The sequence below is a fragment of the Thalassophryne amazonica genome, chromosome 18, assembly GCF_902500255.1.
Source record: "Thalassophryne amazonica chromosome 18, fThaAma1.1, whole genome shotgun sequence".
NCBI lineage: Eukaryota > Metazoa > Chordata > Actinopteri > Batrachoidiformes > Batrachoididae > Thalassophryne > Thalassophryne amazonica.
Window position 1 is genome coordinate 68,424,128 of NC_047120.1, and position 144,179 is coordinate 68,568,306.

Sequence of the window (144,179 nt, forward strand, 5' to 3'; positions counted from 1 at the left end):
CTCAAATCGCTTTACAATGATGCCTCACATTCACCCACCAATGTCAGGATGCTGCCGTGCAAGGCAGCTCACTACACACCGGGAGCAACTTGGGCATTCTGGACCTTGCCCAAGGGCGCCAAGTGATTTTCAGGTCTGACAAAGAAAAAATCGGCACCCTTGTTCCATCAAATTATGAGTTGCTAATATTTGCAGGCCACGCCCACCAGGTGACACTTGATATTACTGCTTATTTCAGAATTCTGCCTCACTTGTTGATTAGTTTAGGTGCCATCAGGACAGGGACAAGAATGATTTTTATCTGTATTGATTTGGCAGAAATCTGTTTTATGCTGTTCCTCATCGGGGGAGGTGATGGTCTAGTGGTTAAGGCGTTGGGTTTGAGACCAGAAGATCCTCAGTTCAAATCCCAGCCTGACTGGAAAATCACTAAGGACCCTTGGGCAAGGTCTTTAATCCCCTATTGCTCCCAGTGTGTAGTGAGCACCTTGTATGGCAGCACCCCCACATCGGGGTAAATGTGAGGCTTTATTTGTAAGATTATGTAACATTGCCATGTTACATAAGCAAAATAAAGGTGCTTTTAAGATTGATCTGGTGTATCAAAGATAATGAATGTGTGAACTTTCTGTCCTTGTTATATGCTATTGTCATCAGATAAATTATGAGCTGGTAACATTTATTGATTTTGACTTATTGTGTTATTAGTGAAGGAGTTCAAGTACCTCGGGGTCTTGTTCAGGAGTGAAGGGACAATGGAGTGTGAGATTGGCCGGAGAATCAGCGCAGCAGGGACGGTGTTGCATTCGCTCTACCGTACTGTTGTGATGAAAAGGGAGCTGAGTTCCTTCTCTCACCTGTGGTCATGAGGGTTGCGTCATGACCAAAAGAACTAGATCGCGGGTACAAGAGGCTGAAATGGGCTTCCTTAGGAGGGTGGCTGGTGTCTCCCTTAGAGATAAGGTGAGAAGCTCAGTCATCCGCGAGGAGCTCGGAGTAGAGCCACTGCTCCTTCGCATTGAAAGGAGCCTCCTGGGTGCATCCCTAGGGAGGTGTTCCAGGCATGTCCATCTAGAAGGAGACCCTGGGGAAGACCCAGGACTGTGTGGAGAGATTATATCTCCACACTGGCCTGGGAATGCTTCGGAATCCCCCACTCAGAGGTGCTTAATGTGGCCTGGGAAAGGGAAGTTTGGGGTCCCCTGCTCGAGCTGTTGCCCCCCCGACCCGATCCCGGATGAGCGGTTGAAAATGAGTGATGAGTCACTGCATTTAACTTACAAGATATGTATGACAAGAAGAAGAATGTGGATGTGAGGGTTTTTTTTTTCTGCAAAGAAAATGGTTACATTTAATTAGAATTATTATTATTAAATTGCATAGCATGGCTCAGTGCATTTCCTTCCAAAACAGAAGGTTCCTGTTTCAAGACCACCTGCACCCATTTCTCCACGGTCAGGAAGAGCATCAGATCTGCTGTGGCATCTCTGTGCATAAAAAGGGAAAAGCCAAAAGAAAAAGAATTTGGTGAAATTACATACTTATATATGTAATTAGTACGCAATTATAACTAATTATATACAGCATTTTACGCCCAATTATTATTATATTATATATATTAGTTAAATATCATATAATAATATAACATGATATTTAAAACAAAAATAATTTAAAATGTTTTTAATTTCTCTGAAGGGGTTTCCGACAGCACCTGAACGCAGCAGCGTCGGCACAGACGTGGCCGTGACGCAGCAGAAGTCCGCCAGAAGTTTGCGTCTCTGCATTGCAGCCTGCGCGCTGCTGCTGCTGCTGCTGCTGGAAGCCAACGCAGCAATGGCGACTCCCAGTGCAGACAGCAACTCCACCGGCTCAGGCAACGGCAGCAACGCTGCCGGATCCACGTCGCACCAACTCCACCAGCAGACGCAGAGCAGCAGCATGCAAGGTGGGCGATCCACGGCCACGAGCGACCAGTTCAGCTCGATACAGTAAAGGAAAGGCAGCTGGTAGCTTCTCCACAAGACGAGATTGCAACGTCAAGCCAGACAGAATTAACAAAGCACATCCGGTCAGGACCTCAGAAGTCTGTATGCGGCTCGTTTATGTAATTGCAGGGAATGTAATAATAATGTTTTAAATAATGTGTGAGGGATTTAGATTTAATCTTCAATTTGTTGGAATTGTTGTGCGTTTTGGGACTGCAGTTATGTTAAAATATGTGCGCTTATTCTGAAGGCAGATATATGTATTTTCCGCTGAGTAACTTACTTTCCTTTGCAGCTTGACATTGTGTCGAAAGTACGCGGCTAACTGGTTAGCAGTGATGTTGCAGCCACTGAATCATCGAGCCTGTCGTGTGATTGTCCTGTTTTTACCTTATTCTAACTTTCATTTGAAACAAAGCTCAAATCCTATAAGCGTGACATCGTAAGGACACTTTTAATCAATAATGCTGAGCATCATTGAGCCACTACGAGTACCAACCAGGCCTAAGCTAAGTGCAGTGAGCTCGGCTAGCTGAACTGAAACTATTTCCTCATTCAGGACACGATTTTAAAATAAAGACAAACTATTAAAATTCACTTAAATGTAGCATTTACCTTTACCGTTTAGATATTGTTTTAATCATCATGTACTCTCGCAAATTGTTTAATCTCAAACAAATTCAAAATGCTGCTAGTTTTGATAATATTTTCATCATATAATTGCAAATTATGTGTGTTTTAAAAGCATTTTAGTTAGTTCCCAAAAGAAAGCTGCCAACGCTGATAGAAACATATCAGGGTACAAGAATAAACCATAATGTTGAAAAATGTAAGTATTTTACACTGAACCGGAGAATAGCGCCACCTACAGGAGAGCAGACTCTTGCTGCATCCAAGACGACGGTAAATTTAGTAAAAAATCAAGTTGGGAACTTTCGGCACCCAAAAAATGTGTGCTCGATAGGTTGATGCATTAAATGTTCTACATATCCACAGTAGCATATTCAAGCGTTGTTGCAATTATGAGGAAAATAAGTTGTTACTTTGAGTTAACAGTGCTATTCCACAGGGCACCGTTCTAACATGATCACCCACAATCCAAAAAGTGCCAAAACGAGATGAAACGGCGTAATCTGGTTTGCCTCCTGACAGGCTAACTTATTAAGTACAGGCCTGGCAGGCTACCCGAAAACGAATAAAAGGAGCTTGAGATATTAAACTTTGAACAAAAACCACAACAAACGCTACTTCGGTTTCAATTTTTTACCCCGATAGAGAACGATCAAACAAGTTCCAAGCCATACTCACTACGAATACCCTGTTTAAAGAAGTTTGAATATGATTGAAGCTGTTAAGTCGACAAATACTCAGAAGTCACCAGTGTCAATAAATCAATGAGTCAATGAATTCAGGAATCGGGATGGAATTTTTGAACAGATCAAAAATTTGATGCTTTAAAATGCGCCCTGATTTGCTATTCGGGATTAAACAGGAAGGAATGGTGCTCTGTGGAATAGCCCCATTAAAATGTAGTTGGATGTCAAAATTTCCAGCTTCACAATATGATATAAACGTTGGCTGTGTCCTGAAACAAAAAAACTCCATGGTCTACAACATCGACTTTGAATTATATCGTCATGCTTAGATGTTTGTTTCAATTTTATTGCACAAAATGCCAAACGTAAGGTAGAATGTTTGTATGTGGAACCCGACAGGAACGTAGTGGGATTTTAACGGCACCGTGTTGTTGAATCCGCGAGTCGTGCTGAATTAACCGCAGTGCACCATCATAACCCTAAAATCATGTTGAGTTGAATTAGCTAAAATTACCCATCACGTCACAGAATTTGCAGCTATATAACAGACAGCGTTAACTTGTTTCACCGCTAACAGCATTATAGAATGATTTTGGTCAACGTTTCTTACCCTGTGGCAGATGTCGAGTATCAAATGTTTTATCTAAACCTTTCAGAAACCAACAGCTGCTGGAGATGTCAAAATGAAACAGGTATTCACACTCACCTCTCCAGGCTTTCGCCTGAAATTAGACGTGATTTGCTTATGTGCTAAATCTCTGCAAAAGAAGTTTCCGGAATGTCCCCCCTCCACCTTCTTCTGTTATCTCTGTTTGTAAATTTGTTTTCTCATTATATCCGTACCTGCATGCTGTTGGTTGATCTTCGTTTTCCATACCAAAGCGACCTCGTTGGTTTCACAGTACAACAAACCCATTTCACGGCCGGTCATCAAAAGCGCCATCAGTTTTCTGTTTGTCTCATTTGCCCACTGTCTTTATCCGACCCGATGTGCAGGTAGAAGTGGTTCAGTATAAAAAATTAAACCATTTTAATACTTTTGGTTGGCATTGTAGGAATAACATCATGATAGTGGACTCATCACTTTTTTGGAGAAACCATATGTAAAGGTCCCCAAAACCCTAAAGCAGAAGTGTGACAAACACTTACTCTCATTATCAAGTTGTCATGTATTTTTTTTGTTATCAATTTAGTCAAGAAAAATCCAGTTTTACTTGAGATGATTGTGAAATCTTTAAATGTCTTCCTTGAACATTTTTGTAGAAATTGTAGAACTCCACATGGTAAAACAACTTTCACTTCCAAACATACCTGATGGTTCAAATTTTTAAATTTTTGTTACTTAGAACGTTACTGACAACTGTGTGTATGTATCCGAAAACAACAATAATAATAAGCAGAATGCACTTTCCAGTTAAACATACAAAGTGCTTCACCAAATCCTGTCAAAAAGGATACTTATAAAACAGGAATTAAAAAGAAATAAAATGGGAGAAAAAAAAATAGAAGCTACATTAAAGGTAAATTTAAAACATAAAATTAAAGACCCTCACTGATTTTTAGGCAGCAGAGGAAAAAAATTCAAGAAAGCAGACGGAAAAAAGCCCCAAAACAGGCTTTACAGTACAGCATTTACAAAAAAAAATTACACTGCATTACTCGTGTATTACCTTGTGTGATGATGAATCAGCTCATAAAAACGCAAATTAAAAATTTTGTAGTGCGCTGGCTTTCTTCATCTTTACAACTTTGACTTTCTCGATCAAGTGGGTTTTCAAAAAAAGCTACCATTTGCTGTTTTTCCACTGAATTTTTTGTCTTAATTGACTGTATACGTGCATGGTTCAGTCCGACGCCTCGTTTTGAGAAAAGCTTTAATAGTTTTTCAGTAATTCGGCCAAAACCCCAACAAAACAGACAAAATATTCGAGGCAAAGGTTTTTAAAAAAAACTGATGTTGATTTCCTGTTGAGGGTCAGAAGGCTTGGTGTTCAGCGGCTCGGCTAACGTATAACAGTCTTTGGCACAACACGTGCTTCTCGGTGTGTAAAGTAAACTGACGGTCAGCATGGTTAGAGTTGAACATCGGTATGCGTAATGTATAAACTGTTTTACCAAATTCCAAGTCATTGTTTTATCTTGTACGTAGGTTGATCTACAAGAATATTGTGCTTGTTTCACTCGTTAAAATCAGTGTCTGCTGCTAACGATCAGTGCCGCGGTGCCACTTCCTGTCAGTGAGCCATGAACCTCAAATCTGTGTAGACTGCACAAAAATGTGGTAAAATGTCTTTTCTTTACTTCAGGGTTACAGGTAAACCTGTCCGGAGTGGCCCAAAGTAAGAACACTGACCTCTACTGTTTGTGGGTTTATCTCGGTAGTTTAACGCGGCTTTCTTTTCTTCGTCGCATGACGGATGCACGTGGTGAGGTCCAGACTGTCACCGTGCTCACGTTGAATGAGATGAAAAGTGAAGCCGCTGTAAACTACGGAAGCAGCCTGTGTGGTGCTCTGGTAGTTGGGAAGTCTGTCCACTGTTTACCGTTATTAACAGTTCAAGATTCAGCGAAGGCCACAAAATGGTTTGCACCCGGGTTTAAAGGTTGATGGGTTCAGGTGAAACAGAGGCATGGCAAAAAGGACTCAACACTTACAATCAGCATTTTTATGTTTGTTATCCGCCACTGGGAAGAGAATGAGATCCATATGGGGAATACTAGAATCACCCATTCACGTCCATCTGCCAGGAGCTACATGTCAGTGACCACTCAGTGGATTCGCTGCATATTTGTTAGGCCGTTTGTACCAAACTAGCTTAATGCACAGCTTATGAAAATGTGGAGGTGTTATGCTGCCAATTTTATGGACATTAAATAAAAAATATTCAGGCTCTTTGGCCAAAATCTCGAGAACAGTTTGGCGGTTTTCCATCACATTTTGTCTCAATGTTAGCAGTTAAGCCTGGCGGGATGCACATTACAATGTCGTTATTTTTAAAGTGGATGTGGACATTGATGGTTGTGTGATGAACATATTTATGCATAAATAATCAGACATGGTCAAGAAATCATCAGGTTCCACAGCAAACCGCTGAGTGTTCACATGTGTAACTTCCCTTTAATTCCACCCGTTCGATTTGAATGCTGTGCTTTCTAAGTGTTGGGTCACTTTGATATCTGGAAAGGACTTGTTTTTTTGTTTGTTTTTTTTTCATGTATGAAATGCACATTCCTCCATGTATTTTGCATTTACGTTTCATTGCATTGATTCCCAATATCAGCATCCGGCAAATATATTGATTTGTGCTGCAACAAAGCTCTGATTGATCAGCAAATCTTTCTGAGTTCTTCAGCAAATTTTGGAAGAACGTCGGAAGGAGCTGGTGCAGGAGGGGTGTCTGAGCATTGGGAACCTCTGGACATCTGGGCACTTTGCTTGTGTTTCAAAATGCATTTTGGGCTCAGCCTGATCTTAAGTGCTGCTTGAGGAAACCCAGATGTCTGTCAGGTCAATGTCTGTCTTAAAAAGGGCACCCACCCCCCACCTTCCCCTAGCATGGGAAGACTGAAACATCACGTTTTCTCCTCACCTTCCTCATTTGAGCTGTTCACCAGATGCAGTCATCCTCGGCACAGTAACACGATGGTTGTTGGCACGTGTGGGAACGTTGGGAATGGTGGGAATCTGGATATGTTGATGTCTTTGTCCCAACAGGTAAACGTAAAGCCCTGAAGCTGACTTTTGCCAGTCCTCTGGTGAAACCAACCTCAAGGCTTCCGCTCAATCCCTCTGCACCTTCTTTTCAGAACCCGCACATGTAAGTACTTCACGAAGGAGTGTTTCTATCGATATGAAGTAGTGAAAAGGTGCAGGATTCAAATATTTATACGATGAGCGGTTTGTGAATTCAGCACATCAGAAGTTCAGAAAAGGAGCTATTGAGTATTGATCAGTGCCCCCCCCCCCCCTTTTACTGTCACATTAATGTTAAATAAATTTTGCCTTGATTTCAGACTTATTTTATGGAATTTTCCAGATTTGAGGTTACGTCTCGTTTATCTATGATGCACGCTCGTCTCTCGGCTCCTCATCCTGTCTGATCCCGTCCAATTTCTCCACTGTGCTTTTTCCAGAGAGCGTCTGCGGACGCACAGCATCGAGTCGTCGGGGAAGCTCAAGATATCTCCAGAGCAGCATTGCGACTTCACTGCTGAGGACCTCAGAGACCTCGGGGAGATTGGCCGCGGCGCGTACGGCTCAGTCAACAAGATGGTCCACAAACCCACGGGCCAGATCATGGCAGTCAAGGTGACACGGATGGACTCTGTACTACAGCTTGTGTTTAGCAAACATGTCCCACAGTGTAAAATTCAAATTTTTGTGGACCTTTCCACCATTTTGAATTTTGGTGGAAATTGTATATAGCACGGCGGGAATCCAGTGGGACGCTGTGTGGCAGTCTGTCTTCAGTTTGGTAGCTGTAGTCATGTCCTCTAACAAATCCATGATGTAATATTGAAGAAAGAAGAAGAAAAAAGCATTTTCAGTCAAAACCTTGTAGTGCTGACATCGTTCCTATTAGTAATAAATTATTTTATAATTTTTTTCAGCAGTGTTAGATGGACAGAAACTCAAAACTGCAGCCACAGAAACACCAGAGCCCAGTTTCATAATGCAGTCTAATCTTTAATTTACTAAATTTACTTAGTCGACTAAGGTTAGTTGCCCAACATTAGCCGTCTAATCTCCGTTTCACATCGACGGCTAAACTTATAGATTAGCCCTCTAATGTTTGTCGATGATTTTCACAGGCATAAGCGGACTTGCGAGTGCTGTTGCCAAGAAATGTCTCCAGTGCACAAAAGTTTTGTTTACTTCTAGCTTGGTCATCTGCTACAACCATGGCCGAGTCCGCTGCACCAGAGGAAAAGGTCATTGCGTTCTCCAAAGCAGAGGAAGCTCTCCTTTTGGAGGAGAGCTTCCACGAGCGACGTGGGGGTGCTCTTGAGTGTTCCAAAGGAACAACATCAGTCCGAGCTGCCAAAAGACGGCCTTTGGAGGAGATCATAGTGACCCTCAATAGGTAGCTTGACAAATCGCCCGATGTTCAGAATAAGTGCCGAACTAACATCCCTCATGATTCAGCACACGGTCGACTTAGAGACATGGATGTTGTTGCAGATAACCTGCTGAAAGGTCCCACAGGTGTAAATCCTCAGCGCAGTGAAAACCTGAAGAACACTGGCAGGGTGTTGTTCCTCCTTGTTTGGAGGTTGATGGCTGGAGCTATCGTGTCCACAGAAGATTGTAGGCGGACGGAAGCGATGTTGTTGAACCTTGGTGTCCGTATACATCTCCAATGGCTTATTCCGGTCCCAGAACACCTGCTCCTGTTGCAAGGCTCTACTTCCTTCCTGCTCCATCACGTGGTGGTACACAGTAGCCACCATTTTTGAGGTAAGACACTGAAGTTTTGTCAGCTAAAATAAGATTAGCTTCCTCTGTAGCAGGCTAAAAACTTTAGTTGGCTAACATGAAACTTTAACCAACTAAGCACTTTTATTAGTCAACTGAGTTTAGTCAACTAAACAAGATTAGACCGCTTTATGAAACTGGGCCCTGGATTAATGTAAAAAGAGAAATTTATTTCCAAAGAGGCTGAGCAGGACGGCAGGTGACACAATCAACTGAATGAAGGGCAAGTGCACAACAAAAGAACCAGACGGAACAGCACAACCCCACCAGTGGACATCAGAGGGAGACAGAGAGGAGAGACAGCCAGAGTAAAGAAATGAATCTACCATAAAACACAAGTGAAAACCAACCAAATAAAGCAAGGAGCAAACAGAATGTGTAGGTGGACTCACCAGGAAACACCAACAGCAACGGTTACACACAGACGACAAGAATGGTGAAATGTGACAAAGAATTATCAGAAATTTACAATCCCAGGATTTCAGCACTTAAATTAAGAAATCAGCCAATATACTCTTACATATCAAGAAAAATATTTGGAAATATCTACAGTGTATATATACAGAGAGAGAGAGAGTGGTGTGGATATATTGGTTGAATTGTTTAAATCCTGGCTTCGCAAATTTCTCGGGGGGACTGATAAAGTATTTCTGAAGAAATGCAGAATGCAGCACACACGTTAGGGTGCATGCTTCAGTCTGTGCCAAGAATGGCCAACAGGTGGCGCTCACTGTCTGCAGCGACCCAGAGGTTCTGAGTCATTGTGACGTCTTTTTCAGAGGATTCGCTCCACTGTGGACGAGAAGGAGCAGAAGCAGCTGCTGATGGATCTCGACGTGGTGATGAGGAGCAGCGACTGTCCCTACATCGTGCAGTTCTACGGCGCCCTCTTCAGAGAGGTCTGGCATTATTTCGCTCTAACGCATCACATTAGCATTTTGTCCAGTGAACTATAAGAGCACTGAACAGTCTGCAGGTTCTTGTTCCAACTGATCTATTCAGATGGTGGTTCCTGAACTGTTTAGGGGTAGGCGGTACACTGGTGTCAGTCATCAATGTGTGCGCCAGGAGATGGATTGTGCAATACCGTCAGCACAGTGAGACGATGTGGTGGTATGGAATAGCGCTAACTACGATAGTGCAGGAACCACTCCAAGCCAGAAATATTTAGTTTTGAAGAAGTCAGCAATAAATAACAGACAACATAACAAAAAATAATGCCACATATTCGTTAATTTACTCAGTTATTTTGGTGCAGCTCTGATCAGCACTGCAGGGTTCAGGCTGCGATCAGAGGCAGATACGGAGCACGTCTGTGTGGCTATGAATTTATTTTGTTTATTTGCTGCCGAGTTCCACACGTGAGACAAAACTGTTCAGTTCTTTTCTTATCGAGATTATTTTCACTTGACAACAGCCTTGTGAAAATATTGTTAAAATGTGATTGTGTTGTGTGAATCAGTGGATCTTTGCACCGCAGGCTCATTTCAGTCTTGAGGCTCGGTCACACGGCATACGACGATTGCTGAACAAAGGGAAAAAAGTTTTTAAAAAGTCACAAATCGTTGAGAAAAGGTGGACGAACGAGCTTTATCACCAAACAGCCAATCAAGAGCACAAAAGGGACAAAAGAGGAACAAAATGAAACCGATGTTAACGTTGATCTCGACACTTTAAAACGAAATGTGCGTGGAGCCACAGCTGGAGCAGTGTGTGTCTGCATCTCTGCGTTCCAGGACTCGGTGCTGGGATGGAGCTCATAGTGCCTGAGTCCTGGAGAAACTGCAAACAGAAGCTCGTGATCCGACCCACTGTGGAGACCTGTGCACATGTCGGTGGATCCACCTGCTCTGGTTCCTCGTCCAGAACGAAAGAGGGATTATCTCCTTCATCATTAGAATCCTCACTGTCTGATGACATGCTGCGCGCTCCGTCTTGCTCCAATAAAAAAAAAAAATGCTGGTTTGCTGCTGTATCACTGTATTACGTTACTAAGCCATATATATTGATTTATAACAGAGAACTGTCAAAAAGGGGAATAAATATAAGTGTAAAGATGATTGAATATATCAGAGCAGTAAATTGATCAGTCCGTGTGAAAACGCATTGACTCCTCATGTGCAGTTATTTCAACCAAGTGCAGCTGATCCACAATGTGAATTCTGCCTTCCAGAACAGCTCTTTATATAATCATCTGCCTGTTGCCACATGTACATAAGGGCTGGATTGTCATTCCTACACTCATAGTTATATTTAATAAAAAAAAATAAGCGCATGCAGGAGGCGGCCGTTGCTGCTGTTGCTGCTTTCAAGTATCCTCGGAAATTACACGACTTTTTTGTTGCTTGATTTTCATTTTATTTTGGTAAAATAATTTATTGTATCCATCCAAAAGATTAATTCTGGCCTATATAAGGTCCCTGAGCCAGTGAAGCTGACCCTCTTACCCAGATAAAAAAAAATCCAAGCAAACAGACGTGAGTTTGCCCTGTAATTTCCGACGGTACATGAACGCAGCAGCGCTCACAAACTGGCTTCTGCACTGTATGAAAGCATTCAGCTGGTCTAACGAAGTCAAACTAAACGCTAACATTACAAAAACTAAGTAAACGCTAAGAAAACACGTCAAGAACGACAGCAAATTGAAAAATGGACGAATTGAGGTTTTCGGTGGCATTCGTTCAATTTTTTCAACAGTTTAAAGATCCTGACGAAGCGCCAGCTGCAGGAATGAAGCTACGCGAAGGTTAAACGATGCGAACGAAAGTCCAGATTTCTTGTTTTGTTTGGGCTTCGTTGCCCTTCGTTAAGTGCCGTGTAACGGGGCTGTTAAGGAGCATTAATTAAATATAGCCGCTGATTTGTTAAACATGTAAAACTGTATAAAAAAAAAGTATCTTTGATTATTCATTTAGATTTTAACTTTGAAGAAACAGGTTTGAAAATGAAAATAGTCCAGGTTAGAATAAAAAAAAGTGATTGGTTAAAGTGCAAAACCAGAAATACAGTTAAAGAGGCCATAGAGTACAAAACCATGATGTCATACAGTCACTGTCAAAAAAATGAAATCTTAATTTTAGGTGACATCTTTCACTCAGATGACCCGTTTTGATTAGTGTGGATTAACACGGCCTTGATCACTGGAACCAAAAGTTGTAGGGTGTCGATCTTTTGTGGCGCCTCGTGCACTCTGAAGTATAACAGGACATTTGCATTCTGGGAGTTGGGGAATCAGTTGGACTGTCTTAAATAACCAAAGTAACATTTTCACTTTCTCCCTCCAGGGTGACTGTTGGATTTGTATGGAACTTATGTCTACCTCATTAGACAAATTCTACAGATATGTATATTGTACATTAGATGACGTCATTCCAGAGGAAATATTAGGCAGAATAACGTTAGCGGTGAGTAGATAATTAATGTCTTAATTCATATATTTTCTTTTTATTACTATTCAATATCAGAAATGATGTGTTCTCTTGTGTTCAACAGACCGTTAAAGCACTGAACCACTTAAAAGAAAACTTGAAAATAATTCACAGGGGTAAGTGTGAAAAAAAATCCACCAAATTCTGTTTCGGTAACTGATGAAAATAAAATTACTGGGAAATATTTTTGGAGCTGACCCTGAATGTCGGCACAATGTATTTATTTTCTTTTCCCGCTGTTTAAAATGTTCCATTTCTATCATTTTAGACATCAAACCTTCCAACATTCTCATGGACCGAAAGGGTAACATCAAGCTGTGTGACTTTGGCATCAGCGGTCAGCTGGTGGACTCCATTGCCAAGACCAGAGACGCCGGCTGCAGGCCTTACATGGCGGTACGTAGTCAGTCCAAACATCTACAGGTGCCACGGGTGAGTCCACACTGAATGTCCTTCAGGTGAAAAGGACTTCGTTACCAGTTCAGGTCGATCACAGAAGGAGACAACTATACCGGACTCGGGAGCTCCAGGAGATCTGGACTGACACGACTGCAGAAACTATCAGGACAGTCAGATGCACCTGAAAGTTATCTCACTGAGCTTTGAGCATCTAAGAGTGTCTGATGTTTCTAACAGTCAAGTTCAAGTTTCTGTTTTTTTTTTTTTTTTTTTTTTAAGATTTTTAGTTTTTAAGTTTGCAGCAAGAGAACCAGGCCTTTAAGGTAATTCCAGTGACCACAGGATTTTCCCTAGACATCTTGGCCAGAAGGTGGTGCTCATTTTACGCGCTGCATTTACATCATTTAGAATCTGTTGCTGCCGTCTGTCACTATAAAGTCCAAACTCTTCAACGTGTCCTTAAAAAGAAACAGGCAGCATAGCTATGGATGGTACGAGGAACCCGGAGTAGCACCAGCATTGGCCAGATCAAGAACACCCTCTGGGAGGTCGGCCAACAAGTCAACTACAAAGGGAAGATTTTAATCATAAGATACATGCATTTTACCAGGTGACATCACCCCGAAAACAAGCAACAAGAAGGTCACAGAGTGGACGAGTCCTCCTGGGGTTGCCCTGGATCTGCTCCTAAAGGGTTCAGGGTCTGGGGACTGAACTGAATGCATCTGTTTACAGCGTGACTGTTTACCGTGATGTCTGCAACACCAAAGCACTTCAAACATTACAAGTGCCCTCTTAAGCCCCACCCCTCACCGCTGTTTACTGTTCTGATCTCCACCAAGAGTCACAGGACCTTTTTTTTTTTTTTTTTTTTTTTTTTTTATCTTTTCAGCCTGAGCGGATAGACCCCAGCGCTTCCAGACAAGGCTACGACGTGCGCTCTGACGTGTGGAGTTTGGGCATCACTCTGGTATGAAACGCGTTCCCATCTTCGATGTAAAACAGCAGATTTGGGTTTTTCTGGGGACAACGTTTCTCAGAGGATCCCGTCTCTGAGCGTGATGATTCTTTGTTCTCCTTTCCAGTACGAGCTGGCCACAGGGCGGTTTCCTTACCCCAAGTGGAACAGCGTTTTTGATCAGTTGACGCAGGTGGTGAAAGGAGAACCGCCTCAGCTCAGCAGCTCCGACAAACGCCAGTTCTCCCCAAAGTTCATCAACTTCGTCAACCTTTGGTAAATCTCCCCGCGGCACACACTGATTCCTGCATGACGCCCAGAACTTTACACTCTAGATATTTGCTAAAATAAATAACACTATAGAATTTAAGCCTTTATTTTTAATTATTTATATAAACATTTTAAATAAAAGATATATATATATCAGGAACAGAGATTTTATCTTAAGTGGCAGAATGACAGTTTGTGTTTCAGGTGCAGTTCCACCATGCTGCCACATAGTGGCACTAGACAAACACAATCGTCTTATACAACCAGGAGGAGGCGGTGTATAATTTAAAGGATGTATGGCCCGCTTTCTAAGTAAGTCCCTTCGGCTGCTCCCTTGTTTGCACTCGGGGTCGCCACAGCAAATCAAAGGTGGATCTGCATGTTGAATTGGCACAAGTTTTACGCCGGATGCCCTTCCTGACACAACTCCACATTACATGGAGAAATGTGGCAGGAGTGGGATTTGAACCCGGAACCTTCTGCACTGAAACCAGGCGCGTTAACCACTTGGCCACCACCCCTGCAAACCTCTTGATATAACCTCACCGTCACATAGCAGCATGCTAAGAATATGGACGTTTGCAGTCGTACAATCAGAAGAACATCAGATCATCTCCAATTACAAATGAGACTTAAGTGACTTTTTTTTTTTTCTCCGCAGCCTGACAAAAGACGAATCAAAGAGGCCAAAGTACAAGGAACTCCTGGTAAGTTCTGACGCTATTAAAAGTCATTGTAATTTCTCCATTCTCATTGGCTCCGCCCTCTCAACGCTCTGCGTTTCTCTAGAAACACGCGTTCATCCTGATGTACGAAGAGCGTATCGTGGACGTCGCCGGCTACGTATGTCGCATTCTGGATCAGATCCCCGCCTCTCCCATCTCGCCGATGTACGTGGACTGACGGAGTTACTGTGGGTGTGGGCGGGGCAGGGGGGGGGCACACTCAGCTTTGTGATGCGCTGCTTGACATCGTTAGTCTTCGTTTAGGTTCACCTCTTTATTCACGGTGTTCCAAAGAACTAAGGAACAGAATCCAAGTGGGCAGGCAGTGAGATCGATGCCGTTAAAGCAAAACCTTCAACGCCATCGTCAACCCCCCAAAAAACTTGGATGTGGCGGTTTTACGTCTTTGCAAAGTGCTGATGTGAGGAACAACAAGGATATAAAGTTTATATATACTTCAGCTTGATGTAAACAAAAACAGAACCCACCAAAAACAATGTTGGCGTTCATGAAGTGTGAACAAAAACAGCGCCACCTGTTGGATTGTGCAGTCAGAGCCATAAGTATTTGGACATGTTTTTTAGTGATGTTGCTGCTATAAATGACCACAGTGAAGTTTAAATTAAATAATCAAGATGTGCTTTGTGATGACAACTATTAGCATCAATTATTGGGGCTTTAAAACGCGTCCATCACATTCCTCATTTAGGAATTTGTGTTCTGGTGTCATACAGTGGAAAAGCCACAAAAATTTTGTCACTGTCCAAATACTTACGGCCCAGACTTTGCATTTGTGTGTTTGTGTCCAGGCCTACAGTCTACACGCGCCGTTATGGCACAGTTTGCTGCAGGCACTGTTACTCGTGTTTCTGGAAGCTTGTGGACTCTGGGATGTGGCTTTAATTTTTAAAAAAATATGCAATCTGTGAGTTTGTCTCTAAATATGATCGGGACACATTCAGTGCTCCATCACCTGATGTAAAGTTACTTTGGGACATGATGTCCACCCATGTAAATGTCTATGTATATAGAACACATGATCTGCTGCTCCACGGTTACGACTCCACTTTAGCCGCGCTTTCCAAAAATGAAAGTTTTCAGGGAATTACTGGATTTCTGGATGGATACTTTTGACATGCTGCATGTGACTACTGATGGGCCACATTTAAGAAAATGCAACCAGAATTAGCATTAGCATATGCAGTCACGCTAAGCGCAGTTGATGCTAACCTGTGCAGGGTTTAGGTTTATGAGGGGACTTTTTGGTGCATACAGAAAAGTCAAATTTCCAGACCGATGATCAGATTCTGGGATCAGGACTGCTTGTGCAGGATCAGGTGTGTGATTCTTTGGGCTGTTCGGGGTCACCACAGCAGATCCTGCATGGATCCATATGTTGGCACATTTTATGCCACATCTCCTTCCTGATGCAACTGCAGATGTTCATGGTGATTGGTGCACGGTGGCTTTGAACTGAAGAGCTTGTGAGCAGTTTTGTACATTTTTTTTTTTTTTTTTTATATGAAATTGTGCATAAACCAACAATGCACCAGAAGCATCTTCAAAGAAAATGATCAAAGTAGTTTGTCAGGTTTGTTCACATCTAAGAGTATTGCTGCTCGTGTTGAAAACAGTGGTTCTGATCCAGCAGTCTGAAGGATGACGATAGTCACAAAATCTGCAAAGATGTCAGTTTGGGCATTTTTGCCTTGTTGCATCTCAGCGATGAGCTCTTTGTAGCCACTGCTTCTCGCTGGCTGTAGGTTCAAGCAAACGTTTGGAGCCATCTAGCAAACGGGTTCTTGTTTTTCACGTTCTGCAGCCTTTGTCTTCATCCTTTAGCCTTCTGCAGCTCGTTTTGCAGACTCACCCTGCTATGCTGCAGAATCGGTGTGAGTCAGCACTTCCTCTGCAGCCCCGCCAGCTTCACGTCCCGCTGCAGAATCACACGCACACACAGCTCGTTCTGCGACTGCAGGTGATGTCAAAATAAAAGCATCTCGTTGGACAATGATCCACATATCTGGCGTCTTCAGCATCGTCTCAGTAAGCAGGTCCTCTGCTCGGCAGGTTTCTCTTTTCTCCCACACATTTAAGACTTCTAACCTTAACCCTCAATTTGGATTTTTTTTTTCCCCTTACAGTTTTTTTAGTTTAATCTTAGATACTGTCTGACACCTTGTAACTTTGAGTTTAAAATCAAATTTTTTTGTTTTTCTTGGAATATTATATTGCCCCCCCCACCACCCCCGCCTCCCTTCACAGTGACTTTATGTTAAAAAAAATCTAAATTACACATCATTTGCACACCAAAGGAGAACAGAAAAGAAAACATACCCCTTGTGTCTGATGATGATGAGTTCAGGCATCTCTGAAATATTGATTTCCTGCCACGTGAAACAAGTCCTCCTCCTTCTCATGCCAAAGATGCCGTAAACTTCACTTTCCTGCTGTAGCCTTCAAAATTTGCAATTTATTCCAGCACACGTGCACTATCCCAACAACGCGGCGTTGCTAGTTTCCGTCGTCTCCTTGATGAAAATAATTTTTAAGAATCCACTTTACTGTTTTTCACAAAATGGCAGTTGCAGCAGTATCTGAGTTTAATTTTTAATGGTTAATTTTTACATTGTATTTGTGAAGAAATAGAACCAATCAGTTCACCAGGCAGGAGTGGAACGTCTCAAATGAATATCATACGCCACCTACTGGTTACACTTCCATTTGAACTCACTGGAGGTATTTCATTAGCATTTAATTGTTGGATCACATGACTCTGTTAAAGTACCGTCAGTTTTTCTTGCTCAGATTTTTTTTTTTTTTGTGATTGTTTGTCATCGTTTTAGTTTTGCTCAATGCTCCACATTTTCACACTTAACGCGTCAATTTGGTTTTCAAAACTTTTCCAGGGCCTTGAAAATGAGTTCAAATATTCCGACTGGGTTTTCCAGACGTGTATGAACCCCGACTCGGCGTAGCTGTGTATGTTAATGCTGAGATTAGCGTTTCCTTTAATACGGCCCTTGAGTCTGTAAACGCCACGTCAATGATAAATTCATTCTACATCCAGGGATTTGCTAAATCCCTGCAGCGCTTCATCTCTGCTGGTGTATTTTCCAAACGTCTTTGAATGCAGCACAAGGTGCAGTCACTTCACTTTCATGCGACAAGGTGGCGCTTTAGTTGGAACGGGAGCGGGTGGGAAGAACGCTTGAGCCCCCAACGGTGACCACATTTACATTAGCGAATGCAAATCGTAAATATTGCTTTTGTTATTTCCAACATTTGAGTTTAAATTAAACATGGCCACCCCGTGACACCTAATGTCATCATTAAATAACTGAATTGGACATTATAATTTCTTTAAACTGTGTTAGGGTAAAAATATTTAACAGCTAACTAGCTATGCTAGCTGCTGTTAGCCAAATGGGCGGTGAGAATTTTAGTGTTTGACATTTTTAAATATTTAAGACATTTATTTGGGTTATCGTTTAAAACGAGAACTTGTCTTTATCTGTGTGACAGAAAATTGGACAAAACATTCATTTCAAAGTAAAGAAATGTAATTTTTATTAGCGATGCCGTGTCCCTTTTGTGGTTTATAAACTAATCTCTACTTTTGGAGTTTAGCATTTTCCTACAATCTCAAAGAAAAATCGGAGCCGATGCATTCGCTCACAAAACGCCACCAGGTGGAACGAGGCGACGGCTAAAAGACATCACTGACGGTTTGTAAGCGAGCATTACATGGTGATCTACATGAACATTTTGGGAGGGAAAAAAACTTAAGCTAGCAACACCAATAAGCTCTTGTTCTCACTTTATGATTTGATATGATTGTAGTTGATTTTGTAGTTGTAGATTGAACTACTGTAACCATGGAAACCACCACAGATGGTCCTCGTGCCATCAGAGCTCTTTTTTTTTTTTTAATATATATAGATTATTGTGTTAGTAATTATGGCTATTTCTAAAATCCAGGGATGGGGGTTGATACTGTTTTAACAACATCAATGCAATAACACTATGTAACACAATTTTTGTTCCTGGCTTCTAAGTGTTATATTTCAACTGCTTATGTCTAAAGTCTATGGAAAAATGACTACATTCAGCACAAACTTTAATTTTATTTATTTATTTTTTGCGTTCTAGAAAGTTCTAAAAGTTTCTTGAAATTTCTAGATAATTCTGGAAACTTCTAGAAAAGTCTGGACAGTTCTAGCAGTTAAAGAATATTCTAGAAGACTACTCAGTAGTAGTGAAGGGGAATCGAGAATATTCTTAAAAACAGACAAATTTCAAAATATCATTGTCCTGATCACAGAAGCAAAGTTTCTGTGGAAAACAGCTATTTTCTATTTATTTAAGGCATAACAGTTTAGGAAAACACACTGTGTACCCAGGAACAAAACAAAAATAAAAATTTGTTACATAGTGTTATCGATTCTGTTCATTGGCTGATTCTTAATAGAATCCTAATCAAGGTTTCTGTGTGCAAAAATGGACGTGACATGACGTATGTTTTTGCATTGTGAGAATAAGATGGCAGCATTGATGTTTGACGCGAGCAGTTCTGATGGACTGTATTTGGACTCGGTTCTCAACTGGATAAGGTTCTCGATTCCCATCCCTGCTAAAAATAAAAATACCAAGGACTTTTCTCAAGAAAATAACAAAAGCAAAAAGTAATCAGATAATTGAAGGTAAATAAGTTTATTTTTACTCTTTCAACTTAATGTGTACATACAGTTAAATAGATTAACTATTTTATAGCTTTAATTTCATTACAGTCGGCCTACGAAGTGGAGTCGAACACACTGGACCGAATGTGTCATGACATCATGACCTTCCTGACCTGGGCTCGAGCTGCGTACGTTTTGGTTTGAAGGAGTCACAGACACAGGTTGATCCGAAACGTTTAATCTTACGCCCAGTTTGGCAGTGACGTGTTTAAAAAAAAAAAAGAAAAAAAGAAAAAGCTGTACCCACGATTCCAAACAATCCGTCATGGCGTTCCTTTTACTGAAGTCCACTCGTGGTCAAACATAGTGGACATGTGTAGAAGGAACGGTCCTGTCTGTTGGCGTTCTGTTGGTCACCATTGTTGGGGTTGTGGCTTTAAAAACAAAACATGAATCAAGCGTGTGGCGATGCAGCGTCCAACCAAATCCACCGTCTCTCCACATTTTGTATGTTTGTTTTTTTTTCCCCCGTTACTCTCTGTAATTGTGACATTGGGAGCCGTTTCACAGCAGATCATCTCGAAATCTACTCATGAGACGCATTTCCAGGAAGCTAATTTACCACTGGTGAACGGGAATCTCCAGGGTACGTGTTGTATAAATTACAATTTACTAGAATGTTCATATTAGATTATAAGATATTAAGGGCAACGAGTATATGACATTACATCTTTATTGAGGGTTACAAATAAAGGTCCTGTGGAAAAGACTTGAGTCCTGCGTTGTGTGTTTCTTGTGAATTGGTCATGAATAAAAACTGGAGAACATCTGTTGCTGTGATGCTTTTATTGCTCTTCTAGTACACGAATACTGTTTTACACAATAGCAAATTGGCCAAGCAACATGGAAGCTTCCATCACGTGATCTTTTTTTTTTTCTCAGAGGGAAAATGATTTGAAAATGTTCACCCAAAAAAAAAAAAAAAAGGTGGGGGGGGGGGGGGGGGTGTATACATTCTTCTAAAAAGAAAAAGTTGTTTGCCGAAGGTAAAGAACATCAGCATACTAAAGAGGTTCATTCACGAGTGCAACAGTTCAAAACTTATAGAAGAAAAAACAGATTTGGTCAAACTCAAAGTGAGACTTTATTCATGGGGTTGTTAAGGTTTTCATGTTTTTGAAAGTTACCTATACATAAAATAATGTCAGTTATTGGACAAATCTTTGTGTGGGTACGATAGTAATGACTGTACGATTAGGACAGAATATTAGTGACACCTAGATGGCATTTTAAACTTAAGTCTGTAAATATGTTATGCATTATATATTATTCTGTTGCTTATGTTCTGTTCCTGTTATATTCTTGAAATAGCAACTTGTATTTATTTGTATTACCCATTTATTTTCAAAATGTAATTCTTGATGTTCTCGGTTGAGTGCAGCTTTATATTCAGACTAAACTTGTCAAAATATTGTGACGCCACAGAATGAAAAGTCATAAAAATTAAATATAAATAACAAGTAATCGTAGATCATATGTAAATCATTTTGGTTCTGAAATGTCAGAAAACATTGAATGACCACAAATTATTTCTCACAGTCAATCTACAACAACAGAAAGCAAATTTTCATATTTGGCAAATTTCAACCAGAGTGGTTTTCATTATTTATCTTACAAATGGCTGAAAAAGATTAGTCAAAATACCAAAATCTTCTCTGTTGATCAATTAATGTAACAGTTTTCAACTCATGACTACATTTTGTATTTTCTCAGAATTTCAAAGTTAGTCCCCAAATTTCTGATCTTTTTTGGCCCCACACTCTGTAGTAATGTAGCAGGTTTTTGTACTTTGTTCACAGTAAAGATTGAATATATTACATTTTATACTTCAAAAGTGCTCATCAGGGACGTTTTCACATATTTAAAGGTGACGTGATTCTTAAATTGGTTCCTTCACTTTTTTAGGAGGCTGATTTAAAATGTCCAGAGTCAAAATAACAGCACCATAATTTTCACAGAGGAATGTCAGCATAAATACAAGAGAGCATATAAATATATATATTAAAGGAAAAAAAGATTGGCCTGGAAAAATAAAATGTGAAAATTTGTAGGTGGGATGAAAAAAGCAGAGATGAAATTGTTATTCAACACTTAAAATTAATTCATTAATTAAGTTGGGAAATTGGGAATACTGTTCCCCCACTGAATAATGTGATAAGACCAGAGATGAAAAAAATTAAACTGGAACAAATCATGAAAAGAAAGTTTCATTAAAATAAAACACTACATCTATGTGAGCACTGGAAGCTGAAGCAAACGGTGACGAACGTGAAGCTCAAGGTGCTTGTGAGATTCTTCTTATTTACAGAGTGATAAACTGATTACATCATACATTTGGTTGGTGGTTTGTGTCTTAATGCAGTGCTGACGTCACCGTGTACCTGTCGGGACAGATGCTTAAGGAATTTACAAAACGCCATTATGAATCCATCCATCTTCACCTTGGAATTCCTTCGGGTTTTTTCTTCCAGTCATACAGACTCGGAACGTTTACAATGAAGGTCAGAAATGTGTCTTCAAGTCAGAGTGGCTTAACATCGATGTTGCATAAAGTGTTTCTACAAAGCACTAATCACTTTTTTTTTTTTTTTTTTTTTTTTTTTTTGCGTGGACAACAAAACGTGTGCCATCGTGCTCACCTGGCAGTTAATGCACATCATCTAAAAATGACGAAGATTGTGTCAGAAGGCACCCGGAGTCTCGCTTAGAATTGTTACTTACGTACAAAACCTTGACTGAAAGCAGCGTACACCACTTTCTATGGGGGGTTGGGGGGACTTTAACATGAGAATGTACGTCCAGAACCCGGGACACCCTGAACAGGATGCTTCTGAAATTGTTAAAAGAAACTCAACTGTACTAAAACTCCTCGAACACAATTTAGGTCAATTTTATCAGCCAACACATCAAAGACCCACAAAAAAATGTAACACTATGAAATAAAGAAGATGAGGCTCCTGGGGCAATGAAACAGGGCAACCTCAAACCAGAAAGAGCCAGAATAAAAAAAAACAAACTTGCAGGGATTCTTACATTTACATTGAACTTTATTTCACTGCAGACTGTATGAACCCAAAATATTTCATCTTTTGTCTGGTCAACTTCATTTCAATTAATTTACATCCATTCCTGCATTTAAGGCCTGAAAGACATATTAAAAAAAAAAAAAAAAAAGTTGAGACTGGGCCAATTTAGGGCTACTACTGCTGTTAAAAAAAAAAAAAAGAAAAATTAACTGTTATTTCACACAGGTGATCAACATGTGATTGTAATCATGATTTGGTACAAAAGCAGTATCCATGAAACCCTGAGTCTTTGGAGCAAAGATGGGCGGGATTTGTCAAAAAATACTTGAGAAAAGTATTGAAATGTTTAAAAATGTTTCCCAAACAAACCTCAGAAGAGATTTGCATATTTCTCTCTGTACAGTGAAAAATGTCATTAAACAAGTCAAGGAATTTGAAGAAATTTCAGTGCATAAAGGGCGCAAGCTAAAGCTGAACACCCATGATCTCTGCATCAATTCCCCTGAGGAAGTCTTTCCAAAGGATTAATAAAGTTCTATCCAATCTAATCAAGAACTGCCATTCATCAATAGCTGATATAACTACATGAGCAAGGAATTACTTTGGGAAACCTTTGACAAGCACTGCAATGTAGTAGAGTAATATTCACAAATGCCACTTAAAACTTTACTGCACAAAAAAGAAGCCTTATGTTAACGTATAGAAGTGGTGTCAACTTCTCCAGACCATCACACACTGGAAACAAATACTGGAAGAAATGAATGCTGTGTGCTCCTGACCAAAGACAAAAAAGGACCATTCAGAGTGTTTTCAGCAGCAAGTCCAAAAGCCAGGGTCTGTCATGGTCTGGGGTTGTGTCAGTGCCCTTGACAAAGGTCATTTACACTTCTGTGATGGAAACATTAATGCAGAAGATGTTAGCACAACATATGCTGCCTTCAAGACAACATCATTTCCAGGGATGTCCATGCATTTGTTAACCCCACAAGACATGGCTGTGGATGAAGAGGATACGGGTACTGGACTGGCCTGCCTGCAGTCATGACCTGTCCCCAGCAGAGAATGCATGGAAAACTTTGAAAGGAGAAAACTGCTACAACACCTTAAGATGTGTGGGCAGGAAGAATTGGACAAAATGGGTGTTGTTTTGTCTCTTCAACACTTGGTGTCCTCAGTGCCAAAATGTGAAGGATTGGCAACATTACAAAGGGATAAATGCTTTGGCACCCAAACTTTTTTTTTGGAATGTGTTGCAAACCTTCAGTGAAAGAATGGATGAATATTAAGAAATAAAATTCAGCTGACCAAACAAAACATTAAACACTTTGGGCTCATGCTGTCTGTAATGAAACAGAAGTCAAGATAAACGTAAGGATCAGTGCCAGCGGGGGGTAAGTTGTCTTTTCCATACTGTCCCAACATTTCCTGATTTGGGGTTGTGGGAAATGGAGCGCAGGTGGAGAAGTACATGGTCACCACATCCGAGTGCTTACGATGTAACATTTTCAGTCCCAAAGCAATGTTTTTGTTTTGACACGTGAATGCGTTTGCGCGATCTACGCTGGCGGCAGCACAGGTGTGAGTGGTGCCCCCTCAGACATGTCATCGCTTAGAGAAGTGCCACAAGGACGGCTAAGCCTGGCCCCCCACGCCCACGAGGAACCTGTGGAGTGCGCCTGATTACGTTTCAGTTTGGTTTTGTGCGTAGGTAAATTTTTCGTGTGGATTCCACTCATAGGTTCATAAACAAGACTCCTTTTGGATTCTGTGTGTGATAAGAACATGAGAGCTTCCTTTCTGAAGAGAAGAGGCAACGACCTCTGATGCACTCTCAATCTTCAGATGAACATTTACAGCCAACATCATATCCTTTGAGTGATTGTCGTATAATAAAAGTTCATTTCTGGCACTTACAAGTAGAATTCAACGGGTTTTTGTTTGTTTGTTTGTTTTTTTTGGTGACATCAGCGCCGCCGGTGGTGGCGGCAGCTGATGGCTAGCTTGTTGCTTTCACCAGTGCTCCAGGTGGAGGTCCATGGTAGAGTTCAGGTTCATGTCTGTGATGTCCAGGAACTCCGTGTTGAAGATGCTAGGCACACTGGGCGGAGCTACGCTGAAGGCAGTGGCTGAACTAGGTGGCGTCAGGTCCAGCCATTCCATCGTTTCCCACGGCGTCTCGCTGAAGGTCATGCTGACCATCCCCTGCACTTCAGGCACGACCGACACTTTGGCACTGATGGGTGACAGAGAGGTGGGCGTGTCCATCAGATCTCTGTTGGCCAGAAGTTTGTCCTGTTGGGGGTGGTGGGGGTGGCGGTGGTAGTTGCGGGGGCTGCTGTATCCTTCGCTGTCTCTGTTCCCTTCATCGTCCTGGCTGCCATTCTCGGCGGACATTTTCAGAAGGACTACCTCTCCTCTCGCGCCAATGGGGCTGCCCAGGAGCGTCTCCAGGTGGCTGTCAGCCATGTGATTGGCTGAGTGCTCATAATGAAGCTGGGCAGGGGACAGGTGTTCATAGTGGCGGTGAAACCTCGGGACAGCGAGACCAGCGCCCCCTGGTGACACAGTAATGTGAGGCACAGGTTTGGTTCCAGAGGACCTCTCCCTCTCTTCTCTGGCATTAGCTGGCATCTCTTGAAGAGAAAGAGCAGAAGAGGGCGGGTCGCAGGAAACAGTGGGCGTGGCATGTACCACAAAAGTATTTATTCAAAATGTTAGATTTGACTTTACCTCCGCTCTCAATGAGCACGTCCAGAAGTTCGTCCATCTGCTGACTCCTGGTAAGTTGCTGTCACAATTTAAAAAAAAAAAGTGATTTTGACTGTTTAATCCACTTAATCTTGTAATTTTCATCTTGATATCTTTATATCTGATTTCTTTGAGATTTCGCATTTCAGTTCGGTTATATGAGAAGATTCTACAAAATGCAAGTATTCAAGCTGTTCGTTAATGGATAACGGGATCACTTCATGTACATGCGTTCCTTTCATTGGGTTTCCTGATGTTTGTCACTCGCAAATATAAATGCGCTTTTAACCAAAGTGTTTTGCTTTTTTAAGGAATATATATGGCTTCAAATTCTACAATTTAAAGTGAATTTTAGTTATTTTGCAAAAGTTGCAAAGTGTTGAAGCAGTTCTTTAGTGAAATCAAGAACATTCTCTTGGTTGGTTTTCTTACAGAAAACAGTCACACTGTAGGTTTACTCTCAACCATCCACTTCAAAAACTGGAAAATGTGCTTATTTTTTTTTAAGGGTGATTTAAAAAAAAAAAAAAAATCCAAAAAAAAAAAATATTTGTTTCAAGGCTTTCATTATTTTAACATTTCTGGTTTTGGGTTCCATCTTAAATTAACCAAATTAAATACCAGTTAATATTGTTCCACAGAAGGCAGAACAATCAGACATATTCAGGATATCTATTGATAGAAAGTATATTTTACTATATTTATAATCAAGCACTAAATGCAGAGGTTAACACGCGAGGCTACGCTAGCTCACTCTATAGTCTAACTGGAGCTATGCGAGCTAATTGTCTCCAACATATTTCTCTTTTCATGGTCGCCAAAAGAGGTTGATGCCAAAGACTAACATTTTACAACACCACGTTTACTACAACCACCAAGTACAAAATATTTTTATTTCATAATAAATAAATCAATAAACATTAATTGTATGTTATGACTTCAAATCACGTTCTGTTTCTAAAACATTTGGGTTTTGTTTTTGTTCCCTGAACTGGTTCAGAGCTAGGGTTGCCAACTCTGAAAAATAAATAAGGGACACCTCACCGCCAGGGCTGACTGGCCGACTGACCATTGCCTTCACCCTTCCCAGCGTCTGTGTGAAACGATTTTTAACCATTTGACTGACTTGACGAGCAGAGGTGGTGGCCAAGTGGTTAATGCGCTTGGTTTCAGTTCAGAAAGTTCCGGGTTCAAATCCCACCCCTGCCACATTGCTCCATGTAATGTGGAGTTGCGTCAGGAAGGGCATCCGGCGTAAAACTTGTGTAAAACTTGTGCCAATTCAACATGCAGATCCACCTTGGATTTGCTGTGGCGACCCCAAGTGCAAACAAGGGAGCAGCCGAAGGGACTTACCTACTGTTGACTTGACCCTGAATTTAGGTAGATGCATACATGCATTTGTTCTGATATGAACACGTGGAAAACAAATTATTATTTAGCAATTTATTTTTAGTGCAAAATAAATTTTCACTCACAATTTCAATATGAGCATCCTGTCTTCTTTAAAAAATAAATCTCTGTAGTGTTATTGCTTAACTTAAATTGTATAAGTAAGTCCCTTCGGCTGCTCCCTTGTTTGCACTCGGGGTCGCCACAGCAAATCCAAGGTGGATCTGCATGTTGATTTGGCACAGGTTTTACGCCAGATGCCCTTCCTGACGCAACTCCACATTGCATGGAGAAATGTGGCAGGGGTGGGATTTGAATCCAGAACCTTCCGAACTAAAACCAAGCGCATTAACCACTTGGCCACCACCCCTGCTCTTAACTTAAATTGTATAAATTAAAAAAAAAAAAAACAATAGAAAATTTGCATCATCCAAAACAATGTAACAGTGCACATTTACACATTTAGTGTAATAAAAAGTGCAAAAAATAAAGTCTGAAAAGTAAACAATACTGTTGTTGCGCACCTTTTCCACCCAGACATTTTCCTTTTCTCATTCTCCCCTGTATTTTTGCATACTTTTTTGTTTGTTTGTTTTTTTAGGAGGAGTAGTAACGACGTTACAGACATTGCTGTCCGTAGGCATATCTGCAGTGCCAGTGTCGGTGTCTGTATCGATATCAGCCATGCTGCTTTGTTATTGTCGTCCAGCGACCGTCGTCGGCTCATGACGTCGGTATCTTCTTGCGAGCAGATGTCCCTCGACCAATGAGATAAGAGTGATTCTGTATTGTCAACTCGTGTCTGTCAGCTCATTGGTGAAAAGCAGGAGAAAGGCTGGGATCAAATTTACTGTAAGTTTCCATATAAAGCGCCAGTCAATTCCATTGACATTTTACAGACTTTTTGATTCTCACAGAAATACGGGACAAACTGCGTCCCGTTTCAGGTCAATACGAAACGCACACTTTTATTTCCAAATAAGGGACGATTCCGTTTTTCAAGGGACGGTTGGCAACCCTATTCAGAGCTTTGATTTGTTTGAAGGGTTTGGACTCTAATGTTAGTCTCTAACTGGGCTGCGACTGCTCGCATACGTCATTCATGAAGGATTGTTCCAAAATGTCTTGAAACGTTCACTGGGGTTCTTAATTTTGGGAGCTTCCTGGCAGTGTAGGGTCTACTAGTCCTAGTCCTAGGGTCCACTAGTCCTGGTTAAGGTTAGAGTTAACTAACTTTAAAATCAGTCTGAGGTTGTAATATACATCATCAAATAATATAAAGTGGTTAGGACCAGTGGACCCTCCCCTTAACTTCTTTGTATGAGCCACAGGACCTCACTCGCCATGAGTCAGAAAAGTGCACCAAATGTGACAGAGCTTTGTGGCGGGTTGGTAACCTACGAATACTACACTGTAACTGATTTGAGAGAAATATGACAATTTGACATTCCGGGCACAAGACAGGTGTAAACTGTCCCGGGACCCCTGGGAGCGGGCATGAGACAGGCGTAAACTGTCCCGGGACCCATGGTAGTGGGCACAAGATGTGCATAAACTACCCCGGGCCCCTGGGAGCGGGCACGAGACGGGCATAAACTATCCTGGGACCAGGCACAAGACAGGCGTAAACTGCCCCGAGACCCCTGGTAGTGTGACAAAACTGTGAATACAGCTTTGCGTGATTCCAAGTGAAAACTGTCACCCTTTTCTTGCAAATTTGTGTCTCCAACTACTCGCCAACAGTCGCAGCCCCGTCAGATACTGTACTAGAAATCCCATGCAGCTAAGCTAATATTAGCCTCACTGACACTAACAGGCAAAGCTATATGCAGGATTTGGATGAATCGTTGGTCACAGAGCATCATCACAGCTGGTGCGCTCCAAACCAAGACAGAAGTGTCAAGTTTTATTTGTAATCTGGATTTACTAATTAACTGCACTGCAGTGTGAAGACCACACGAGGTGGAATTTCATCAGTTGGAACCGATGCTATCCAGAGACACTTAAGTCCAATCACATTTTGGACTGGCTGAATGTAACAAAGAGTCCAGGAAGCATTTTTTTTTGTCATACATCTTAATTTTTGATGACCTATTTGTCAGATTAAAGCCGCCAACCCAAATATATTCCATTTAGGGAGCTAGCAGCGCTATCAGCCATTTCCCAACGGAAATCCAATGAAAGGAACGTACACGAATTCAACAGAGTGCATACTTGGTAAAGGGTGGAAAGTGAGTGCACTGGACAAAGCGATGGATGACTCAAAAGAAGTGCAACACAGGTGATGGACTTCAAGGGACAGAGAAGCAAAAACAGTCGGGAAAGTGAAAATTAGAGCAACGCCAGTCAGAAACAAATCAAAATAGCTTTAGCCATAATCTACTTAATTTCTGCATGGATTTGGTTTTACCTGCTTGACTGCATCCTCATAGCACGGGGGCTGTCTTAAGTCAGATGCAGCTGAATCTGAGCTACTGAAGGACTTTTGGCCAACGTGCCGAGGAGAAGACAATACTGACATCTACGTGAGAAACGGTGAAAAATGTCATTAGCCCACCAGATAGAACAAAGTACCAATCAGGCCCTCAAAATAATCCTAAATTTTAGTCTGAGGAGTTGGCGTTGAGAACTACAGAGAACATTTGAAGGAAAATGTGCTGAAAACAGAATGGAGACGAGATGACAAGAGTGTCGATGAACACTGTAACAGAAAACGACCGGACAAAGATCGCTAATGGAGAAAGCGAAACGTGAATATGAAGTGACATGACAACACGCTGCAGTGTTTGTTTGTTTGGATTGTTTACCTTCGGTTGTATATTTGGGGCGTCGGCTTTGACTGAGCCACTGTGGTTCAAACCGCAATCAGTCGAGCTGGAAAAGACTCCCTGGAGGCCTCTATGGTCAGAAGAATAGGAACAGTTCGCCGGCTGTCCGCTGCTTTTCTGCTGCAACTGGAAAATAAGTAAATCAATAAAATACAATAAATCAATGCTTGTTAAAAAACTGGATATGCAAAAAAATATGAAGAATTCACACACTGCACGCGTCTGCATGTTTAGGGTTCAGTGGATGGCAGGAGTGCCGAAAAGGGGAGAATAAGGAGAAGGATTCTATGGGCCCATGATTGACAGAGGCCCCAAATGCAATTATAATACAAACAAAATAATATGGGGGTGGCCCAGTCAGATTTCTTTACTGATACCTGATGGCGCCCCCGGTGGATGATAAATTATCTCATTATGAGTAAATAGATGAATAACTCCGTTAGTAACTCAAAAACATCATGCGGTCCTCTTGTAAAGTGACGGGCGTATAAGGAGGATAAACTCGTTAGAGTTTCGTGCTGATGTTAGTGTCTTGTAGAGCAGTGCGCCACCTGCTGGAGATGTCTTGGTTTGTTGCAGGGAGTAATCTCATCATTACATGTGATGGAAATTAGGAGCAGTTGCGGTTGAAGTTGCATGTGGCACAAAACAAGCTTATTTGTCACTTTCTTTAATTTCCTAAACTTGAGTCTTGCTAGCTTCTAGTTTGCGAACCACATGGAAAAATAACAGTCTAACAGTGGTTCAGTTTTGTTGACAGTTTACCCAAAGATTAGACACACTGCAGCTAGTGATCGCTAAATCTTATATTAAGTGGAGATTTTGCAAATACCATTTTTTTCCCCAGAGAACTAGTCCTACAGTTTTTCTGTATTACCAGCTCTTTAATTTGGTATTTTTTGGGGGTATTTTTGTCATATACATTTTACTATTATTGGTATTTAGTCTTTTATAATTACATTTTATTTTAAGTGCTTTGATTTCTGGCAAAGTCCTGTATAAATAGTCATAATAATTATTAATAACACATACAGTGCCATCCAAAATTATTCCGCCCTTTGATATTTTGCACATTTTTAATATATGTAAGCCATTTCAAATACAAAAAGTCAATCAGGCTTCTCAATATAAACATTTCTAAAAATCTTCCTTAAACTGAAAGCAAATCTCTACATTTTTTTTTTTTACATTGTAGGAAAATAGAATTCCCCCCCCCCCAAAATATAAATATATATAATTTATTGTTTTTCATGTCTGAAAAGCTAAAGCACACTTTGGTCCTGATGCAATGAGCTGTTTTTGCAGAGGTCACAACATGAAGCAGGTTAATCGGTGAAACTGGGTGACTTCTGTCTCCACAATATACCTGCATGTTGCGTGCTCTAGTGCCACCCTGTGGGTGAGGGTGGGAACAACCATCCCTTGCTAGCGGTGGCGACAGCAAGTAGCCATTACTTGGCGATGAGGGTTGGGGGCTACTCGAGTGCTTCCCAATGGGAGAGTCTTGTGGCGAGCACTGCGGACTGAGGAAGGCGGACATGGTGGAAGGGCTGCCAGAAGATGGCGCTGTGTCCATACACTGTGGCCCAGCAGGAACCCCCATGCCGGACAGGGGCGTATTGCAGTGACCCATGTCCTCCAAGCAGCTTCCAGGAGGAGTCTTCAGCTGTTTCGGAGAGGCGAGAGGACAGCTGGACGAGAGGGACACGGGCTCCTGTTTGACCGTCACGCCAAAGAAGTGCTGAGTCATCATGGCTGGACTGTGCTGGTGGTGGTCCTGTGTTGCTCCGTAGCAGCGTTTCCTCTTGTGGAGCTGCATCTTAAGCTCTTCAACCTGACACACAAAGTACCAAATGTAAAAATAATGTTTTAACCCGTAAATGCTCACACGTGACTTCCCAAACTTTAGCATGACCGTGACTTAGCATCTTAGCTTATGATGCAATAATATTGAAAAATTAAGAGAATTTTCTCTTCATACACACGAAGAGCTGCATTAGTAAGTTTTACCACAGCACATCAGGCTCGGCCGAAATCTTAATAATGTGATGTCATCTTGTGGGAAACGCTGCAGTTTGAAGCTATCACACAAACGTAAGACGTCACAGCTGCGAGGTGAAATTATTTAGCAAATGATGAACTGGGCAAGAGTCTGATGTCAGCTAGTAAAAAACATCATCAGAACACAATGTGCTCAAATGAATTCAATAAGATCACATTCAAGTTAATCCACGGTCTATTTACGGATAGTCAGGGTTAGAAGGCAGGTAGGGTTAGAAGGCGGGTGCGCTGTGCAGGGCAGACTTCGTCAGGGTTAGATGGCGGGTGTGCTGCACAGGGCGGACTCCGTTAGGGTTAGAAGGCGGGTGCTTTGCACAGGGCAGACTTCGTCAGGGTTAGAAGGCGGGTGCTTTGCACAGGGCGGACTCCGTCAGGGTTAGAAGGTGGGTGCTTTGCACAGGGCGGACTTCGTCAGGGTTAGAAGGCGGGTGTGCTGCGCAGGGCGGACTCCGTCAGGGTTAGAAGGTGGGTGCTTTGCACAGGGCAGACTTCGTCAGGGTTAGAAGGCGGGTGCTTTGCACAGGGCAGACTTCGTCAGGGTTAGAAGGCGGGTGCTTTGCACAGGGCAGACTTCGTCAGGGTTAGAAGGTGGGTGCGCTGCACCTGGCAGACTTCGGCAGGGTTAGAAGGTGGGTGCGCTGCACCTGGCAGACTTCGGCAGGGTTAGAAGGCGGGTGCGCTGCACTGGGCAGACTTTGTCAGGGTTAGAAAGCGGGTGCACTTCTCTGAGCGGACTTTGTCAGAGTTAGATGGTGGCTGACAAACAAGAAAAGGTGCTCACATTTCCAGGCACTGTACGGACGTGTGTTGACACGCGTTCCTCAGGTAGTAGCATAGTGAGAAAACCATGTTATACTCTGGGATTATTTGATTCACATGAAAAATGTGATTTAATGCAATTAAATTCAGCAAATTTATATTGACATTTCTCCAAATTCTTGCATGATACAGCAAATGTGAAGTTATGTTTGTTTATCTTGACAGTTTTTCAGGAAGGAAAACTTAAAAAAATTTCTTATAACTGATCTTGTTTCACTGTTCAAATCACTTTACATGAAAAATACATAAAGGTTTTTTTTGTTGTCAAGCTTTACCATATCTTAAAAAAAAAAAAATAAATAACAATCAAAAGCACATGCTATCATGTGCCATAAAAATATAAAAAACTGCTAAGTTGAAAAATTTGCTCATCTTGTTTCCATGAACCTCCAAAAAAAAAAAGAAAGAAAAAGTTGTTTTGTTGACTTCATAACATCAGTTATCCACCTGTCTCTGCTCCTGGTGCAGCTTCCACGTCAGCTCCTCAATCACCTTTTGTTTTTCTACCAGCATTTTATCTTTTTCTGCTTCCAGGCTGTCCACGCCTCCACCCTCTCCTGCCCTTGGTCCTCCTCCTCCTAGGCTGGCTGCTCCCAGACCGTCATCCATGTTCAGATGAGCAGGTGAAGTCTGCAAGGCAAACTGCGGCGGTGAGGACATAGGCACTTCGCTGAAGCTGTCGGGGAGTGAGCCGCTGAGGGACAGCTCGGAGGACGCCGGTGAAATGGGAGGGGTTGAGGAGGTACTTGGGTAAGGGTAGTAACCTCCCTGGGACAGGGCACTGGAAGAGGATGGGGACTGGTAGGAAGACAAGGACCCAGTGGGAGTGACAGGGAAGGTGACAGTGGTTATGTCGTTGGAGCGTGTGGGGGAGCAGCCAGAATTTGAGTCCTTGAAGTGCCGGAGTCGCTCAATGAGGGCGGTCTTGGTGCCTGAGACAGGCATGCCGCGGATACGCAGGTGCTGTCTGAGCTCAGATACCTGAAACAGAATAAGAACTTGCGTAACTTTCATGCAAGTCATGCAGACTCTTTCTGCAGAACAGTGTGGAATTTCATCAGAATTTTGTTATTTAATCCATACTTTAAGGTCATCCAGATTGGCTGGCAGGGGCCCAGGTTTGATCGGGGAGATGTTGCTTTGGTTGGGAAATGTGGTTTTGACCGGAGAGGATGAGTTACTGTTGACTGTGCTGGAGGAACCACTGGAGCTACAAGCTGACAGCTGCTCACTGGATCCTCTAGAAAAGGAAGATTCAACAGTTATGAGTAAATAACACCAGAGGTCCAAATCCTGGAGGCCAAGGCATGAAAAAAGACTGACAAATAACACAAACTTTTATATGCAAAATGTGCATCTTATGAAAGTAATATGCAGTTGTTTTCAGCTCAAGTAGTATTTTGTATTGTACAAGTTGTTTAGGTACCTATGTTGGATATAAAAATTGAAAAATTCGATATGGCTTGAACATTCATTGAATTTTCCTGAGATAACCAAGACTTTGAACCATCAAAGCCAAGGTGTCCAAGGCCAAAGTCAAGACATTCAAGGCCAATGCATCCAAGGTCAAAGTTAAAGCATCCAGGGCCAAGGTCAACGCATCCAAGGCCAAAGTCAAGAAATCCAAGGCAAAGGTCAACGCATCCAAGGTCAAAGTCAAGGAATCCAAAGCATCCAAGGCCAAAGTCAAGAAATCCAAAGCATCCAGGGCCAAAGTCAAGAAATCCAAGGCCAAGGTCAAAGCATCCAAGGCCAAAGCATCCAAGGCCAAAGCATCCAAGGCCAATGTCAAGAAATTCAAGGTCAAGGTCAAAGCATCCAAGGCCAAAGTCAAGAAATCCAAGGCCAAAGCCAGCCAACACCAGGGCCTGGGGAAAAAAGGGCCTTGGATGTGCCCTTTCTTCATGTTAACTTTAATTTTTAGTTCTTATTTTTAATTTGAATGACTTTTTGGTTTTCTGGTTGTGCAGATTTCCACGTTTGAATTCATTTCATCCACATCTACATTACACTAGTTTTTGAGAAAATGCCTAAAACAATTAAAAGTTCTGTATAAAAGGTTCCTGCATCTGCACGTTATCTGCCCCAAAATCTAATCCCATCTTCCTCATTCTAGGATGAACTTTTCACAAAATTTAATTGATTGATTAATTGTTTTTGTTGAGTGATTCTGCTGACAAAACAAGCAGAATTGCCGCTGGCAATAACGCTACGCCTGACTTACTTTTGGCTCTGGCTGGCTGCGTGAAGTTGGTAGTTGAACGTAGGCTGCCGCTGCTGAATCTGTGGAATGTGCGCATGCTGCTGTGACTGCGCGTGAGGCTGCGCATGAGCATGTTTATGCTGGCTGAGGATCTGCAGCTGCAAGAAGAGTTGCTGCTGCTGGAGGAGTCGGGCATAGGCCGAGTCCATGGGCGGAGGAGACTTCTCTGCCTTCTGGTCCGGAGGAATGTACTGGTGATACTTCAGCTTCTTCACTTTGGGCTTCACATCTTTGGGCTTCTTGTGTCGATTTTTGTCTGACGTCTTTGACTGTTCATGAGAAAGTGAATTAAGGCTGAACATATGAAATACAAAAACATGTGGAAGCCAGCTTCCTGAAGGGAAGATTAAATTAAATACCTTGACAAGTGCTGGAACCGGTATGGGTGGAGTCACCTGGCTGTTGTTGGCAGCACCTTCATCCTGGCTTTGGTCTGGCGGGTCTTTAGCTGTGCCTCCCTGGGACCAGAAGAAAAAGTTCTACATCTCAAGTCTTTTCTACAGACCTTTTGTAAGTCCTATAACAGATCTGTTGGGGCCCCATAAGGTTGAAGATGACCAGCTGAGTGTATAAAATTAGATTTCCATAAGGGAGGTTTTGTTTATGTGCAGCTTTTATGATTTTATTGATTTGAATACATTTAGCACTAATTATTGGAACACAAAATTGGTTTGGTAAGCTCATTGACCCTTGACCTCCTTACACAGGTGAATCCAATCATGAGAAAGGGTATTTAAGGTGGCCATTTACAAATGTTTCTCCTCTTTGCATCTCTTCTAATGAGTGGCAACATGGGAGCCTATAAACAACTCTCAAATGACCTGAAAACAAAGATTGTTCAACAACATCATGGTTTAGGGGAAGGATACAAAAAACTATCTCAGAGATTTCAGCGGTCAGTTTCCACTGTGTGGAACATAGTGAGGAAATGGAAGACCACCGGCACAGTACTAGTTAAGGCCTGAAGTGGCAGGCCAAGAAAAATCTCAGATAAGCTGAAGTGAAGGATGCTGAGGACAGTCATAGTCAATCCACAGACCTGCTCCAAAGACCTACAACATGATCTTGCTGCAGACAGTGTCTCTGTGCATTGTTCAACTATACAGCGAACTTTGCACAAAGAGATGCTGTATGATGCTGTATGTGAGGAATCCTTTTCTGCGTACACGCCACAAACAGAGTTGCTTGAGGTATGCTAAAGCACATTTGGACAAGCCAGCTTCATTTTGGAATAAGAAATTGCACACTTTCTGTAAATCCTATAAACGTCATTTCGCTTCTCAAATATCAGTGTGTTTGTCTGCTATATGATATATTTAACTGAAATTGCTGATCCAAACAATCAATGATTTATTAAGGAAAATCATGAAAATTATCAGGGGTGCCCAAACTTTTGCATACAACTGTATATCTACAATGATAATTGTACTATAGCACTTAATATGCTACTGGAAAGCACAGAACATATTTTACATAAAAGGTCTTTCTTCAAGTTCACTGAGGCCTCTTGGGGCTGCAGTTCTTTTATTCTCCTTCAGTATTCTGGCTGCTCTGTAAAATTTGATTGGTGGGGTAAGTAAGTCCCTTTTGGGTGGTTCAACATGGCGCCCCACACACACAATGAATCATTGTTGAAGGTATGAATGCTATATTTCATTTCCACTAATAAACACCCCTAAATTCCACACACTGTAATTTTTGATGTGGTGCAATTCCTAAATAAAGTAGTTTTGTTAAAATTAACATGAAATAAAGGACAAAGCTAATGACAGTGGTGGAGCTCCTTGAATAATGTAGACAAGTTTAGTCTCATTTATTTTTACATTCTTGGTGTTTAATTCATTTGCGAGGCACTGGCCTTGTTTTATAATTCTTTAATTAATTCAAAACATCCTGTAATAAGTTGCTCAGCGGATCTCACAGCACTTTGGGTTTTTGACGTTGGACTGAGGAGGACATAGCATGGAGGACAGTTTGTAATCCAAATGGAATAATTATCCACAAAAAAATGCGGCTGTTTTTCTGTCTCCTCCACAAACTATTCCAAAAAGCTCTAAACAGTTTTAAAGTGACACGAGACAGCAAGAGCCGATGATTAGATGAGAACATTTCAGTCCAAGTCATTATAAACAACAGTTCTCTGGCACGAATTTCACTGACGCGGCCGTTACTGACGTTGGAATGAGGTCATTGTGTGAAATCCAAGCAGGCAGGAAATAAAAGCAGTTATGCTGGTTGATGATAAAGTGGCGTGCAGGAATGTGACACCTCAAGTCTCAACGGCCAGCAAGGACGGGAACTCTGGGAATGACTGTGCTGTTCACTCCTCCTCCACCAGAGGACAGAGCAACCAAAGATCAACACTGGTGAGTCTGGACTCAGGAACTTAGAAGTAAAAAAGTCAAACAGTCACAGTCCCGCTCCAATTCAGCTCCGCTTCAAAGACTTAAATAACACTTTAGTTAATGGCTTTTCTGGGTGTACAGCAGTGTTCAGAATAATAGTAGTGCTATGTGACTAAAAAGATTAATCCAGGTTTTGAGTATATTTCTTATTGTTACATGGGAAACAAGGTACCAGTAGATTCAGTAGATTCTCACAAATCCAACAAGACCAAGCATTCATGATATTCACACTCTTAAGGCTATGAAATTGGGCTATTAGTAAAAAAAAAAAGTAGAAAAGGTGGTGTTCACAATAATAGTAGTGTGGCATTCAGTCAGTGAGTTCGTCAATTTTGAGGAACAAACAGGTGTGAATCAGGTGTCCCCTATTTAAGGATGAAGCCAGCACCTGTTGAACATGCTTTTCTCTTTGACAGCCTGAGGAAAATGGGACGTTTAAGACATTGTTCAGAAGAACAGCGTAGTTTGATTAAAAAGTTGATTGGAGAGGGGAAAACTTATATGCAGGTGCAAAAAATTATAGGCTGTTCATCTACAATGATCTCCAATGCTTTAAAATGGACAAAAAAAAAAAAAAAAAAGACGCGTGGAAGAAAACGGAAAACAACCATCAAAATGGATAGAAGAATAACCAGAATGGCAAAGGCTCACCCACTGATCAGCTCCAGGATGATCAAAGACAGTCTGGAGTTACCTGTAAGTGCTGTGACAGTTAGAAGACGCCTGTGTGAAGCTAATTTATTTGCAAGAATCCCCTGCAAAGTCCCTCTGTTAAATAAAAGACGTGCAGAAGAGGTTACAATTTGCCAAAGAACACATCAACTGGCCTAAAGAAAAATGGAGGAATATTTTGTGGACTGATGAGAGTAAAATTGTTCTTTTTGGGTCCAAGGGCCACACACAGTTTGTGAGACAACCCCCAAACTCTGAATTCAAGCCACAGTTCACAGTGAAGACAGTGAAGCATGGTGGTGCAAGCATCAAAAAAATGAGGTGGGCTTCATAGATAATTGGCAAAGCTTCTGGGGAAAACCTGGTCTTGTTAGGAGAGACGGCATCCATCCCACTTTGGATGGAGCAGCTCTGATTTCTAGAAATCTGGCCAATTTTCTTAAATCCTCCAAACCGTGACTATCCAGGGTTGGGACCAGGAAGCAGAGTTGTAGTCTTACACACCTCTCTGCAGCTTCTCTCCCCCTGCCATCCCCTCATTACCCCATCCCCGTAGAGACGGTGCCTGCTCCCAGACTACCAATAACCAGCAAAAATCTATTTAAGCATAAAAATTCAAAAAGAAAAAATAATATAGCACCTTCAACTGCACCACAGACTAAAACAGTTAAATGTGGTCTATTAAACATTAGGTCTCTCTCTTCTAAGTCCCTGTTAGTAAATGATATAATAATTGATCAACATATTGATTTATTCTGCCTTACAGAAACCTGGTTACAGCAGGATGAATATGTTAGTTTAAATGAGTCAACACCCCCGAGTCACACTAACTGTCAGAATGCTCGTAGCACGGGCCGAGGAGGATTAGCAGCAATCTTCCATTCCAGCTTATTAATTAATCAAAAACCCAGACAGAGCTTTAATTCATTTAAAAGCTTGTCTCTTAGTCTTGTCCATCCAAATTGGAAGTCCCAAAAACCAGTTTTATTTGTTATTATCTATCGTCCACCTGGTCGTTACTGTGAGTTTCTCTGTGAATTTTCAGACCTTTTGTCTGACTTAGTGCTTAGCTCAGATAAGATAATTATAGTGGGCGATTTTAACATCCACACAGATGCTGAGAATGACAGCCTCAACACTGCATTTAATCTATTATTAGACTCTATTGGCTTTGCTCAAAAAGTAAATGAGTCCACCCACCACTTTAATCATATCTTAGATCTTGTTCTGACTTATGGTATGGAAATTGAAGACTTAACAGTATTCCCTGAAAACTCCCTTCTGTCTGATCATTTCTTAATAACATTTACATTTACTCTGATGGACTACCCAGCAGTGGGGAATAAGTTTCATTACACTAGAAGTCTTTCAGAAAGCGCTGTAACTAGGTTTAAGGATATGATTCCTTCTTTATGTTCTCTAATGCCATATACCATACCAACACAGTGCAGAGTAGCTACCTAAACTCTGTAAGGGAGATAGAGTATCTCGTCAATAGTTTTACATCCTCATTGAAGACAACTTTGGATGCTGTAGCTCCTCTGAAAAAGAGAGCTTTAAATCAGAAGTGTCTGACTCCGTGGTATAACTCACAAACTCGTAGCTTAAAGCAGATAACCCGTAAGTTGGAGAGGAAATGGCTTCTCACTAATTTAGAAGATCTTCACTTAGCCTGGAAAAAGAGTCTGTTGCTCTATAAAAAAGCCCTCCGTAAAGCTAGGACATCTTTCTACTCATCACTAATTGAAGAAAATAAGAACAACCCCAGGTTTCTTTTCAGCACTGTAGCCAGGCTGACAAAGAGTCAGAGCTCTATTGAGCTGAGTATTCCATTAACTTTAACTAGTAATGACTTCATGACTTTCTTTGCTAACAAAATTTTAACTATTAGAGAAAAAATTACTCATAACCATCCCAAAGACGTATCGTTATCTTTGGCTGCTTTCAGTGATGCCGGTATTTGGTTAGACTCTTTCTCTCCGATTGTTCTGAGTTATTTTCATTAGTTACTTCATCCAAACCATCAACATGTTTATTAGACCCCATTCCTACCAGGCTGCTCAAGGAAGCCCTACCATTATTTAATGCTTCGATCTTAAATATGATCAATCTATCTTTGTTAGTTGGCTATGTACCACAGGCTTTTAAGGTGGCAGTAATTAAACCATTACTTAAAAAGCCATCACTTGACCCAGCTATCTTAGCTAATTATAGGCCAATCTCCAACCTTCCTTTTCTCTCAAAAATTCTTGAAAGGGTAGTTGTAAAACAGCTAACTGATCATCTGCAGAGGAATGGTCTATTTGAAGAGTTTCAGTCAGGTTTTAGAATTCATCATAGTACAGAAACAGCATTAGTGAAGGTTACAAATGATCTTCTTATGGCCTCGGACAGTGGACTCATCTCTGTGCTTGTTCTGTTAGACCTCAGTGCTGCTTTTGATACTGTTGACCATAAAATTTTATTACAGAGATTAGAGCATGCCATAGGTATTAAAGGCACTGCGCTTCGGTGGTTTGAATCATATTTGTCTAATAGATTACAATTTGTTCATGTAAATGGGGAATCTTCTTCACAGACTAAAGTTAATTATGGAGTTCCACAAGGTTCTGTGCTAGGACCAATTTTATTCACTTTATACATGCTTCCCTTAGGCAGTATTATTAGACGGTATTGCTTAAATTTTCATTGTTACGCAGATGATACCCAGCTTTATCTATCCATGAAGCCAGAGGACACACACCAATTAGCTAAACTGCAGGATTGTCTTACAGACATAAAGACATGGATGACCTCTAATTTCCTGCTTTTAAACTCAGATAAAACTGAAGTTATTGTACTTGGCCCCACAAATCTTAGAAACATGGTGTCTAACCAGATCCTTACTCTGGATGGCATTACCCTGACCTCTAGTAATACTGTGAGAAATCTTGGAGTCATTTTTGATCAGGATATGTCATTCAAAGCGCATATTAAACAAATATGTAGGACTGCTTTTTTGCATTTACGCAATATCTCTAAAATCAGAAAGGTCTTGTCTCAGAGTGATGCTGAAAAACTAATTCATGCATTTATTTCCTCTAGGCTGGACTATTGTAATTCATTATTATCAGGTTGTCCTAAAAGTTCCCTAAAAAGCCTTCAGTTAATTCAAAATGCTGCAGCTAGAGTACTGACGGGGACTAGAAGGAGAGAGCATATCTCACCCATATTGGCCTCTCTTCATTGGCTTCCTGTTAATTCTAGAATAGAATTTAAAATTCTTCTTCTTACTTATAAGGTTTTGAATAATCAGGTCCCATCTTATCTTAGGGACCTCGTAGTACCATATCACCCCAATAGAGCGCTTCGCTCTCAGACTGCAGGCTTACTTGTAGTTCCTAGGGTTTGTAAGAGTAGAATGGGAGGCAGAGCCTTCAGCTTTCAGGCTCCTCTCCTGTGGAACCAGCTCCCAATTCAGATCAGGGAGACAGACACCCTCTCTACTTTTAAGATTAGGCTTAAAACTTTCCTTTTTGCTAAAGCTTATAGTTAGGGCTGGATCAGGTGACCCTGAACCATCCCTTAGTTATGCTGCTATAGACGTAGACTGCTGGGGGGTTCCCATGATGCACTGTTTCTTTCTCTTTTTGCTCTGTATGCACCACTCTGCATTTAATCATTAGTGATCGATCTCTGCTCCCCTCCACAGCATGTCTTTTTCCTGGTTCTCTCCCTCAGCCCCAACCAGTCCCAGCAGAAGACTGCCCCTCCCTGAGCCTGGTTCTGCTGGAGGTTTCTTCCTGTTAAAAGGGAGTTTTTCCTTCCCACTGTAGCCAAGTGCTTGCTCACAGGGGGTTGTTTTGACCGTTGGGGTTTTACATAATTATTGTATGGCCTTGCCTTACAATATAAAGCACCTTGGGGCAACTGTTTGTTGTGATTTGGCGCTATATAAAAAAATTGATTGAATTGAATTGAATTGAATCATGATATGGGCATGTTTCTCCTACTATGGTGTTGGGCCTATATATCACATACCAGGTATCATGGATCAGTTTGGATATGTCAAAATACTTGAAGAGGTCATGTTGCCTTATGCTGAAGAGGACATGCCCTTGAAATGGGTGTTTCAACAAGACAATGACCCCAAGCACACTAGTAAACCAGCAAAATCTTGGTTCCAAACCAACAAAATTAATGCCTCGCAGATTTGAAGAAATCATGAAAAACTGTAGTTATACAACTAAATACTAGTTTAGTGATTCACAGGATTGCTAAAAAAAAGCAGTTTGAACATAATAGTTTTGAGTTTGTAGCATCAACAGCAGATGCTACTATTATTGTGAACACCCCCTTTTCTACTTTTTTTAACTAATAGCCGCTAATCCGCTAACTGAAAAGTTAATTTTTTTTAACACTAAACCAATAAACTCTTAAAAAATTAGCGGAAGTTACAACTCACTGCACATTGCCGATGACTGATAAACCAGTTTTGACTTTTAGCACCACAGAGGCTTCTGAGTAAATTCAATGCTAAGCGATCACAAACCCAAAACAAACAACAAGGCAGTGTTTTTGTCTTTAAGCACCCTGTCAGCTGCTGCACAGACATCACATTTACATCACACAAATCAAATCAATTTTATTTATATAGCGCCAAATCACAACAAACAGTTGCCCCAAGGCACTTTATATTGTAAGGCAAGGCCAAACAATAATTCCGGAAAAACCCCAACGGTCAAAATGACCCCCTGTGAGCAAGCACTTGGCGACAGTGGGAAGGAAAAACTCCCTTTTAACAGGAAGAAACCTCCAGCAGAACCAGGCTCAGGGAGGGGCAGTCTTCTGCTGGGACTGGTTGGGGCTGAGGGAGAGAACCAGGAAAAGACATGCTGTGGAGGGGAGCAGAGATCAATCACTAATGATTAAATGCAGAGTGGTGCATACAGAGCAAAAAGAGAAAGAAACACTCAGTGCATCATGGGAACCCCCCAGCAGTCTAAGTCTATAGCAGCATAACTAAGGGATGGTTCAGGGTCACCTGATCCAGCCCTAACTATAAGCTTTAGCAAAAAGGAAAGTTTTAAGCCTAATCTTAAAAGTAGAGAGGGTGTCTGTCTCCCTGATCCGAATTGGGAGCTGGTTCCAGAGGAGAGGAGCCTGAAAGCTGAAGGCTCTGCCTCCCATTCTACTCTTACAAACCCTAGGAACTACAAGTAAGCCTGCAGTCTGAGAGCGAAGCGCTCTATTGGGGTGATATGGTACTATGAGGTCCCTAAGATAAGATGGGACCTGATTATTCAAAACCTTATAAGTAAGAAGAAGAATTTTAAATTCTATTCTAGAATTAACAGGAAGCCAATGAAGAGAGGCCAATATGGGTGAGATATGCTCTCTCCTTCTAGTCCCCGTCAGTACTCTAGCTGCAGCATTTTGAATAAACTGAAGGCTTTTCAGGGAACTTTTAGGACAACCTGATAATAATGAATTACAATAGTCCAGCCTAGAGGAAATAAATGCATGAATTAGTTTTTCAGCATCACTCTGAGACAAGACCTTTCTAATTTTAGAGATATTGCTCAAATCGCGTTCTGGCAGTTAGTGTGACTCGGGGGTGTTGACTCATTTAAACTAACATATTCATCCTGCTGTAACCAGGTTCCTGTAAGGCAGAATAAATCAATATGTTGATCAATTATTATATCATTTACTAACAGGGACTTAGAAGAGAGAGATCTAATGTTTAATAGACCACATTTAACTGTTTTAGTCTGTGGTGCAGTTGAAGGTGCTATATTATTTTTTCTTTTTGAATTTTTATGCTTAAATAGATTTTTTCTGGTTATTGGTGGTCTGGGAGCAGGCACCGTCTCTACGGGGATGGGGTAATGAGGGGATGGCAGGGGGAGAGAAGCTGCAGAAAGGTGTGTAAGACTACAACTCTGCTTCCTGGTCCCAACCCTGGATAGTCACGGTTTGCAGGATTTAAGAAAATTGGCCAGATTTCTAGAAATGAGAGCTGCTCCATCCAAAGTGGGATGGATGCCGTCTCTCCTAACAAGACCAGGTTTTCCCCAGAAGCTTTACCAATTATCTATGAAGCCCACCTCTTTTTTTGGACACCACTCAGACAGCCAGCAATTCAGGGAGAACATGCAGCTAAACATGTCACTCCCGGTCCGATTGGGGAGGGGCCCAGAGAAAACTACAGAGTCCGACATTGTTTTTGCAAAGTTACACACCTATTCAATATTAATTTTAGTGACCTCCGATTGGCGTAACCGGGTGTCATTACTGCCAACGTAAATTACAACCTTACCAAATTTACGCTTAGCCTTAGCCAGCAGTTTCAAATTTCCTTCAATGTCGCCTGCTCTGGCCCCCGGAAGACATTTGACTATGGTTGCTGGTGTCGCTAACTTCACATTTCTCACAACAGAGTCGCCAATAATCAGAGTTTGTTCCTTGGCGGGTGTGTCGCCGAGTGGGGAAAAACGGTTAGAGATGTGAACGGGTTGGCAGTGTACACGGGGCTTCTGTTTAGGACTACGCTTCCTCCTCACAGTCACCCAGTCGGCCTGCTTTCCCGGCTGCTCGGGATCTGCTGGAGGGGATCTAACAGCGGCTAAGCTACCTTGGTCCGCACCGACTACAGGGGCCTGGCTAGCTGTAGGATTTTCCAAGGTGCGGAGCCGAGTCTCCAATTCGCCCAGCCTGGCCTCCAAAGATACGAATAAGCTACACTTATTACAAGTACCATTACTGCTAAAGGAGGCCGAGGAATAACTAAACATTTCACACCCAGAGCAGAAAAGTGAGGGAGAGACAGGAGAAGCCGCCATGCTAAACCGGCTAAGAGCTAGTAGCTGCGCTAAGCTAGCGGATTCCTAAAAACACACAAAATGAATAATGTGTAAATAATTTAGAGGTGATTCAGCAGAGGGAGTGCTTTAGTTAAGGCACATGAAGATTACACTGTGAAACAAATCATTATCTAGTTAACTAGATCAATCTTACTGCGCAGATTAAACAGCTAACAGATACAGCAAAACACCGCTGTGCTCCGGAACAGGAAGTGATACAATACCGCAGTGTGAGCCAACCACCAGTAGAGGCAGTAGAGTAGAGTCAATAGATGGCAGAAGTCACACAGAATACTACAGACGGTGGCAGTGTAGATCAAATGCAAGGCACTTTCACTCATGGTTTCATTTATAAACAGACTAATTCCGGCCAGTTTATCAACATTAAAACCAACTCTGTGATTTTTACAAAGTGAAAATATCGCCCCTTTAAAGTAATGCGCTAATTCTGAAGGTTTGAGCATTAAATCGACACAAGCGCCAAATGTCATTATGGGAAATCAGTCTTCTCTTATCACCCATCCCCTTAAAAATGCATAGAACACTGCCATCTACTGGATGGGAGTGTGAGTAGCGACCAATGTGAGTCACATTTCACAAACAGAATTTTCAGTTTTGCAAAAGCTTTTTTTTTTAGAAATGGAAAAAATGACATTTACAAACTCACATCTATTTGTAAAAACCAACACACAAGTTACAAATTGCAAATTTGTGTTTGTGGATCACAAAACGTATGTGCAAATCAAGGACTATTTGTAGATCACCCTCTGTGCATTTGCAGGTATTAATGAGACAAATTAACTCCATAATAAGTGTCTTTTCACTTGAAAAGCGTAAAGGTTTGCATGTACAAGCAATGCATTATGGGAGTTCAGGGTTTGTTTTTTATTATTATTTATTGCAGTACATGTTGGTTTAGGAGTTTTGTTAGTGTTCTACATTTGTTGTGTTTTTATAGTTCAAGCAATGTAGTTAGTTTGGTGAAGAGTTATGTTGTGACCATAAGTGAAAGGGACGTTGCGATTTACCTCTTCTGCCACTGTCTGGGCTGCTGTATGTTGAAAGTAAATGACATTTTGTTTTTCCAGCAACAGCGGCAGCTGTCAGCTGGCCTGCTCCCTTCTACTGGGGGAGGGCTGAGTTCATTGGGGCAGCCTGGCTGTTGCAAAACACGCAACAGAGAGGAATTAATGTTTGACTTTAGAGTTTACAAATGTTTTTGACTGTTCGGCCATAACTATGCCAGCAAAGAAATGTTAGCGGACTGAAAAGTAGCAGAAGTGAATTTAGTGGAAGCTAATTAATACGCTGATGGTCTTCAAAGTTATTTGAAAAACTAATCCACTAATGAAAAATTCATCTTCACTAATTAGCAGATTAGCGGAACTATGCCCACCACTGCCAGCTAGCAAGACAATAATGGGCCATCGGCAGTCTCATGCCAGCACCTGTGGGGCCATCACACTGCCCTTAAGATCTTACGTCTAACAGATTAATCAGTAGTCCCTATATGGACTTCTGTTACATATGTCACATAAGTGTAAAAGAAGCCGTTCCAGCCCCAAAGTCTACTTAGAACTGAATTACATTTACATCTTTACTCATGGAAGTGTGGGATTTGGAGGTTATTTAACATGAAACCACAAACGTATTTCACCACAAACATTGATTTATGAGGTTTTTTAAACTATATGACACCTTTATGTGACTATTAAGTCCATAGTCCAAATTATATAACGGCTGAGTGGATCCTTGTCATTTGATTGGTGCTTTGTATGTCACATGACATGGATTAATTCATCCCATTTGTGTTGCATTACATTTAGAGTGCGGCTTGGTTCCATTTAGAGTGCAAATTTGGTTCCATACCTTTGCTACCATTGCACTCTGCACACACACACGCACACATCCTCATGCACATGCGCACACGTGATTGCACATGCGCACGCACACGTTCTTGTGCACACGCGCACATGTGATTGCGCACGCACATGTGCGTGCATACGTGATTGCACACGTGATCGTGCACACACAACACGCACACACACACAAATCTGCTGTGCTGTCTGGAGGCTGTTAGCAGGAAATCAGAATGAAAAGCTGGACTCATTTCTGATGTGATTTTTTTTTCACTGCACTGAGGACGTACACAGTCGACCGAGCTGGTTGCGTGTGCGCAGGGGACAACAACACGATGATTTGATTCAGCTAACTGACACTGCTACACACACACACACACACACACACACACACACACACAAAAACAAAATCCACTCCGCTGTAAGCCGTCTGGATACATGAAGACCTGTTCACATGAAACGCTGATGTGATTTTTGGCTGGACTGAGGAAGTACAGCAGTCAGTGCACAGCATCACTGGATGACACGTCACAGTGAAACACCAAAATGTAAGTCCCTTTTCTGTTGTTTATAAATTAAGAAAATATCAAATGACAATGATCTATTTTAGCCATTATATAAACCAAATAATGAATGTTTTTACATTCTTTCAATGGAACGAATATTTTATTCGGTGAAAGCTGCAACAAACCATTCAACTCGGCTTTGCCTCGTTGAATGGTTTGTTGCAGCTTTCACCTCATGAAATATTCGTACCACTGAACTCATAAACATTCATTATTTGTATGCTGAAACATATCAGTTTGTCCAGGAGCACTCTTTAATCAGTAGCAACAAGAAAGTCTGACATTGTAAAAATTGACTTTTTTTATTTTCCACTTTGATGTTTTTAGAATTTGACTTTAAAGCAACTGGACTTCTTGTTCACTCTTCAAATCGAATCACCTCACATCCAAGTGACGTCCTCAGTCTTAAAATCTAAGAAGAGCAGCTGCTTTAGAGGAAACATCTCGAGGTTTCCTTTGACAGTTTCCACACCTTCTGAAACTAATGTTGACAGAAAAGGGACCCCCCCCCTAAATTATTGGATTCCATACTGTGAAAACATATGTTCTCACACACACACACACACGCACACACACACACACGCACACACACACACACACTCTGCATGCACAGGAGGAAAAAGCAAACATTACCTGTCGCGGGCTGGTGAGGGCCGGCGAGGAGGAAGACGAGGCTGTGCTGCCGACGGCCTCTGATGACGGACAGGCCGAGCCCTGTGACTCTTCACTGTGGTGCTGCTCCGGAGACAAACCGTCGCTGCTGCTATCCTCCTCAAACGTGTACGAGTCCTCCTGCTTCGGGAACTTGCCATGATTGACTGCAAGAATAAAATAATATTCATATGGAGGGCAAAGGTCAGCCAACTGCTAAGTATTTAGTTTTAAGGAAAACAACAAATCGGTTTGAATCAGCATGGATTATTATTGTTGATATTGTTGTTGTCCTCATTATTATCATTATCGTCTTCATTACTGTTATTTGTGTTATTGCCATTATTATTATTATTGTCATTATTATTGTCATCATTATCGTCTTCATTACTGTTATTTGTATTATTGTCATTATTATTATCGTCATTATCATCTTCATTACTGTAATTTGTATTATTGACATTATTATTATTATTGTCATTATTATTGTCATCATTATCGTCTTCATTACTGTTATTTGTATTATTGTCATTATTATTGTCATCATTATCGTCTTCATTACTGTTATTTGTATTATTGTCATTATTATTATCATCATCGTCTTCATTACTGTTATTTGTATTATTGCCATTATTGTCATTATTATTATCATCATTATTGTCTTCATTACTGTTATTTGTATTATTGCCATTATTATTATTATTATTATTATTATTGTCATTATTATCATCATTATCATCTTCATTACTGTTATTTGTATTATTGCCATTATTATTTTTATTGTCATTATTATTATTATTATTGGTGGTGTTGTTGTTGTCCTCATTATTATCATTATTATCATCATTATCGTCTTCATTACTGTCATTTGTATTATTGCCATTATTATTATCGTCATTATTATTATTATTATTGGTGTTGTTGTTGTCCTCATTATTATCATTATTATCATCATTATCGTCTTTATTACTGTTATTTGTATTATTGCCATTATTATTATTATTGTCATTATTATTATTATTGGTGGTGGTGTTGCCCTCATTATTATCATTATTATCATCATTATCGTCTTCATTACTGTTATTTGTATTATTGCCATTATTATTATTATTATTGGTGTAGTTGTTATTTTTATTATTGTTGTAGTGAGATACTTTTCCTGTCATAGTAACATCATTTTGTATTATTAAAATGTCCCGTCAGAACGTCATAGAGGCTTATCTGATGTTCTCTCAGACGTTAAATTTAGGGCTTTGGGTCTGATGTTAAAAAATGATAAACTCCAGGTACAGATCTTCCTCATCTTACAGGGTGACAATCTGTAAAATTTTCAGTCACAGCAGCGTGACCTTCTCTAAAATTACTTTTTTTGTTGTTGTGCAAAAGACACCTTCAATTCACTGATTTCTATGTCACCACCAGGTGTCGCCAGACACGAGTAAGTTCTTGTGTTGTAACAACACAGCACCTTATCGTGTTATTAACAAAAGAAACGGACATTTTTACAAAATACCAACATATCTTCTTAAAACGAGCTAAAGACACCAAATTTCTCACGGACATGACATTTATTTTCACAACATAAACTGGAATGTTAGAGAGAAAAAAGATGAACAGAATATTCTATATACAGTTCTGAACTTTACAAACGTCTTCAGGTTCACCTTCTTTGTACCATCTGTGTGCAATACAAACTGAACATTAAGACACATTAAGACACGTTAATGTCTTTTCAACATATTGAAACCTGATCAATACCTGGTGATAAGAAAGTCTGACTGATGGACGGACACACATGATCTCTCTCTCTCTTCTGGCTATTCAGCTGGTGCAGGACAATATGGTCCTGATCAACGAGTTCTTCTGACAAGTTCACCGAGGTGACATTTCTGAGAAACTGATCCAAAGGATCAAACATGTCCCCTCTCACTATATGAAGGAAAAAGATCCAAAATCCACATCTGGATGGAATTTCACACCAAAACTAAACTAGGTCTTCCTCTTGATTATTCCACAAACAACAACAACAACACAGGAATAACAAAGTTTTCTTGTTGGGAGGGGAAGAAAACATTTTTCAGACTTTCAGTTATTTCCACGGCGGCTCAGTCACAAGAAAACTGTGACATCACAGTGTGAAAGCATCCCGTTATCTGCCAGCGTGTCACTGACACCTCGTTCAACACTCAGCCCAGAGGTGTTACGACCTACGCCACCTCTGTGCACGCACACACACGCACGCTCCAGTGGCTGCTCTGACAGGCAGCAGAGCTGTGATTGGACGAGGAAATGGCAGCTACAGCTCAGTGTGTGTGTGTGGGGGGGGGGAGGGGGGGGGCACTGAGACCTGAACACGTGACCGGCAGGAACACAACCTGCTTTCAATCATGTCACCAGAACTGTTCTGTTCAGCACACAAGAGCTCAGTCCACAGAACCGTCCTCCCACAACAGCAGTGCTCAGGAACAAGAACCAGGCAACAGTGCAGAGTTCCATCAGGACGTGTGTGTGTGTGTGTGTGTGTTACCAACTGGTTAGTGTACTTGGTTTCAGTGTGGAAGGTTCCTGGTTCAAATCCCACCCCTACCACATTTCTCCATGTAATGTGGAATTGCGTCAGTGAGGGTATCCGGCATAAAACTTGTGCCAGAATCAACATGCAGGTCCACCTTGGATCTGCTGTGGCGACCCCGAGTAAAAACAAGGGAGCAGCCGAAGGGACTTACTTTAACAAGTATATTATTAATGTACGCTAAACTTTAAAACAGTCCATCATCTGAATTGAGGCAATGAGTGTGTGGTGGCTGCAGCAGCATTTCCACAGCGCAGCCGATCTCGGGAGGAGTGGCAGAGTGGGGGCCGGGGTCATGTGTGTAGATGAGTTCATATCAGTCTCTGTCCGTGTATGCGTAGTTTCTGGAGTGGCCTTGACGACCACAGACTGTAGGGGAGAGCAAATGAAAAGGAGCCAGGTGCATCACCAAGGCCATTGAAATCCCTCTGAAGGAAAACAAACGGGCCATTTTAACCTTCGGTAGCTGATAAGGCTGCCATGTTTGGGTTAGGCAGAGAAGCGCAGAGTTCCCAGACGGCCTCTCTTTAACTGTCCAGATCCAATTGTGAACATTTGCTCCGAGATTATTTCCAATTTGCATTTAAGTTCAAGAGGTAACACAGTCTGAGATTGTACCGCCTTGCCCACCTCATTAATCATGACGGACAGGTGTGGGGTTGTGGTTTTGGTAGCAGCCATCTTGCCAATTTTCCGGTAGGTCAGGGCAGAACCTAATCTAAGCAGCAAAAGCCCTCCTGCCATAAAAGCAAATAAGAATAAATCCTCAACTTCTTCCATGGAGAGTGGTGCCAAGCACGTGACGTGCCACTTCTCCCAGGCATCAAGAACATAGCCCACAGGATAGGTTCCATTTGGGCACACAGGATCCCCCAGCCCTGATTTCCTTGTTGAAAAGATGGTGTCAATAGCGTTGAGAGACCAGCTGATCAATTCCATGATTATTCCAAATATACTAGTTTGAATAATTCACAGTCTGGTGAAGTTGGAACTTTTGAAGGTTGGGGCAGAGATAGAAACACACAGAAAGAGAGGAGAGAAGAGGAGATGTGACTGCCTTTGCCGGAGTCCCAACCTAGAAAATTTATGAGAAGTTAACAAAATAGAGTCAATCGATTTGTGATAAGCAGCTGATTCTGAACGAACTTGTCTTCAAGATGAACGTGCTCTAATGCATTTGTAGTCAATGAAATGATAACCTGTACATATTTGACCATTTAATTTTTGAGATTCTGAGAGAAACTGCCTCTGATATATACACATATACACACACACACACACACACACACACACGCATATATAGTGAGGAAAATAAGTATTTGAACACCCTGCGATTTTGCAAGTTCTCCCACTTATAAATCATGGAGGGGTCTGAAATTTTCATCTTAGGTGCATGTCCACTGTGAGAGACATAATAATAAAAAAAACAAATCCAGAAATCATAATGTATGATTTTTTAATAATTTATTTGTATGTTACTTCTGCAAATAAGTATTTGAACACCTGTGAAAATCAATGTTAATATTTGGTACAGTAGCCTTTGTTTGCAATTACAGAGGTCAAATGTTTCCTGTAGTTTTTCACCAGGTTTTCACACACTGTAGCAGGGATTTTGGTCCACTCCTCCATACAGATCTTCTCCAAATCTTTCAGGTTTGGAGTTTCAGCTCCCTCCAAAGATTTTCTATTGAGTTCAGGTCTGGAGACTGGCCAGGCCACTCCAGGACCTTGAAATGCTTCTTATGGAGCCCTCCTTAGTTGCCCTGGCTGTGTGTTTGGGGTCATTGTCATGCTGGAAGACCCAGCCATGACCCATCTTCAATGCTCTTACTGAGGGAAGGAGGCTGTTTGCCAAAATCTCGCAATACATGACCCCATCCATCCTCCCTTCAACACGGTGCAGTCGTCCTGTCCCCTTTGCAGAAGAGCACCCCCAGAGTATGATGATTCCACCCCATGCTTCACGGTCGGGATGGTTTTCTTGGGGTTGTTCTCATCCTCTAAACATGGTAAGTGGAGTTGATTCCAAAAAGCTCTATTCTGGTCTCATCTGACCACATGACCTTCTCCCATGCCTCCTCTGGATCATCCAGATGGTCACTGGTGAACTTCAAATGGGCCTGGACATGTGCTGGCTTGAGCAGGGGGACCTTGCTGCCCTGCAGGATTTTAAACCATGACAGCATCATGTGTTACTAATGTAATCTTTGTGACTGTGGTCCCAGCTCTCTTCAGGTCATTGACCAGGTCCTCCTGTGTAGTTCTGAGCTTTCTCAGAATCATCCTTACCCCACAAAGTAAGATCTTGCATGGAATCCGAGACTGAGGGAGATTGACAGTCATCTTGTGTTTCTTCCACTTTCTAATAAATAATCATAACAGTTGTCTTCTACCAAGCTGCTTGCCTGTTGTCCTGTAGTCCATCCCAGCCTTGTGCAGGTCTACAGTTTTGTCCCTGGTGTCCTTAGACAGCTCTTTGGTCTTGGCTATGGTGGACAGGTTGGAGTGTGGTTGATTGAGTGTGTGAACAGGTGTCTTTTATACAGGTAACAAGTTCAAACAGGTGCAGTTAATACAGGTAAAGAGTGCAGAATAAGAGGGCTTCTTAAAGAAAAATTAACAGGTCTGTGAGAGACAGAATTCTTGCTGGTTGGTAGGTGATGAAATACTTATTTGCAGCAGTAAGATACAAATAAATTATTAAAAAATCATACATTGTGATTTCCGGATTTTATTTTTTATTTTTTTAGATTATGTCTCTCACAGTGAACATGCACCTAAGATGAAAATGTCAGACCCCTCAATGATTTCTAAGTGGGAGAACTTGCAAAACCGCAGGGTGTTCAAATACTTATTTTCCTCATTGTACATACGAGGGCTGTCAATAAAGTAACGGTCCTTTTTATTTTTTTCAAAAACTATATGGATTTCATTCATATGTTTTTACTTCAGACATGCTTGAACCCTCGTGCGCATGCGTGAGTTTTTCCACGCCTGTCGGTGACGTCATTCGCCTGTGAGCACTCCTTGTGGGAGGAGTCGTCCAGCCCCTCGTCGGAATTCCTTTGTCTGAGAAGTTGCTGAGAGACTGGCGCGTTGTTTGATCAAAATTTTTTCTAAACCTGTGAGACACATCGAAGTGGACACGGTTCGAAAAATTAAGCTGGTTTTCAGTGAAAATTTTAACGGCTGATGAGAGATTTTGAGGTGATACTGTCGCTTTAAGGACTTTTCACGGTGCGAGACGTCGTGCAGCGCTCTCAGGCGGCGTCATCAGCCTGTTCAAGCTGAAAACCTCCACATTTCAGGCTCTATTGATCCAGGACGTCGTGAGAGAACAGAGAAGTTTCAGAAGAAGTCGGTTTCAGCATTTTATCCGGATATTCCACTGTTAAAGGAGATTTTTTTAATGAAAGACGTGCGGACGGATCCGCGCGTCGGGACGCAGCCGACACGGTGCGGCGGCACAGGAAAAACACCTCCGTGTTGATAACCATTTGTAAAATCCAGGCGGCTTTTGATGGCTTTCAGTGGAGTGAGTATATGAGAAATTGTTTAACAGGCAGGACATGTTCCAACTTGTCCTTAAGGCTTTCAACAGAGGTGTTTTTCCTGTGCCGCCGCACCGCGTCGGCTGCGTCCCGACGCGCGGACCCGTCCGCACGTCTTTCATTAAAAAAATCTCCTTTAACAGTGGAATATCCGGATAAAATGCTGAAACCGACTTCTTCTGAAACTTCTCTGTTCTCTCACGACGTACTGGATCAACAGAGCCTGAAATGTGGAGGTTTTCAGCTTGAACAGGCTGATGACGCCGCCTGAGAGCGCTGCACGACGTCTCGCACCGTGAAAAGTCCTTAAAGCGACAGTATCACCTCAAAATCTCTCATCAGCCGTTAAAATTTTCACTGAAAACCAGCTTAATTTTTCGAACCATGTCCACTTCGATGTGTCTCACAGGTTTAGAAAAAATTTTGATCAAACAACGCGCCAGTCTCTCAGCAACTTCTCAGACAAAGGAATTCCGACGAGGGGCTGGATGACTCCTCCCACAAGGAGTGCTCACAGGCGAATGACGTCACCGACAGGCGTGGAAAAACTCACGCATGCGCACGAGGGTTCAAGCATGTCTGACATAAAAACATATGAATGAAATCCATATAGTTTTTGAAAAAAATAAAAAGGACCGTTACTTTATTGACAGCCCTCGTACATACATACACAACAATCACGTAAAGATAAAAAAAAAATCATTGTTTTCCTTATATCATTTCTTAAATTCTTGTAAGTTCTGATGGCTGAGTCTTTGGTTTGTGATGGTCCTGGATCCAGACTAAGATCCAGGCTTTCTGTGACTTCCTGGACTTGTCCATCAGAAGTGTGTCTGCATGTGGTGAAAGTGTTGAACTTGTAGAGACATTCAGGCAGTGACCTTTGTGGCTCTGGGTCCTCATCCTTTAGAGCTCATGGAGTTAAGAGGTCTCCTGTCAGAGGGGTTTGGAGATGTTGATCCCTTTGCAGCAAAATGAAGGTCAAAGTGTTTAGTGTCCTGGTGCTTCCTGTCTCACTGTACAGTTGTGAGACTTGGACAGTAACCAGTGACCTGAGCAACAACTGGATGTCTTTGGTCCTAGATCTCTTTGGAGGATCCTTTGATCATAGCTGATGTTTCTTCACAACGCAAACAATACTCTTCTGTGGAGTCTCCTGGGTCCTCAGAAAAGACTAAGCTGGACTACATCAACAGTATGCAGCCACTGTCAGTGCAAGTTTGCTCTACGGTCTGGATTTTGACTATACAAGCGAACAGGTACAGTGGCCTTCGACATCATCAACCTGCATCAGCCAATCATCTGGAAGATATCAGAGATAACACTGCTTCAATTTAGAATGAAGAAAAAAAAGGGGGAGCAGAAGATGAAAGACCAGTAGAACATCCATTTTCTGGACATGGTTCAGATTTAAGAATCAGACAGTGAGCAGAAAATCATTTGCAAACTGTCAGGTGACAGTGGCGGCAGTTGTCTTCGTTACCTCAAATCCAAACACGATACAGAAAAACAAAAACCAAAATGCATCCATCACAAACACCCAATAATGGGTGAGGCTCTCCATTTACTCTCCGATCCTCAACTATAGTCACATGTCACAAATATACATGCATCGTTTGTGAAAACTCCTCCATACGGTTCAGTGCGTGTTGTTTCAAGACCAGCGTTGGAGTCAACTTGATGTCACCGGGAGACTGAGGTGACAGGAACCCTTCCACTTTCCACGTGGTCGGTTTAAAAGTTACAGCAAGTCACAAAGCTTCAAAGTTATTGGACGGAGGATGAAAGAGTTGTTGGATTGTTGCATAACGGGATGTGGAGCTTTAAGGTGAGGGGTCAATGCTGCAGGAGGGACAGCAGCCTGCTCTCGTCACACAGCCGTGTAGGTGGCTCACGAAGCCGCTCACACAAACACACAGGTGCGCCCACGCAGTGACAAATCCACATGTGAGTTTACACACGTAAACATGTCTGCAAACGCACGCAGCAAACACACTTCTGAAGAAAGAGGGTGGGACCAAAATACAGCTGCTGTTTATCTCCTGCTGCAGAGGCCATGTAAACCGTCCGGCTGCAGCCCCGCCGCCGCTTTACGCAACGTGTTTACTGGAAGGAAAAAAATATCAACGGGGCAAACATCAAACCGGTACAAAAACAGACTTAAAGGGAAAAAAATACACCGTTTGCTGGAAAGGATGATAAGGAGGGAATGAGGAGGGTGTTGGGGATTAGAAGACAAACAGTGAGGTCAGAGTGGTGCAGCGGGACGGACTGACGCTTCGCACGACGACAAATCAACTGAGTGTGTAAAACGTGGACGCGCAAGTCAAACAGCGGCTGGAGCTGAGCTGCCCAAACACTTCAGACTGCAGTCAACATTTCAAATAACACCTCGATTTAAAAGACGATTCATCATGTCTGAGCCACAATAAAGTCCAATCATCACCAAGCACAAAATGAAAAGTGCATCGTGCCGGCACTGTGATTTTTTTTTTTTTAAATAAATCCTTTTTTTTATATAAGCATAAATGTGAATAAACAAAAACAAATAGAAGCACCAGTGTTGATTTTCTCTGATTTGATGCTGATATCTCGGTCTATGTTCAGACTGAACACAGACGAGCTGCACAGGCGTTATTTTTCTGTACGACAGAGAGGAACTGAGCCACGTGCACGCCCACGCACACAGGCACAGGGCCTGTTTGCGTGTTTGAAAAGGGTCCGTCACAGTCTAAATCCAGGACTGAGCACCAGAGTCTGCAGGCTCACAACCCCACACTCCACTCGTGTGGCCACAGGACTATAAAACTTAATTCACTTCTGCTCATGCCCCCCCCTCCCCCACCCATCTCCATCAGGATGTCCATCCATGTTTGCGTGAGAGGAGCAGTTCGGATTTAAGGTGGACAGACGAACGCCTCCCCGGTCTCCTAACGAGCCGTTTAACCCCCTCCACTCATCCTGTTGGGTTGTTGTTAGGATCCCGATAGAAAAATAAATTGCAAAATGGAAAACTCACAGGATTATCACCAACCCTGCTGCAATCCATCTGCAAGCATACATGGTCATCCTGGAGAACGCAGCCCACCATCTGGAGTGTTGGGACCACTGGGATAATCAGGAACAACATTTTGGACTGTTCAAGATTTCGACCCTGGTAGAACTCATCAGGAACCAAACCAGGTCATTGGCAAGCTCGCGACAACTTAACTGGGCCATCTGCAACATCCCAGGAACCCTGCTACAAGCTGACAGCATTAGATTTGTATCAAACACAGCTGCATATCTATACCCGATCCATTATCCCATATTTCAGCACGGCAAAATATTCCATCCTGTCACCAGTGGTAACGTCACTGCCAGCTTCAGCTCTGCCCCTTTTCGAGCTTCGGATGCTGTTTGCTTCCCGATTCCTGGTGGGAAAATATGGACACTAGGCCTAAAAGAATCAGACTGCCCACAAATTATATGATTATGGAGCTGCTGGTTGGCCGCCAAGTACCATAACCGTGTGTCAGTCCGTGTGAGCATATGCTCCTGCCCACTGCCCGAAAAACAGCACACCCGAGCTGATCAACTCTCCCTGTGGGTAGAGAAGCTTGAATCTTCGACTGGACTGGGTTGCTTGACGCGAGGACGTTTCGCTTCAAATCGCAGAAGCTTCCTTAGCTAAAATTCTTGCTCTGGAAGTCTGACTTCTGTCTTACTCTTGTAGAGACGAATGAACAGAAGCCAACAAAAGCTGGAGTTTTAAACCTAACCAGACCCCTCCTACTGAGAGGCAGACTGCTATAGGCTAGTGACTAAACAATAGCTCTAATTAGCAACTATTGTGCTCTAGTTAGCACTCTCCTAATGACAGGGCAGCTGTCACTCCTAATGATGGGATGGATGCCTTTCTTGATGGCTCCCTTGATGACTCTCCTGATGACGTGAATGACTCATTACCATGACTAAAACTCCTTTGACCTGAGTACCCCATTGTAGACAGGGGATAAAGCGTGTCTCAGACCCCCTCCCCGGTTAAGGCTGGGTTTCAAACGTTTCACATAGAATGTCTCCTTGACCCCTCTCTCAAACCATTTCTTCTCTCTGGCTAATATTTTAACTTCCTTGTCCTCAAATGTGTGGTTAGTGTCTTTAAGGTGGAGATGAACTGCAGACTGAGGTCCACTGGCGCCCTCTCTGCGGTGCTGGTATAGTCTTTTGTGTAAAGGTTGCTTAGTCTTAGAGATACTCCTCTTCTTCTTGTCTCCGTCTCCTGTCTATCTGGTCTCTTTGTTCTCTGGGACTTCTGTACTTTGTCCAGACCAGTGACTGGGAGAGATGCCCGTGAAAGACGTCAAAGCTGTCTTCTCCCAGTCACGGGCATCTCTCCCAGTCACTGGTTCAGATATGTTGATGACACATGGGTTAAAATCAAGCAACAGGAAGTTGAAGACTTTACAGAACACATCAACTCGGTGGACGCCAACATCAAGTTCACATGTGAGAATGCCAGAAACAACCGTTTAGCCTTCTTGGACTGTGATGTTACGATTGGAGAGAACAGGCAGCTCCAGACAGGGGTTTACAGAAAACCAACTCACACTGACCAATATCTGCTCTTTGAATTAATGAATGTGCCACTTGGTATGGGGGGAGGGGTGAAAACCAGGATGAGTGAGCCAAATTTTGGCGGGGTGCACGTACAGGAGGACAGGGAGCGGCACCCATGGAGATCAGGCAGGCTGGGACGCTGATACGGCTCCTAACTGGACTCAAACAAAAACAGCTACATGTCAACTATTCATGCTAGCGAGGCTTGGTGATAGATCATAGTCACTGACCTAGCTTGCTATACCAGCGTGCACTAGCTCCGCCGATATAATACGTCAACTCACCGCAAACAACGCAGGTTTTTGGATTTCTACAGGAATGTGATATTTTCTTAAGTGGCAAACTGCTGTCAAAGAGCAGCCAAACTGAACTCGGTAAGAACAACCAAATCCAAACGTCACTGCCAATGAAAGGATTTGAAATTTGGTGGCCAACATGTTTGTGTAACCAAGCACCTTCGAATGTAAAATGTTCGTGCTCCTGCTGTGTTTGGAACAAGGTTTAGTAGAACCTCGTCCTCAATGCACAGTTTTCTGCTAGTTTTTGACAAAGTGTTGTGAGGTCATGCTGAAGTCTGGGAGTGAACGGATGAAAATTCATGCAATCTGTACATTGTACTGTTTAGAAAATGCACACAGTGTACACACAAGAACACAATCAGGAAGGAAACATGCTCTCCTTTAACGGTACACAAACGAGGCTGGTGCATGATGAACAAACCACACACACACACACACACACACACAGGTTGAGATGCAGGTGACGGAGTGTGTTAAACTGCACAGCATCCCTCGGTTGGTACCTGTCATTGTGACGTCAGGGTCTAGGGGTATGATATTCTTTTGGACCAGCTCCAGCGGCCCGGGCCTGAGAGCCAGCTTCTCATTCAGGTCCTCAGCGAGCCGGGCTCGCCTTAGCCTCATCCGGGCCTCCAGAGAGGAGAAATTGGAGGCCGGGTCTACACAACACCACACATATTACCAACAACAGGTTACAGACAGGATGGATACTGCTTCTACTGCATGGAAGAGCAAGAACACACACTGTGGATGTACCAAAAAAAAAAAAAAAAATCACTTTTTAGAGGACGTACGTTTGAACTGGAGGGATTAACTAATGTTTTATATGGTGAACTAGATGTTTTACGTGGGCCTCCATCATTCAGGACTAGGTCCAACATTTTCGTTTTGTCCAAGCAAGTGCAAAATAAACTAGAATAAATACCTCCATATTTAAAGGTGTTCCAACTTATTGCTACTGTGCCTCTGACAACAGATGAAGGTGCTGCTTATGTTCGCATGTCCATCAACGTTAGGACTAGTTATAGTTTGTAACCACTCGGCACTAAACTGTGCGGACTTCTAAGTCTCACCTGCTGAACAGAAACCAGAGTCCCAAAATTAAAGTAATACTACAACTACACTCTTAACCAACAGAATTTTCACGTATTTAATGTCAAATAAGTTCCAAAGATTTGGTGCTGTACCAGCAGAAAAGATTCTTAAGGGTTTGACTGGAAGCAGAAGAACTCTTACATGGGCCCTGCTGGTGATTATCACAAGATACCATAGCGTGATGTTAATGAGAGCCTATGACCACCTCCCCGACCCCTCTGTGGATGGCCAGTCCATCACAGGTTACTTCCCCAGCCAAGGCTGGGAACCACTTATGGCTGGACTGGAACAATGCAGACAAAGTGTCTGATCCAAAGACACAGACAGTATAACCAGGAACTGAACCCAGGTCTACTTATTGATAGTCCAACTCCTATTCGACTGAAGGGAGTCCGACTGGCAGGCTGGACCTTTTCAGCGACAAAGATGGACTTTTATGGTGCTGAAGAATTAGCAGCATCTCTTAATTTTTGCAGATGTTGGAAACTTGTACAGAATGTGTGCACTGAGACAGTTTTCAGACAGCAGCTGAAAAGCGAATCAGTGCCTCCAATAGTTAGCCCTTGGTACTCCGTTGATATCTGGTAAATCATCCCATCCTCAGTTGTGAAGATGCCAGAAGGATGAGAGCAAGTCACTGCCACGAGTGAAGGATTTTAAGTTTCCTGGCATTTTCACAACTGAGGGCAAAATGGAGTGTAAGATCCAAAGGTGGATTATGGCGCCAATGACCGTGGAAGCAGCAGCGCAGGTGTTGCTTCAGACTCTGGTGGTGAAGAAGGAACTGATTTGGAAAATAAACTCACCTCATCAGTCTATTTATGCCACAGTTTTCAATAGACACGTGCTAGGTAGTGAGTAAAAGAATGAGGATATGAAAACAAGCGTCTGAAATGAGTTTATTTTGCAGGGTGGCTGAGTGCGTCCTCCAAGACAGGATGAGGAGCTCTGGTACACTGAGGGAACTCAGGTTAGACCCACTGCTACTTCATATTTTAAGGGTTTCAAGGCAAACCCAACTCAAAGGAAATCCTGGATATACCCAAAATATGCTGATAGATTACCGCTTTAGGAACGGTTGGAGAACGCTTTGGAGATGATGGAGGATACAGCTGAAGAGGAGGACATCTTTGCTACCTTACAGCCCATCCCTGGACAAGTGGTGGAAAAATCAACGGAAAGATGGACAGCCAGCTATCATTTTACAAACTGATGGATACTGTAGGAGACCCAGATTGATAAAAACAAGAATTTGTTGGGAAAGTGTAGGTACACGGACCCACAACAGGGGGCGCAAATGAACGGACAATGGATGAGGTCAAATAACAACACTTTACTGTTGTGAATGGGCACAACAACTACAACAGATTACAACAATAGACAAAAGCCAAATCACAAAAGGTGTCGTGTGGGCAGGCTCGAAGATAGGAGACGTCTGTCCAAAGCAGAACCGGAACCACACGATTTCCTCCGCCACCAGACCCCGGGAATACTGGAGCCGCCAAGTCCCGAACTCCCAGGTGGCCACTGCCTCCGCGTGTCGGACCTGGTACTGCTGGCGAGGAACAAAAGAACAATTAAATGTGGGTGCGTCTGCACCCAGGAATCCGTACGGCAGGAAAACTACCTCCACCACTCGTTGGAAAAGGATTCAGCTAAACAACTCACAAAAGTCACAAAAGATCACTGTTAACCAGCCAGCTGAGCACGTTACCTTCCAGGTAGAACGATATCTCGGCAAAGAGGTGGAGGCGTCGTCCTGCTGATATTCCCCTGCTGATCAGATGATGGGTAACAGCTGTTGCAGGTGATGCGTGACAGCTGTCACCCTGGCTGCTCCTGTGAGGCGACTGCGCCCTCTCGTGCCTGAAGCCCGCACTTCAGGCAGGGCGCCCTCTGGTGGTGGGCCAGCAGTACCTCCTCTTCTGGCGGCCCACACAACAGAATTAGTATGAAGGCACTTTCAGTATTGATCCGCTGCTTTGGAGTCATGGAATCATATTCATCCAGAGCCTCCAGACGGAGACACTCAGGACCTGAAACAATAAATGAAGTGACTCGAATTCAACAGCTGCAGTAGGTGAGATTTCTGACCTTCCACAGTCTCTCTCTCTCTGCTAAATCCAGTAAAAATAATCAGGGCCGGTCCGATCCTGGCTCAGTCTGCAGTCTATCCACATCACTCACAGGAGTGATTATCCAGCGGAGATGACAGCCATCCAAATCATCCTGATTATTTAAGTGCGTGAAATGCGTGGCAGCACTTATTTGGTCAAATATAATTTTAGTCGGATGTTTCAGAGGCCAATACTGAAAGATGAATTCAGGTCGAGGGCCAAAACAAAATGAAGAATGTTGAGCTTTAAGTCTGACAGCTGAGGAAGGGTATTAGAGTCTGATGAAAAATGGGTGTGAAACTGGAGAAAGGGCAAGAAACGGTTCCTAAGAGAGACACTCAAAAACAAACCCTACACGATAGAGATTACATCTAAAAAAGGAAGATTATTTAATACACAGCAATTCACATCAAATATTTAATGTCTTATGTAATTAAAGGAATCCACCCTTATCTGAAATTTTAAAAAAAGTGATGGAGGGAATGGAGAGATAAGTTTGATACTTGAGGAAGAAGAATAGTAAGTTGAGGGAAAATGCCTAAGAAATGAAGGAACAATCTAAGGTTGAGAGAAGGAATGAAAGAATACATTAAGGATGGGAAATCAGACCGAGAAACAAAGTTTGCATAGAACATAAGGATGGTACGACGGGACGAGGACTTCAAACGGATCAATTCAGACTAATCAGGTTCAGCCCCAAAATCTAAAGCTGTTGGTAGAATTGGACAAATGGATGGATGGATGGATGGATGGATGGGCAGACATACTGACAGATGACAGACAAGTAGCAGTGGTCTTGGTGACCACCAAAACTAGGCTATGGAAAGAAGTTGATAACAAGCTTAATTCCAGCTTTGTGTAACTTTAACCACACCTGCTCTTAATTTCCACCATGTATAGGGCATATACACCAACCATCCAGCAGGTGGCAGACAGGTCTATGACATATTATACAAGCAAAACAAACTTACATTTCAGATTGATCTGGTGTATTAAAGTTAAGCAGCATCTAATCAGTTTATCTCCATTATAGGTCCTTTTAATTTGGCAAATTAAACAATTATTGTTTTTGAATTATTACGTTAAAAACCCAGAAGGAGGGTCTCATTCACTCACTGCATTTTACAGGGTACATGCCAAGGCTTTCCCAAAACCAAGAAAAATAATAAAATAGAAATAGAAAGAAGGAACATTTGAAGGAACTATGAGAGAAGAAAAGAACTGAGGAAAAATTTATGGACTGCATGAAGGAATGAATAAAGGACTGAAGGCCACACTGGTGGACAGATGTGGATTCTGTACGGAAACAGGTGCCGTCCGTCTCAGCACCGGTTGTCAGCCCCGCCTCCTTTTACACTCAGCTGACACAGATTCAAAACTTGATCTGACAACATGGAGATACACGGAACTTTAACTGTGTGTATAAAAAACCCCACCTTGTTGCACCGTGAGCACATTGTTTGCAGACGCCGCATGATGCAACAGGATATGGTGCATCTGAAGCTGGCTTACATCCTACAGCAGAACTAAAACACATGATGCACTTTAAACCCATCACAGCGCACACACACCTGCCAACTGCATCAACTCTACACACTCAGAGGGCAGACATATGTATGTGCATTAGGCACAGATAATCTGCAAAAGAACAGGGGGCCTGGTACAGTACCACCTACTTATGCATCCTGGAAAATGCACAATAATCCTGCAGCTACAGCAGACTGTGTGTGTGTGTTCAGGGTGTGACCTGTGGCTGGCAGGCAGACAGCATGCTCCCATGCAGGCCACGCGCCAGTCAGCCCTAAGAGACCGAGCCGGATTCTTCAATAGCCTAATAAACACCAGATGTTTCCCGGGTAACATATACACTGACTCTGCGCCGCGTCCATCTCCCCGGCAGGAATAACACAGCCGGGCAGAACCAGCCAGCATCTCAAGTAGGAGGACTCACAACGCGTTTTCCTGACAAAAGTTTGAGTTTTCGGGTCACGCCAAAAGAGCCAGATAGTTTGGACTGAGGAGTTTAACAAAGTGTGCACTAACAGCACAAATAGAAGTCTTGGATTCTTGCCTGCAATCAGGAGATAAACAAGCAACTGATTTATTTTTTTATTTTGATTTTTTTTAAACAGCTCTCAGCCCAATGGCCAATTAGGTTTGTGCTCGCTGCTTTTATCTGTGACAGACTCCTAGAAACTGATAGCAGCTTGCTGGGTCTCTGGATTCTGTTCCCTGCACACTTACCCTGGTTTATCAGGAGGCTGGACCCTCTGTGAAATGGACCACGGTGCCAGAGATATCGTTCTACAAATCCCTGTCCCCAGACCCCTCTTGTTCCTGCAAGTAACAGCTCTTCATTAAAGTACGACGAGACGAAAGACACGTTCTTCACGATTACTCAAAATATTCTGATACAGGGAAATCACTGCGTGATGAGCGCCTCGCTTCTAATGAATGCTCATGAGTGCACGTGGCATCCCATGAAAAAGTTTGTTTGAACCACCGACCTATGATTCTTATGGAACCATCCAGCAGGGATTCCCATCACTAAGATGAATTTAATGATCAGAAAAGATGTTTTGTTGCTGCTGTTGTTGTTTTTTTTACTTTATTTAGGGGAGTCCCATTTAGTCCAGTACTAAAGTTCTTAAAAGTACTTTGATGATTACATTTTGTACAACATTTACTGCTATGATAAAGTATTTGAGATTAAAATATTACATGTTAAAATCTTCATTGTCTGATACACACACACACACACACACACACACACACACACACACACACACACACACACACACACACACACACACACACACACACACACACACACACACACACTTTTCTGCTTTCAGCTGCACTCCAGTTCCTCGGGGTTACCACAGCATATCTCGTCGAGATCTGCTTTGGGATTCAGTTTTATGTCAGCTGTCCTTTCTGACAACTCCAGCTGTACGCGGTGAAACGAACGCACAGTTTGTACTGCTACTCTGCTACTGCTGAGATCTGACAGGCTCGTGTGTGCACACAGCAGCACAGTGTCATAACATATTATCATATAACGCAACACCAAAACACCCTCGGTCATATGAGCATAACAACAGGAAACAGAATGTGACCTTTTAACCTCTTAAAAAAGGTCAAGGTTAACCATCTTTGAACTTGTAGATATGTTTATTTGAAATGGGATAATGCATATTAATGAACATTGTTTCATGTAAATATGCCGGATTATAGCAGGATGCTAATTTCCATCCGTAGTCCCAGTAACATAGAAACAGACTAAGAACACACAACATACCAAAATAAATCAATCATGACAGAAAAACAATTAAAACAGAATATACATACAAATATTTACAATTCAAAGTAGCAATAATTGATAGTTAATAAACAGCCGACAGGTGGAGAAACCAAAAGAGTTTCCTGATGGGTGTTGAGGTGCAAAAGTTCTGTATTAAAGTGACAAGTGCAAAGTGCAAAAGTGGTTCAGTGCCTGGTTGTAACAGCACATTACAGTACTGGGTTGTATTGCACGATGCCCAATACACTCATTTGCACATGCACAAATGTAAATATTACACAGGGTGTCATACACAAGTTTACTGTGTAAAGACTACTAAACTGTTTAATAAAATAAAATACACAAGGGCATTGTGTACATATAAGTGAGAAGGAAACTCGAGTGGTGCCTCCACAGGTGAATTGTGTTTTAGTCTACAGATGGGTGCATGTCTGATTTGCCAGTAACCAAGTTTTCAATTGTCCTTTGAAGGTACTGAACGTGGTGCTCTCCCTGATTGTGACTGGGAGGTTGTTTCAAACTTGTCCACCTTTAACGGAGAACATGTTCTGACCAAAGGTCGTCCTTGTGTGAGTCTTGTGTGGCCTTTTGTGTCAGATCTTTTACCATGTGAGTCTTTTTATGTGTATGAATTCTTTAGCAGGAGTTGGTGCTGGTCCATGTCAACATTTATATATGAAGCAGGCATATTTGAATACCTTCAGATTTTCAAAGTCTAGAAACGTATGCTTTTCCAGAACCTTACAGTGATGATAAGAGTTAGATTGTCTGTCATATATCTTAACTGCTCTGTTATACAGCTGCTCTATGGATTTTAATACCAAAGTGCCTGCAAATGCCCAGTTAGTGAAGCAGTAGTCAATGTGTGAGAAAACCATGCAAAAGAGATACATTTTAGTTGTTAGAGAGGGACGTATATGTTTAAAATTTAGGAAATTAAAATTTACTGTGTTTTTGACTTTAATATGTTTTTTGAAGGGCAAGTTTGAGTCCAAGATAATTCCAAGATATTTAAATTGAGATACCAGCTCCAAGTCCTCCCTGTTAAAAAAGTCCAAGCTCTGTGTCCCAAGAATGTTCCCTGTGAATGTGAAGACCCTGGCAGTGATAGGACGGGACTTATGCTGAGCACAGACACCTAGAAATATGGTGTACAATGACAGGACAAGTACAGCAGCAGGAGTTACAAATACTTCTTAAAGGTTAGTACATGATATCAATAAGTATTTGTAACAAGAGTCCTGTTGCCCTTTAAGATGTGTCTGAAGGTTCATTTGACCTCTGAACTTCTATAAATGAGCAGCAAAGCCACTGGACCAAATCAAACAAATAACTTATTGATGTGTGTATAGAACAGCAGATCAGATGACTGCTTTATGTCTGTATCATGGCCCAAGCAGAGGGTCACCCCTTTGAGTCTGGTCTGCTTGAGGTTTCTTCCTCAGAGGGAGTTTTTATTACCACTGTTGCTCTGGGGGTTAGTAAGGTTAGACTTTACTTGTGGGAAGCGCCTTGAGGCAACTCTGTTGTGATTTGGCGCTATATAAAAGAAAATAAATTGAAAAATAAAATTGCAAATCTCAGAAATCCATAATGTGACATTACAGACTGACGTTTATTAATCTGCCTTTTCTGGGGACAGTCTACACAACTGATGTGTCCTCTGCAGTGCAGAGTCAATGTTTCGGGGAAATTACTTGATTTCTGGGTTTTGGTTGCTTTTTACTTCCAAGTGATGCTATCTTAAAGAAAGTGCTAACCACAGATGATACTACCCATGAGTGATACTAACCACAGACGATACTACCCACAAGCGATACTAACCACGGGTGATACTACCCACAGGTGATACTAACCACAAGCAATACTAACCACGGGTGATACTAACCACAAGCAATACTAACCACAGGCAATACTACCCAGAGGTGATACTAACCACAAGCGATACTAACCACGGGTGACACTAACCACAAGCGATACTAACCATGGGTGATACTAACCAAGGGCGATAGTAACCACGGGCGATACTATCCACAGGTCATACTAACCACAGGTGATACTAACCACAAGCAATACTAACCACAGGTGATACTAACCACAAGCAATACTAAACACGGGCGATACTACCCACAAGCGATACTAAACACAGGCGATACTAACCACAAGCCATACTAACCATGGGCGATACTAACCACGGGCGATACTAACCACGGGCGAACCTAACCACGGGTGGTACTACCCACAGGTGATACTAACCACAAGCAATACTAACCACAGGTGATACTAACCACAAGCGATACTAACCATGGGTGATACTAACCAAGGGCGATAGTAACCACGGGCGATACTAACCACAAGTGATACTAACCACGGGCAATACTACCCACAAGCGATACTAAACACAGGCAATACTAACCACAAGCCATACTAACCATGGGCGATACTAACCAAGGGCGATACTAACCACAAGCCATACTAATCACGGGTGATACTAACCACAGGTGATACTAACCACAGGCGATACTAACCACGGGCGATAATAACCACAGGTGATACTAACCACAAGCAATACTAACCACGGGTGATACTAATCACAAGCAATACTAACCACGGGCAATACTATCCAGTGCTGACACTACTAATGAGCAGGTTTATAAGTCAAATAAATTGTCCAGTAGAAACCAGCAATTTAATGCACACTAATCAAAAATAGTACTGTGTTTTGCTTGTGATTATTCATAACTTTGATTTCCAGAATCTCAAAAATAATTGGCTGTGGATGACACACAGAGCATTTATTCTTAAAAAAAAAAAAAAAAAAAAGCAGGAACTTAACTCTTTAAATGTGCCCCATGTTTGCAATGATTGCAATTTGCAAAATCATCTCCCCCAAAGAATCAGCACCTCCAAAAATAATTTCTGGCCTCTGTGCTGGAGCAGCATCAAGTCTGTCAAGTGCAATAATTTAATGCCAAGGTGTAAAAATGCACAAAATACAGATGCTATCAGCTCCAGATAATTTTCCTTTTAACCTGGCTAAATCATGTTTCATGTGCAAACACCATCTATTATTTGCATGTTCTCTCTCACAATTTTGTGCGCTCAGGTGGACAAACCCAAAATTCATGTGCATCAATGCAAACACGCTAAAATGGAAAATACGTGCTGTTTTACATATTTGACACATTATCCTCTTGCACATTGTTAGTAACTCAGCATGCAGGTGTTTGTGCACATTTTCACACACACACACACACACACACACACACACACACACACACACACACACACACACACACACACACACACACACACACACACACACACACACACACACACACACACACAAATCTTCAGTCAGTCAGGCTCTTAGTGTACGAGCGTCAGAGCTACACAGCACAGTACGTTGTGTTGCAGAATTACAGCACGAGCGCTCCTAAAAGAACAGGAGGGGCGTTAACGCTTAGCATTTAAGAGTACTGTCGGTACCATCAGGTCTACATGTTCTCAGCACAAGGCCGATGTCCGAGGTGGCAACGTAAAGCTCTAAATCCCAGCTGGGATCTTTGCTGTGTTGATTTGATGGTGTAAACAGGTGTCGTCTTTGTACGTCTGGCGATGCAGTCACTGTTTCTACTGACACCAAGAGCTTTTCCAACACGAGAGCATTCCTCGGCGGTCACTCACCGACCCGTCTGCCTTCTCACTTTCTGCACTCTGCCTGTCTCCCTGCTTGCTGTCTGCATACATATCCATCTGGTGTGCTGCATCCACCTAAGTCAACACCGGAGGAACCACATGTAACCGACCAAGAGTTTAGACTACAAATGTACACAAATCAATTCAACTGAATGGAAAATGAGTCCAAACTGTTGACTGGTACTGGATGAGAATCACTGGTACCCGTGATTTTCTTATACGACCTAGTTCCAAAACATTCCATAATCCTCTTTGGTCAGGAATTATAGAGTCCAAGTCTCACAAAAATACAGTAAGACTGGAAGCACCCAAAAGACAAACTTGTTCTCATGCAAAGATATTGACATTACCAAACACCTCTGTCCAGGAAGGAACCTCATGATTCCATACGTTCTTCCCAGAAATCCCTCAACCTCAAAGGCTGAGCTCCCCAAGATATAATGCCACTTCCAAGATAAAGGAATCCCTCAACAAGTTCAGAGCTTTCACTGCATATAAATACATCCATGATGAATCTCGGAAGTCGCTGAACACCTGGACAATAGTCTTGTGCCAGTAAAGTCCCGAGCTCACACACACTCAGCTTCTCACTCAGACTTCTCAAGTGCTACAATCAGGGCATCCACTGATTCCATGAAGCTCATAGCATCGTCCGCAAAGTCACAGTCAATGAACCTTTAATCACCAATGGTAGAATTCACTTGGAAAATGTCCATTATGACTATTCTGCCAAGTATAGGCCAGTTGTCCTGTCCAGCAACTTACTGGGGACTTCACAAATTCTTAAACTGCAAAATAAAGGAGCAAGATCAACTGAGTAACTTTGCAAAAATCAACATGGACTACAGAGAGATCCTGCAAAGATTCACACTGGTGTTCAGTGACTACTCGCAGTAATGGGATGCAATCGACAGCTGACTTCTTGGGCGTGACATCAGACTGCTCCGGTTGATAAGCAGCTGACACTCAATCACACAGAGAATGACTTCTGCATGTTACCGCTGCCCAATGTGGAGAACAGAGTAACCGTTGCAGTTCAGCCAGTTATGCTTTCCTTTACACAGAAGTCCTTTCTTCCAGTCTGTTGAGATGATAGCCATCTCTCAAATGGCAGCAAAGACGACGTGGAACCGTAGAGGAACAACATCTCCACCTGCTTGAAGATGTTCAGCCGAGATATCACAGCTCTCTGCAGCATTACACACTCTCATCTTTTAACCCATCACCTTTGAAATTTCACTGAGTTTTGGCTGTTTGCACCCGATTGGTGGATCAGCTGCCTGAACCCTGGTAACAGAGATACCCAACATCCTGACAAGACAATCAGCCTGACACAACTGCTCCAAGTAGTCAGCCGAGTGGGACGGTACAACACAATAGGGCACTGCAGTCTCATTTGAACCCTGTGTGATATCGCAGGATTTAACCACTTATGGGGACCTGTGCTCCGTTGCGCAATTATACACAGCATAAGTTCAAATGGATAAATGGTGAAATGTTTTTTCCAGCTGCAATCACCGAAGCAGGAAAACTATTTGGTTTTTTCGGTTCCCAGTGAAGAAGAAAAGGAGAGGCAGATGGGAGACGCGGTGTTGGTAAGTGTTAGCCCACACAGCTAACCAGAGTAGCTCCGTTCTGTTGCCTGCAAAACCGCCTCGACACGTTTGAGCTCCGAGTCATAAACAAACTGCAACACATGTCCACTTTCCCACCACATCCTCACTTTTTCTTTGTATTTTCACTTTTTTTGCATGTAATTTTCCCAAAATCTCAGAGAAAATGCCGTGTTTCTGTCCCCCGCCGCAGGAGGTGGTAAAATCACAAGTCAGAATTTCAATACATCCACTTGGAAAATGATTCACAATATTAATACCAGCATTTTGGCATCAAAGTTAATCCTATATCTTGAAAATAACCCCCCACCCCTTGAATGTAACAAAGTATGCTCTATTTTCAATTATCTAGCTATTCCGCTATGTGTAAAGTTTGTCCATGCTCTTCAAAAACTTTAATAACACAATCCTTTCACAAAGGTTTTATTTCAGTAACACTGTGTGAATAACTTAGGAGGAGGCCATGCTCTTCAAAACCTTTAAAAACATAAACCATTGTCAAAGGTTTGATCAAATTCTTTAGCCTGAGATCTTGCTTTTGGCTTGGTCATGACACTTGATTTACTACAACTTGCCATGCTGTGACTTGAAATTACATGTGTAATTGCATGATCACTGTAATACACTCAACAAAAATATAAACGCAACACTTTTGGTTTTGCTCCCATTTCTATGAGATGTACTCAAAGATCTAAAACTTTTTCCACATACACAATATCACCATTTCCCTCAAATATTGTTCACAAACCAGTCTAAATCTGTGATAGTGAGCACTTCTCCTTTGCTGAGATAATCCATCCCACCTCACAGGTGTGCCATATCAAGATGCTGATTAGACACCATGATTAGTGCACAGGTGTGCCTTAGACTGCCCACAATAAAAGGCCACTCTGAAAGGTGCAGTTTTATCACACAGCACAATGCCACAGATGTTGCAAGATTTGAGGGAGCATGCAATTGGCATGCTGACAGCAGGAATGTCAACCAGAGCTGTTGCTCGTGTATTGAATGTTCATTTCTCTACCATAAGCCGTCTCCAAAGGCGTTTCAGAGAATTTGGCAGTACATCCAACCAGCCTCACAACCGCAGACCACGTGTAACCACACCAGCCCAGGACCTCCACATCCAGCATGTTCACCTCCAAGATCGTCTGAGACCAGCCACTCGGACAGCTGCTGAAACAATCAGTTTGCATAACCAAAGAATTTCTGCACAAACTGTCAGAAACCGTCTCAGGGAAGCTCATCTGCATGCTCGTCGTCCTCATCGGGGTCTCGACCTGACTCCAGTTCGTCGTCGTAACTGACTTGAGTGGGCAAATGCTCACATTCACTGGCGTTTGGCACGTTGGAGAGGTGTTCTCTTCACGGATGAATCCCGGTTCACACTGTTCAGGGCAGATGGCAGACAGCGTGTGTGGCGTCGTGTGGGTGAGCGGTTTTCTGATGTCAATGTTGTGGATCGAGTGGCCCATGGTGGCGGTGGGGTTATGGTATGGGCAGGCGTCTGTTATGGACGAAGAACACAGGTGCATTTTATTGATGGCATTTTGAATGCACAGAGATATTGTGATGAGATCCTGAGGCCCATTGTTGTGCCATACATCCAAGAACATCACCTCATGTTGCAGCAGGATGATGCACGGCCCCATGTTGCAAGGATCTGTACACAATTCTTGGAAGCTGAAAATGTCCCAGTTCTTGCATGGCCGGCATACTCACCGGACATGTCACCCATTGAGTATGTTTGGGATGCTCTGGACCGGCGTATACGACAGCGTGTACCAGTTCCTGCCAATATCCAGCAACTTCGCACAGCCATTGAAGAGGAGTGGACCAACATTCCACAGGCCACAATTGACAACCTGATCAACTCTATGTGAAGGAGATGTGTTGCACTGCATGAGGCAAATGGTGGTCACACCAGATACTGACTGGTATCCCCCCCCAATAAAACAAAACTGCACCTTTCAGAGTGGCCTTTTATTGTGGGCAGTCTAAGGCACACCTGTGCACTAATCATGGTGTCTAATCAGCATCTTGATATGGCACACATGTGAGGTGGGATGGATTATCTCAGCAAAGGAGAAGTGCTCACTATCACAGATTTAGACTGGTTTGTGAACAATATTTGAGGGAAATGGTGATATTGTGTATGTGGAAAAAGTTTTAGATCTTTGAGTTCATCTCATACAAAATGGGAGCAAAACCAAAAGTGAAGCGTTTATATGTTTGTTGAGTGTAATATCAGTACTTATGCAGCTTTTTGACTTCTCTAACACAAGAACTACCAAGTCAGGAGCATTATATATCATAAACTTGAATGTTGTGTTCAATGCAGGGTTCATCAAGTCAAAACAATTACATTCTAATATTTTGAAAGATGTTACAATTACAGTATATACTGCAGTTTTCTTTTTTGCATAGGGTGTGTGTGGGTGGGTGGGGGGGGGGTGTCATGGTAGACACCCACTTCTTATATGAAATATCTCCCAAATTACACAATGCACAATCTCTGAAGTGGATGTAAGCATATTTGAAAAAAAGACTTCTTTTTTTTCTACCATTACCATCTCCTGCTACCCCGGAAGTAAAGAAATTACATCATATGCGTCATATTTTATGCCTTCAGCACCCGCCCTCAAACGAGACTGTGCTGCCCAATTACCAGTCAGAGCTGAGCTGATTCCTCTGTAAGCTGGGCAAAGGTGACAAATCCCCCCGTTACATTCTTTTACTGACTATCACCTCTTGGGCAATAGTGTGTATTTGTCTTAATTATAGTTTCTATAAAATTAATCAGAGATTAATTCTAAGATTATCCCATTTCTCTTGTGGTTTGAGACCAACAGTTGTTACTGAATAAGATAAACTGTTGCAAATGAAGCTACGTAACAGTATATTGTCAAAATCAACACCATTCCAATAACAACATACTCCATTTTTTCTGTCGTTTCTCTCCACCTTCAGCACTTTAACGTTAAGTCACGTTCTCTTTCCCACACGGTGTCTCAGTTGACTGAACAGTGAAGGAAGTGCAGTAGCTGGAGGCGATAAAACCACGTGTCTCTGTGTTTTTTTATTATTCCAACCACTATGACTCAGAGACAAACCTACAGCAGCTGATTTTACAGAATTAACTCAGGCTGAATTTGCATGTTACTGATTTTTGAACTTGACTTTTAATGTGTTTTTACCCATCAGGGTTTTTTTTACGGTTTAAGCTGCAGGTGTTCAGTTCTAATCGCTTCATCTCAAACCTGCAAAAGTACAACTTTTATAAAATTTTTCAAATGAGGCATCTCAGAATAACACTGTAGCACAAACATCACATTTATGGTGGCAAATCGAGGTCAGCACAACAGGGCCACAATGACACATTTTACACACGCTGAGGGAAATCATTCAAAAAAAAAAAACTTCAGGTCATGATTGTCGGCAAGATGTAGTGGATTAAAGTCATCCTGCATAGAGAATGACACCAAGCAACACTCCATGTGTGCTGCAATCTGAGCTTTTCTGTTCCTCGTCTGCTTTGGCGTGCGCGCACCTTTACGTACATGCACCGATACTGTGTGTGAGTGATGCCCTGTGAAACCATGGCTCCTCCCCCACATCCATAATGAGACGGCAGTAATCAACACCCAGATAACTCTGTGCAGAATGCACAGAGTACTGCAATGTTCTATTTTCTGGTTTACCGCAGTCCAGCATTAGGGCTCTCCAACTGGTTCAAAATGCTGCAGCCAGACTTTTGAAACAAAGCAGAAAGTTCGACCACATTACACCCATTTTGGCGCCTCTTCACTGGCTTCCTGTCCCAGTGAGATCAGATTTTAAGGTTCTGCTACTAGTCTATAAAATTGTTCATGGACTGGCACCTCCCTACCTAGCTGACCTAATTAAACCTTACGTACCGGCCCGGGCTTTGCATTCTCAGGGTGCAGGACTACTTTGTGTCCCTCAGGTGAATAACAAGTCTGCGGGTCACAGAGCTTTCTCATATCATGCCCCTGTTCTGTGGAATGATCTCCCTGCATCAATAAAACAGTCAGATTCTGTGGAGACTTTCAAGTCCAGACTTAAGACGCAGTTATTTTCCCTTTCGTATGGCTAGCATACTGGCATAGTATAGTTCTATGCTTTTTACTCTTTTAATTAATTTTATTTGTAAACGAGCGGGCCGCGGCCTCAACTTTACCTAAATTCTGGGTCTTTTAGTGAAGTTTAGGGCTAGTGGCTGGCGATCACCTTAGTATTTCCTGTTTTTCTTGTTGTTTAATGCTGACAAATTATACAGTATTTGATGTCTTTCTGATGCCTGATTCTGTTTTTTCTCTCTGTTTAAGGTGCAGCTCCATCCACCTGATGGGGGTGGTATTTGTGCTGGAGACCCTCCTGTCCTGTCTCCAGCTTTTCCTGTATATTCGTTTTGTGAATTGTTCTGTAATTTATGTCTGTATCATGGCCCAAGCAGAGGGTCATCCCTTTGAGTCTGGTCTGCTTGAGGTTTCTTCCTCAGAAGGAGTTTTTTCTTACCACTGTTGCTCTGGGGGTTAGTAAGGTTAGACCTTACCTGTGTGAAGCCTCTTGAGGCAACTCTGTTGTGATTTGGTGCTATATAAATGAAAATAAATTGAAATTGAAATTCATTCATGAATTTTCATGTTTAATGCACAGACTTACGCGGGCATTCACGACTACGGTCTCTTTATAAAAGTGGGGCGGGGCAGCGGGATCACAGGGCAGGACTAACACACACTAAAAAGCACTAAACACACACTATGTCAACAACAAACTGAAAAGCTCCAACCACAACACACAGAGGGAGCGTTGCTTCATTCTTGGCACAGAATGCCATTATGCCGCTGCAACTTTACATGGAATACAGTTGTTGGCTGCCTCGTGGTGGTTAAACATGAATCACTTCTGTACAAACAACAAAACAAGGTATATTCATAAAGAAACGGAGGATCTGTGCATGTAGCACATCACGAACCTATGTCATCTTTATGCACATGATCTTCTTACATACTGAGCAATACTCAGTTAACTGCAAATCCAAGTGTAGGTTGGCAAAACAACAAAAAAATCTACATGCATATTTCTCCTTGTGAGTGCAAACAGACATTTAAGTCTTGAATCTACATAAAGTTGTGTGCATGTGGCTCCCGGAGTTTCTTGCAGGTTATAATGTCGTCATAAGGTCACAGGGGTCACAATTAACGCCTGGGCTGGACTCCCCGCCCACTTTGTGTAGTCACGCTATGGAAAGCATGGACGTAGGTGGATGTGGACATGTGCACGTGCATGCAGCAGCTCAGTGTTGGAAGGTATCTACTCACGAGGCATGATGCCTTGGTCTGCCAGCTGCTCTCGCGTCCTCCTCTGCTGAAGTCTTAACTGTAGGACTGAAGCGTGCGTGTGTGGTGGTGGTGGTGGTGGGTAAACAAAAAGAGCAAAAAAGAGAGTGAGGGAGCGGGGATTAGTGAAGGAGAAAGATGTGGATAGGAAGGACAGATGGTGGGGGGGGGGTAGGAAAAAGCAGAAGCAGACTGAGAATTTAACCCACTTTAAACTTCATTTTGAGCTTTTAGAAGATTGAAAATAACTCGTGTCAACACATTTTGTCAAACTTCACAGTGGATTCACAATAATACTCTCAAGAACACTGGATGAAAAGTCGGTGACCAGAAAAAAAGAAACAGTAAACCTGTAATATACATGAGCTCATGACAGACTCTGACACTACAGCGGAGACAGACTGCAGTCTGAAGAACGTCCACAGAGGGCGCCTGCGTCAGCAACTTCAAATGATCAGTTTCATAACGTTAGCAGTAATTACAGGAACATTAACGTCACAGTCTAATGTACTTAAATATACGCTCAGGAAGCACTGAATTGGTGATCATGACTTAAACAGCATTTAAATGGATATATTGTAGGGGTCAGCCGATACAGATTTTTAAGGGCCGATACTGATACCGATCATTGACAAGGTTTGGAGAATGATACCAAATTTCAGGCCGATATTTGCCTGCAGAAAATTGTTTCAAAAAGGTGTCAAAAGGTAGTATAACACTCTTAACACATCTTTCTTTAAATGTTTTGCAGCATATGTTTAATTCACAGAACCTTTCAACATGACAATACAAAAAGCGCAAGGAGCCCTAAATAACATTTTTATGAAGTTGAACAAATCAATAAATCCAACGGACACAGTTCCAGTCTGCACTCTGCTGTCTTCTTCTCTGTCAGTCTGTAGGACAGCAGCCTTCAGCACTCACAGGCTGAACTTCTGACATCTAACAAATTAAATAGACCTGTGGGCAGGACTTTGCCTCAAACCAGAAAGCAGTGATTCATATTTTAAAAGAGTGGTTTAGGCTAAGAGCCCCTCTGTGACTACCAGTTCACACACATCAATGGGCCTTTGTGAAGTTGAATAAATGAAAATCACTTAAGATTTAAACTTTTTTGTAAATGACTATCAGAGCCACAACTTGAGGCAATTTAAATAACATATGATGCATATTTCATATTTCTGTTATATTTAATGTTATACGCAGATCATAAATAATCTTTAAAAAGTTAAAACCACACGAATGTTGGATGCACATAGTATTTCTTCAAAATAACTTAAAAATTAGTTTTTCTCCCTTCAACATTTTTGAGTGTGATTGCTTTTATTTATTTATTACAATAACCCTTTTAATAATTGTCTTATTTGAACAAAAGCTGTACCTGGACTGTTTTTTAAAGGATAAAACTCGGATGAAAAATTTTCTGAATCAGTTTTCCACACTTTGTTTCATAAACATAAAGGTGTGTGCTTTTTATGATCATTAGCTGCATTAACGAGCATTTAGCACTAAAGTCTGCTGTTCAATCATGTGGTCATTTGTAAACGGTCTGTACAGTTTTTAAACTGTTTAATGAAAAATATTAACTTATTATTTTCATGTGAAAATGAGTGAACCACCCTCTCCCTTCTCGCCTTGTTTAGCTCAAAGCCAGGATCAGCGACACATTTCTTTTGTCCTCCTGGATCTTGTTGGAAACACAAAGACTTTAATCTGTAAAATTAAGTCGCTGACTGGAGGTCTCTTTTTAACAAATGTACGCATGAATGGGGAACTTGGTGACCAGTGAGTTGCTACATCCAGCACTGCAAAAATGAACGGGCATATCGGCTGCTATAACTGGCCGATATGATAGCCGCAAAAATGCTGAATATCGACAGTGATAATCAGGCAGGTCGATAATCAGGTGACCCCTAATATATTATTTAATCAAGCAAATTATAACTACTTTGGGTGACGTAGAGCTCCAGAGACATTCCATCTGAAAAGAAAAATCACATAGTCTGAAGGCTCGGGAAAACGTTTTTGTCAGATTGGTTTGATAAATGACTAAAATGACCATTAAACAGACATTTCGCTCTTGTTTTGATACCGTTAATGTTTAAATCATGGCCACATTATTCCTTCACAGCTATACAGGACAACAACAATTAACAACAAGAGTCATCAGGACATGACATATCCCCCCCACCCCCGGTCCTCACAGATCAGTAAATCAGTAATGCTTCTGACGGATTGTTTGTTGCTGTGATGCCACTCTGAACTTCACACGGTTGTATACGTTTCTTTTATTTCTGTTTAGCACTCTTCTGGTTATTAATTGTATCTACTTTGAACGTTATTTAACAACAGTCCTGTTGTGAATCGCTAGCAGTTAGCATTTGCTAGCGGTTAGCTTTCACTAGCTAGGTCGACCCCTCCCCTCTCTGTTGTTACTTTTAATAGCTGTATCTTTTCTACCTGTTTAACTTCTGTTCATTTTTCAGTTGGACTGCTGTGAATTTTAAGTAATTAGTTTACTCCTGTCTAAAATCTTAGGAGCGGCTAGCATTTTTGCTAGCGGTTAGCTCGCGTTAGCTATTTCGGACCCCGTCATCATTTTTTCATTTAATTTTTTTACACTCCTGTTAGTTAATTAACTGTTTAGTGTATTTTATAGCTGCTGCTTTTTTACCTGTTTAATACTTCTGTTAGTTTTTCAGTGTAACTGCTGTGAATTTTAATACATTTATTTGCGTCTGTGTGAGCCTTAGGAGTGGTTAGCTTATCCATTATTGGTTAGCTCGTGTTTGCTTGGCTACATTCTTGAATTTCTTAGTGCACAAAGTACACTACTAATTCTACTTTACACCCTCCGTAAATCCTGCGTGACGTTGGAAGATAGGGTGGCTTTCTTAGAGAGCCGTGTCCATACGTTAGAGCAGCTTCTTAGCGCAGTGGAGTTAGATGTTACGGGCACTCCAGATGAGGTTAGTGTTGGGCCGGCTAGTGAGCCCATTAGCATCAGGTTAGAAACACCGGCTGTGGAGGATGGCTTTTGGACTGTGGCTAGGCGGAGGAAGCCCCGTAGGGCTTGGTGTCCGGTTGTGGCACCCCGATCACAATCGCCAGTGCGAACTATGAATCGGTTCTCCCCTTTGGATTTGCCAGATGTGAATTCTATGAGCCCACAAGTGACTTCCACTCCTGTCTCCAGGCCGAAACACCGGACTTTAGTGATAGGGGATTCTATCACCCGCAAAGTCACGTTACAGATGCCGGCGGACATTAAATGTATTCCTGGGGCCAGAGCTCCCGACATTGCATCTCATCTTAGGGTACTGACGTTGCAGAAGGTAAGACAGACTAAGGAACATGACATGAGATATAGTCACACAGTTATTCACGTTGGCACCAATGATATCAGGATGAAGCACTCAGAGGTCACAAAAATGGACATAGAGAGGACTTGTGACCTTGCCAGAAAGATGTGTCTGCATCGATTAATAGTCTCTGGTCCCCTCCCCTCCCGGGGTACTGATGAGGTGTTTAGCAGGCTGACATCGTTAAATAGGTGGCTGGCACAGTTTTGTAGACAGCAAGGCTTTAGCTTTATTGATAACTGGCCTTCGTTCTGGGGCCGCCGTGGCTTGCTGATGCCGGACGGCCTCCACCCTACTGGGGAAGGCGCCGCCATCTTGTCTGCGAACACAGATAGAGCTGTACAGGGAGGGTAACATTAGAAATCTACAGCAGGCCATGGAGCAGGTGATTAGAGACCCTGCAAGGCTTATGACAACTGTAGGTGTGGAATCCATTAGCTTAGCGGGGAATTTAGTGCAGAAAATCCACTATGGTGATAGTGCAGTTTATTTGCCAGGGAGGGAATTTCAACAAGTTGAGACTGTGGCCTGCTTCCATAGTCGTATCCATAAAATCATAGAGGGATATGCTTTCCAAACTTAATACCCATTACTATATTGGATGATGTTGAAATTGAGGATGGCCCAGTGTTTGTTCCAGCAATAGCAAAGATTTCATGTCTGCTACCTACAACATGCGTGGATTGTCTTAAACCTAAACCTACTTCTAGGTATCTTATATATGCTACTCTGGAACCACCCCTAAACCCAAACAGTTCAACTGTCAACCCCACTGAGATCCTTAGACTGGGTCTCATTAACATAAGATCACGGTCCTCAAAATCATTGTTGATCAATGATCTAATTATTGATCATCACTTAGATATGATTGGGCTATGTGAAACCTGGCTTAAACCTACAGCTGTCCTCCCCTTAAATGAGGCCTGCCCACTAGCATATACATTTAGTCACGTCCCTCGTGATGTGAAGCAAGGTGGGGGTGTTGCTCTTATTTATAAATCTAGGTTTAGCTTATTAGATGTTGGGGGTTACAAATATCACTCGTTTGAGCATCTGATTCTCCGCTCTGCTCAGGATATTACACATTGCCAAGGTCAGAAGAATAAAAATCAGTCGTATTACTTTGTCACAGTATATAGGCCTCCTGGCCCATATTCTGAATTCTTAGATGAATTTGGTACGTTCATCTCTAACTTGTCAACTAGTGTAGATAACATTCTGATCATTGGTGACTTTAACATTCATATAAATAAGCCTTCTGATCCCCTCTGCAAATCATTTATGGAAACTGTGGATGCATTAGGATTTCGGCAATGCATTCGGGATTTGACACACATTAGTGGAAATACCCTGGATCTGGTTCTCGCACGTGGTATTGCTGTCATGAATATTGACATCATGCCTCTTACATCAGTGGTCTCACAACACACACAGCGATATTGGGCCAAAAAAATCCAACATGTTAAATATCCCCGATTATATGTGGGAAATATCCCACTCTTGGGCCAACTGTGCTGGAAACTATTAATCTTTCTTTGACTTTTGGATCTGTTCCTAAACGTTTCAAATATGCAGTGATTAAACGATTACTTAAGAAAACTAATCTTGACCCTAGTGTATTGACAAACTATCGGCCGATATCAAATCTATCATTTTTCTCTAAAATTCTGGAAAAAGTGGTGTCACGGCAGCTTGTAGACTATCTTACTGAGAATAATCTCTTTGAGCCGCTGCAGTCTGCTTTTAGAAAATATCATTCCACAGAACAGCTCTCACTAAAGTGGTGAATGATCTTCTGCTTACAATGGATTCGCACACCACTACGGTTCTGGTGCTGTTAGATCTCAGTGCTGCATTTGATACAGTGGATCATCATATTCTACTTGATAGGCTGGAAAATCATTTTGGGATTACTGGGAGTGCCCTTGCATGGCTGACGTCATACTTGACCAGCCGTTCTCACTGTGTTTTGTACAGTAACACTACCTCTAACCTTAGTGACATGAAATTTGGGGTTCCACAGGGGTCTGTCTTAGGCCCTGTGCTTTTCTCCCTGTATATAGCACCCCTTGGGCACATATTGCGGCGTTGTGGGATTACCTTTCACTGCTATGCAGATGATGCTCAGTTATACATGCCGATATCTGCTGGTAATCTCATTCACATAAAATCCTTAAAAGATTGCCTTGCAGCAGTGAGAAGTTGGATGTCTAGAAAGTTCCTACTTTTAAACTCTGATAAGACTGAAATGATGGTTCTTGGTCCAGTGAGACATCTGCATCAATTTGACCAGTTAATGCTCAGCCTCGGCTCGTGTGTCATACATCACACTGACAAAGTGAAGAACCTTGGGGGTATTTTTTGATCCTTCGTTGACCCTTGGCCTTCACATTAGAAATATTACTAGGACTGCTTTCTTCCACCTGCGAAATATAGCGAAGATTCGTCCCATCCTGTCTATGGCTGATGCTGAGACCCTGATCCATGCATTTATCTCTTCTAGATTGGACTACTGCAATGTTCTATTTTCTGGTTTACCGCAGTCCAGCATTAGGGCTCTCCAATTGGTTCAAAATGCTGCAGCCAGACTTCTGACACGAAGCAGAAAGTTCGACCACATTACACCCATTTTGGCATCCCTTCAATGGCTTCCTGTCCCAGTGAGATCAGATTTTAAGGTTCTGCTACTAACCTATAAAATTATTCATGGACTGGCACCTCCCTACCTAGCTGACCTAATTAAACCTTACATACCGGCCCGGGCTTTACGTTCTCAGGGTGCAGGACTACTTTGTGTCCCTAAGGTGAATAAGAATTCTGCGGGTCACAGAGCTTTCTCTTATCATGCCCCTGTTCTGTGGAATGATCTCCCTGCGTCAATAAAACAGTCAGATTCTGTGGAGACTTTCAAGTCCAGACTTAAGACGCACTTATTTTCCCTTTCATATGGCTAGCATACTGGTACAGTTTTGTTTTATGCTTTTTACTCTTTTAATTCATGTTGTTAGTAATTGGAGCGGGCCGCAGCCTCAACTTTACCTAAATTCTGGGTCTTTTAGTGAAGTTTAGGGCTAGTGGTCGGCGATCACCTTAGTATTTCTCTGTTTTCCTTGTTGTTTAATGCTGGCAAATTATACAGTATTTTTTGTCTTTCTGATGCCTGATTCTGTTTTTTCTCTCTGTTTAAGGTGCAGCTCCATCCAGAGATGGGAGTTGTATTCGTGTTGGCGATCCTCCTGTCCTGTGCGCCAATTGCATTTCTTGTATATTCGTCCGTGAATTGTTCTGTAATTTATGTTTGTATCATGGCCCAAGCAGAGGGTCACCCTTTGAGTCTGGTCTGCTTGAGGTTTCTTCCTTAGCACTGTTGCTCTGGAGGTTGGTAAGGTCAGACCTTACCTGTGTGAAGCGCTTTGAGGCAACTCTGTTGTGATTTGGCGCTATATAAATGAAAATAAATTGAAATTGAAAAAACAAAGTGTCGGTGCATCACCCAAGTTACACACTTATGTTAAATATTAAATTGGCCAACTGGTTCTTGAGATATCGCAATAACAAGCGAAAATGGATGGACATTATTATTGCTTTATCTCCCCGTATTTCATACTGGGGTTATTAAAAAAGGGTAATAAAAACAGGAAAACTACCAAACCGACAGAAATATGAAGCTTTCTGTGGTGACCAGCTTCGTCCCGACTCTCCAAACAAAATTAAAACACACGGCACCAGATCTCGTCAATCTATAGTGCACAGTCTAAAGTGCGCAGCCATGGTTTAATTGAGGTGCGACAAACTCCATTTTTGCCACTTACAGGGTGAGAAATCTGAGTGCAAGGAAAAGTGCAGGGCACAAAATTATTAATTAATCATAGGTAAGCTTTGGGAGCTAAACCAAGTCAGATTTATTAAGAGGTTTTCTGGCTTTTAAATGGACCTGTATGCAAAAAACCAAAGCGCGTGAGTTGAGAGAAGCCCCCAAAGCTCCCTGAGGTGAAGCAATGAAGCAGCGTGGTCAGCTTTGCATTTTTACATTAGCATTTTTTAAAACTTCAATTATTGTTTTCAGTTGAGTTTTGTCGGGCGTGTGCGCATCGTGAGGTATGTCTGTATATTGCGCCATATAAATACTCTGCGTATAAACACTGTGCTTTATTTTACGTCTGGTTTTTGGTGCAATCCCTGATTGCTGCCTCACAGTCTGCAATGCACCAGACCTCATTTTAAGACGAACACACGCACTAGAGTGCAGATGAATGCAAGTGCACTTCCGATTTAAACAACGTGAGCGGCGGCTGTGAAACTGACAACTGCTTCAGCTGGAAAAAGGCAATGACATGTTGCACTGCTTTGTCCCACGTGGACCCACAGAGGGTTCTTCTGACCTGGCTTTGGAGCGCTTGTATGAGCTTGACTACATCCGTTCTACCGCTGAGCTTACTTTCCCATCTGCTACACTGCCCCCTACTGGTCATGTGCCAAATGCACCAAGAGATTACCAGATATGGAGAGCAGGAATCCTGCACATATAATATGCATGTGTTGCTTTACAATGAACCAAATGCAACAATCAATGCTCGGGTGTGTAGCTACACTTGCTACAAAAAATAAAAATAAAAAAACAAGCTGCTTGCTCACGAATAGTTTTGCGAGCAGGATGTCGGGGATGATAACACAGCTCCTGGCATTTAAACAGATCAGCTCGACAGTGTGTGGTCCCTGTGTGCACATTTCTGCACGCTCAGAGTGCGTGTGTGTGGAAGTGGTCTAAGGTGGGAGTGCGCGGTTCATAAACAGACTCTCCCCCGTGTCTGTCTGTGACTCTCTCTCTCTCTTTCTTTCTTTCTCTTTCTTTGTCTGCGAGCGTGTTTTTCCTCCAAACTCTTATCTGAAGGTCTCCCGGCGAGATCCTGGATGTGACACACAAGTATGAAATGTTCCTGCTTTCTCCGAGGCCCACTCACGCCGTGTGCTTGTCTTCTCACTGTTAATTATTTCCCACAGGTGGTTTATGGTGGCGGCATGAATCCAGCGGCGGCAGAAACGCAGCGTTCACTGTAAAGCGTGGACGCTTGTTAATTATTCGCAGTGAGACGGCAGCTCTGGAGCTGGAGATGTCCATACTTTGCTGACTGTTCTTCTGACTCCACACGTGGGATTTTCCAGAAGGTCAGGGGTCAAACTCCTTCTTCCAAAGATTAAAATCTGCTGTTACAGTCTGATCCTGTGACCGCCATCAACATTTCTCCACTCCAGAGCTGATTTGTGTCCACATTTGACAATAAAATTTGACTCCTGTGAGGACGACGTCGCTCCGACTCAAAACAGACAGAAGCCTTTTCTCCCCCCCGCACACTTTTAAAGTCATTTATCTGGTGCTGAAGTCGTTTATCTGGAGCTGAAGTCTGCGTTTGACAACTTTGCTGCTGTTTCTTTGTAAATCTTTGTTTTTTGTTCTGATTCTCTCTGCAGCAGGTCGGGTCATCCTTGTGACTCTGTGACGTTTCTCTGGTGAATGCACGTATTAACGATTTGAGGTACCTGCTCATGAGGCTGAACGTGTGTCACTCAGACGCCATTCACTCTGTGAGAATTCATGCTGCCACACAGTAACGGGTTCTAATATTTAAAAAAGGTATAAAATTACTAATAACTCCATTACTGTTGTGGAGTACACACAGGAACATCTTAAATGTCGTGGTGCAAAACTGAAAAGTTGCATCACCTCAAAATACCGAGTCCGACACGTGTACGCTCAAAGTTTACAGCGGTTTAATTTACTGCCACCTTTAAGGATGACGAGCTTGAAACCTGAAGTGTTTGAGCTTTAATAACTTTAAGATGAACCAAATGTCAGCTCAGGCACCACTAAACGTCTCTCCTGGGAGATGCCTCCATTATGCAACACCAGGCTCCGCCCCTTCACCTGACATCTGTTATCATTTACAGTGTGTGTGTGTGTGTGTCTGGGGTCACGACCCGCCAGCCGTAACGTCGTAGAGAGCAAACGTTTATCATCAGCTCAGGATGATTTGTTATACAGTTTGTTTTTTCATTTTCTATTAATGTGGTTTATTGTAAACGACAGCAGCACTCAGAGTTTAGACGTCTGCAAATATCATGCATCATTTATTTTAGTTAGCCTGTGTGTTGTTTTTTGTTTTTTTGAGAAACTCATATTTTTACAGTCACATTGTTACTGGCTGACCGCTGGCTGGCTGTCTGTTTAGGTTCATGTCCATCAAAGAAATAAAGTAGTTTTTTTAATCCTTTGAAAACTAATTGATTTGTATTTTGCCTATACTAGTAACAGGTTGGATTTGGACAACAAATATGTAAATGAGTGAGTGAGTGAGTGCATCCCTGACAATTTGTGTAGAGAATAACTTAGAAAAAAAATGTTGTCATGTTGCAAGTCACCAAATTAAAAAGAATCAATAAGAAGGATGAAGTGATTAGTTTGTGGTGAGCGTCTGATGCACCACATCAATCCCCAAAGCAGTTTTGTGCTGCCTGTGTAGTATTCCACAGACCTTTTGATCTTCAGATTTAAGTCAGCAACCGCCAAGGAGAAACACGCTGCCCAGTGCGTATGCAAATACACAATGAAATATACCAGAAGTGAAATTAAAAAATAGACAGAATGTGCAGCTGTGGATGGTGCCAAAAGTTTTCCTCAATACTGCAAGTCAGTGATGGTCACTTTGAAACACCTTTGGTAGAAATACTGTTCTAGAATCCACATGAGAAAGAAGACATCAGAATAGAAGCTGATGGACACAAGTGGAAAGTAAAAACATAATTAAAGAACAGACAATTCCTGGCTGGGGATGGCGCTAAAACTTTGTCAGTACTTTGAAATGTCTAAAATATCTGTGTTTCAAACATTGCTCCAGATTTTGCTCAGGTGGTTTTGGATCAAACTTGCAGAAGAATGATGTCCATACATGTCAACCTAACCGGATTGTCCGTAAATTATACAGATTTTTCCGAGTTTCAGAGTCATACAGACGTACAAATAATGTCTTATGGATATTCAGGGTTTTCTGTTGTAAAAGTATTTATTTTACAGTTGTTTTTCTTAACTACGCGGACTTTCGGCCAGCCATCCACCATCTTTGTACTCCTCATAGAAGCTGTGTGATGATGTGCGCAATGTGAGCGTCCAATTGGAATTGGTCCACCGTCACATGGTTTTCCAATATCCAATTGTAGTGCAGAGCAGTCTCAGATGGTAGGGCCAAAGATTGTTATGAGCAGTGATCTGTTACTCTGAGTTCTTGTTTCTGTAAAAACAGAACAGCTGTGTGACACTATATTCACGGGAAATATATTGAGTTTGTACAAAATACCTACATTGTACTTGTAGACATTGATTTTATTGACAGCAAGCAATTTTACTGTGGAGCAAGAGGATTTAACTGTGGAGGACGTCCACCATAAAAGAGCCCATGGAGAGCCCTGGTGTTAGTTTTTAATATATGGACAAAACCCCAGTTATGTGATACCGCTATGCAGTTGTGTGTACTGTAATAAAACTGATTTTGGTGCGATTTAGGAGGTTATAAGGATTTTGTGTTGATTTTATCACTTGGTTATACAGGTGGACCTCAAGGGGTTGACATGTATGGATGTCTGCTGTTTATAATGAACTGTGGGTCACGATGCCCAGTGGACCTATTATATGTTATTTTAACCAGCTGATTCCTCAACCCCGGTGGGTTCGATTCAAAGACTGAAATGAAAACTTCATCTTCACGAACAAAGCTATCACCTGCCACCTATCCCGGATTCCAGACAACTTTTGGGTGCGACTAAAGCTGCCTAAAGAAGTTACAGCTACTATTACTACTACTACTACTACTGCTACTACAACCCCAATTCCAGTGAAGTTGGGACGTTGTGTAAAATGTAAATAAAAACAATACAATGATTTTCAAATCCTCTTCAACCTATATTCAATTGAATACACCACAAAGAGAAGATATTTAATGTTCAACCTGATAAACTTTATTGTTTTTGTGCAAATATTTGCTCAGTTTGAAATGGATGCCTGCAACACGTTTCAAAAAAGCTGGGACAGTGGTATGTTTACCACTGTGTTACATCACCTTCCTTCTAACACCACTAGGGATGGGTATCGAGAACCGGATCCTTTCAGGTATCGTTAAGAAATGATTCGATCCACCGACATCAATAAGCTTTGTGCTTAACTATTCTGTTATCGGTCCTTCAGAGTGGCTGTTGTTTTGGCGGTGTTTGTCAGGAAAATGATCATTTCTCTACACTGATTACAGACCCTGCAGCGGGTCCTTAATCAACTTTTCTGCAGCGCGGCTTTGCTTTGAACCTTGAACCAATCGAAGCAGTGGTTCGCAGATTGAAGCAATGCTTCGATCGATTGCTTCGTTTATTTCTTTCTTTCGCTTAATTTTCCCCCGCTAAAACCCCAAAGAGCATACGTCTGTGAGTATTATTTACCTTTTCTATGTTAAACCGACCTGTTATGGTCTTCTGAAACAGTTGATGTATTTTATAACTTAAAAACGGGAACGATGCTAACGCGTTAGCATGTCTATGGCATTTTCAATGTTAAAAGTTAGCATTAAGCAATTGCAGCCGTCATCACGTTCGGGTGCATTTGTTTTCAAATTGTAATATTCCTTAAATTTATTTTTGCATATATATTAATAATCTAATGATTATTATACACAATTTTGGAGAAAGAGACAAAAAGAACCTGAATAGAAACAACAGAAAATATATAATAGCAACTAACAATGCACATAAATACATACAGAAATAAGTGTTTCCTGTAAACACCTAGTGACTCTCACACCTCCATTTCATCTCTGTCTTATTTAAGTTTAATGACAGTTTGTTTTGGTCAAACCATATTTTCAGTTTGTTAATTTCTTTAGTGATTTCCTCCAGAACTATCTGCCAAACTAGAAAACTGCTGAATCCTAGTAAGAGCAGAATACTACTGGAATGAATTTGAATAAGTTGTATTTTTTTTTTCTCACCTAAATGGATGCTGCACTCACTGCAGTTTATCGTTTGGAATTGTCCCAGATTGCATTTCAGAGTTTCTAGAATTGAAACATTTTCGTGCAGGTGGTGTTGGGGGGTAATTTTGGGTTTCAGCTTTTTTTGTTTTTCACCACTTTCATCCCTGAATATGAGTTGTGATTCACTTTTGTGCGGATTAAAGTTACTAACAGGGACTCCTGTCTCATTGCGAGAAAGAAACGAGAATCGTCCTCCATTCTGTTCACACAGCTCCAAACGTTGCGCGGCTCTCTGACAAGTCAAGATAGAATGATAGAATTCAGTCTGAATTAATAACTTCAAAGCAAAACACAGTTTTGTTTATTTTTATTTATGTCCAGAGATCAAGGATACAGTGACTAATTTCATATTTATTTACTTTAAGACTCAAGGAAATACATAGAAAACCTGTAAAACCTACTTTTAGTACAAAATTCACGAGGTATCGATAAGGGAATCGATAAGGAATCGGCTCGATAAGCAGAATCGATAATGGCATCGATATCGATAAAATCTTATCAATACCCATCCCTAAACAACACTCAATGTGTTTGGGAACTGAGGACACGAATTGTTGAAGCTTTGTAGGTGGAATTTTTCCCCCATTCTTGCTTGATGTACGACTTCAGTTGTTCAACAGTCCGGGGTTCTCATTGTCGTATTTTGCACTTCAAAATGCGCCACACATTTTCGAAGGGCGACAGGTCTGGACTGCAGGCAGGCCAGTCTCTGGATGGCAGCATGTGTTGTTCCAAAACATGGATGTAACTTTCAGAATTGTTGGTGCCATCACAGATGTGTAAGTTGGCCATGCCATGGGCACTAACACACCCCCATACCATGACAGATGCTGGCTTTTGAACTTTGCACTAGTAACAATCTGGATTGTCTTTTTCCTCTTTTGTCCAGAGGACACGACATCCATGATTTCCAAAAATAATTTGAAATGTGGACTCATCAGACCACAGCACACTTTTCCTCTCTGCATCTGTCCATTTCAAATGAGCTCAGGCCCAGAGAAGGCGGCGTTTCTGGATGTTGTTGATGTTTGGCTTTCGCTTTGCATGGTAGAGTTTTAACTTGCACTTGTAGATGTAGTGACGAACTGTGTGAACTGACAGTGGTTTTCTGAAGTGTTCCTGAGCCCACGCAGTAAGATCCTTTACACAATGTTGGTTTTTAATGCAGTGCTGCCTGAGGGATCGAAGGTCACGGGCATTCAATGTTGGTTTTTGGCCTTTGTGCTTACGTGCAGAAAGTACTCCAGATTCTCTGAATATTGTGATTATATTATGGACTGTAGATGATGGAATCCCTAAATTCCTTGCAACTAAACATTGGGAAACATTGTTCTTAAACTGCTGGACTATTTTTTCACAAAGTTGTCACAAAATGGTGATCCTCGCCTCATCTTTGCTTGTGAACGGCTGTGCCTTTTGGGGATGCTCCTTTTATACCCAATCATGACACTCACAATTAGTGTCCTCAGTTCCCAAACACTTATTGAGTGTTGTCAGAAGGAAAGGTGATGTAACACAGTGGTAAACATACCACTGTCCCAGCTTTTTTGAAACGTGTTGCAGGCATCCATTTCAAAATGAGCAAATATTTGCACAAAAACAATAAAGTTTATCAGTTTGAACATTAAATATCTTGTCTTTGTGGTGTATTCAATTGAACATAGGTTGAAGAGGAGTTGCAAATCATTGTATTCTGTTTTTATTTACATTTTACACAACGTCCCAACTTCATTGGAATTTGGGTTGTACTACTACTAAAGTGCTCAATAGCCTATGTCACTCCCCATGTGTCAGAGTATATGTGTGCCAGGTTTGGCTCAATAACAAATTGTCATTTGGACAAGAGAGGGACAGACATACACACACACACACACACACACACACACACACACACACACACAACTGTCTCTTAGTATACAGATGGACTTTTTTCTGTTTTCGTTTTTTACTTTGTTCATTTCATCTTTGTAATTGTTAGTCACGCCTCTCAGTCTGGTCTGCTTGAGGTTTCATCCTCAAAGAAATGCTAATGGTGGTTCTTCCTGACCACTGTTGTCTCCTGGGGGTGGGGTGGGGGGTGAGGTTTGAGGTGACTTGCGTTGTGATTTGGTACTACATTAATAAACTGAATTGAACCTACATGCAAAAGAAGACATCACGTGTTGTGCTGCGACCTGCTGAACAGTGCCACCTGCTGGACAGTTGAGGAATGTGCATCTGTATTAAATTATGAATTTGATATTTAAAAGCCGCGGTCTGCACAGGGTCTGTATGTACGTGAGCACACACGCAGTGGGGGAAAAAATCCTATTTGTTGTTGGAATAGTAATATTTGAACATTTGAATTTGATTTTTGTGTTGATGAAGTGATGGAAAAAGAACAGTTTTTTTTGTCAGTTTTGTGTGGCGCCTAAAACCTTTCAATATCGATGTGGAAATAATGTGAATAATCAACAGCGAGTGTTACTTAAGTTTGCATGTGTTTCTTTGATTTTTAGCTCCCCTAATGGCCCCGTGATGCTCTCTGTGATATTTACGGAAAACAATAATCCTGCCACATAATCCGCTCAGTCTGTGTGGACTCTACAGGGTCCACTGTTCAGGACGAGGACTCGACCCAGGAGGTGCAGTCACAGGTCACCGAGGCTCACGATACTCTCTCACTGCAGACTTTGAATTCGAGACATTTGTTTTGACTTCTTGACAACAAAGAGCGGACAAGAGAACGGACACATTTACAACTTCTCAGATTTATAGTGGAAATAAATTGTAAACATCTCTTCTACGAGCTGGTGTGAGCTGTTCCACACGTACACGTGCGCGCACACACACACACACACACACACACCATGAAGAAACATCCTAATAATAATAATAATTAACACCTCAATTTTATACTTAAACTATGACAACTTTGCCAAAGACACCGATCGCGTGTTGTTACATCAATCCTCCGGAATTTTCCTCCAGCACAAACAGGAATGTGTTCCCGACAGACGGATGAGTGCGGCTGTATAACTTCTAATAAACAGGTGTTCCTAAATGAAGTATTGTGTTTATTTTACTCTAATACCTTTGCATTAAAGTGAAAATCCACATATTTCACTCCTGCGGTCTCGGACACTTTGAGCCAGATTTGTGCACGTAGGCCAAATGCAGGGGAGCCAAAATGTCTTGTTTCTGGAGCTGCTTCTCCTACTGTGACTGTGCAGGAGAGTCAGGGGATGAAGGTTTGTGTTTCAGAAGATGTACGTTTTTTTAATTCTTGGCTGAAATACCTTTTTGTGTCGGTGGCGGGTGTCCAGATTATTAGCTTTGTCAGGAGAAGGCGCCACGGTGACACAACGAAATAGTCCTGGGTCTGGTTTCTGTGTATGTATCTTATATTAGTGAGCACGGGTCACCTGAAGATATAATGCATCACTTTTAGATTGTGCAGATACAGTTTAAGGACGCACACGTCACATCTGTCCAGCACTTAAAACGCCAATGAGATCAAACTGCCCATCACTTTATGTGTTTGGAAAGTGTTATTCTAACTTTATTTGCATTGTCTTTTAATCTTTTAACACAAGAGCAGGTGGCTGAGTGGGTAAGGAGTTGGCCTGCCAATATGTAGACATGGGTTTGAATCTCATTCACGCTACCTGTCTGTGTCCTTGGACAGGACTCTTCATCTGCAATGTCTCAGTCGACCCAGCTGTAAATTGGAACCAGCCTCAGGTGAGGAATTAACCTGCAACCCATCCAGGGGGAGTCGTCGACTCTCATCCGCTTGACACCTCAGAATCCGGAGCTGAGCACCAGCACCACTGGGCCTCAGGGCCGATATACGACTTACGTCTTTTATTCTTTTAACAACAGGAAATGAGCTGCATGATTTGAATTGCGAGTGTGCGCTTCCGTGAGTCTGATCCCGTGTGCAGGTGCCTCAGCACAGAGGACCTCAGGAAGTCCAGGGAGATGCCCACGGTGCCAACGAGGACCCCTGTTGTGGTTCTGTAGTAGTGTTGCGCATGTGGTGACACGCGGCACCAGTGAGCGCTCTGAGGCCGGACCACCAAAATTGGGGTCTGCCACCAATTTCAAAACAGGGATGTGTGAGGGGGAAAAAAAAACTCTTTAAGAGTGATGAAGTGAAAATTAAGATTTTCATTAAAAAGTGCAGGAAAATGGGCCTCACTCGACTCAATAGTGCAAAAAAAGCACCAATAATTCCTATCTGGTGCAAAACAACACCAAAACCCCTGAGTTACTGTTTTGACGTGTGGCTGACGGCGCCTCACACCGACCCAAGTCGTAGGCGACACCTCGGTTATGTAACGGCGGTCGGTCAGCGCCCACAGCCCGCGGAGCTGCTAATCAAAATGGCATGAGAGCAAGTCAGTGACACACATTTGCTGGTCTGTGGGAGCACTTAGAGTCAGATCTCTATCGCTCCTTTTAGCTTCATCCATGCAGCAGCGGTTCCCATGACTTTGACAATGTGGTGCAGGCGCAGCGTCGCTGCAGGCCGCTGAACGCAACTCGACCCGCTGCTGCAGCTTAAAGAAAACTGTAAATCCTGCAGGAGCCGACCGCCCGAGACTCCTCCTGTCGTCGCCGGTTATCACAGAGATTTACAGCCGGTTTCACTTCGCTCACGCGTAATGTTTCACTCACAGCGTCATAAATTTGCTCAACTGCTCATTTCTGTTTTCACCTGTTATCGACGAAGGTTTAACCTCCGTGTGCTGCAGCTGTGCCACATTAAGCAGCGCGGTGAATGTTACTGGAGCCTCCTGCTGCTCCGGAGCACTTTCCACCCGCCCTGTGTTCCCCGGAGCACCGGGGGTCATTTCCCATCATGCTAATCTGCTCTAAACAACCCAAAGGAAAAGCATCATTTACCCTACCCCTTTCTGGAAAGCAATTACGGCTCAAGGGAAGGCCGGAGGAGCCGCGGGTTTTTGGCTTTGCAAGCAGTTTGTGGTGATCAAAGTGAGGCCGGCTCAGGTCGGGGCCATCAGTTACATTTTCCTCAGGGAGGTGGCAGTGTTGGTCAGAATACACATGCCTGCTCTCCAGCACGTTACAGTGAGAGAAGGTCTGTGTGTGAGGAGGAAAGATGAAGGCAGCGAGAACCTGGAGCTCCAACAGCTGCTGTGCGTTAAGGAGAGTTTAAATCAGCGCTGGAGTCCCTACAGCCTCACACACACACACACACACACACCGTCAGCATCCAATGCAGACCTCAGTCACATAGTGATAACCTTTGACCCCCTCCTCTCTGGTGCCTAATCCCCTTTATCAGAGCCACAAATTGAGAAAGTTGCACCAGCGTCCCTCAGGAGCAGGTTAGCGGCCGGCACGCAACAAGTGCACAACCTCTGAGCAGACTGTGCACGGTGCCAGGACTCAGTCCAGCCGTCATCACCGTCAGAACACAAAGCAGATACTGTACCGGCGTTCGCGGGAAACACGTGGGATCGTCTGTAAATCCCTCCAGACAAACAGCTGGAATTCCACACATGCATCAGTTAACGTGGCAGCGCCGCAGCAAGCAAGTGCCGCAGGTCCGCCGCGTCCGACTTACCTGATCTAAACTTGCTTCGTATCAGTATGGAGTGCTCAGAGCCCAGAAGAGTCATAATGCTTCACGTACGGATCCAGTGTACAAACAGGGCAAAAGGAAATCGCACTCGTCAGAGAAGTGGCACACACGTGCCACCTCTGCCACCCGGGCTGCAGTGAGACAGATCGGACCCCGCCTGAAGCATCAACAGGTCGTGACGACAGGCAGAGCCTGGAGAAGAGAGGAACAGGCTCGTGTGTGCTGCCTCCTCCGATGTGGGAGTCTGTGGTCCCATCCAGCCGAGCGCTCTGAGCGGGGCCGGGGACAGCGAGGGAGATATGCCCCGTGCGGGGAGGGGCTAACGACCCAGGGTTTCCTCTAGCCCCACCCGCCTCAGCCGGAGGCTGGACAGGATTTGGCTGATGACTTCTTCCTCCCCTGCCACCAGTGTAAATATATCTGCCTATCAGCCCGCAGACTGACCGCGGAAGACCGAAGGATCAAGACTCTGAACAGACAGGAAGTAGAAAGTGGGAAAAGCAGGGGTGGCATCATGTTTCACCCACTACGTTCACAAACTGGGATTAGCCTCGACCACTCTGCTCCCGGCGCTTCCTAAGCATTACCTACAACATAATGGATATGGAATTCCTGGAAAGCTGTGTGGAATTTGTTTGTTAGTAATGATGGAAAACAGACTCGTACACAACAAACAACAACAACAAACGTGTGCGTGTAAATTAAATGCCATTTTTGTTGCTTTTTGTAACTTTTCACCATAACTCTGAATTCTGCTACATTTTGTGTGTGTGTGTGTTTTAATAGTGTTTTATGTTGAACGTTGTGCATTTTAACATTTATTTGTGCTACGATCGTCACACTGTCGTCCTGTTTGTCTGATTGTTATTAGAATTTCTAAAACACATACGAGCACTTTCAGATCCACTTTAAGTTTAGTGGAGACGTGGTTTAAGAAAGACTTAATTGGATTTTAAGTCATACATTGATCAGATGACATTTGTTATTGATCATTTTTATGACATCCCCCCACTGATTTCCATGATATTTGTACTTTAGGAAAACAGCGCCCCCACTTGTACTTCCACTGAGCGAAGGACAGGTGAGCAGAGGACTGTTGAGTCTCGGTGGAGGGATTGATCTCAGAGTGCCCTCTAATTACCTGATTACACTCTCATTAGTTTTAATCTGTTTGTTGGTTTGTTTGCGTATTTGCTAGATTACGCAAAAAAGTGTCTCATCTCAATGACATAAGGTGGAACGATTCAACTCATTAAGATGTTTAACTTATTAAGCTTATTAAAACTTGATGTGGATGGTGATCCAGATGATGTTCTTCATAGTATCTGAGAAGAACACTGACTACTACTTCTCGAAGGCAACCTTGTCAGTTACCATCTCTTAAATAGTCTCAGGTGAGAGGAACAGTTATACGAGGTCTATTAGAAAAGAAACCGACAGTTTTATTTTTTTTAAAAACTATATGGATTTGAATCACGTGTGATTACATCAGCCATGCTTGAACCCTCGTGCGCATGCGTGAGTTTTCACGCCTGTCGGTGACGTCATTTGCCTGTGAGCACGCCTTGTGGAAGGAGTGGTCCAGCCCCCTCGTCGGATTTTCATTGTCTGAGAAGTTGCTGAGAGACTGGCGCTGTGCTTGATAAAAAATTTTTCAAAAACTGTGAGGCACATCCGAGTGGACATCATTCGAGAAATTCAGCTGGTTTTCTGTGAAAATTTTAACGGCTGATGAGAGATTTTGGATTGTTTCTATCGCTGTAAGGACTTCCCACAGAGCGGGACGTCGCGCAGCGCTCCGAGGCGATGTCGTCATCCTGTTTCAAGCTGAAAACCTCCAAATTTAAGCCTCTGTAGACCCAGGACGTCGTGAGAGAACAGAGAACTTTCAGAAGAGGTCGGAATCAGCAGTTTATCCGGACATTCCATTGTTAAAGGAGATTTTTTTAATGAAAGACGTGTGGACGGATTGGCGCGTCGGCTCGCAGCCGTGCGGCGCGCCCGCCACAGGAAAAAAAACCTCCGTTTTGATAACCATTTGTAAAATCCAGGCGGCTTTTGGTGGCTTTCAGTTGAGTGAGTATCTGAGAAATTGTTTAACAGCAGGGCTTGTTCCATCTTGTCCTTAAGGCTTCCAACGGAGGTGTTTTTCCTGTGGCGGGCGTGCCGCACCATCTGCGAGCCGACGCGGCAATCCGTCCGCACGTCTTTCATTAAAAAAAATCTCCTTTAACAGTGGAATGTCCGGATAAACTGCTGATTCTGACCTCTTCTGAAAGTTCTCTGTTCTCTCACGATGTCCTGGGTCAACAGAGGCTTAAATTTGGAGGTTTTCAGCTTGAAACAGGATGACGACGTCGCCTCGGAGCGCTGCGCGACGTCCCGCTCCGTGGGAAGTCCTTACAGCAATAGAAACAATCCAAAATCTCTCATCAGCCGTTAAAATTTTCACAGAAAACCAGCTTAATTTCTTGAATGGCGTCCACTCGGATGTGCCTCACAGTTTTTGAAAAAATTTTGATAAAGCACAGCGCCAGTCTCTCAGCAACTTCTCAGACAAAGGAATTCCGACGAGGGGGCTGGACCACTCCTTCCACAAGGCGTGCTCACAGGCGAATGACGTCACCGACAGGCATGAAAAAACTCTTGCATGCCCACGAGGGTTCAAGCTTGGCTGATGTAATCACACGTGATTCAAATCCATATGGTTTTTTAAAAAAAAATAAGGTCGGATACTTTTCTAACAGACCTTGTATTTCAGGTTTGTCTAAAATGTGCAAAAGGTATGAAAATTTGAGCAATATCTTTGCACACGTCTAGATCTCTTGCACAGCAGAATTCCAATTGGTCCAGGTCCAATTCTGGAATATTTAATTTATACACTGCATGGAACTGGGAAACTTGGAAATTTTCCCCAACACATTTCCTTTATCTGTCTGTGTGAACACATTTAAATCCAATTTGATTTGTCAGAGGCTGTCCATAGGCAGCCGCATTAACAGCACAAAACTCTGTTCGTAGGCAGTGCTTCTGATTGGTCAATGTAGGTGACGTGACAACAACATTACGCAGCTGTACTGGTTTTCTATCTGTATGTTCGGCCGAAATTACCTTTTGAAGTAACGATTTTAAACACTTTCTGCGGATCTAAAGTACTTGTGACTCTCGCAACTTCACTGCAGTCATTTAATACTCGAAGAGTGTGTGTGTGCGTGTGTGTCAGGGGGGCTTTAATATGATCGGGATGCGAAACCATTCTGGTGGCTCAATAGTCAGATGCCCTCTTCCAGTAGGCCACAGCAGCTCACTTTGCAACGGCTCATAGCGTTTAGTCATCATTCATATCATCAGAGACACTTGAAATTTAACAGCTAATCCCAACACAAACCAAATTTGTAACCTTTACCACAATTCCCAACCATAACCCTAATCCATAATCCTAATCCCTAACTGTAATTCATTACCCTCATCCCTAACGATAACCCTAATTCTGGAAAAAGTGGTGTCATGGCAGCTCGTGGACTATTTTACCAAGAATGATCTCTTAGAGCCACTGCAGTCTGCTTTTACAAAATATCATTCCACAGAGACGGCTCTCACTAAAGTGGTGAATGATCTCCTGCTTACAATGGATTCAGACACCACTACGGTTCTGTTGCTGTTAGATCTCGGTGCTGCATTTGATACAGTGGATCATCATATTCAGGCCCGGCGCCAGAAAAAAATATTAAGGGGGCGCTGAGTTTATCACAGGGGGCGGGGTTGCCCCCCCCCCCCCAAAAAAAAGTGTGCACCGGAGGGGACGTGCCTCTGAGCACGCGTAATGAATTGGGTGCACTCCTGGAAAGCTCGTGTATTTAGGCTACACCGTTGTAAGAGACTGACTGAGCAACCTATCAAATCGCTTGAACACAGACACACACCATATCCGTTTGTTTTAAAATTAATTACTTTAGTTAATTAATTTGGTTTATTTGTTAAATACGTGATATTACTGAATAACTAATATTTTGCTATATTTTCCAGTATTTCTTTTTCTTTCTTTTTTATTTGTAATTTTTTGATAACTCTGACATCCGTGGCGCCGGTATGATCATATGCTATTTAATAGGCTGGAAAATCACTTTGGGATTGGGAGTGTCCTTGCATGGTTGGCGTCATACTTGACCAGTCGTTCTCACTGGGTTTTGTACAGTAACACTACCTCTAACCTTAGTGACATGAAATTTGGGGTTCCACGGAGTCTGTCTTAGGCCCCCTGCTTTTCTCCCTTTATATAGCACCCCTTGGGCGCATATTGCGGCCTTCTGGGATTACCTTTTACTGCTATGCTAATGATACTCAGTTATACATGCCGATAACTGCTGGTAATTTCGTTCACATAAAATTCTTAGAGGATTGCCTTGCATCAGTGAGAAGATGGATGTCTAGAAACTTGCTGCTTTTAAACTCTGATAAGACTGAAATGATGGTTCTTGGTCCAGTGAGACATCGGCATCAATTTGACCAGTTAACGCTCAGCCTCGGCTCATGTGTCCTACATCACACTGACAAAGTGAGGATCCTTGGGGTAATTTTTGATCCTGCGTTGTCCTTTGACCTCCACATTAGAAATATTATGAAGACTGCTTTCTTCCACCTGCAAAATATAGCGAAGATTTGTCCCATCCTGTCTATGGCTGATGCTGAGACTCTGATCCATGCGTTTATGTCTTCTAGATTAGACTAATGTTCTATTTTCTGGTTTACCACAGTCCAGCATTAGGGGTCTCCAATTGGTTCAAAATGCTGCAGCCAGACTTTTGACACAAAGCAGAACGTTTGACCACATTACACCCATTTTGGCGTCTCTTCACTGGCTTCCTGTCCCAGTGAGATCAGATTTTAAGGTTCTGCTACTAGTCTATAAAACTGTTCACGGACTGGCACCTCCCTACCTAGTTGACCTAATTAAACCTTACGTACCGGCCCGGGCTTTGCGTTCTCAGGGTGCAGGACAACTTTGTGTCCCAAAGGTGAATAAAAAGTCTGCAGGTCATAGAGCTTTCTCTTATCGTGCCCCTGTTCTGTGGAATGATCTCCCTGCATCAATAAAACAGTCAGATTCTGTAGAGACTTTCAAGTCCAGACTTAAGACACACTTATTTTCCCTTTCGTATGACTAGCATACTGGCATAGTATAGTTCTGCGCTTTTTACTCTTTTAATTAATTTTATTAGTAAATGGAGTGTGCCGTGACCTCAACTTTATCTAAATTCTGGGTCTTTTAGTGAAGTTTAGGGCTAGTGGCCGGCGATCACCTTAATATTTCTTCTGTTTTTCTTGTTGTTTAATGCTGACAAATTATACTGTATTTTTTGTCTTTCTGATGCCTGATTCTGTTTGTTCTCTCTGTTTAAGGTGCAGCTCCATCCAGAGATGGGTGTGGTATTTATGCTGGCGATCCTTCTGTCCTGTGCGCCAACAGCTTTTCCTGTATATTCGTTTTGTGAATTGTTCTGTAATTTATGTTTGTATCATGGCCCAAGCAGAGGGTCACCCCTTTGAGTCTGGTCTGCTTGAGGTTTCTTCCTCAGAGAGAGTTTTTCTTTACCACTGTTGCTCTGGGGGTTGGTAAGGTTGGAGCTTACTTCTGTGAAACACTTTGAGGCAACTCTGTTGTGATTTTTCAATTTATTTGTGAAAATAAATTGAAAAATTGAAAATGAAATAAATCCATAATCCATAACCCTAATCCTTAACTATAATTGCTAACACGGCTGCGCTCTGTACCAAAAGAATCTGGAATTATTAATACAGTTGCGTATGAATATCCATTTTTAAATGTAGTGGAGAAGCAGGTTAAGAAATCCTTGGTGAGATTTTAATCCATACATTGATCATCTGCCATTTTTTTATTGATTATTTTCGATGACATTTGCACTTTGGGGAAACAGTGAGATGGAGCAACCTGGTGACATGATGAATCTTATCGAGGAGAGTTTAGCATTGATATCTAAACCTAAAACCTATTAAAAAAAAATCATTAAAACACATCAATGATGTAAAGTTTAAAAAGAAATTAAATTATTCAAATGTGACCAGTTTTCCCCCCCCAGAAAAAAAAAACATTAATATTTTTGCCTTCATTTGATTTTATTCGGCCTCCTGCAATAATGAGGTATTTCAAGAGGTTGTTATGATCCAAAAATATCACTTTTTTTGGATGGTGGGGTGACAAACCTTTACAATTTGAAACTGCAGATTTGAAATTTGTTTAGAGCGTTTGCACGTCTTTTAAAATGCCAAAAAGGGGAAACCATCACATGCTGGACTGCTCAGCACACTGACATGCCTAAAACAACAGACAAACTTTTGATTATTTTTTCATTTTTTTGTAATGGCTCATAACTCCCACTCAGCCTGTGATGACCAGTCATGCAGACATTTCTTTTGAGGTGACAGACTGCTGCAGAGCGGTACAGCGGGTGTCTGGGTACTGTCTCTGTGGAGAACTGCCCTTGAGCAAGGCATTGATCAGATCACGGCAACCAGACATTTGTCAATGTTTAACTACACTGCGTGTCCACGGTTCTCTGAAGGCGTTAGACAACTCCAGAATGTCTATCGGACGTCCAGCTGGATTTGTTGCGGCTTCCTCGGCAGCCTCGACCTGACGCGGTCCGACTCCAAATGACAGAGGGACCGTCTGTCTTCAAAATGTACAATCAGGGTATTTAATAAAATGTGCAGTGTTAGGAAACGGCTTCAGAGTGGACTGGAACAAATAAGGACAAACCGCCGGCGGGTGGATGTGATCTTTCTCTGTTGGATGAACATCCAATAAACAAAAGCAGTAAGACAAACACGTCTTCTGTCGGCCCTGAAGGCCACCGGGCCAGAACCTATCCCCAGATAGCGCAGACTGACATGGATGAGAGTCCGACTTCCCCTGAACGGGACGCCAGTCCAACACAGTCAAACACTATGCTAATATGTGTAGTGAAGAAAGCCCAGAAGAACGTTGTGTCACCTTCTCCAGCTACACATTCTATCAACTCTTTCATTCCAGTTTTACTGTCCTGTCCTTTTGTATATTTTATCCCACATTTTTCCTAATACTGGGCATGATCTTTCTCCCTGAGGTTGCTATCTTAATATCGTATCTCACTCGATTGCGACTGTTGGTGACGAGCTGATGACGGCATTCATGAGGATTTTCTGAAAAGTATTGAAATGTGTATATAAATTTCCTTGTTAAGTCAAAGGGCATCAATCTTGTGTTGCTGGAATTTTGAACATGTTCCAAAAAAAAAAAAAAATTGTGACAAATTTTCTGCCAAAATATTCACAGAGTTGTTCCAAACCTTTCCCAGATTAGTTTATGTGACTCAGAAAAGTGCACTAAATCAGAGAAAACTTTATGAGATGTTGGAGATAAATGAAATGAAATTGTGACTGACTGGAGACAAAAATGAAGATCTGACATTCCGGGAGTGACCCCAGGGAGCTCAGGGACCCCTAACAAAATTGCAAATACAGGTCAGGGTGGTTTCAAGTGCAAATTACCACTAATTCGTGTATTTTCTTGTAATCTGTGTCTTCGACTACTTGCCCACAGTCGCAGCCCAGTGAGATACGAACTTTACACGTTAGCCAAGCTGATGGGCAGAGTGCACCGATGAACACACGATGCTCTCAGTGTTTCAGCAGGTGAGAAACAAATCAGATGTAAATTGAAGAACAACTACTTGCAATTTTCCATCAAGCATCCTTGAACCTGTCCAGCAGGTGGCAGACACGTCTATGGGACATTACACATGCAAAATTATCTGGTGCATCAAAGTTAACCGCAGACTCATCATTTCATCTCCACTTTATGTAGTCGTTAATTTGGTGAGTTATAAGACGACAGTGTTGGTTTTTTGTTTTGTTTTTTTGTTTTAACTTGTAGTCTAAAGCTGGTAGAGACGAACCCGAAGCCCCGACTGTTTGCTGTGCAGAGAAATGTTTTTCAAATTACCACCAAACTCAAACTTTATCCATTTGTTAAAGATACCCAAATAATACCCAACAGAAAGTGCCCCCCACCCCCCGCTGCACCGCTCTAGCGGCGGCCGCAGCGTGGCGGTGTGTTAATACGTCACTGAGATCTTTGTCCAGTGGCGGCTCAGTGCTCCTGCTTCAGTGCTATGAGATTTAATCTCTTCACACCACAAACACACTCTGCTTTTGTTGCACAGAATCTGCGACACACACGAATGAGATACCCCCCACCCCAAAAACATTGCAATCATGTAATGTAACGGATGACACGCCGATCTGTTCACCGTTAGCCCGTGAGCCGACGGGTGTTGGACGCAGCTCCAAAAAGCTACACGAGGCTCAAATCAAATATTTATACAGAAGCTTCTGCGGCCACAAATCTGTTGCAGACATTCGCGAGTACATTTGTCATGCAAACGTGTTTGCGCTGAGCGAACAAATCACACGTGGAGACGCGCAAATTGGCTCTGCACGGGCATCTTAATTAACAGGTGAAAGTACTTAAAGGGTTTGACAGTGTACACACGGCGTCTGAGAGAGATTCCTGAAGAGGTCACCCAGTCCCGGCTTAATCCTCCCCTTTAATTGGGTCTTATGTCAACGGACATGACAAGTCTCATCTGAACTGTCTGTGTGTGTGTGTGAGAGAGATCACAAGAGAGAAGCTTTAGACATGTAGACTACACTCACACACAGTCAGACAGATGTTAAGTGCAAACTTTATATACAACACGCGTGTAGACGGGAGTCATGATTTTAACTCTTTTCTGTATGATGCATATTTTAAAACAGTGCTCCTCTGATGCACTAAGTTATCCGCTGTGCACGTAAAAAAAAAACACACGTGCACACTTGATAATGTGCAGCGTGTTTATTGGCCGGCTGCTCAGACCGCTACATCACAAAAACCACTGTTAGTGTTTTGCATGATTTCTGGTGTTTTAGATGAAGCAGATGTGAGCAGCTGAAAAAGTCAAACGGTAGCGATTTACAGATTGAACAAGGACTCGACCCCCCCCCCACACACACACACACACACACACACACACACACACACACACACACGCCCCCCCCCCCCCCCCCACCATTTATTACACACGATGCAGCTGCACATCCTGACGAGGTCGACATCATCTCATCTCTGTCATCGTCGTCACTTTGCCACCGTCAATTCCAGAAAGTAATGACTGACAGGAATACTGCCACCCCACCCCCCCACCCCCATCCTGAGCAGCTAATGGGAGCAAATGTTTTAAATACTTTAAATATCTCTGTCCGTGTGCCATCCATGGGACCCAGCTGTCCTTCAGCTATTTGCTGGGAAGAGTTTAACAGGACGAAGTCTGGCGGAATGCAGCGCGGAAAAGAACGCATTCGAGATCAAATCTGAACCGAAGCAGATTTTAACCAAGAAAATTCCTTGAAGTTAATTTTAACACGTCACTTTCTGTTGAGTCACAAACATCTGAGAAATGAGGTGAAGCGCTGGCTTGAGTCAGTGGTGCAGACATTTCACATCAGGTTTAAAACGGGTGAACTTTGACCGATCGTGACAAACGTGGTGGCAGCTATCACATTAGCTTGACATGTCACGGAACGCAACCCTGTCCTCATGAAGTACCGCAATAAACGTTCTCCAGAAGTGATCAGACTTAAGCGGTGATGGTTTTATAGTTTGTAGTGGGCCAATAATTCTGCCACGTGGTGTAGCTGAGACAGGACATAATGCTAACTACTAACACTAGCGGAAAGGTGGATAGCCTTTGGGTTTTTTTGTTGTTGTTTTTTTACAATTTAAGTCACAAAAAGAACTTGTTTGGCACCACATATATTCTATTTATTAGAATTAAATAGGGGATCCGTAATATGACACTGCCAATATGATCAAAATTCACATCATCTGGAAATGAAAACTAATAAACAGTTTCACTGATGGGGGAAAATTCAGCTTCCTCCAACTTGCATGAGGGATGCTGGGAAGCACACAGCGACAACCAATCAGAGTATTGAGGCAAGGTGACGTCAGCTGGTTGCTCACTTGAAGAAAAAAAAAAAAAATCAAACATGGCGGAAAAGTCTCCAAAGTTTGGGAAGTGTGGGATGAGCTGCTTGGTCTGCTGCCATTGCAACATGAACTAGGGTAAGTGGCAGAAAAGGAATAAATGGAAAAAAAAAACAAGTTATTGAAAATTCAACTCCCTGTCGAGTACAAAACAGCAAAATCCTCACGTAGCAGCGAGTACAGAAAACTCCTCCATTTGCCGTTGAAGAACTGCTGATATTCAACAAGAACTACAAACTACCTCAGGTCACCACAGCAGAGTTTAAAACAGCCGTTGCTCAAACTCCTCATTACATTGTAAGTTTGAGCAACAACAAAGAAAAACGTTCAGTACCGACAGCATTCCCGCCTCTTTGAAACTTGCGTGCCATGCGGTTTTCCACACTGAAGATACTTTAATCAGTTTCACAATCTGAACTAAAACTACAAAACAAAATTTTGTCTTCCTAAAATAAGAAAGTGTTTGTGCCATGGGTGGAATAACGTGAGCGTTTAGAAGAGGAGGAGGTGGTTAGAGGCGGAGCCTGACAGGTTAGGAGTAAACAGGATATGAGGGGGGGTCTCAGATGCTACCTCGGGGTCAGGCGTGTTGAGGGACAGAAGCAGTGTCCTCTGTGGCCCCGGTAGCGGCAGCAGCAGCAGCTGTGTCGTGTCAGTTTGAGTGTTGTCGTGCTGCTCGGTCTCAGATAGCTGCTCTGCCTGCCTACTGTCCAGCGTCTGCTAATTCAACACCAGTCTGGTGCTATTTAAACAGCCAATCAGGACGCGGGAGAAACATCCTTTGTGACACAGCTCCAGTTCAACTAAAAAAAAAAAAAAAAATACATTCTTCAAGTTATTTTGCATTTCAAATGCATACGAGCAACATAAGCACAAGTGCACGTAGAGACAACTGTGTTTTTATTATATTTCAACACCAGATAGAAATGTTACGTCTCAAAACATTTCCGATTCTTCCTCTTGATACGATCTACAGAACAATGAAACATGTTGCAAAGGTTTCAAAATGTACTGAACAGTGTTTCAGGTTTGCAGTCACTAATTTGCAGTACTGACAAAAATGTTTTGGTAACATCCCCAGCCAAGCATTCTATCGTTCTATCTATTCATGTTTTGTTGTGTATTTTCTGTCATCTTGTAGGCAGCATGGTTCTTCCCTTGGTTTCAGGCTGAACGTGAAGAAGGGCACGGGTGGGCGGGGCGCAGCGATGAGCGCACAATGTGGCAGACAATGTACATCTAAGTTCTACTACAGCTGTTTGAAATTCTCCATAAAGCATCCAACATAAGGCCGTAATAATAATAATTATTATTATTATTATTATAATCTTTGTTTAGCACAAAGTACAATCTGCATAAAGTGCAGATTATACATTTCAAAGTGTTTTCACATTAAAAATACCACTTCCATTAATAGCAGTAAATCAAAACATGATTGAAACAAAACTAGAAATGTAAAATTAATCAGCCACTCTCAGTTTAAAACAGTCAGTTATAAGTTATATATCCTGTGAGGACAGACAGCTTCAGTATCAACTGTAAAGACGCAACGGACTCGGTGACATAAGGAGTATGTTGGGCTACCAACAATTTGACCTGAGTTCAGTTCCCAATCACGCTACCTGTCTGTTTTCTTGGACCAGACACAGCATCATCTCAGTCTACTCAGCTGTAACTGGGTAGTGGACTTGGTTGGGGAAGTAACTGACATCAAACTGGCATCCTGTCCAGAGGGAGTCCTTGACTCTCATCTGCTTCCTACTACAGAATCCAGGGATAAACACCGGCACCAGTGGGCATCATGGCCAATACAGGACTTACAATGAGGACTACTACTACATCCAGCATCCAACAGGTGGCAGACTTATCTATGGGATATTTCACAAACAAAACAATGTTGCTCTGACAGTTGAACTGGTGCAAATTAACGACCGTCTAACCACTTCATCCTCATTATACGTTATTTTAACCCTCTGGGGTCCGAGGGCATTTTTTGGACAGTTCACTCACCTGGTATAAATGTTTTATTATTGCTGTTAACAGCTCTCCCTGCATCCCACAATCAAGTTTTATGTCTCTCTTTTTTTCAGGACAACCTGTGCTTTCAGAATATACACTCAACAAAAATATAAACGCAACACTTTTGGTTTTGCTCCCATTTTGTATGAGATGAACTCAAAGATCTAAAACTTTTTCCACATACACAATATCACCATTTCCCTCAAATATTGTTCACAAACCAGTCTAAATCTGTGATAGTGAGCACTTCTCCTTTGCAGAGATAATCCATCCCACCTCACAGGTGTGCCATATCAAGATGCTGATTAGACACCATGATTAGTGCACAGGTGTGCCTTAGACTGCCCACAATAAAAGGCCACTCTGAAAGGTGCAGTTTTATCACACAGCACAATGCCACAGATGTTGCAAGATTTGAGGGAGCGTGCAATTGGCATGCTGACAGCAGGAATGTCAACCAGAGCTGTTGCTCGTGTATTGAATGTTCATTTCTCTACCATAAGCCGTCTCCAAAGGCGTTTCAGAGAATTTGGCAGTACATCCAACCTCCAAGATCGTCTGAGACCAGCCACTCGGACAGCTGCTGAAACAATTGGTTTGCATAACCAAAGAATTTCTGCACAAACTGTCAGAAACCGTCTCAGGGAAGCTCATCTGCATGCTCGTCATCCTCATCGGGGTCTCGACCTGACTCCAGTTCGTCGTCGTAACCGACTTGAGTGGGCAAATGCTCACATTCGCTGGCGTTTGGCACATTGGAGAGGTGTTCTCTTCACGGATGAATCCCGGTTCACACTGTTCAGGGCAGATGGCAGACAGCGTGTGTGGCGTCGTGTGGGTGAGCGGTTTTCTGATGTCAGTGTTGTGGATCGAGTGGCCCATGGTGGCGGTGGGGTTATGGTATGGGCAGGCGTCTGTTATGGACGAAGAACACAGGTGCATTTTATTGATGGCATTTTGAATGCACAGAGATACCGTGACGAGATCCTGAGGCCCATTGTTGTGCCATACATCCAAGAACATCGCCTCATGTTGCAGCAGGATAATGCACGGCCCCATGTTGCAAGGATCTGTACACAATTCTTGGAAGCTGAAAATGTCCCAGTTCTTGCATGGCCGGCATACTCACCGGACATGTCACCCATTGAGCATGTTTGGGATGCTCTGGACCGGCGTATACGACAGCGTGTACCAGTTCCTGCCAATATCCAGCAACTTCGCACAGCCATTGAAGAGGAGTGGACCAACATTCCACAGGCCACAATTGACAACCTGATCAACTCTATGCGAAGGAGATGTGTTGCACTGCATGAGGCAAATGGTGGTCACACCAGATACTGACTGGTATCCCCCCCCAATAAAACAAAACTGCACCTTTCAGAGTGGCCTTTTATTGTAGGCAGTCTAAGGCACACCTGTGCACTAATCATGGTGTCTAATCAGCATCTTGATATGGCACACCTGTGAGGTGGGATGGATTATCTCAGCAAAGGAGAAGTGCTCACTATCACAGATTTAGACTGGTTTGTGAACAATATTTGAGGGAAATGGTGATATTGTGTATGTGGAAAAAGTTTTAGATCTTTGAGTTCATCTCATACAAAATGGGAGCAAAACCAAAAGTGTTGCGTTTATATTTTTGTTGAGTGTATATGTTTTTGTTGTGTTTTATAAGTGTAATAAAGGTTTACAATCAAAAATAGGTAGGGAAAAATAAAGCGAAAAATAATTTTCCACACACATTTATTCAAAACACACAGCAAACTATAATAAACAACTGTTTTGACACTTTATAAAGGTAATTTGAGGTCTTGTGTGAAAGTCTGTGCAACAAAAAGGTTCAAACAATAAACACAAATGCACATTTTGAATAATATATACAAAATGGTCGATGCGTTTTGTTGTCCATTGATATGGTAAACAGTGCTTTACGCCGAGAAAGCAACAGAGTTATCCAGTAACATTCACATGCAAACTAGTGGAGCAATCCTGATAGTTACACACTCTTTGTTTGAGCACATGAGATTGTCATCAGAGGCTCTCTGTCTGCTCCTGCTTTCACTGATCGCTGTGCATAATGGTGAAGGGCGCACTGAGTATGTATTAATAGTATGTACTCATTGGAGCACCAAGGGGGTTATTCAAACGGGCCAACTAGTAACACATCACTCCTGAAGACGATCTTTGGCTTTTCACGTGAGGTAAATCTGCCCTACGATTGGATTTTGGAAAACCATGTGATGGTGAACCAATTCCGATTGGACACTCACATTGCGTATGTCATCACACAGCTTCTATGAGGAGTACAAAGATGGCCGATGGCTGGCTCAAAAGTCCGTGGAGTTAACTTTTCAGTAAAAAAAAGTACGTTTCTATCTCATATCATTAAAAAGTTATTTACAATGTAGTAAAGCTTGGTCTTAGCCGTCGTATACGACGGAGTTGGTCCCAGAGGGTTAATATTGTGAGTTACAAGATAGTTATTATCAACACAAAGCGAGCTGAGATGGATTAATTCACCCATTCATCTACATTTCTGCTCTACAAGCTCTACGTTATTGCCAGTTGATAAATATAAAATGAATCAACTAGGATAACTAACAAAGCCATCCAGAAAAGCTGCCATCTGCATTTGCTTGGAAATATTTGGTGCAGATTTATGATCATGTGTCACCACTACGAGAAGCCACACCTTCAGTTTAGCGAGGTGTGTTACCCGTAAACCCTCCAGGTCCACGTGACTGGCTGTGAGGAGAATGACTGGTCACCACACCCTCTGGTTTCCAGGTTCTGATTCCCTTTTTCCTGTTTTACGTGCCGCGCCGGTGCTGATCTGAACATAATAACATGGCTGCCGGGACGCGTGGTTCTTACGAGAGTCGCGCTCACGTGATGTTAAGATAAGAGACGATTGATTTATGTGGAAAACTGACTTTGAAATGCAGCCAATTTCCTGGATTTATTTCCATTCAGCTTATAGTGAACTTGAAACTATGTTTTTGTTAACTATCATTTATCATTGAAGCAAAATGTAATAAATAAATATAATAAAATAAGGGGTGATTGGAAGGTAAATCAGATTAGTCAACAGTCTCTTTAAGAGTACGTCATTTATCAGAAAACTGAGCAGTTTCTTGTGACAAAGACTCCAAACATACTAAAGTGAATTAAGACTAATCAAAGACAACAGAGATGGCGTAAAGACGTGATGTGAAAAGAGGACCAGCGGAGCCGCGATACAATAAAGAGGAAGAAAAGGAGCATTAGAGGATGAGAAAGTGGGAAGGAGACGTGGACAAAGCCAAACATGGAGTTGGATTCAAAGTTTTCCCTCGGCCTGGGAGCTGCGGTTTATAAGGAATAAGTCCAGAGGAACAATCTCAACCCAAAGCAGAAGTGACAGAAAGCCGATCTGAAGCCAGCAGCGTCCCCTCCTCCTCCCTCCATCTTTATCTGTGTGCAGCTCAACGTCAGCGTCTCTCACTCCTCTCTCCTCCTCTGTGGCTCGGTCACCTTCACTCTCTCCTTGGCCTCGGCCTCGGCGGGTTACGACGCGGCGCATGTCTGCCGCCTGCAGTGGAAATGTCAATCCGTTTGAGAGACGACGGCGCTCTCAGTCCTCCCAAAACACAAGAGTGCAAAAGAGAGAGAGAGACTGTGAAGGACGCACAGCCCCAGATCTCGTCTCCACATCATGTCAAAAACCAAAATACCGAGGATGACACTGTTTTGTGTTTTTTGTGGTTGTTTAGATTTGGCCAATTGACTTTGCCTCCACCGCAGTCTGCAGACGCTGGCTGGCGGCCACAGGGGGCGGGGCCTCGTGTCTGTGAAGCTTCAGTCCAGAGACGGGGCTACATCTCCACAGATTAACTTCAACTCCTCATCATTACCAAAAGCTGTGGGCCGGCTTTATGTGGTATTCCGAAACTTCACTATCAGAAAACCTCAAAGTCTCCTTTGTTGTGTGTCCATGATGAAGGGAACATTGCAAACAGTCATCCTGGACAAGCAAACATCTTCCTTCAACTTGCATGTCTGGTTTATGCAAAGCAACTGCTGTCAGATCTGCATGATGCTCATCATCATGCAGATCTGACAGACAGCAGAACCAGGCTGCAGACTGGATCCTGGACACAAGACTGGTATCTGCTGGACTGGACTCCACTTGACTCTCCAGGACTGGAATATTTATAGCACTGTGCGTGTGTGTGTGTGTGTGCGTGTTCATTCATGTGTCTACCAACACGCAGCACACACACATGTACTTTTCACATCTTTGCACTCTCACTCTCGTCAAGGTTCCGAAACATACAATAAAAAAGACATTTTGCTATTTTTCCTTCAAACCAAGCACACAACATGTGTGTCGTTTTCTGGTCATGACATTGAGAGACACGGCGTACACAACTTATCAGTAAGAAATCACGCTGTCATCATGACAACCCCTTAATTCGGTATGTTGTTTTTTTTATTATTTTTCCAACGATACATAATTTGCTCAAACAATCTGCTCTCTTTTTCTTTCTTTCTTGCCTGATTCTGAAGGCTGAAACAGTGAAGGAGCACTGACACATTTTCTTCTCATTGGTTGTGGTACTTTTCATGCACTGAAGGCAGCCGGGTCAAAGCGCCTCTGCAGGAAAACAAGACCAGTCAGTTTTGTTGAAGGATCACTGAGGAAATATAGCAAAGGATGAAAGACGATTGAGCTGTTATTATATATGACCTACAAACACCTCTTCAATACATCCTTCAGTACTCTCATACAGAAGGCCTAACACTAGTATTACCACAGGAGGGCTGTCGGCATTACAGACCTTTATGATGTCATAAGGTAAAACAAACCTGTGGCTGTTCCTGTTTCTAGTGTTTGTTTAACACTTGATATAACAAACTAATTAACATGAGTACAGCCACCTGGTCTTTCCCATATGCCCGGCTCTCTGTTCTCTCTATGGTCTTGGTGCTGGAGGGTTTGCCAGAGGTATACTGTATGGAGAGACTTCTCTCTCCCCCCATTGCAGGGGTGTCTTAGTGCAGGTCTCTGACTTGGATTTGGTGCCTAAAATGCCTTTTATCTTGTACCTTCTGTACAAGATAAAATGTCACAAAATGTCACCAGGATGAGTTGTTCTAGTTCAGGCCCGGCGCCAGAAAAAAAATATTAAGGGGGCGATGAGTTTATCACAGGGGGCGGGATCGCCCCCCCTCCCCCCCACCAAAAAAGTACACTGTAAAACCCCTCACTACACACAATACACTTTTCTTAAACAGGCATTAACATTTTCTCACTTTTCTCTCGTGTGTAAACACTCTCAAAGTTTAAACCTTAGTAGAAAAATAAGACCAACCTGTTTTCAGGCCCAAACATTTGTTTGAGAAATAAAAATAGAACGTTTTCGTATAAATAATTATGATGGCTTTTAGAACTAACGAATTAAATTTTAACGATCAACCTACGAGGGTTAGGGACACATAAGAAATTATTAATAGTGACTGACCAGTATTTCACAGTTCCTCTGATCGCGCCTCTTCGTCCTGGCGCCGCGCCGCTGTCACGCCTTTTTCAACTCACACCTCGCTGCAGGTGTCTTTTCCGAGTGAAGAACACAGTTATGGGTAGTTGTTGGCGCTCTTTTTTCTTCTGGGCAGGAAGATTCTTATAAACAGACACACAGAACACAATGCGCGTGCTCTCCCTTCGCGGTGCCGCAACAGGTGTCCCGTCATCTCGACAGAACACCGGCCTGCTTGATGAGGACGCAGAGCACAATGCGCTGTAAAAAAAAAAAAAAAGCATGCAAAATTGGACTAAAAAAATCCACGAAACTGCGAGGTGCTATATTTACCAGTATTTCTTTTTTTCTTTTTTCTTTTTAGTTTTGATAACTCTCATATCCGAGGGGGCGAGGTTGATGACGTGAGGGGGCGTCGCCCCCAAACGCCCCCTCGTGGCGCCGGGTCCATTCTAGTTGTACTTATACTGAAAAAAATAACCTGAACTCGACACGTGAGCAGGCTCACAAAATGTTACCCCCACCATTACACTGGTTTGTTTTGTTTTATTAGCTTGCATATATTATATAACAATGGCAGTAAATACTGTAATGAAACACTTGAATTAAACTGGTCAACCTCTGTACTGATGAGATGAACAGGTCTGTTTATTAATTTAATTGAAAAATATGATGTAGGAAAAAATCCAATTATCTCTCCTTGAAGTGGTCCGGACCAGAATCATCTTCCTTCATGCGCGTCTTCACGTGGTGTGCTACCACTGCGTGAGGTTTCACTGAAACCTATAACCCGCTTTAGGAGGAGAAGTAGTCGCAAAGTCGATATCATGTGATGCATCAATGACAAACAAACATTATATATAAAATGCCTAAATACATCCTTGTCACTTGATAGTCTGTTTGGTAGTTTGTATGTCACATGATATTGATCATTTGTCTGATTTGCCTTTGTGAGAAAGCAGTGTTTGCCGGAGGCAGAGCCGCGCAGGCTGGGTTGGCCACTGGGGCACAGCAGGTTCAGTCAGATGATACCTGGGTGAGACGGGGCATCTCTATCTCGCTACCTAGCCTTGGCAGTCACAGTAGGACTGAGAAGGGTGCCATTCCCTTTAAATGAATAAAATATCAAATGGCAAGGATCTATTTTAGGCGTCATATAAAACAAATAGTTTTTTCATTCATTCAAAGTAAAGAAGATTTCATGATGTAAAAGATGGAATGTTCCATCTTTCACATCATGAAATATTCTTACCATTGCATTCATACACATTCATAAATTGTATTTTAAAGATGCCGGACTGGAATCATTTTCTTTTAAGCACATCTTAACATGGTGTTAAGATGTGGAGCATCCTCAGGACGGATGAACAAACGGTGCAATTCCTATATACAACCCCCCCAATGCCACCCTACCTAGGGACTTAATTAAATAAAAATAATTCCCCTTACTTAGGGCCATTATAGAAGTCTGTGTTTGGGCTTTTCTGGGCTTCAAGAGGATGAGTTGATTTGCTTGTTGCCAAATCCCTATTAGAGGACAAAGTCTGACAGGATTTTGTTCATGTCTCATGTATTAAAAAAGATTTAAAGTATTTATAGCCTGAGCTCAGGGCTGAAAATGAAGCAAACTAAAAACTCCCTCACAGAAGTTACAATATATGGTGTAGTTGTGAACACACTGTTTCTCAAATCAAGACAGGGAAGGTATTAAAAAAAAGCCTGAACAGAACCATGAATCAATACCATCTTCCAGCTCTGCTGGCAACTTTGTGTGATGAAAAGACATTTTAATACAACTCTGTTTTATTTGATTACTGTGCAGACAGCATTGAAGCATAAAATGTTCTTACATCTCCTGATAATCACGATGTGTACGGTCAAAGTGTTTGCTTGGCACATCATCTATCGAGTGACTTTGCTGAAACGGCCGTAACTCTAATACAAATTATTTTAAATGTCACACAGATTAGAGATGACAGGGTAAGCTGTTCTCTTTTGGATACGAATGTTCTGGAGCAAAATGAAATATTCTAAACAAAGGAATTAACTAATGAAAAACTAACTCAGCTGCATGGTGTGTACATCCAGTGTGTTCTGAGTGCTCGTCCCAAGCCCAGGGTCAATGAGGAGGGTAGAAGCAGAAAGTTAGAACTATGGAAGTGAGAGTCTAGACTTTGAATGTTGGCAATTTGACTGGTAAAAGGACAGAGTTGAATGATATGATGAGAGGAGAAAGAAGGACATACTGTGAGTCCAAGAGACGAAGTGGAAGAGAAGTAAGTCCAGGAGCACCAGAGGCAGGTTCAAGTTGTTGTATCATGGTGTGGGCAGGAAGAGAAATGGTGGTGGGGTCCTTTTAAAGAAGTGTGTTGGAGGTTAAGCGAGTGTGAAGTTGAAGGGGTGATGATGAATGTCATCAGTACATATGCCCCACAAGTAGGCTGTCAGATGAAGGAAAAAGATTTCTGGAGTGAGTTAGAAGATGTGGTGGAGAGTGAACCCAAGCATGAAAGAGTGGTGATAGGAGTGGACTTCAATGGGCATGTTGGTGAAGGGAACAGAGGTGATGAGGAAGTAATGAGTAGATACGGTGTCAAGGACAGGAATGTGGAAGACCACACGGTTGAAGATTTTCCAAAAAGGATGACAATGGCTGTGGTGAATACATAGAGGGGCTCAGGGTGAAGTATAAGAGTGGAGGAAGGTGCACACAGGTAGATCCAGTGCATCTAGGAAAGATTCACAGCACTACATTTTTTCCACATTTTATGTTACAGCCTTATTCCAAAATGTAGTAAATTATTTTTCCCTCTAAATTCTACTCAACACCACATAAAGACAACATGAAAGAAAATTTGTTCTTGCAAATTCATTAAAAATATAAAAACTAAGAAATCACGTGTACATAAATATTCACAGCCTTTGCGCAATACTTTGTTGATGCACCTTTGGCATCAATTACAGCCTCAAATCTTCTTGAATATGATGCCACAAGGTTGGTGCACCTATATTTCTGCAGTTTGGTCCATTCCTCTTTGTAGCGGCTCTCAAGCTCCATCAGGTTGGATGGGGAGCGTCGGTGCACAGACATTTTCAGATCTGTGACAGTTTGTGACATTTGTGACAGTGTAACTTCATAATAAGTTACACACCTTATCCCAATACACCAGGGCTGCTCCATTACAGTGTATCAAGAAAGAATTCACAGTGTTTCACTTTTTCCACATTTCAAGTTACAGCCTTATTCCAAACTGGAGTAATTTCATTTTTCCCCTCTCAATTCTACTCACAACACACCATAATGACAACATCTAAACAGTTTTTTTTGTTTTTTTTACTTTTGCACAGCCATTTTCAGATCTCTCCAGAGATGTTCAGTCAGATTCAGGTCTGGGCTCTGGTTGGGCCACTCAAGGACATTCACAGAGTTGTCCTGAAGCCACTCCTTTGATATCTTGGCTCTGTGCTTAGGCTCATTGTCCTGCTGAAAGATGAACCGTTGCCCCAGTCTGAGGTCAAGAGTGCTCTGGAGCAGGTTTTCATCCAGGATGTCTCTGTACATTGCTGCATTCATCTTTCCCTCAATCCTGACTAGTCTCCCAGTTCCTGCTGCTGAAAAACATCCCCACAGCATGATGCTGCCACCACCATGCTTCACTGTAGGGATGGTGCCTGGTTTCCCCCAAACATGTCACCAAAGAGTTCAATCTTTGTCTCCTCAGATGAGAGAATTTGGTTTCTCACGGTCTGAGAGTCCTTCAGCTTCTTTGCAGGAGATGCAGCCCTCTGCATTATTGCGAACCCCCCACCCTCCCCCCTCTCCATAGTCTGATGTACACCACCCAAAAATTTATAACTACATGTCAAGACAACGGAGACCGCACAAGCTTGATTGATCCGCTAGCTACATCATTTCCCGGGATCTCACTTTTCTGATTTCACAGTCAACGAAGTTCACGACCACAGACGTCATAAGACAGTAGGCCAGTCTTCATGAAAAACATCACACCCTCTACTGTTCTGGCGGTGGAATGTATTGTGATACCTACCAAGAGTTAACCCCAATGGAGAGCTTCAAAAGATTCATGAAAATTCAGTAAGGTATATCTTCTATTATACATTCCAAATCTAAGGTGGAACTCTGCTAGTGTTTACTAAGGTACACCTAAATATCTTAAAAAAATAAGAGCAAAGCCACTTGGGTGCCTGGTCTTGAGAACCAGGGATTGTCATGACTGTGTTGAAGTTTTAAACCACGGAGTTACAGAACAGTAGAATCATAAAAAGGCCTTAAGGTGGTGGCAGGGCAGAGTGTCGCTCGACAGGGTGTAGGGTGAGTTTAGAGGTGATGAAGAAGAAGACAGAGCGAGGTCATCATTCCAATCACGGAAAAAGAATGAAACTGTGTGCTCAGGTCTCAGCAGGCCTATCACTAACAATAAATAGAATAAAAAGTCCAATTACCTCACTTTAGGATGTTGACTCATGAAGGTTTTCTGTCCTTCACATCCGGTTTACTCCCGCTGTGTCAGGTTTCATTGTAATGAAACAGTTTAGGAGAATTTGTGCTTCAAAGATTGACGGACAAACAGACAAAATGATTCCTATATACAACCCCCCACTCCACCCCTGTTTGTTTCCTTGGTTCCTTTCCTTTTATTTCAGTAAGTACTAATGTCCTGGACAGACAGCGTGCAGACTTTTTCATTCGCCGCAAAAAACACACACAACCACAGTCAGACCTGAAGTCAGAGCACGAATTTCACCAGTGAGTCAGATCGAGTGTCACAGTGACCAGAGGTGTCACTTTCTCACACACACACACACACGCACGCACACACACACACGCACAGAGGTGATGTCACTGGCTGGCTGTCCGCTGGATGGTGGAGCAGCGCCACGCGTGATAACAGGCTGAAGGACTCACAGGCTCCACACGAGCCGACTGACGAGGGGAGACAGAGGGAGGAAACAACAGCAAACAGCAAGAACGAAGGCGAGAACGGTGTCTTTAACCGCAGGCAGCTCTTCCAGGGATTCCGGTTCCACCGAGTGAAATTGGGAAACTTTGGATCTGGGCCCAATTTCCACTGCAGTCACCACACATCTAAACACTTTCCTGAAATTATGGATGTGAGAATGTTCCAGCTCACTACTGCACTCTGACAGTTTCAACAAATAGAGGACTGTGCACATTTCAGGCATATTGAACTTTGATTAGGGATTATGGATGACTAATCTCTAATCCCCCCTCCCCCAAATTGCTGCGTGTGTGTGTGTGTATACACACACTGTTTGGTGCATAACAACATAAATACAGTTGATCACTTGATGATCATTAATAAAATTATTGTACAATGAAGATTAAATACAACTCTGTTTTGTTCTGAAGTGCAGGAGACGGACTCAAAGGTAAAAGGTCACCCAAGTGTTATAATGTCGGTTTATTTTAGAAACGTCTTGTAAAATTACATCTTATTTTAATAAAAGGAGCATATTTATCTGGAGGGTATTCCACAATGAATATTTTATTATTTTTAAACCAGGAGAAGGGCGTGCACGTGCTTTTGAAAAGAGCAGAAGTTACCTTTGACCACGGATGATGCGCGCGCACGTGGCGTGCACACTGGCGTAAGTGAGATGTCTTGTAAATGACCTCAGAGGTGTTATCTGGTTACAAAAACAGCGTTTTTAGATTAGAAGTGTTTATTTCTGGCTAACTTTTACATAATATATGAGAAATGTGTCAGATTTACACAGAAACACCACAGTTTTGGAGCATTTCCCGCCGTGTTGGATTAGCAGGCAGTGATGTCACAGTGCCTCTTTAATCTGATTGGCTGTCACCGTGTGCTTCTCAGAATCCCTCGCTCAAGTCTGAGGAAGCCCCCACCTGATCTATGACGTCACCGTCATTGACTGTAAGTCGTTCAACGTCACCTGTTATTTATCCTTCAGGGGAACTTTTTATTAAATTTTTCTAGACAATGTGACTTTTGATTGCATTGGTAATGTCATTATGAATCCCTTATTTAAAGGCCAATAAATAAATTACAGTGGTGACAAAGAAAATTCTCTTATTCCTTAAATCTTAAAAAGTTTAGTGGTCCTTCTTGTTTAAAGAAACTGTAGTTTTAAAGGTAATAACTGGTCGCACATTGTTCTCTTAGACATTTTTCAGAAATATTAGATGTATAATAAAGTTTTACCATGACATGTTCAGGATGTGTTAAAAATGAAGGACTCCAGTTCTAATTTGCGAGGAACATTATTTCAAAATCAAAGATTCAAACTACTGTAAAAAGCCAATGTGTTTCTGTTAAAGGTGTTAAAATTTGGAATTTGTGCCCGGATAACATAAAATCACTCTGTAACTTGGTTGGCCTTAAAAGGCTCTACAAAAATCATCTAATTACTTGTTATGGTGTGATGAATTAGGTTTATCGATTTTGTTTTGTTTTTGTTTGTGCATGATGCACTGCAGTTGCATGTTTGTGTTTTGAAATTTTAGTTCAGTGATTATTTACATTTTGTATTATTTAGATTTTGTATTAGTATCAGGGGTATATGCACATTTTATGTACATATGTGTACATTTTTACTTTTTTGGATAAAGGGGTGGGTGTTTATAAGCTTTTACTTCTGCCTACACCCTTTTGGGCACATGGGTGCGTTGTTGGATTGTTTTTTTTTTTGCAAGTTTACTTTGTTACTTTGGGTCTGTGTGTGTGCTGAATAAATTATTTATTCATTCATTTGTTCATAACAGCTTTCCTATATTTAAAAAAACATTAGCCACATTACATGTGCCTAATTTTAATTAAGCTGATTTTATTAACATCAGGGGCCAGCAACCTCCAACCAACACCTGCAAATATTTAGAACTTCCAGTGGGTTAACCTTCACAAAGCTAGCACTGTCCCCAGAACATATCCTACTTTCTTGCATAAGGGTCTTTCAAATAAACGCACATTTCAACATAAAATTCAATTCCACCACAACTATTGCCAGTGCACACTGATGACATCATCACAGAGATGTGGAAGAGATGAGAAAAACATTGTGAAAACCCATTATTTTTTGCTTTTTATGATGTATTGGGGTCATGAAATGGTTTAATTTTTGGCTGGGTGTTTAATCAACTTTCTTCAATAAAGGGGGGGCTGATGCTCAGATGCCGGCTGATTGTGACGCGAGGAGACGGTATATTAAAGATATATTCTACAATCTTACACAGGTGCTATAAACAATGGTACAGAGGGTTCAAACTCCCAAGATGCAACAGGTTCATTTTACTGGACCGTCAACTACAGTTACAAACTTTGAACAACAATAAAAAAACAAAACCAAAAAAAAACAAAAAACAAAACAAAATCTGAACCGACAAGCATGAAGACAGTAAGCAGCCCTGTGATAAAGACGTTAGTGTCTAATGGCTGGAAACAGATGTCTCACACACACAGACACATACACACCATCCAGACCAACATTCGTGCTCCTCGCTCTGACTGGGAACACACACAGGTCTGGTTCACATTGATTATTTTTTCCTTTTTTAAACTTGAATGAGAGATGCTACAATCAGGGTCACCTGCGGATGAGGAAACTGATCCTTTGGAGGTGCGATGTGACATCAGCGACATGGTCACACGGTGCAGCTGCACATTTTCTGCACAAACTCAAATCCAGACACGTTCTAAGCTCACACCATTCTGAGACGCCTCACGAGTGCGACTTTCACTTTCAAACCCAGATCACGCTGCTCTGCTCTCAGTCACGTGAGTGACAGCTCGGAAATGTTTGGTTTTGTCGACTTGTCAGATAAGCGACGAGGAGATGGGAAAAGCAAATAGCAGAAAGAGGCTTTGACAGTCAGACCCCTGGTGCTATCTGCAACCACGTGTGCTGTTCGCTAATCACACCATTAGTGAACCAGATAACAGGGATCATGCTTCCTTCTCTCTGGGACTCGGACTGTTTTCATCTGCTGACAACGGTTTTTCTCGGAGAGATTAAAATACTTTTACAGTTTGAAACATAAGTGGAATTTATTTGCTTCAAAAAGTGTGATCTATCAGTGGGAGCAAATGTCGAACCCTGCATCAATTAATACCCCTGGGAAAACGTTTGGATTTGCCTTTTGGAGTGTGACCTTGTAGTATTTGGCCGTGTGGCGATTGGGAACATACTGCCCGGAGACACTTATCATCCAGTCTGTCAGAGACGGGAACATTCAGCCTGTGGGGATGGTTGCCTGAAATTCTCTGGAGAGGTCTGCTGATGACTCAGAGTCTGCAGGTCAGAGATCACAATGTCCACAGGAGAGGACTCAGGAGGCAAGGTGACAGAGAGAGGGAACATCACACCTGGTGGCCAAATTGAAGAGAAAAATCTGCTGCTCAAGGTCCTGTGTTCTGGACACGTCACACTTACATCTACGTATCAAATATGCCCTGTTTAAAGTCTGCTTGGAGACACCCATCAGCTGGAATTTGGGTCATAAGATGTTAAATGATCCCATCGTATAAATTCTACACTGTTTTCAAAACTCAGAGGAGCCTGAAACGTTTGTACACCACGAGAACTCGATAAGTCCAGCCAGCGTCTCTTCTGTCGCCTTCATGGGTTCAACTCCCACATCTGACTCAAGCCTGTGCTGCAAAAATTCTCAGATTTTACTCTTATTTTTTGAAAGGCCAGTTCTGCTCTGAATGAAGTCTGTTACATCACAACATACTGCCAACCACGTTTCAATGTTATACACACACACACACACACATTCAAATTTGGAAATTCAGTGTGTTTTTTTAAGGATCTAAACAGTGATGCTACAAACACCCCTTTATCAAAAATACATTTTTCCAAGTTTACTTGCTGTATACCTCTTTTAAAGTAAAATAAATGTGTATACTTAGATTATACTTAAAGAATACTTTGTTTATACTGGCAAGTATACAAAAAAAGTCTGTGAAAGAAAGTACGAGGTCTATTAGAAAAGAAACCGACCTTTTTATTTTTTCAAAAACTATATGGATTTGAATCACGTGTGATTGCGTCAGACAAGCTTGAACCCTCATGTGCATGCGTGAGTTTTTTCACGCCTGTCGGTTGCGTCATTCGCCTATGGTCAGGCCATTAAAAGTTTCACCAAAAACCGTCTGAATTTCTCGAATGGTGTCCACTTGGATGTGCCTTACAGTTTCAGAAAAAATTTTGATCAAGCAAAGCGCCAGTCTCTCAGGAAGAAGTCAGACAAAGGAATTCCGACGAGGAGGGTGGACCAGTGCTCACTCAAAGCCTGCCCACAGGCGAATGACGCAACCGACAGGCGTGAAAAAACTCATGCATGCGCACGAGGGTTCAAGCTTGTCTGACGTAATCGCACGTGATTCAAATCCATATAGTTTTTTAAAAAAATAAAAAGGTCAGTTTCTTTTCTAATAGACCTCGTAGTGGAAATGACAGAAAAATCTGTTGTGTGGGCCGCCAGAAGAGGAGGGTACTGCTGGCCCACCACCAGAGGGCGCCCTGTCTGGAGTGCGGGCTCCAGGCACCAGAGGGCGCAGCCGCCTCACAGGAGCAGCCAGGGTGACAGCTGTCACGCATCACCTGCAACAGCTGTTACCAATCACCTGATCAGCAGGGGAATATCAGCAGGACGACGTCTCCACCTCTTTGCCGAGATATCGCTCTACCTGGAAGGTAACGTTCTCAGCTGACTGTGTGATTTTTCGACAGTAACCTTTTGTGACTTTTGTGCATAGTATAGCAGACTCTTTTTCCAACGAGAGGTGGAGGTAGTTTTCCTGCCGTGTGGATTGCTGGGTGCAAACGCGCCCACATTTAATTGTTTTTTGTTCCTCGCCAGCAGTACCAGGTCCGACACGCGGAGGCAGTGGCCACCTGGGAGTTCGGGACTTGGCGGCTCCAGTATTCCCGGGGTATTGGTGGCGGAGGAAATCGTGTGGTTCCGGTTCTGCTTTGGACAGACGTCTTCTATCTTCGAGACTGCCCACACGACACCTTTTGTGATTTGGCTTTTTGTCTATTGTTGTAATCTGTTGTGTATGTTGTGCCCATTTCACAACAGTAAAGTCTTGTTATTTGACTTCCTCCATTGTCCGTTCATTTGCGCCCCCTGTTGTGGGTCCGTGTACCTACACTTTCCCAACAGGATATCTCGGCCAACGTCATGGACCCCGAGGGGCGTCAACCGGCCGTTGAACGGCCAGTGGAAGAGCAGGGCGCACAGGTGTTTGCAGGAGGAATGATCGGTGAGTTGCAGCGAATCCTCACCGCTTTTACGGCTCGGCTGGATCTGATGACCGAGCAGAACGTCCTCCTTAACCGCAGGGTGGAGGCTCTCGCCGCGCAGGTGGAAGCGCGCCCTCAGGGCGCTGCTGCGGCTCCCCCTCCTGTCGATCCTGTGCGCAATAGTGACGTTCCACAGGTCGTTCAACGACCCCTCCCACCTTCCCCTGAAGCATACATAAGCCCTCCAGAACCGTACGGGGGTTGTGTGGAGACATGCGCGGACTTTCTTATGCAGTGTTCGCTCGTCTTCGCACAACGTCCCGTCATGTACGCGACTGATGCTAGTAAGATAGCTTATGTGATTAATCTGCTTCGCGGCGAGGCACGCGCTTGGGCTACAGCGCTCTGGGAGCAAAATTTACGGCTCCTTCTGACATATGATGGGTTTGTGAGGGAGTTCAGAACAGTGTTCGATCACCCAAATAGAGGAGAGACCGCTTCAGCCGTGCTGCTGTCAATGAGACAGGGGCGCCGGAGCGCAGCTGCTTATGCAGTCGACTTCCGCATCGCGGCTGCGAGGTCCGGCTGGAATAGCACTGCCCTCCGCGCCGCCTTCGTAAACGGACTATCGTTGGTCCTGAAGGAGCACCTGGTGGCCAAGGACGAACCGCGGGATTTAGACGGGCTTATTGATCTCGTTATACGATTAGACAATCGGTTAGAAGAACGCCGTCAAAAACGAGACGAAGGGCGTGGCCGGGCATGCGCCGTCCCTCTCCCTTCCGGTTCCGACCGAGTTCCGCCCTCCCCACGCTCCACGGCCTCTACGCTCCGTGTGGTGACAGCTCCCCCTGCTGACGAAGCTATGGACACGAGCAGGGCCACATTTAGGGCACCAGATAGACAGAGGAGGCTGGCCCGCGGAGCATGCTTTGTTTGTGGCTCAATAGAGCATCAAGTGAGGGACTGCCCCGAGCGGTTAAACACCAACGCCCGCCCCTAGACACTGGGTTAGGGGTGGGCCAAAACATTCATGTGGGACATACCCACATTGCCACACGACTCCCAGTGACAATCCTTTATGAGGATTTAACCCTGAAGGCCCCAGCACTGGTGGACACGGGCTCTGAAGGGAATCTGTTAGACAGCAGATGGGCCAGGGAGATAGGGCTCCCTCTGGTGGCGCTTACCTCGCCTGTGCAGGTGCGGGCACTAGATGGCTCCCTACTCCCTCTAATCACACATAAGACACCACCAGTAACTCTGGTGGTGTCAGGGAATCACCGGGAGGAGATCGAGTTTTTTGTGACTCCTGCCACCTCCCGTGTGATTCTAGGGTTCCCCTGGATGTTAAAACACAATCCCCGGATCGATTGGCCGTCCGGGGTAGTGGTTCAGTGGAGCGAGACCTGCCATCGGGTATGTTTAGGTTCCTCGGTTCCTCCCGGTTCCCAGGCTAAGGAGGAGGTCAGAGTCCCGCCCAATCTAGGGACGGTGCCGGTGGAGTACCATGACCTTGTGGATGTGTTCAGTAAGGATCTGGCGCTCACCCTTCCCCCCCACCGTCCGTACGATTGTGCCATTGATTTGGTTCCAGGCGTTGAGTTCCCGTCCAGCAGGCTGTACAACCTCTCACGACCTGAGCGCGAATCAATGGAGACCTACATCCGGGACTCTTTAGCCGCCAGGTTGATCCGGAATTCTACCTCCCCGATGGGTACAGGTTTCTTTTTTGTGGGTAAAAAAGACGGCGGACTTCGTCCATGCATTGATTATAGGGGGCTGAACGAAATCACGGTTCGTAATCGATACCCGTTGCCCCTGTTGGATTCAGTGTTCACGCCCCTGCATGGAGCCCAAATATTCACTAAGCTAGATCTTAGAAATGCGTATCACCTGGTTCGGATCCGGAAGGGAGACGAGTGGAAGACGACATTTAACACCCCCTTAGGTCACTTTGAGTACCTGGTCATGCCGTTCGGCCTCACAAACGCCCCCGCGACGTTCCAAGCATTAGTTAATGATGTCTTGCGGGATTTCCTGCACCGATTCGTCTTCGTATATCTAGACGATATACTCATCTTTTCTCCGGATCCTGAGACTCATGTCCGGCACGTACGTCAGGTCCTGCAGCGGTTGTTGGAGAACCGGCTGTTTGTGAAGGGCGAGAAGTGTGAGTTTCACCGCACATCTTTGTCCTTCCTGGGTTTATCATCTCCCCCGACTCTGTCGCTCCTGATCCGGCCAAGGTTGCGGCGGTGAGAGACTGGCCCCAACCCACTAGCCGTAGGAAGCTGCAACAGTTCCTCGGCTTTGCAAATTTCTACAGGAGGTTCATTAAGGGCTACAGTCAGGTAGTTAGCCCCCTGACAGCCCTGACCTCACCAAAAGTCCCCTTCACCTGGTCGGATCGTTGCGATGCCGCGTTCAAGGAGTTGAAACGGCGCTTCTCGTCTGCACCCGTTCTGGTGCAGCCCGATCCTAGTCGCCAGTTAGTGGTTGAAGTGGACGCCTCGGACTCAGGGATAGGAGCTGTGCTTTCCCAGAGCGGGAAGACCGATAAGGTCCTTCACCCGTGTGCCTATTTTTCCCGCAGGTTGACCCCGGCCAAACGGAACTATGACGTCGGCAATCGAGAACTCCTTGCGGTGAAAGAGGCTCTTGAAGAGTGGAGACATCTGTTGGAGGGAATGTCCGTGCCATTCACGGTTTTCACTGACCACCGGAACCTGGAGTATATCAGGACCGCCAAACGGCTGAACCCCAGGCAAGCCCGCTGGTCACTGTTCTTCGGCCGTTTTGACTTCCGGATCACCTACCGTCCCGGGACAAAAACCAGAGATCGGATGCCTTGTCCCGGGTACATGAAGACGAAGTCAAGGCGGAGTTGTCGGATCCACCGGAACCCATCATCCCGGAGTCCACTATCGTGGCCACCCTCACCTGGGACGTAGAGAGAACCGTCCGGGAGGCCCTGGCACGAAGCCCAGACCCCGGAACTGGGCCGAAGAACAAACTATACGTCCCACCAGAAGCTAGGGCTGCAGTCCTGGACTTCTGTCATGGCTCCAAGCTCTCCTGTCATCCAGGGGTGCGAAGAACCGTGGCAGTTGTCCGGCAGCGCTTCTGGTGGGCGTCCCTAGAGGCCGATGTCCGGGATTATATCCAGGCCTGCACCACCTGCGCCAGGGGCAAGGCTGACCATCGCAGGGCATCAGGACTACTCCAGCCGCTGCCTGTGCCTCATGGCCCCTGGTCCCACATCGGCCTGGATTTTGTCACGGGCCTCCCGCCGTCCCAGGGTAACACCACCGTCCTCACGATAGTGAACCGATTCTCCAAGGCGGCCCACTTCGTGGCCCTCCCGAAGCTCCCAACAGCCCAGGAGACAGCGGACCTCCTGGTCCACCACGTCGTCCGGCTGCATGGGATTCCAACAGACATCGTCTCCGATCGCGGTCCCCAGTTCTCCTCGCAAGTCTGGGGGAGCTTCTGCCGGGAACTGGGGGCCACGGTGAGTCTCTCGTCCGGGTACCACCCTCAGACCAACGGGCAAGCAGAACGGGTAAACCAGGAGGTGGAACAGGCCTTGCGCTGCGTGACTGCCGCGCACCCGGTGGCCTGGAGTACCCATTTGGCCTGGATCGAGTATGCCCATAACAGCCAGGTGTCTTCAGCCACCGGCCTCTCCCCTTTTGAGGTGTGTCTGGGGTATCAGCCCCCGTTGTTTCCGGTGGTTGAGGGAGAGGTCGGTGTGCCCTCGGTCCAGGCCCACCTACGGAAGTGCCGTCGGGTGTGGCGTGCCGCCCGTTCTGCTTTGCTAAAGACCCGGACGAGGGCAAAAGCCCATGCAGACCGTCGGCGGACCCCGGCCCCTGCGTATCGGCCAGGGCAGGAGGTGTGGTTATCCACAAAGGACATTCCCCTCAAAGTGGACTCCCCCAAGCTACAGGACCGTTACATCGGCCCTTTCAAGATCCTTAAGGTCATCAGTCCAGCCGCAGTGAGGCTTCAGCTTCCAGCCTCACTGCGGATCCATCCTGTGTTTCATGTGTCCCGAGTTAAACCGCATCACACCTCACCCCTCTGTACTCTGGGTCCGGCGCCGCCTCCTGCCCGGATCATCGATGGCGAGCCGGCTTGGACTGTACGCCGGCTCTTGGATGTCTGTAGGATGGGCCGGGGCTTCCAGTATTTGGTGGACTGGGAGGGGTACGGTCCCGAAGAACGCTCCTGGGTGAAGAGGAGCTTCATCCTGGACCTGGCCCTCCTGGCCGATTTCTACCGCCGCCACCCGGACAAGCCTGGTCAGGCGCCAGGAGGCGCCCGTTGAGGGGGGGGGGGTCCTGTTGTGTGGGCCGCCAGAAGAGGAGGTACTGCTGGCCCACCACCAGAGGGCGCCCTGTCTGGAGTGCGGGCTCCAGGCACCAGAGGGCACAGCCGCCTCACAGGAGCAGCCAGGGTGACAGCTGTCACGCATCACCTGCAACAGCTGTTACCAATCACCTGATCAGCAGGGGTACATCAGCAGCACGACGTCTCCACCTCTTTGCCGAGATATCGCTCTACCTGGAAGGTAACGTTCTCAGCTGACTGTGTGATTTTTCGACAGTAACCTTTTGTGACTTTTGTGCATAGTATAGCAGTCTCTTTTTCCAACGAGAGGTGGAGGTAGTTTTCCTGCCGTGTGGATTGCTGGGTGCAAACGCGCCCACATTTAATTGTTTTTTGTTCCTCGCCAGCAGTACCAGGTCCGACACGCGGAGGCAGTGGCCACCTGGGAGTTCGGGACTTGGCGGCTCCAGTATTCCCGGGGTCTGGTGGCGTAAAACCATTCTTTTGATACAAAGTCATTCCAACAGTATACAAGGTTCTTCCAAAGAGCCATAGACAGTTAGACAGGAACCATCCAGAGCCCTTGAAGACTTGGACTTTCATTCTCTTATAAAGGTGTCAGCACACCAAATTACTGTCCAGAGCCCTCATGACTCCATCAGCTCTGCCTGGGTGTCTCTTGACCTTAAGGACCGAGGACCCAAAGTTTGATATTTTCACCTCGTATAGATACACTTCTAATTGCCTTGCCCAGGAACTCACTGAAAACCTGGATCTTAGTATCGATGCAAGACAATCATAAACCCAAACACCGATTCCTCACGCAGCTTCTCAAGTGCCGCATTCAAGGCAACCATCAATTCTGCGAAGATCACAGCATCGCCCAGGAAATCAAGGTCAACAAATCTTTCCTTGCCAACAAAAGAATCTATGCCACTGGTTTCCACAACCCTACCTAACACCTAGTCGCTACAAGCACGGAACAGTGTGGGAGCCAGAACACATCCCTGATGAACACCAGTACACACTGGGAAAAGGTCAAAGCTGCTGCCCCTGTACTCACAGTACCTTCGAGCAGGTATGGTGTACAGCAATCCACAAATTCCAAGGATGTGCCAGAGAGCAGGTAACGAAACCAGATCACATGCTTTGCAGAAATCAACACTGGCTGCAACGAAGCAAGCAAACAGGCAAATCCACCCACACGCCACGACCCCTCCATGGCTCCAGGTGCTATTAAGACTTCAAAGTCATGATGAAGCCAGACATCATATAAGCTCTGCAACATCACTTTGTGTTGAGCAACAACTCGCCCTTATGGCTGTTTGTTTTTAGCAGGTGTATGTTGTAGCTGGGCCTTGATTATATCCATAAAACAAAAACCTCATGTTTGATAAAACTGCTCTTTCATCATCTTCAGTTCCAACACCTGGTATTATTTTGTCTTTGAACAAGAACCTTAATTTTGAAATGAATGGTTCCTTACAAACACCACTAATAAGCTCTGTCAAGGCCTCGATGAGGGAAGAATGTCGTGATCAAGCGAGCCCACATAGCGTGATGGAAATAATAAAGCAAGCAATAATTTATGGTAAATTTGGTCTTTGTGTGTTGAGATTCTGTGCTGCCCGTCATCACAATAACATGTTGTTGATTTCATCGCACTCGTCTTTAGTAAGCCTGACAACATGCCTGTTCATTACAGTGCACGATCGGGTTTTTATTTTGATTCCAGCCTGTATCGTTCTGTTCACTGCACTCGCTCTCTCAGTGTGGCTCTAATCACAACCAGACGCCCCCCGTTCAAATTAACATATGGTTCTAACTTTCCCCCTATTTTGACAAATGCATACCTGAGTCAGTAACTAGTAAAACCGTAAAATGAATTGTTCTTTTTTATTATTCACAACACAAAAGCACGGTTGGGAGAGAAAGGTGGAACAGAACTGAGAATGATTTCACCTCGCATGCAACCCTCCTCCGCTGCACTCGTGGGTATTTTGTACCTTGATACATGACCGGGATCACAGTTAATAGACACAGGGCCTATTGCCCTTGGTTAAACAAAAATCTTTTTATTTGTACTTGCAAAGTGCAATAATACATCAAACAAGCAGCTTTCATGTGAGCAACAAGCAGCCAACAATCACACTGTACAGGTAAGATCCAGTGTCACACGAAAACAAGCCTCCACGGCAGGAGCTCCAGTGGGATCAAGATTGTTTATCTTTCCCCACTGGGGACCTCAACAAACTACTAAGAGCTGCTAAATAACATCTTCATACAACCATGTAGGTGACGTACTCAAAACACCCACGTCAAAAAAAAAAAAAAAAAAGAATTCAAGAACTATAATATGTCAGTAGTGAGAACTGTCCCCTCTTTATAAACATGGGACGCGGCAACAGTTTTGTGAGGTGGGACTCACATGCATGAAAAGTGTGTGTGCTACAATCTCATGCACTAAACGCACATGCACGGCCAGACTGTGAAAGTAAATGGAACGGAAAAGCTCAGAGCACAGAGGGAGTGTTACTTCATTCTCTGCACAAAACACCATGACTCTACACTGTAATTAATACTATTATTTTCAATATACTTGCAATTGTTCATTTTAGGGAATTAAGTAATAATGTTTCATTAGATTTAATTAATTTCAACTACAGTATTGTTTTGCACTTAATTGACAATGTTATGTGGAAAAAGTTACCTTAACTTTATCAATTAAATTCAACGTTTTATTTCTTAGAGTGTACTAAAAGGTTACTTAAAAAACAGTTGTTGACTGCTGATATATTACAGAAGTGACACTGACAGCAGCTTTAAGCAGGGCCAGTGAAAGTGATAATAAACTATGTGCCGGTGATTACAGAAAATAATTTAAAATAATCAGAGGATGGACTAAGATGCCTCATTTATATTTCTGCAAAATTTCAGGTGTAATCTTCGGGTCTTAAAAAGAAAAGGGATGTGAAACCATGTTTGACACACAGATGGAAATTCTGCAGGCAATCGCATTAATTCCAGACGTGATTGATACTGAAGACGATCCAAAGCCTTCATTCTCGCTTCCTTTATCTGGGGTTTTGGAATGTGCTCCTGTTCTTATTTTTCAGCTGTGAGCTGGATCAGAACTGTATATTGTGTTACTGTTTTTATATCTCCTGAGAGGATTTCTTGCCTTGGTAAAACTCACCACCCAAAGCTCTTGTATCCACAATACAACACCTGGAAAAAGAAACTCTTCATTAATCTTTGCGGCACTAAGAATCTGCGGTTTTAGGCGCTCGTCTTTCCAAACCACATGTGAAGCGGCACAGCGGCTGGCGGCAGAGCCTTTGTTTTAGAATAACTCCGGGTTATTTTCAGGTCACTGTGGCCGAGTGGTTTCTTAACCAAATTTATAAGCGTTTTGTTTAATATGCCATTGTTAAAGGGCTCTAAAAATAGCTCACTGGATGCAATGACCTAAGCTTTTCCGGGCTTCGGGAGAGACACATAATCCGAGACAGCTTTTAATTCTAATGAATGAATAATGACAGATCACAAAAGATTAGATCGCTGTCAATGTTGTTTTTAAGAATGTACGAGGCATTAATGTATTACCGACTTCAGCTCCAGGCCAGATTTAACACTTACAGTACCACAATAACAATGACCGTAATCTCTACTCACAGATTATACAAGGCAGCCCTTTGACTGTTTTTCTGAAGATTCTTAACAAGTAATGAAAATGTTGTTGGAAGCTTCTGACATAAGCCTTTAATTCCGTCTATATTACATTCGTCCTTGCTCACATCCACAGCCGATAATGGCGACAATCCTGGGAAGTTTTCTCGCGTTAGTCGTTTCCAATATCAAATAGAAGCAGTAAAGTCACAAAATAAATAGAATATTGGCCCATCGACAAATGTCCAAATGTGGAGTTGGGATCTTTGGCTACAAAGCCCTCGTTCTTAGTGGCTTGAATTTGCTGCTCTCGGTGTAACGCTATATCCCATAAATTCTGTCGCCGGGTAGATCAGCCTTGTGGTTGTCACAAGATTTATTTGCACCGACTAGAGATTATAGAGTCCGACAATTTAGCTACTTTGTGTTGGTGAAGGAAAAGTTCACGGACCTTGACTTTGCAGACGTCACTGTGATCTTTGCGGAGCCAGTGGGTGTCCTGAGGACTGCACTGGAGAAGCTCAGTGAGGAGTCAGAGAGTCTGGGATTGAGATGGTCATGGATCAAAACTCAAATCCAAGATTTCAATGACTTCCTGGACTCAGCCATCAGAGGTTTACTGTATCTGTGTGCGGTGAAAATGCTGAAAAACTCACTTATCTCAGCAGTGACACCCTGCTCTCTGGGGCTTTGGCCATCTGGCAAGAGCTTATGGAGTCATGAGGTCAGTGGTGGTTGGGATATGTTTGCAAGAGAAAAGAGGTCCAAGTCTTTAAGGTCCAAGTGCGTCCAGTTTTACTGTACAGGTGTGAGACTTGGACACCAACAGTGACCCAAGGAGACAACCAGATGTCTTTGTTCAGGAATGTTTACTCAGAGAAGCTTATGGTCCACCTGCATTGTGAGGAATGTCGGCTACGACACGATGCCAATGCGGTGCGCTTCTCTGAGCACAATCACATGGAACCCAACAACTGGAAAAGCCATAAGGAGGCCCCTATCAGCTGGCAGCAGCAGACAGGCTACTTTCATTGAGATGTTTCAGTTTTCTGCTTGGGTGGTTATCAGCCAGGACTGAGACGGTTCCACGGTGTGGTGTGGAGGATGTAGTGACCCATGGACCCATGGCACCAGCACATGCTCCCCAGACCTGACGTGACTAAAGACAAAATGTTAAGAAAGAAACAGTTGCAGAAAATGGACAAAATGTTTAATTTAAGAAGAGAATTATCTGCTAGTGCACTTTGTAAAAAAATCTGAAAAATTGAGTTTTTTTCCACCAGGAGGCAGATTAGGACAGAATTATCTTTGGTGAGCAGTTGGCACAGGTCACTGTACATGTAGATTATTGTGGCTATATGATTCTGGACAAATTCGCCATCTCTTGTCTAAACCTACCATTTTTGTTTTGTTATTATTTCAGCCCTCTGCTGTTGACGTGGACGTTATAACCGTCCAACTTACTAATTCTGCAGGACATGTCCAACAAAATGCTTGAAACAAACACAGAAGACGTGCGACGTCACTTGTAGAGCGTTTGTGATTTAAAGGTTCTTTAACCCGCGAGTTGTTCTTTAAAGCTCACTGATTGGACAAACTGTCCACAGCTGTTCGGCAAGTGTAAATCCCAGTAAGGCTCATTATCGCTCTGATGCTTTTCTTTGAAACAGGACTCAACAAAAATGTTATTTTCACTCTAATAAAAACCCTGAAACAAAAGACAAATATAAAACCAAGTGTTTTCCAAAATACTGTTAATGACATAAATACTACTTATAAAATATATACATTTGTAAGACTCATTTTCAACGTCACTCTTGTGCCAAACAGTGTGTCAGTCACACTTGTCTCATGATGTCGGACATCTGATGGTATATCAGCGTTTTTATTGCTGCCTAAATACAAACATGATGTGCAGCAGCCGTGGCGTGTTCTCACCGGTGACATCATCGACTTAATTATTTGTCAGTGATCGCGGGCAGGAGTGGGACACACACACACGCAGACACACACATACACTCAAAGATTTATCAAAATTGAGGGAACACGAGCACCTTCTACCTCACAGGAAGAGCCTGTGAGTAAGAGCTGTTCGCCCTCCACACGAGCTCGCCGTCACTCGGCTCTCTGACAGCTGCAGCCCGTATTTATATTAGCTGCGAAGCAATTTTAACTGTACATTCCTGACAGGTGAACAGCACTTGGCCAAGGCAGATGAATATTTCAAAGCTCACAAAAATAACAAAAAAAATTCAGCGCTCAATGTCCAGTCAATGGAGCAGCTGGCACATGGAGGTGTTCTGCATCTTTGCAACAAAGAAAACAAAAATCTGTGTGTGTGTGTGTGTATGTGTGTGTGTGTGTGAGAGAGAGAGAGACTTTGGTACACCTTTCAATAAGTTTAAAACAGTCTGTGGGTGTTTTTTTGAACCCTTCCTTTAAAGCTACAGTGTGCAGAATTTAGCCGTGTTTATGAGCAGTTGTGGAATTTAAAATGTGCATTAATGTGGACTTTACCTGAAAAACTGAATCCATGTGTTTTCATTAGCGTAGGATAAGTCCTTAACCCCTTAATGCCTGAATTTATATAGCTGTATATAAAAAAAATGTTTTGTGTGTGTTTTTGCCTTTAAGTAGATGGTAAATAATGTTGAGATTATTCATTTCACTTTTGCACAAAAAATAAGTCGTAATTTTGGTATTTTGGTAATAATTTATGTTATAATGTTATAATAATAACACTGGTATGTTGCAAATATGCGACAACAGGCATACTGGTCAATTTGGTATGTTGCATATTTGAGTCAAATATTGTAGCATATATGTGACAGTAGGCGTTAAGGGGTAGGTGGCCAGATACATACACATGGTAGGTGGCCCCCCTAATGGAGATCGCCATGTTGCACCGCCATGTTGATACAGCAGCTCAAAAGGGACATATTCAGAAGAATCAGCGGTTGCTAGTGCAGGCTAACAACCGTGACATTTGTAAAATGGGAGGGTGAAGCAAGCTGTTTATCACAAGAGAAGGCGGCATGAATTCCCATCGCCAAAGAGGCAAAAATGTGCAGGGAAACAATATCATAACCGTCGACACCATAATGCAATCTGCAGCCTCACCAGAAGAGGATGCTAAATCCTACACACTGTAGCTTTAATTACAGGCTCTCCCATGCCTTCACATTTCTGTTTTCCTTCACATGGCGGGTTTGTGTGATAAATACCCGTTTACCCGTTGGCATGCCAAACATCAGCCCCCCGCTTTTTTTGAAGAAAGTTGGTTAAATTAAATTAAATTACATGGAACAAATTTAATGCATAGGAAAAGGACAAAAAAATGTACACAATCAGGTGAGTTATTTGTGATATTGTTTTATTTGTGATGAAATCAGACATTTTATTGATATCGTTATTCTGATGTACATGTTCGTGCATCGGCCCACCCTAAGACGTGTGCAGCTGAAGTGTTCTATCCATCAGCCGACTCCGGTCTCAGGTCCTGCTGCTCTCCGCTTTAGCGGGATGATGAATGAACATGCGAGTTAATTTCACGGCTGAATTAGGAGAGAAAAACAACAGCTTCAGAAAACATTCCACCTGCTGCCTAACGTTCTGTTATGACACGGAGCCGACATCAACTGGAGGATTGCAAAATAAATGGGTGGTGGTGGTGGTGGGGTCGTTCTTTAACCAGAGCTCTATTGACAGAACAAACTGTTCTTATCACATCTGGCGTAATACTGACTCATTACATTCATTTAAGGACATTTTCTGCAGGCGTTCCAGCTAACGATAGCCACAGGTATCGAGCTCTGCACGATTTTCCCTAATCAGAAAGTTTAGTTCATTAACGCTGATGAATCAGTTTAGCAAAAGCACTGAACAAACAGCAGAGCGGCGTTGAACTGATGTCAATCTGTCCATCAGTGTCACCAACTAATCCCCTCCAGATGAAGGTAACCTCATCACAAATCAGCGTGGAATTCACTCTGCTTCAGGGGCAAAGTGCTGCACGAAAACCCAGAGTGGAGCTGCTTTAAAAGCAGGTGTTAGACAGCTCGGTGCTGCCAACCAAACCTCTACTCCACTTGGACCTGCGCTCGCTGCTCACGCCGCTAAATAAGAGGAGCGCTGCCCACGTTTATGGGAGCGCAGCACAATCAAGAGCTCTGAAGTGGAACAAACGGAACAGATGAGGCGGCCGTTAGTCTGTTAGAACTGCTGATGAAGTGATATTTATGGAACCTGGTCAGAGTACCGGTTGTTACCAGAAGGTCAGGATGAAGTTTGTGGTTATCCACATGTACATCCATCCAACTTAAATCCCTCTCTTTAAATTATTACCTCTGTCAGCAAAGGTGGAGGAGGTTATGTTTGTCTGTCTGTCTGTGAACAGCCTGGAGCCCACAATTTGTCATATATCATTATGACATTTTAACTGAAAATTCATATTCTGATAAGCAAAAACTGATTCAATTTTCAAGGTCATAGGTCAAAGAGCAAAGGCAGCAAAAATCTTGGAAAAATGCCTGTCCTTTAACATTGAACAAATTCTCAAAAAATTCCTAACTCTGTCAAAAAACACCAAATTTCTTTCATATTCGAGAGCCTTATGTAGGATGGATTCCTTTATCAACTGACAAAATTTGATCCAGCTCTGATCCAGATGACAGATTTTGTGCCCATTTAACTTTAACACTGAAAACCCATTTAATGTATATTTTGCATTATATCTCAATTAAAAGTGCCTCAATCACTCTCATTTGTGACAATGAGATGCAAACTGACACTTTCAGTGAACAGACTAAGTTTGATCTGCATTTGATCCATATTGCGGATTTAGCAGATATTTGATTTTAACATTGAAAAGCCCTTTTGATCAATATTTTGTATTATATTTTAGTTTATGAAAAGCTACTTCTAACAGGACTTTGACCTTGAAAACTTTTTCCAGTGTAAAAATTTGTGGAATTGGAAACTAGGGTTGGTGGAGGTTTGCGCTCTATGAGCACAGTGCTCTAGTTATTGTTTTGCTGTAAATCAAATGCATTAATCCTGGGAAATTTTGAAGAACAGGCTTAACTGTAAACAGATAAAAGTTTGGAAATTCAGATCATTTCAGAATATCAGCAGACTGGTGGAAGCATGTGCTGTAATGAGTGCTACAGTGTCTTGAAAAAGTATCCAGCCCTTTGGAATTTTACACATTTTATTTTGTTTATGCAACTTTCAGATCCAAAAAGTAAATCAGGCTTCTCAGTATTAAAATTTCTACAATTATCCTCCTTAAACACAAACTCAAAGCAAATCTCTACAACTTGATATTAATAAAAATATCAAAGTCAAGATGGTGGGTTGCATAAGTAATGGTACCGTTTGGTATAACGTGCATAAATAATCAGTTTTATTGTCAGTTTTCTTTAGACAAGTCAAGGGATGAAAACATGAACATTTCCAAGTCACTGAATCGGTCTTGGACTTATGCATCAGACGTTAAGAAACACAAACAGTATAGTACTATATGGTAAATCTGTCTGGAGAAGGCATGTCTCAAAATCTAAGTGACTGTGCAAGAAGGAGATGCACAAAGACACCCAAAATTGTCTTGGTGGCTTCCCTCACTCGTCTCCTTCTTGCACAGTTATTTAGATTTGAGAACAGTTGCCGATGGACCTATCTGCCAATGGACCTATTTGGCGATGTGGCTAGTTGCCAAGGGACCTATTTGGCAATGCGGTTAGTTGCTGATGGACCGATTTGCTGATGGGGCTAGTTACCGATGGACCTATTTGGCGATGCGGCTAGTTGCCGATGGACCGATTTGCCGTTGGGGCTCGTTACCGATGGACCTATTTGGTGGTGCGCTAGTTGCCGAGGGACCTATTTGGCGATGGGGCTAGTTACCGATGGACCGATTTGCTGATGGGGCTAGTTACCAGTGGACCTATTTGGCGATGCGGCTAGTTGCCGATGGACCTATTTGGTGATGCGGTTAGTTGCCGATGGCCCGATTTGCCGTTGGGGCTAGTTACCGATGGACCTATTTGGCAATGTGGCTAGTTACCGATGGACCTATTTGGTGGTGCGGCTAGTTGCCGAGGGACCTATTTGGTTATGCGGCTAGTTGCCGATGGACCGATTTGCCGTTGGGGCTAGTTGCCGATGGACCGATTTGCTGATGGGGCTAGTTACCAATGGACTGATTTGCCGATGGGGCTAGTTACTGATGGACCGATTTGCTGATGGGGCTAGTTACCGATGGACCGATTTGCCGATGGGCATAGTTACTGATGGACCTATTTGGTGATGGGGCTACTTGCCAATGGACCTATTTGGTGATGGGGCTAGTTACTGATGGACCAATTTGCCGATGGGGGTACTTCCCAATGGACCTATTTGGCGATGGGGCTACTTGCCGATGGACCTATTTGGCGATGGGGCTACTTGCCAATGGACCTATTTGGCGATGGGGCTACTTGCCAATGGACCTATTTGGCGATGGGGCTACTTGCCGATGGACCTATTTGGTGATGGGGCTACTTGCCAATGGACCTATTTGGCGATGGGGCTACTTGCCGATGGACCTATTTGGTGATGGGGCTATTTGGGGAGGGACCTTGTTAGCAATAAGGTTGGCTGAGCATCAAAACAACACCCTGCTGCTCAGGTAACTGCAGCTCTTCCTGTTGTATTTATACCTAAAGATACTTAAGAAAAGGTTCTAATATTGTTTGTGTTTAAACTTTATTGCTGGTAAGAATAAAAGAAGAAGTCCGTGCCTGTCAGGCGTTCTGCTGGTTTGTTTCATTTGTCCCACCCCTCTAGCGGCTTGTTTGAAGAATAAGAGGATAAGATGAATGGCTGAATTTGAGGAGATTCCAGTTCATGCTCATCTGCCGCTCCAATTAATCTTTGTCTTGCACCGCACATGACATCATGGAAAAGTTTGTAGGGCTCTCAGAGTGAGGAGGGAGATGCTGCCTTTCTCTCACTATTCTGCGAGTCCAGCAGGAATACATGGGTCTAAAAATACCAGTTTAAATCACAGGATTTCTCGGACGCTTCTACCTTCAGCGCTGTGAAGCGAGTGGCATTTAAGCCAGGTGAAGCTGAAAAACTGAAGATCCTTCAGCACGGCTTAAACATCAGATGGCTTCAATAAAATGTTCAGTCTTGTTTCATCTGGCCCAGGAGCTTTCTGGCAAAGCCATGTGACTTGCATACTTACTTATTTACCTGCTATGTGTGTTGGCTAAGACCATACATGTGATCTGATCGTTTAAAAAAGCTTTTAAGTTTCTAAAGATAATAAAAACACAAATTGAGGTGAGCTTGTTTGTGTTTCGGTCTGCTATTCTGATTGATTACGACAATATCATCAATCATCAAAGGACATAATTGGTGTTCCTCACATTGTTAATGGTCACGAGCCAGAGACTACAAAGAAAGACGAGCACTTATTTGTGTGCACACAAATTATAAGAGATTTTAGGAAGGGTAAAAACCATCGACTCGCAGTGTGATGAAACCAATGTTACAAATGGCGACCAGTCACCCCGCGCGACGTGTTCTCAGTCGTAATAACAGACCATGTATATTGCATGTTTCGGAGTGTAAGTCGTACCTGTTAAAAGTGCCTCCTGAAGAGGAAAAACCCCATATACAAGTTGCACCTGAGTACAAGTTGCACCTGTTTCTGATTCTTTTTAACCCTTTAAACGGTCAACTCAACTGTTTGGTAGAGCGTATTGATATCTACTACATTCTACTGAAACAGGTGAGGATATTAAAGGCTTAATTTTGGATTTCTGGGCAATGATGTCATGTACTTTTTATACTGGCATTCATTCATTTTATTATTTATTTTGTTTAGTACATTGATTCCTGGGGAAGTCTGATATGAATAGTCAATTATTATTAAGGATAAACGTAAGGATAAACATGATTTTTTTGGCATATAAATCGAACTGGAGAAGAAGTCACAGGCCTCCCAAACTAGCAAAAAAATACCAAACAAAAAAAAACCAAACACAAAAACTGCAACTGTCACCATCTTGGCAGTACCTGACATTACCTCAGTAACTGTTACAACGACCTAACCAAGTATGACCTAAAAAGTTGCGGACTTTAACATTGGAGCCTACCGACTTGCTTTTGCAGTCAGCCTCCAATGGCCATTAAAGGAACTGCAATTCTGAGCACTTTTGCATTGCCCATTCCACAGGGGGTCGCTCTACTACAATCGCCCCACTATCCAAAAAAGTGCAAAAACTGAGATGAAATGGTTTAATCAGGCTGTCTTATAAAATGCAGACCTGGCAACCTGCGCGAAAATGAAAGAGTAGCTTGAGCTGTTCAACTTTGAACAAAAACTGCAACAAATGCTGCTTCATCTTCAAATTTTTACTTCGATGGAGTACAATCAAACAAAGTTTTGTAGTCACTACGAATATCCTGTTTAAAGAAGTTCGAACATGACTGAAGCTGTTTAGACCACGAACATCCGGAAGTTACCATTTCAAGAATCAGGGTGAAATTTGTGTGGTACAGATGACGGCCGTAACTACTATATATACCAAGTTTGTTCAAGATTAACAAAGATGGACCAAGAAGTTACTACAATGATGCAAAGCGTGCCTCGGTTCGCTATTCGGGATTCAACGGAAATGAACGGTGCTCTGTGGAATCAACCTGTTAGAATTTCTTTAGCGCTGTCCAGTTTGGGTGCGACTCCTTGTTTTGGCACTTGACAGCGTCGGTTTGGTAATTTCTTGACGGTCAGTTTACGACAGCGACTGCAGCAGTCGGCCGGTCAGCGGCTTTAATATCCGACGGTAAACACTCCTTTACACCTTTTGTTTGCACTCTGCCTACATTTGACGGTATTTGTGTCCGTTTTCTCAAAGCCTATGGATACAGAGGAAAGCAGAGCCGCACCCCTGGAAATCACTGGCAGAGTAGCCAGAGTTCAAGCGAGACACGACACGAACATGCGGATTTCCAGATATCATCCTGTGGTGAAACACTTCATGGCTTTTCCAACCATATCCATCTGGAAAAAAAAAAACTAAAACCGCGGCGTTCGTGCATCATAATGACCTCACAGGCTGAATGAGCTATAAGACCGCGCTCGTGTCAGTAATACAGAACTTAAAAAGACAAAAAAGTTCTCGGCCTCAACCGGAAACAAACTTCTTCTGGGATCATGAAGTTTTATGGAGATTATGTTCAATCATTTTCTGAGTGAGGCCGAGAACTTCTTGAAGTATATTAAGAAAAAAAAAGTACAGGTACCAGCTGTATAAAAAGTGAACGAGGACAGCTGTGCGTCCATCAAAACAAAAAGATAAACGTGAGCTCACCATGACTCGTGTCCGTCGCTGGAAGCAGCTTCTTTAAGACGCGATGACTCTTCACCTTCAGCCGGTCGAAGCCTCCGTGGCCCCTCCTGAGGCCCGGAGTTGCTCGGGGACTCGGGACGTCCTGCAGGTCGCCGGCAGGTTTCTGTGAGCCTCTAACGTCTCTCATGGCCTGCACTCCACATCTCTTCTGGCTTCACCCCAGCTCCCCTTTCACAGAGACAGGGACACGCAGCCCGTTAATCTGGCGGCTGCACTCCGCACTCGGCGAGCCGACATTAATAGAGTCTGAACGCGTTTGCATCTTAAAAGTCCTCTGCGGCCGCCGGGATCTGGACTGAGGCCATGTTAGTGTTTGCACCATACAACAGCAGATCCAGATTTTGTATTGTTTCTTTTCCGAGGTCATTTCGGGCTCGGGCGCGTGCCTGTTTGTTTACAGAGCTTTAAGCCTGCTTTCAATCTCACAGACGCATCCCTCCATCAGCCGCCGCTGCCAACTTATCAATTTACAGAATCTACAGAGCGCAGAGCGTCCAACCTCCAGGACAAATATTAAACACGTCCAGCCCGCGGATTCAGTAGCTTAGAGTGCTCCCCCCAAACCCCCCCACAAGGTGTCGATGTGAAAAATGAGCCTCTTAAACTCAGTTCTCAGACAAGCCAAGTTGTCTCTGCAGCCCGTCTAGGCTCTATACTGTAGATCATCTCCTGAGACCTGCACCATCGGGCACCGCAAACATACCTTCATGTTTTCTTTAATAAGCTCTGTTTGCAGAGCGGCTCACGTGCTCACATGCTTATATACCGTCCTACAAAAACAGCACGTTTTCACTAACAATTCTTCCCCTGGTAGTGAGTGTATGGTCCTATAAGACCTTGGACATCTAGACAATAAAATACTACACAGAGCTCACAACTGAACACAATAACTCCAAGAGCTTGGATCCAATTTGGACCAAACTTGGTGGAATGACTGCAGGCCAGACAAGGATGAAGTCATCTGATTTTGAGGAAAATCAGTTAAGCGTAAGAGTCACAGGCCAAGGTCAAAATTTGGGCCTAATGCTTACATACATAGAGGAGGTTTAGAATTTTTTTTAGGTATTGCTCACAGAACCTACTGTCCCTATAAAACACTATTACTATTAAATTAAGCCAAATATCACCTATTAGTCACATGACTATGGATGTCCTTCAAAGGTCAAATTCAAGGTCACAACTGTTTAACTCAAACAGTCTGGAGCCAGTATTTGGTAAATGGGTTGCATTTCTATGGCACTTTGTCATCTGATACAGAGGTTCAGTGTACTTTATAATGATGACACACACACACACACACACACATTCAGTGTGCTGTAACACAAGGCCTTCAGTAACCATCCAGCAGGTGGCAGCCACTTCTATGGAACATTACACAGGCAAAATAAAGTTGTTTTTTGGATTTTTCTGATGCATCAACGTTGATCAAATTTTAATGGTGAGGTGATGGTCTAGTAGTTAAAGTGTTGGGCTTGAGACCAGAGGATCCTTGGTTCAAACCCCAGCCTGACTGGAAAATCACTAAGGGCCCTTGGCCAAGGTCCTTAATCCCAAAGTTGCCCCTCGTGTGCAGTGAACGCCTTGTATGGCAGCACCCTGACATTGGTGTGTGAGTGTGTTTGTGTGAATGGGTGAATGTGAGGCATCACTGTAAAGCACTTTGAGTGTCTGATGCAGATGGAAAAGCACTATATAAATGCAGTCCATTTACCATTTAATGACTCTGGCCTCATTATACGAGGTCTGTCAATAAAGTATAGGTCCTTTTTATTTTTTTCAAAAACTATATGGATTTCATTCATATGTTTTTACGTCAGACATGCTTGAACCCTCGCGCGCATGCGTGAGTTTTTCCACGCCTGTCGGTGACATCATTCGCCTGTGAGCACTCCTTGTGGGAGGAGTCGTCCAGCCCCTCGTCGGAATTCCTTTGTCTGAGAAGTTGCTGAGAGACTGGCGCTTTGTTTGATCAAACTTTTTTCTAAACCTGTGAGACACATCGAAGTGGACACGCTTCGAAAAATTAAGCTGGTTTTCGGTGAAAATTTTAATGGCTGATGAGAGATTTTGAGGTGATACTGTCGCTTTAAGGACTTCCCACGGAGCGAGACGTCGTGCAGCGCTCCCAGGCGCCGTCGTCAGCCTGTTTCAAGCTGAAAACCTCCACATTTCAGGCTCTATTGATCCAGGACGTTGTGAGAGAACAGAGAAGTTTCAGAAGAAGTCGGTTTCAGCATTTTATCCGGATATTCCACTGTTAAAGGAGATTTTTTTAATGAAAGACGTGCAGGCGGATTGCAGCGTCGGCTCGCAGCCGCTGCGACGCTCCGCCACAGGAAAAACACCTCTGTTGAAAGCCTTAAGGACAAGTTGGAACATGTCCAGCTGTTAAACAATTTCTCATATACTCACTCCACTGAAAGCCATCAAAAGCCGCCTGGATTTTACAAATGGTTATCAACACGGAGGTGTTTTTCCTGTGCCGCCGCACCGCGCCGGCTGCGTCCCGACGCGCGGACCCGTCCGCACGTCTTTCATAAAAAAAATCTCCTTTAACAGTGGAATATCCGGATAAAATGCTGAAACCGACTTCTTCTGAAACTTCTCTGTTCTCTCACGACATCCTGGATCAATAGAGCCTGAAATGTGGAGGTTTTCAGCTTGAAACAGGCTGACGACGGCGCCTGAGAGCGCTGCACGACGTCTCGCACCGTGAAAAGTCCTTAAAGCGACAGTATCACCTCAAAATCTCTCATCAGCTGTTAAAATTTTCACCGAAAACCAGCTTAATTTTTCGAACTGTGTCCACTTCGATGTGTCTCACAGGTTTAGAAAAAATTTTGATCAAACAAAGCACCAGTCTCTCAGCAACTTCTCAGACAAAGGAATTCCGACGAGGGGCTGGACGACTCCTCCCACAAGAAGTGCTCACAGGCGAATGACGTCACCGACAGGCGTGGAAAAACTCACGCATGCGCACGAGGGTTCAAGCATGTCTGACGTAAAAACATATGAATGAAATCCATATAGTTTTTGAAAAAAATAAAAAGGACCTATACTTTATTGACAGACCTCGTATGCTCTTTTTTTGGTGAGTTACAAGATGACAGCATTTGTTGTTACAGAGTTAAACGGGAGAAAATGGACTAATCTAACCATCCGTCCATTAGTCCGTCTGAATGAAGGTGGAAATAGCAGATCTACATCTACTACATCTCTCGCTCGGGGGACTTTTGCTTTAAGCCCTGACCTGAAACATGATCTTGGCTTTAAAATGGTTGGTGGCCACTAAAAGATGTTTGAAAATTAAGTATATGGTGGCTTGTAGCTGAAGCTCCGCCCCATCACCTCCATCCTTTAGGAATCAAGGTCGTATGGTTTCATGTTTTCTATTTGTCGTGCAAACTGAACAGTTAGAATCACAGACGCTTAAACCAGGTTTTACTCCGCCTGCAAAAAACCATCTGTTTGGCGTTTAGAAGCTGCTCGTAGCGTTTCAACATGGCGGTCAGAGGGCGCGCTACTACATAAAAGCTGCGCGTTATCTCCGAATGTAGCAGCAGACGATTTTATTTATGTGCTGTGTTCTGTTCTGAGGGTGACCTGGCAGCTTTGTGTGATTCGACTGGGCTCTCCGTGGAAAACCTGCTGAAGACGCTGCATCTGCTCAGGCGTTATCTTGACATGCAGATTACACGTGGTGTGGTCGAAGGAACAAAAAGGAACAAAAAAAAAAAACAAAGGGCTTGCATGCCATCGCGTACGTAAACATCAGTTGGGGCAAACAATAACAAACCGCTGCATTTACTCCTGAAAGAAGACAACGGTTCCAGTAAATCAGAGACCATTAAAAGGCTACGGGAGACGGCACCTCCTCCACGGAGCATCAGGAGGAACCTCTTTAATGAGGTCTTAACTGATGGGCTGAGCTTGAAAGCCCACCCAGAGACAGAAAGAGCCCACTCGGAGAATTTATACTGCAGTGACAACCCCTGCTGAGGATCGGTGGAGATAGACAGAAAAAAACACTACCTTGAAGACGTGGGGACAAAACAGATGACGACAGGCGAGTGCAATGCCCTCGATGCTACACATTAGCTTATCGTATGATAATGTACTCGTCAATCTGCCATTTTGATGATCTAAGTGCCCAATTTCTAAACACCTAATGGGAAAGTGGATGGCAAAAAAGGAGAAGAAGGTGATGTTCAAAGGAGCCAGGTTGAAGTCTGATCCTATCTGCGAACGCCGGGTTGTATCTTTGTGTCAACACAATAAGAGCCGAGACACGTGGCATTGGCAGCGCCACCAAGATGAGCCGATAGCAGGTTCCACTTAACAGCTGTCCCCTTATCAATTCCTCCAGTCAGGCCAAATGCTTGTGTTTTATCTGCTCTTCTCTCTAACGACGAACAGATTAAGGAGTGAGTGGAGGGGCGAGTTTAGCCTGAGCTCCCTCCCACATCATCTCCATGGTGGCAAGTTAATCTTCATTACTGAGCACTGTTACAACGCTCGCAACCTTTGCTTATGTGATGTCATACATGAAGATGCGATGGAGCAGATTTGGGCCCCTATCTTGATGAGCTACGGCGCACAGTTTAAAGTGCATCGTGCAGACGCATTTGGGGAAGGTCCAACAGCACTTTGGTATTTAGAGAGCACGTAATCCAAACCCAAAGTAGAGCAGAGGGTGCAAAGAGGTATCCTGGGTGCACGTATTCAAGAGCGGACTCGAGAGGTTTTGGGACGACTTAAGAAATGTGCACCAGTGCATCAACGTGCATGAGCATAGAGCAGCCACCAAAGTTTCCCAAGCAGTGAAGCAGTACGCTCTCTGGGACCTCCTGAAAATGTGCAGAATCCTCAACAAGTTGCTGGACATCCTGTCCTGCCTACACACAGACGCTATGAGAGCTGTGTGGAGCGGAGGCACAATCTCTGTCTTCCTCCGACTGAATTCTGACTGTGCTGGTGAAAAAACACTCAAATTCCGGGACAACGCTGAGATCTTTTTGGAATGGAAGTCTTGAGTGCACCCGAGTGTGGATCAAGACTAACATACAGGTTTTCAATGATTTCCTGAACTTTGCCATCAGATATTTTATTTGTATGTTGTGAAAGTGTCAAACTTGTCGAGATTCATTTATCTCAGCAGTAACATTCTTGTCACTGCCTAATCTCAACAAGTTCCAACATCAAAATGACACGTTAATCCAATATCGT

The 144,179-nt window shown here is 43.0% G+C and overlaps 2 protein-coding genes across 9 annotated transcripts; one reads left to right on the plus strand and one right to left on the minus strand.

Annotated features, from left to right (window-relative positions):
* The first annotated feature begins 1,749 nt into the window (after window positions 1-1,749).
* map2k4b (mitogen-activated protein kinase kinase 4b) lies at window positions 1,750-18,608 on the plus strand. Of its 4 annotated transcripts, XM_034193356.1 has the most exons (13): window positions 1,750-1,945; window positions 3,958-3,993; window positions 5,608-5,640; window positions 7,017-7,119; window positions 7,436-7,610; window positions 9,557-9,676; window positions 12,062-12,181; window positions 12,270-12,321; window positions 12,474-12,601; window positions 13,497-13,574; window positions 13,690-13,838; window positions 14,494-14,539; window positions 14,622-18,608. In XM_034193356.1, exons 1-13 carry the CDS (start codon window positions 1,834-1,836, stop codon window positions 14,733-14,735), a joined length of 1,266 nt encoding a protein of 421 aa, XP_034049247.1. In that variant the 5' UTR covers window positions 1,750-1,833; the 3' UTR covers window positions 14,736-18,608. The 4 variants fall into 4 exon arrangements, with proteins under 4 accessions (XP_034049247.1, XP_034049248.1, XP_034049249.1 ...); XM_034193357.1 differs by lacking the exon at window positions 5,608-5,640; XM_034193358.1 differs by lacking the exon at window positions 3,958-3,993.
* Window positions 18,609-21,218: 2,610 nt separating this feature from the next.
* On the minus strand, window positions 21,219-93,957 carry myocd (myocardin). Of its 5 annotated transcripts, none has more exons than XM_034194044.1 (12): window positions 93,652-93,957; window positions 75,629-75,694; window positions 47,417-47,601; window positions 34,796-34,894; window positions 34,398-34,705; window positions 33,257-33,413; window positions 32,666-33,154; window positions 30,660-31,127; window positions 29,273-29,419; window positions 28,876-28,986; window positions 25,056-25,113; window positions 21,219-24,958 (listed from the first exon to the last, which is right to left on the minus strand). In XM_034194044.1, exons 1-12 carry the CDS (start codon window positions 93,704-93,706, stop codon window positions 24,336-24,338), a joined length of 2,766 nt encoding a protein of 921 aa, XP_034049935.1. In that variant the 5' UTR covers window positions 93,707-93,957; the 3' UTR covers window positions 21,219-24,335. The 5 variants fall into 5 exon arrangements, with proteins under 5 accessions (XP_034049935.1, XP_034049933.1, XP_034049938.1 ...); XM_034194042.1 differs by having other exon boundaries at window positions 32,621-33,154; window positions 93,652-93,956; XM_034194047.1 differs by lacking the exon at window positions 93,652-93,957 and adding an exon at window positions 83,970-84,052 and having other exon boundaries at window positions 32,621-33,154; window positions 75,629-75,686.
* Between the last annotated feature and the right edge of the window lie 50,222 nt (window positions 93,958-144,179).

Bases quoted from the DNA above. Each gene is read 5' to 3' on its own strand.
- map2k4b (XM_034193356.1), top strand. From the start codon at position 1,834: ATGGCGACTCCCAGTGCAGACAGCAACTCCACCGGCTCAGGCAACGGC. The intron at 12,182-12,269 runs GTGAGTAGATAA...TGTGTTCAACAG, and splicing joins TAGGCAGAATAACGTTAGCG to ACCGTTAAAGCACTGAACCA. The intron at 14,540-14,621 runs GTAAGTTCTGAC...GCGTTTCTCTAG, and splicing joins CAAAGTACAAGGAACTCCTG to AAACACGCGTTCATCCTGAT.
- myocd (XM_034194042.1), bottom strand. From the start codon at position 93,706: ATGACTCTTCTGGGCTCTGAGCACTCCATACTGATACGAAGCAAGTTT. The intron at 33,414-34,397 runs GTAAGTCAGGCG...TTCCTTTTCTAG, and splicing joins GCAGCCAGCCAGAGCCAAAA to AGGATCCAGTGAGCAGCTGT. The intron at 28,987-29,272 runs GTAAACAATCCA...TTTCTCACGTAG, and splicing joins CCCCAAATATACAACCGAAG to ATGTCAGTATTGTCTTCTCC.